We start from the raw sequence: 144,179 nt of genomic DNA on the forward strand, positions 1-144,179 counted from the left end.
CAAAAGGGCTGCCCTCTCTCATGAGAGGTAGCCATGTGTAGCCGCCCTTGTGTAGATAAGTCCAAATCGGACCCTCCAATCCGCCCATGTGTGGCCGCCCTTGAGAAGACAAGTCCGCTTTTGAATTCGGCCACCGGCCACCAGCCATTGACTACCGGCCACCGACCAACCAATGGTTGTTTTCCGACCACTTTTTGGCCGCCGTCCGGCCATAATATTCTAGCAAAAAGGAATATTCCGGCGAGGGAAAAAAAAGTATCGGGGGCTTCCGCCCCCGAGGCCCCTAAAGTTGCCCCTGATTTTTTACCGTGAAAATTTTGGTTTCCAGCGAGTGATTTTCCTTCACGCACGATGGCTTCTCCTCATAATGGGGGCCTTACAAATGTGCGCTTTTACCACAGAAAATTACAAGGGTAAATCAGGCTCCATACTTAACAATCTCCCACTCGGAGACTGATCTCCAAACCAAACCTGTGACTGCTTTCCATTCTGGCTTCTTATCCTTGAATGCCGATTGAAGATGAGCAAAAGCTCAACTTCTCCTTGTTGACCACCTTTGTAAACATGTCTAGAGGATTTTCACTTGTATGCACCTTTCCTAGCTTTAGCTGTCCCTTTTCCAAAAGAGTGCGTATGAAGTGATATCTCACCTCAATGTGCTTTTTCCTTGAATGAGAGGCTAAGTTCTTCGCAAGATGAATAGCGCTTTGGCTATCACTGTACAAGACACAATTGTCTTGTTTGAATCCAAGCTCTTCTAAGAATCTGTGAATCCACAGAATTTCTTTGCTTGCCTCCGTCATTGCTACATACTCTGCTTCCGTGGTAGAAAGTGAAACCACTTTCTGCAGCTTTGAAGCCCAGCTTACTGTTGTGCCTCCAACCGTGAACACATAGCCAGTAGTGCTCCTTCGAGTATCTTTGTCACCTGCCATATCTACATCATCATACCCTTCTAGAAAAATATCAGTTCCTCCATTTGTTGTTGTCCCTTTTAGATACCTAAGTATCCACTTCACAGCTTGCCAATGCTCTTTACCTGGGTTGTCCATGAGCCTACTCACAACTCCCACTGCATGTGCAATGCCTGGCCTTGTCCAGACCATAGCATACATTAGAGAACCTACCGCTGCAGCATATGGAACTTTACACATATAGGCTATCTCCTCTTGTGTCTTTGGACACATATCCTTCGTTAGTTTAAAATGACCATCCAAAGGTGTAGAAACTGGTTTTGCATTTTGCATTGCAAACCTTTCTAGTACCTTCTTGATGTAATCTTCTTGAGATAGCTTTATTGTCTTCTTCGTCCTGTCCCTTGATATTTTCATACCAAGTATCCTCTATGCAACACATAAATCTTTCATTGAAAAAAATTTAGACGGCTCCTCTTTTAGGTCTTTGATGCCCTGCATGTTAGCACTTGCAATCAACATGTCATCAACATACAACATTAGGATGATGAATTTCCCATCTCCCAAATTCTTCGTGTAGACGCTGTCGTGCTGTGACACGTACATAGTGGGAACGCATGCTATAAGATCTATCTTGTATTTTTTTTAGATACATAATTATATTTCCTATAATGTACATATGCATATGTAAGTATAAAAATAAGCTTTCTATCTCATCTTATTATTTATCTCAAGGGTATTGTATTCTTACTTTACCATCAAAAAATACTATGGGAAAAGTGTCAATAGCTCCACCTCTTTAACTTGGGGCAAAAAGCATTGATTCTTTCTTTCTACTATTTCATTATCATCTCACACCCTAGCTAGATCCTATATCTAGGGTAAACTCCAATATATATATATTCTATGTATTTTTTATACTTTTCTTATATTTCTTTTTAAATAGCTACTAGGAGAGAATCAAATCCTAGTGGGACACTAGGAGGCATGATTTCAAAGATACACTTATTTTAATGCATTATTGCAAGCATGATTACAAAACTTTGTCAAAGAGCAATGTCATGCTTTCATATGGCATGAGGTGTCCTTTGGAATTAAATGAAAGTCAAGGCTAAGGAGACCACATGAAGACTTTTGCTACCATAAATGGACCCTATTTTGATGAATTTTTTACACAAGGTTCCAATCCGAATTGGAGAATGATTTTAAAATGAAAATCGTAGCTAATGAGCTGAAGTTTCTGCCCATATTTTTACTTTTTTATTTGGAGCCACGGTTGAGGAGATATGATCAAAATACTGGACCCCAGTCTGCCCACATCATGCAGGGACAGCTCATTTCCAACTTTTCCAATTCCTGTTCACACTGGCTCCTCTCTTCTTGTGTAAACCCTTGGGGGTTCCCTTCACCTATAAAAGGGGACCTCTTCTTCCTTGGAGGGAACTCAAGCATTCAAGCCATTGATGAGAGGAATTCTTGAGGGAGTGAGTAGTAATGCCTAATTGTACTTAGCCCCATTAACATAAGCCCAAGCCTACACTTTCTCCTAGAGGAAAACTAGCCATTCTTGTACGCCATCCTTGGAGGATCAACTCTAATCAAAGAAGGTGTTGTACTTGGCGTATCAATCAAAGTGGAATTATCCACTCTTCTTCTCTCTCCATCAATAATGGTGCCGAAGGGTTTCAAGTAAGATGTGTTCTACATTGATGTTTTCTTGATTTCTTGTTGTTTTCATTTTCATCTCTAATCCAACATATATATATGTATCTAATCTCATCTCCTTAACCAAACCTATCTCTCTCATTCATTCATCCTCTCTAGGTTCTCTTTGCTACAGGTATATCTCTCCCCGCAGTATCCTTATTGCCTACGGGCAAGAATAGGGCTTGGGAGGGAAACTTCTCATCTCTTCACTTCTCTCATATCTACATTTCTCACATACTATCCTAGATGAATAACCCACATGATGATCATTTCTATCGCTTTCACTCTGTACGATCTATTAGAATTAACGTATGGATTAGCCGTAAAATACACTTTCAACAACGTATAGTGTTTCTCTTCGGCCCTAAAAGGCTCAATGAAATACTTCTATCACCGGATCCCATCATACTACCTCTCATAGACTATAATTTTTCTTTTGATGTAAGCGTAGTTATCTTGCTATGAACCAAGAGGATTTGTACACACAATTAATCCCAATCACTAGACAAAATATATATATTATGGTAAGCACAAAACTACAATTCCAAAGAACAATTCGTAGCCTATTTGGTCAGCCAAGATTGAATGCCATTAACTCATCCATTAACCCTTTCATATTACCCATGATACGATATGACCATAGCCTTGATGTTTTCATCTTCGTATTGTTTTGACATTCTCTTTTGCGTTCTTTCTTTGTGTGTGTGTGAGTGCAAGAGAGAAAGGGTGAGTCTTTTTTGATTGCACTTCTTTCCAAACCCTAGTCTTCATGGCATCTATGGTTTAACTCCTTCATATAGTTTTTGTTGAGTTCTCTCACAACCTCTCACAGCCATAAGCCCGGTGCTTTCCTGGCAAGACCGCAAATTTCTCGACAACGCAGTGATCCGAGTTGCATCTTGTGAATCCATGATCCAACATCCATCGATCAAACTTCAAGTACCATTGTCTTTATGCTTGCTTTAAACCATACAAGCTCTTCTTTAATCTGCAAACCATTTTCTCCTTACCTTTTACTTCATACCTCTTTGGTTGAAGCATGTAGATTTCCTCCTCTAAGTCGCCGTGTGGGAATGCCGTATTTAAATCCATTTGCTCGAGATTTAGATCATGAGCAGCCACAAGGCTTAAGACAAGCCTAATTGAGTTCATTTTTACAACAGGAGAAAATATTTCATTGAAGTCAATACCTTTCTTTTGAGAAAACCCTTTTACCCACAAGCCTAGACTTGTACCTTTTCTTCCCACCTTCTTCTTCCTTCAGCTTGTACACCCATTTGTTTTGAAGTGCCCGCTTACCTTTAGGCAACTCAACCAACTCCCATGTTTGGTTGCGATGTAGAGAGTCCATCTCCACTTGCATGCTCTTCGTCCATTCTTCTTTGGATTCATGTTGCATAGCTTCTTCGCATGATTCTGGCTCTCCAGAATCTGAGATCAAGAGATGGTTGAAGGAAGGAACAAACTTTCTGGAGGTCTACTTGCTCTTGTAGATCTTTGGGGAATAGGTTGAGGCTCCTCATTTGGTTGAAGTTGTTGCACATTGTCACCGTTTGCAGTCCTTGAGTCTTCACTGTCCTCAAGCTCCATGTACTCATCACCTGTTTCTTTTGTTTGTTTTCTTTCCAAGTAATCTTTGTACATATTTTGTTCGTTAAAAATTACATCCCTACTCCTTAAGATTTTACCATCTTCAGGATTCCATAGGCGATACCCAAAGTCACCTTCTCCATAGCCAATGAAGAAACACTTTTTGGACTTTGCATCTAGCTTTGATCTTAGGCTTCTATCTATGTGCATGAAAGCCTCACACCCAAACACTTTGAGAAATACATAATTCACCGGTTTACCTGTCCATGCCTCTTCTGGAACTCCCCCATCCAATGCCGTTGAGGGTGACCGATTGATTAAGTACACAGACGTACTTACAGCTTCCGCCCAAAGCTCAAGCGGTAGGCTTGCATGTAGCCGCATGCTTCGTGCTCACTCCATGATTGTCCTGTTCATCCTTTCCGAAATCCCATTTTGTTGAGGTGTCCTTGGGGTTGTCCTTTGCCTCCGAATTCCATTGCTAGCACAAAAGCTTTCAAAAGCTTGGCTGCAATATTCGCCTCCATTGTCGGATCTGAGGCATTTAACCTTGGTACCTGTTTCATCCACAAAGGCTTTCCACCTTTGAAATATGGAAAATACATCGGATTTATTCTTCATGACATAAACCCATGTTTTTCTAGTCGCACGTCTATGAATGTTAAATAGTACAATGAGCCACCAAGTGATGGTGTACTTGCAGGACCCCAAACATCAGAATGAACCAACTCAAGTTTTTTATTTTTTCTTTCATTTCTTGATTTTTGAAATTTTACCCTCTTTTGTTTACCATAAACACAATCTTCACAGAACTCTACGTCCACTTCTTTCAAACCTGGTAGAAGCTTCTTTGTTTGAAGGATTTTCATTCCTTTGGCACTCATATGCCCAAGTCAGTAGTGCCACACCGCACTGTCAACTTCCATAGTTGCTGCACAAGATGAAGGTTGCGTGCTAACAATACACAAGTAAAGTGTACCGACTTTTTCTCCCTTGGCAACCACCAAAGATCCCTTTGATATCTTCCACCGTTTGTTTCCGAATGCAATGTTGTGACCTTCATCGTCCAATTGTCCTGTAGAGATCAAATTTTTGCGAAGAGAAGGAACATGCCTAACATCTTTAAGCTTCCTTTCATTTCCGTTAGCAGTTTTGACAGAAACTGTACCTTTGCCAACAATCTCACAAGCTTCATCATCTCCCAAGTATACATACCCAAAATTACCTTTGGTGTAGTCTTGGAAATGTTGCTTGTGTGGTGTCGCATGGAATGAAGCCCCGGAATCTACTATCCAAGAATTAGACACATTGTCTAATGAGAGAATTAGAGCATCTTGCTCTACTTTACCTGCCACATTGGCCTCCGATGTTGGCTTGTTGTCTTGAGACTCTGTCTCCTTCTTCTTCTTGGACTAGCAATCCTACTTGATGTGGCCCTTCTTGCTGCAGTTCCAACATTCAAGAACTGACTTTGTGCGTGACTTGCTCCGCCTTGAGCGATCATGACCCTTTTGGTTTTTGAACCTTTCCTTAGGCCTTCCTCTTGTTTCCACTGATAGTGCAGCACTTGATGATTCTCCTGTACTTCTCCTTCGCATTTCCTCGCTTAGGAGAACACCCACAACATCATCAAACTTAAGAGTATTTGTACCGGAGATAGAATTACTTACAGCCATCACGAGGCTGTCCCAACTATCCGGTAGAGATGATAGTATAAGGAGAACTCGCACTTCATCATCAAAATTGATTTTCACCGATCGAAGTTGACTTATGTTTGTGTTAAAGTCATTTAGGTGTTCTGCAACTGAACCATTCTCTGCCATCTTTAGATTGAACAAGCGCTTCATAAGAAATACCTTATTGGATGCCGATGGTTTCTCGTAGAAGTCCTCAAGTGACTTCATCAAGTCCTCCGTGGTCTTCATCTCCGAAACATTGAAGGCCACCATTGACGCCAAGCTTAACAGGATTGTTCCCAGGGCCTTTCGATCAAGGACAATCCATGCTTCATCTGCCATCGTTGCAGGCTTCTTTGCAAGACTGCCTAGTGGAAAATAGAGATCCTTCTGGTAGAGATAGTCTTCAATCTGCATCTTCCAATGTTGGTAGTTTTCCGTTGAACTTCTCAATCTTGAGCTTCCCTTCCTCCGCCATAACTCCCACTCAATTCAAAGAATCCTTTCCTTGAGATAATGTAGCTACGAGGTAGCTACGAGCAAACCTTGCTCTGATACCAGTTGTTAGGAAATAAGACGTAGCTAAATAGATAATTGAGTAGATTACTTAATGGAGAGAGACAGATTTACATACACGAGATTATAGAGTAGAGAGAGAGAGAGAGAGAGTACACACGATATACGTGGTTCACCCAATGTGGGCTACGTCCACGGAAAAGCAGCCACTCAATGGCTTTAGTACTTCAAAACAAGAAGTAGTTTACAAAGGGGTTATACCCTTAATGGAGCTCCCGCCTTGCTTCACTCTCACCACCTCACACTCCCCTTCATGCATCAACTTCACACACTATGAAATGTGTGTAGAAATGGCCTCCTTTTATAGGCCAAAAGGGCTGCCCTCTCTCATGAGAGGCAGCCATGTGTAGCCGCCCTTGTGTAGATAAGTCCAAATCGGACCCTCCAATCCGCCCATGTGTGGCCGCCCTTGAGAAGACAAGTTCGCTTTTGAATTCGGCCACCGGCCATTGACTTCCGACCACCGGCCACCGGCCAACCGACGGTTGTTTTCCGACCACTTTCCGACCGCCGTCCCGCCATAATATTCCGGTGAAAAGGAATATTCCGGTGAGGGAAAAAAAAGTCTCGGGGGCTTCCGCCCCCGAGGCCCCTAAAGTTGCCCCTGATTTTTGGCCGTGAAAATTTTGGTTTCCAACGAGTGATTTTCCTTCACGCACGATGGCTTCTCCTCATAATGAGGGCCTTACAAATGTGCGCTTTTACCACAGAAAATTACAAGGGTAAATCAGGCTCCATACTTAACATAGTGGTTTTAACCACTTAAGTAGTAAAGGAGAGTGTGGAAGTGGGAAGAAAAATTTAGCCTGTGCAAAAGAAGATGGAGTCGGTTGTGGTACAACATGAGAGAGTACTCCAACCGTAGGTCGCATTCTTGTAGTGGAAAATGCTCTGGTGAGATTGAGTGCTTACAATTTGAATCTAGAGGGGCATAGTCCACCTAACACAATGCTTGGATTTTGGATAAAGGGATTGTGGGAGTCATGTCAAATTTTGTGAAAATTTCAAGCCATCGGGTAGTGCATGTGTAAAGGGCATAATTAGCCATACTTATAAGGTCTAAAGTCTATTTTCATCTTAAATTCTGTGTGGTTGTCTTGGGAGTCTCACGTGATCTTGAAAGTTACATCGTTCAGTTTTCTTAATAAAGTTCTTGTAATATTGATCCACATCAATGAATGAAGAACGAAGGTAGTTTTTGTGTCTTATCTCTATGTGCATGGATGTTCCAATTTTTGAGTATTTTTTGGTTGTGTTTCATCACAATTAACACTTTTTTAAAGCAGCTGAACCTGAAACAGATGACCCTAGCCAAGCTTGTAGGAGGGGGCTAGGGCAAAGGTACTTTAGCAAATCAGCCCATCGAACCGTCTCAGAATCCACCAACATGAGTTGAGAAAAAGAAGATTCTTGAAAGTGAACAAGCTCCACCAACCAACATTGGGAAGAAGGATACAATGCAAAACCAATTAGCCTTAGTGAGTCCAAGTTCAGTACAACCACCTTGAGTGGACAAGCTATAGAGGTTCTCGAAAAAACTCTTTCGGGGGAGAATGTTCGTATAGGTAGACAAGGCACTAATATTGAAGGGGAGAATGGTCGTACAATAGGTAGACAATGCACTGATACCTTATGCCACTCCTCTCATTGTATATGAAACCTCCCAGGCTGACGTAGATACCATCACAAACGAATGTGTATCCACAATGATGTCTAAATGGAATACCATCTTGAATGCCATGGGACAGATAATAGAGGCCCACCAAACGACTCCCAGTTTTGGAGCTTCAAGAAACCAAAATTGAGGAGGAAAAGTCAAAGAGGAAAATGGAGCAACTCAGGAACAAAATGCTGGAACTTTCCATCGAGCATAACAAAGATGCAAGGATAATGGCTTCACAATAGAAGAAATTGAAGCACTCATGAATGACAACAGTGAAGGATGAGAACTAGTTAGTAGTAGAGGCAAAGAGGAGCTCTAGGGGAGGCTTGAGGAAAAGAAAATAGTCTTAAAGTCACTACTTGCCAACCATAACACTCTAAAGCAAGCTATAACAAAGAAATATTTCTATCAAACCCTGATAGATATAGCTGATGGTGATGAAAATCTCACCTTGAATATGGAGGATTTACAAAATTTAGTGGAATCAATAAAATTTGATCTTGAAGTTAAATCTAAGCAGTACATCAAGAAACAAGATGTTGATGAGAATGATGATCAATAAGAACAGGGGGATGGAATTGGGAAAGATCATGATAGTGATCATGGTGGTGGTGATGATGATGAGCAAAACCCTTCAATTTTTGCAACAGGTGGAAATCAGATAAACATGGGCACTGCGCCAACCAATCAAAACAATCAACCTGGTAGCCATACTCAGTAGCACAATCAGACTTAGTTTGGTCAAGATCAACACAACAAGAACATTAGACTCAATCTAAAGATCAAAGACATTATTGCTCCATAGATCTGACTATAAAACAAGCCCTTGTTTTATACAGACTGATGAGTGAGCTTCAAGACAAGGGTAAAGGCATTGTAGACGATTCTAGATGAGATTGATAGTCAGACTCAGAGTACCATCACTTTGTTGCCCTACTAGCATTAAACAAGAAGCTAAGGAGACAAAAGGCTCTTCAAATTCAAGAACTTCTCCAAGATGAGATAGTATATACTGACTTGAAGAGATTACAAATTCTATTTGTGGGAGCGGGCCAAATGGTTCAAGATTGGAAGTCGATCAAATACCATGATTGGGAGGTTTGGGAGCCACCACCTCACCCGAGTTATGTCCAAGTTGTGGGCAAGGTGCCTGAATGGTTCCTTGCAAGTGAAGATGTCATGGTAAATTGCCACATAGAGGACCCATCCACAATTGATCTTGGACTACAACTGGAAATGCTCTTCGGTTATAATCCAACTTATAAATGCATGAAAGATACCAAAATTGAGATTAAGTAAATGATGGTCAAGCTGCAGATTGCAAGGGGAATCCACGATGATAAATTCAAGTTCCTCATGGAATGCAACGCCACTACTGTAAAGGGCCACAAACCAAAATGATCCTCATAGAGCACGAGAAGAATCTGAAAAGCCTTTATCATCTAGTTTGCATCTCCAGAAAGATGATGCAATAGGAGAATCAAATTGTGATGAACTTCATCAAATAGATGTAGATATATATCCATGTCTATTACCATGTCAATTATTGTAGGCATCTGTTAACCCTCACGCACACGGACACCCTATGATCTATAAACGTTGTATTATTTAGAGTCAGGTATCGGGTTTGTCGGACCAATAGGAAAAGGGTAAGAGTGATCGTCGATGAGAGGCGCACTCTAACTGGGACATTCAAGGGATTAGTTGGCTAAGCATGGGCGCCCAAGTGTGAATGGGGTGAGCTCATATAAAAGCCAACTAAACCTAATTTTTACTCATTGTCTCATTTGTGCAATAGAAGAGTGCTCTTGCTCCATCTCCATCTCCATCTTCTCCTTCTTCACCTCCTTGTGTGTGTGTGTGTGTGTGTGTGTGTGTGTGTGTGTGTGTGTGTGTGTGTGTGTGTGTGTGTGTGTGTGTGTGTGTGTGTGTGTGAGAGAGAGAGAGAGAGGGAGAGTGTGTGTGCGATCGAGCATTACGAAGGCACGGCGGCGGCGAGGCGGTTGAGCGCGGCACGACTGCAGCTTCTTCTTCATCGCGGCGAGGAATCCACCACGAAGGCGAGCGTAGAGCGGTGAGTGACACACCCTTTGCTCTCTTGAGCTTGTTAGTTTAGGCTTGTTGTGTGCTTGGAGCCATTTGTGGCTCGCACACGGTGTATTGGCAAGTCCCTTGCTTCGACAGTGCGGCAAGGAGCGCACAGCATCACAATGTTTATTGCTACTACACAAATTTTCAAAAATAAAGATGCTCATTTCGCCCATCCAAATTTGGATGGGCGAAATGAGCACAATAGAGAGTGTATTACTTAGTGTGCAATGGAAGATAAGTTAGCCCAAGAGTGATGGGTGTATATACAATGCACGAGGAAAAAAACCTCCTACTAAGGGAAAAATGTCTCGATGGTCCTAAGTGTGTTCACGCACATCACTACCACATGTATATGGTAACAAATCCCCCTTAGGAGTGATGCAATGAACGAGAGATGGCACATAGATTATAGAAAGGTGCCATGCCCAATGAGAGGACATGATCATTCCACAAAAGGGAGTAGGCCCAAAGCTTTGCAGAAAGCTTCAAACTTCTCATGAGACAATGCCTTTGTGAAAAGATCTGCAAGGTTGTCCTGTGTTGGCACATAAGCCAAACTGGGTAATGTGCTTTGTAGCACCACTATCACATGCAAATTTGTAGCAACTGACATGCATGCATCACAACAAGATTATAAGTACACACTACACTAAAATCCCACTCTGTATCTACATCAACATCACAATCTCCTTTCACAAAAGACTTTATAATAGCTGCACTTGTATTGGACCCTGTAGTTGTTCCAGCCTCTTCCTTCTTAGCCTCTTTTGCCTTCAATTTTGGACACGGTTTGATCAAGTAATCATTAGATTTACAATAATGGCAACACATCTTCTTTTTGCCCTCATCACCAAAATTCCCAGATGAAGTGTTACCAATAGAAGCATTAGGAATAGAAGATTTTCCACTCACAAAAGAACCATGAGAAGTGGTTTCATTGCTGTTACCACCTTTTCTTTGAGCAACAATAAGAGCGTGTTCAATTGCACGCTGTTTAGCCCTTTTTTTTTTTTGGAAAGTTACTCTTGCAATAGCAATGTGCATAATGCATCAAACTTCACAACTTAAGGATTTCCTTGGGTCCTAAGTCTCCAAGTACTAGCAAAAGTCTGGTAAGAATCTGTCGAAGCATCAAGAAAAATCTGCACAAGGGAAATGTCAAAAATGATTTCTCTTAGAGAAATAAGTTTCTCTTTGATATCCTTGACACCAGCAAGGAAATTTTCCATCTCATCTTCCTCATGCATAATCTTTGACTCTAGCTATTTATGTAGCAATGAAATTTTAGCCTCATTGCGACTTGCATAAAGACCAACCAGAATATCCCAAGCCTACTTTGCAGATTTTTTTGAGCAAATATAAGGAGTAATAGTGTGCTTCATAGAAAACACAATCAAATAATGAGCCTATGCATCTTTTACATCCCAACGAGCTTGCTCAGTCATAGGAAAAACAGCTCTGGCAGTAGTAATCTTGCCACCAAAACTTGCAACATCCTCAACATCGCCTACATCCTTAGAACCAGGACGTACATCAATGTCATGCACAACATTCCAAACACCCTTTGACACAAGGACATGTTGCATCATATAAGCCCACATAGGGTAATTTTCCCCATCCAATCTATTCTCAGTAGTAGCAAACATCTTGAACACATTTGTGTTGTTGTCAGTCATGGAAAATGTTGTACCTGATGTGAAAACTGCCCAAAAAGAGGAGAAATGAAGCGAGAACGAATGTGCTATATAACATAAACCATAGAAGACTGTAAGAAACCTGTTATGAAAAAATGGCTCTGACAAAAATCATACACAAAATGACAAAATAGCATGCGCAGTACTACGCCTGTAATGGAAACGGAGGCCGAAATGAGCTCAAATCAAAAATCTGAGCAGACCAAGCTCTACAAGATATCCCAAAGTATTTGTAGACCTGCTAACGCTTGCCAAATCTCACAAAAGTTGGAGAAAGTGAGCAGGCGTGTGCTGGAGATGCTGGCGACTAGCATCAGGAGGATGGAACCTACTCTGATACCAATTGTTGGATTTAGGGCTGCAAGAAAACACACAGAGCTTGGAGAAGATGAAGGAAGATCAAGGCACTCAACAGAGAGTGTATTACTTAGTGTGAAATAGAAAGATAAGTTAGCCCTAGAGCGATCGGTGTATATATGATGCAACATGTATCTTTGCTACCTCCTAGTGAGGGAAAAAAAACCCCGATGGTCCTAAGTGTGTTCATACACATCACTACCACATGTTTATGGTAACATGCATAAAACATATCAAATATCAATTAAACCTTGGAAAGTGTACAAAACATGTTTTTTGTGCCATATTTGCACCTATAAAAGAGGACTACAAAAAAATATCTATCAATTTAAGTCCTTGTCTTCCTCATCCGCATCCAAAGGTACACAAATCCTTGACTCTACAACAACCAAAACCAAATTATATAAGTTAATGACCCAAAACACTTAATACAATATTCATTGAGTACACTTACAGCTTGTAGAGATCTGATTGCTGAGTCAAATTGCTCATAAGAGATGATTCTTGAACAACCATCACCAAGCATTGAACTCCATGTGTCTCTCTTGATACTTGACCATCTCTCTAGTAGGGCATTTCAGAGTGATATTTTCTTAAATTAACAATAACAAAAAAAGTTTCATAAGCTAAAATATCTTCAATGCAAAACTTGTACAATTAAAAATTTCTTAGATATTTATCTATCTAAGCTGCTTTGCCTCCCAAACCATAGTGTGTGGGAGTTGTGGCCCGAACTTCGTACTGTTGTCTATGGGACGAGCTCGTTACCACTTCCTCATCCTTTTATTACATGGCCACTCCCACTCTTTTGCATCTACCATGTTGCCGCCACAATATCTCCTCTCTAGATTTGTGCCTTGGTTGGTAGTTGTGCATCGTACACTTATTTGCATGTTTTTTAGAATTTTTTGATATGCCTCTTCAACCACTATGTCAAGAAACACTCATTGGCGTTCACAAATCAAGCATGCAACACTTTATTGACATAGCCTACATGATCAAGTGGTTGGTCTATGAATTAAAAAAACAACTCTTATATGTCAAGTATGTAAGAATCTATAGGTGGTGCCAAAATGCACTAGCCTATGTAGCTCAAAATGCCCTAGCCTACGTAGTTCAAAAGTTGACCTTGTCACCATACTTGACCTAGTAGTAGCACTCTTACATGTCTAACATGGGTGCATCAGTGCCTTTTTCCTTTGCAGTTATAATGGCACGCTCCAAAATAGGTGACCTGATCGTCCCTCCACAAAAATAGGCATGTCAATAGGAGCCCCCTCTGCTCTATCATGGTGCTCGCTACCCTGAAAAAAATGTTGTTGTGTGCTGCTAGAAGACGTTCATTGACCAACTGTGGATTTTCAATTAGACTTGCACAAAGCAAGACTCAAATGGAATGGTGTCCCTGCAATGGAGGGGGGTGGGTCCCTACAGTAAAAGCAGAGTGGGTTGGTAAGAAGGTACGATAGAAGCAGGTGCCATCCTTGCAAGGCTCTAGATTATGGAGTTCCTCCCTAATTTCCCCACAACGTGGTCTACTATGAAGACCATAGGCTGCTAGCTATTGTGGATTGTAGTGGCCAAACAATCCCTACATCAAACACAAATACTCCTCTCATAAAGATAGTGTGCAGTGCAGGTCCGAATCTACTACTGGTGGAGGAACCTAAGTAGATGGATTGGCACCTACATAACCATAAGAGGGCCATTCCTACAAATATAAAAAACAAATCTACACTCATGCTTGCAAAAAACTAAATACAGATAAACCTAAATCCATTGCTTGGACTTACCCCCTCAAGAGTCGAGTCCACTGTGGATGCAGCATCCACCCCAAGATGGAGGCCCATCTGGACATGAACCAACCAAAGGAAGACTCTGTAGGGGCTACTCACTAGCAGATGGTCTCTTGTTTAGTATATACAAGAGATTAGTATTAGGACCTAACCTCTCTCTAATCTCCCTATACTTAGTCTACACACCTCTATATGTTTACACCTAATCTACAATTCTTCTCAAGGACCTATTATGCACCTAATGTATATCACTTCTCTACACATAATCTACACCTAGACTTAATCTACACACCTCTATATGTCTACACCTAATAGAAGTAGATTAGGTGTAGAGAGAGCGTAGAGAGAGAGAGAGGTAGATAGATGTATATACACATTCACATAGATATGTACATACATGCATACACATATATTACTAGACCAGAGTAGGGGCTAGTAGTGCCAATAGTATAGTGGCACCTCTTTAGATATCATCACAATCTCAATCATGGTAAAAACTAGGGCACGTTGTGATAATTCATATATGAGTAAATCAACGAGTACTACAATGCCACGATTAAAAAGCGATTATACCCAAGAGGAAGCATTCAACCATCTGGTGCAAAGATCCCTTACTTAATGCCTACATACATGCATATATACACGCACTCACATAGATACGTATATGCATAACCTCACATCTACACACTCCTATATGGAGCATTTATACACTCATAATTAAATACATAGACTTGCACCATACTTCTAGACCTAAGTAGGGGCTAGTAGTGCCAATAGTCTAGTGGCATCTCTTTAGATATCATCACAATATCAATCGTGGTAAAACCAGGGGTATGTTACGGTAGTCCATACATGAGTGGATCAAGGACTCCAATGCCACGATTAAAAAAAGACTATACTTGAGAGGAAATGTTCAATTATCAGGTGCTATGCTCCCTTACTTAGTGCCACATGGTTTCCAACATGAAGTTCCTTGAAAGGAGCACCTACAGGGAAAAGAGCATGTACATAGATGCTAATGAGTTGGGGAACACCATATCCCTGCAATAAAGAGAATCAAGAGGAATTAGAGTTGTCTAATTTTCGAAATGGATTCCAAGATGTTTTCATTGATGACATCCCTAGTGAGCTATCTCTAAAATGAGGGATGGTGACCATGCAATTGAGCTCCTACCAAGAAGCTCACCGCCTAACAAGCCTCCTTATAGAGTTTCACAAGCTCAACAAGAGGAGATCATGAGGCAAGTGCATGAATTTGTTAAAAAAAAAAGGGGGGGGGGGGGGGGGGGGGGGTTCGTGAGGTCTAGCTCCTCTCCATTTTGTTCACCATTGTTTTTAGTGCAAAAGAAAGACAATACGTATCACATGTCTGTCGACTATAGAGCACCAAATAAGATCACTATCAAAAATAGATTTCCCGTGCCATGGGTAGAAAATCTATTTGATAATTTACAAGTTTTGGCCCGACAAATGCTCCAGAAGCATTCAAACTCATGATGGACAAAAATCTTCAGGCCATCCAAATTCTCTTGAAGAGTACAAGCGACACCTCCAGATTCAACATTTAGATCACATTATCTCTAATGATGGCACCCGTATGGATCCCACAAAGTTAGAGATAATAAAAGGATGGCCTAATCCAAGGAATCTACATGAGGTACGAAGCTTCATATGTATGTGTACATACTATAGATGCTTCATAGAAAAAATTCTCGCTAATAGCAGGCCCATTACATGACTTAACAAAAAGAAAAGGTAAGTATTCATGGACTGCAAAAGTGCAAGAAGCTTTTGAGAAGCTGAAGGAGAATCTTATCTCTCAACATGTGCTCACACTTTTAGATCTCTCAAAGCCATTTAAGGTCCAATGTGATGCTTGTGGTAATTGCCTTGGAGCTATTTTGCTTCAAGAAGGGCATGCCATAGCATATGAGAGTCAAAGACTCAACTTCGATAAGTGAGTATTGGGCAAATACGAAAAAGAGCTACTAGCTATTCTATATGCCCTAAACATGTGGAAACACTGTCTCTTGGGGACTCCATTCATCCTACGAATGGATCACAAAGCCTCAAGAACTTCATGATGCAAACCAACCTCTCCGACAAACAAATGAGGTGGGAAAAGTTTTCTTTTGCAATTTAAATTTCATATCGCTCATATTGTTGGCAAGCACAATCAAGTGGTCGATGCACTTTCACAACGACCAAGGGTAAATGTGGTGTCTATAGCAACTCACAATGATCTATCTTTTATGATAGATGAGTATGCTACTGACCAAGACTTTAAGTATGTAGTTACAGCCTTTGCAATAGGGAAGAAACAAAAAGAACCATTCACCTTGAAGGATGGTTATCTTCCGAATGGCAATAGGCTATGTGTTAATCACCCATACAATACGAAAGTCATGTATGAATCCCATACTTCTCCTTATGCGGGGCAAAGAGGGATTCCATAGTTTCCTCTTTGAGGAGTAGAAATGTAATTCTGTTGGTCTACCATGAAAATTAAACATACAAGAGTATGTTTCAAAATACGTGGTATACCAAAAGTTGAAATTTAATCAAGGGAAGCAACTTGGATTGTTTCAGTCAACAGGCTTAACAAGCAAACACACTCTATGCCTATCAAAAAGACTATTAAGGCACATTAAATGGAAACCCTCTTTAAATCTCAAATTTTCAAGCATCGTGGCTTTCCAACACCCATAGTGTCGGACAAAGATCCTAGAATGACAAGTAAGTTCTAGAAGGGTCTCTTTGAGAATCTAGGAAGTAGATTAAATTTCTCTTTCGGCCTATCACCCACAAACGGATGACCAAAGTGAAATAAGTAATCTAACGATTCTTGATATACTAAAAGCCTATGTCATGGAAGTAGAACAGTGTTCTCAATGATAGAAGTGCCTACCTCTTATAGAGTACGCGTACAATGATATTGTACATACTTCTATGGATAAAGTACCTTTTGAGGTTAAAGAAGGAAGATCCAAAAGTCCCTTACTACTTAAAGTACATGGGAAGATCTTCGTTGCTGATGAATATAGCTGAGACCTACAAGAATCTTTTCCAAAGATTAAAGGGGTTATATCCATCTCACAGGAAAGGAAAAAAGGGTTGTGCTAATAAGCACAGAAGAGCCTTAGTCTTTAAGGAAAATGATTGGGTCTTGCTAAAGTTCCTCAAGGCTCATCTGAGGCATACTACGGGCAAGAGTCCTATGGACCACCAAGAATATGATGCTAAACTAGCAAAAAGATATTATGGTCCTTTTTAAATTCTTAAGCTAATCAATGAGATGGCTTTTCAATTAAAGTTGCCCAACCATTGGCTCATGCACCATGTTTTCCATGAGAGCCAACGTAAGCCTTACAAAGGAGCGCCATCAAAAGAAGCAATAGTTGTTGCAGACCCTCCAAAAATTGAAATCACGAAGAAGTACTTCAACCCAAGTCCATCCTATGACATGAAGACAAGGTATTAAGAAACGGTAAGATTATCTGACGCTATCTTGTTAAGTTTAAGAATTATTCTTCTAAAGATGCTAGATGGATGCAAAGAACCTAGCTTAAGGATAATATGAACCTTGTCAATGCTTACAATGTTGCACTAGAGTAAGCATATGAAAATGCACTTTAAATGAAAAATGTTTTTGTCTTATAAGACTAGTTCTCTTTTTATTGTGCACAAATTTAAGAAGTATGCATGCTTAAAATCATGTTTGTGGTGACGTCGTCTCCCAAACACCAAGTAGAACTTGTCACTCTACTTTGGAAGTATGATATGGACTAAAGAGCAGACATGCTTGCGGCAGCTATGTCTCCCAAGCACCAAATGGATTAGTCATCCATCTTGGAATGATGTCGTAGGGTAAAAAGGGATCCTCTACCCGCTAAGACAAATTGACTAATGACTATGACTTTATCTCTTTTACCTCATAGTTGAGGACGACTGTGATTTCAAGAGAGAGGTAATGTCATTAAATATCTAATATCTAACCAACCCAAATGATTTTCTCATATTAAACTGATCATTTAATGTGGGATAATAAACGGGAACAAGGGTTAGAATATAGACATGTGCTTACAGACTACCTCAACACGGAGCCAATGGTAAAGGGGCCCAAACGAGAGATGGTCTGTCAAAAGAGCAAGGTTAACTAATGGAGCGCAAAATACCTTAGGGTTAGCTTCATTAAAGACCTCCAATGGTTAGTGTTAAAAGTCCTTTGACCTTAAGCAAGATAGGGCTGAGTTTGAGGTGGGAACCCGACCTAAACTTAAGCAAGCTAGGGTGGTGCTTGAGGTGGGAACCTTAAGCAAGCTAGGGATGTGCTTGAGGTGGGAACCCAACCTAAACTTAAGCAGGCTAGGGTTGTGCTTGAGGTGGGAACCCGACCTAAACTTAAGCAAGCTAGGGCTGTGCTTGAGGTGGGAACTCCACCTAAGGTGCTTGTCATGCTTGATGACTAAGGTACTTGAGGTACTTGTCACATTTAATGAGGAAGTTGCTTGAGAAGCTTTCTATGCATGGGGGGTAAGATGCTTGAGTCAAAAAGAGAACCTACACACTTAATGAGGAAGCTGCTTGAGACACTTCCTATGCATAAAAATATCAAAGTTAGGGGAATTCTAAAAGAGCACATGGGACACATGTCAGACTCTCACTAAGCTTAACCACATGGTGTGCTTGAATGCTATTGATTGGGCTAAAGTGGGTCCAATGAGCTTCTACTTCCATCTAACAAATATCTAGATATTTTCAAGCTCTCTCTGTCTAAGGGGTAAGGAGGACACTTGTCAAAAGACTACCCATGTACTTGACAGCATGCTGCATGTGATTGGCTAGGGGGAGAGGGGTCCAATGAGCTTGCAGCATGTAGAAATTTCGCCCAAAGCAAGGAAGGGGGTGCTAGGGGGGTATACTCCACACACTCACTCATTTGCAAGGGCATTCTCACCTGGTCAAAGTTGAGGAACGCCACCTCTTTCTCCAAGATTGTGAGAGTGAAAGCCTACACCAACACTCTTGGCTATGGAATGCAAATCCAACCAAGAGTCATGCTTCAATGCTTAAGCTTGCCATCTTCTCCATCTTCATTACTATGCTATTATGCATGCTAGCAAGAAGAGTAATGATAAGTGAAGAACTATTTCTTTCTCCTAAGGAATGTTTCTTCTTCCTCTTCCCCATCCTAATTCCCCGCTAGCTCTCTCCACCTTCGAAGGTGTTTGAGGCCTTGGGACTAAGGATTGGGATAGTTAATGCTTTCTTCAAGTTTATGTTATGCTTGTGATACATGAAGCTTTCCATCTTCATTGCATCACCTAGGTTACAAGGAACACAAAGATTGTATTGTACCAAGTCTCTCTTAATGGGAGAAACTATTATACAAATGCCTATTAGAGGGGGGACCGGCTCCATATGAATCCGGTCCTCAACTATTGTCATGTTCTCTAAACTCTCTCTCTTGCAAAAGTATTGTTCATGCCAAGTTGACTAAGTACCATGTTTATGTTGCTACCATCAATTAAGTTCAACCTCTATGCTCACAAAGAATCTCTCAAAAGTGATTCACTTAATTTCCTAATTCAGCTACTCTCAAAGTTCATAGGCAATTTCCATTACACGTCATGGTTTATGAGCCAGTTCAATCTGACTCAGCTACAATAGCTGATGGCTGCTTGGCACTTATCCAAGCATCATGGAACACCATTGTCAATTCCTTAGGACATATGATGGATGCGTCAGCTTCCAATGAAGAAGTGGCTAGGCTGAAAGAAGAACTGGAAAGCAGCCAACAACAGATTCAAAAACTTCAGAAGGATGGGGCAGCACAATCTCTCAGGCATGGTATTGTTGAAAACCAGTCAGCAAGAACAATTAAGGAGCTGCAAACAAAGCTATTCAAGCTAGAAGCAAAAAATCAACAATTAAACGAAGACAAGGCAACAGCCTTAAGAGATGCTGACAGATTTCAGACTCTGCTATGAATGAAGCGTATAGACTTCAACGAACTGCTGACAACCCACACTACATTAAAGGCTTCCCTTACAGAGAGATACATTTATAATAACCTTGATAATATTTTGAATCTACAAGGTAATGTAACTCTGAATACGGACAATCTGAAGGCACTCAGGGAGACTATGCAAAGTGACCTCCAAGAAAAGCTCTCTGAATACAACACAACCTTAGCAAATCAGGCCATCATAGATTATATCAGTAAGCAAAATGATCCTGACAAGGAGTCTGAGAGGAAAGAAGAGCAGGATGAGGAAGGGGAGGACAACCCGGCAGACAAACCTGATGAAGATGATAATTTTTCTCCTTTCCCACCCTTAGGCTTTGGAGCTGGTGGATCAGCTAAACCAAGCGGCGGTGAACCCAATAAAGACCAATCAGACCAACATAAAGACCAGCTAGACCAGCAGTCAGATGACCAACAGTCTGATGATAAGCAGCAAGGCAGTGGACAACACAATAAGGGCAACACTGAAGATTCTCTAGTACACCACTCATGGCACATTCTAGACAGCAAAGGAAAAGCCAAAGATATGACTGCATCCTTTAAGGTTGATGAGCAACACTCCTTACAACTCATCACACTAAACAAGAGATTACGACATCAGCAAGCTCCTATTACTAGAAATTTTTTGGAGGATGACACTCTTATCTCTGATCTGGAACACTTCCAAAGGCTGTATGTAAGATCCAGGGAAATGATTCAGCACTGGAAGTCAGATGCCTTTCATGATCAAGAGCTGTGTCAATTACCTATGCATCCCAGCAGCAGAATCCAGCTACTGGAAAGGGTACCTGAGTGGACACCAACTTTTGATGATATGACAGTCAATCCACATTGGCAGTGACAGTCCACTGTAGATCGACACTCTCTAGCCCTTGAACTGGATCTACTGCTAGGAAACAGACCTACATGCAGATGTATGAAGGAGGTCAAGACTCAACTAAAAGACGTCTTGCTTCAGATGCAGATTGCCAAAGGTGTTTTTGATCAGAGGGTGCAGGCCATCATTGAAGATCAGTTTTCCAGTAGTAAAGGACCCCAAACCCAAATGATAGTAGGAGAACATGCAACTGCTCTCCGAAAACTCTTTCAGCTAGTCGGAATTACTAGGAAGATGATGCAGCAGGAGAACCAAGATGTTCTTAATTTTTTGGAGTTCGTGCCTGATTCTCCAGTACTCCTGTATGCATTACTTGCCAAAGAAGCTGAACTGCCTAGATTTTTCCCAGCCTTGTATCCTCATCATCCAAAACCAGTGGATCGGCTCACTTACTTCAGCATCACTAATGAGCTCCAGGACTGGTATGAGCGAGCCACTATGAAATGGAAAGGCTGACAATCACTGATTAATGATGCCCTCAAAATGGATACTGTCATGGATCTGCAGGGAGAAATGAAAAAGGTCAAACTCTGTATGGGACAGTGGAAGATCTAGCTCCGTGGATTAATAAAGATCACAAATCAATTACTTCAACTAACTATGGAGTCTTCCAAGATTTCTGAAAAGGATATCAGTGCCAACAAACCAGGACTGGGACCACAATACAAAGAGATGGCTAAGATTCTCTTTGAAGCTAGAATTAAGACAAATCAGCCTCTCCCGCAAGGATGGATCCACACGCCTCAAATTGTCATAAATTGGCCAAAACCCGTCTAACAAAGGGCAAACGCAGGTTATATGATCCCGACACCAAAACCTACAACGCCCTCACACCTTATGAATTTGAGATGTCCATTGAAAGGCGGGATCAGCTTGAGCAGGAGGCCATTTATAGACTTATCCAAAAGGATAATGCTGGCACTGTGACTTCTGAGGCACCAACACAGAAGAAGGGCAAGAGGAAGTTCCATCTCATAATCAGACGGTGTATTTTTCCAACCATCCAGTAGGCACTGGAATCTCCTTGGATGGACACCCTTGGAACTACAACTATATGGGTGTCAAGCACTCAACAAGCATGAAGTATGGTATAAAGCTAGCAATACCAAAAGTGTACTATCATGAGGAACACTGGCCAACTCAAAAAACCAGAAGGGTTTAGGGTTTAGGGTTTCGACAAAATTTTTATAGTCAGAAGAAATTTTGGATTATACCAAAATTCAAGAAAGGAGGGAAGGATGTAGAAGGCGAGGACAGTCCAAGTAGACGGGAACTGCCCCTTAAAAGGCTGATCAGTGGAAAGCGAGAGCAGCTACACTGGCAGTAATTGCCACAGGCAGTTACTGCAGTAACTCCTGAGAGCTATAAATAGGACCTGCTACACTGTAACAGGCTTCTGGGCTTTTTGGCTTTTGGTTTATGGGCTTTTAGCTTCTAGATTCACCCTTGTAATCATCTCCCCAAGCCTGTTGTACACTGTACAGGTTATCCTTGAGCTATTAATCTGAATCTGCAAATACCATTTCCAATCTTCCAGTTCTGTCTTTCATTTCAGTATGTCATTCCAGTTCAGTTCTCTATTTCAGTCTAGTACTCTGTTTCAGTTCTGACTAACTGAACTGACAAGATAATCAATAGCTCTGAATTCTAACACTGGAATAAGCTGTCTGAAGAGACCAGCTCCCATTCCATTCAGTTTCCACCTGTTGGAACTATCCTTGCAAATGAGATGGTCTGTCAAAGCGCAAGTCTAGCTAATGGAGCTTAAAAGACCTTAGGGTTAGCTACCTCCAATGATTAGTGTTAAAAGTCCTTTGACCTTAGGCAAGCTAGGAATGAGCTTGAGGTGGGACCCCGACCTAAGCATGAGGTGCTTATAGGATTTGGTTTCTCTTTTCTTGCTTAAGAAGAGAGGTCCTTAAGCAGCATATTAATGGTTGATTTTGCTAATTATATTAGGGTATGAGGACTAAGATCTATTATCGGTTTTGTTGAGCCCACTATGTGGGATATGGTACACACCTCAGGGAGATTTGGTCTTAATAATGGAGTCTTTTTATACTTGCCTACGGCTTTATCATTATTGAGCCATAAGAAGTCCGAAAGGAGCTATCCCTTGGCCATTCTGTTATGTTAGACCCACTCCACTACTCTCTATAATTAACCAATTTGAGCCGTGGGTGTAGATACTTAAGTGCTTATTTTCAAAGGCTAAGAGCAACTAAGGTTTTGAATTGCCAAAGAATACACTAAGTAAACACATAAGTATAATTAGCATGCCTGACAATAACCAAGAGAGTAGAATGAACATTGATAACTTTGATTTTGCACATGAAGGTGCTAATGATGATGCCCCCATGTTTGTCAATTATGTTGTTAGTAGGTTGCAGCAGCAAGCTATGGGCAACCCTGCTTTGCAAGCCGAAGTTACTCAACAACTTCGTGCTTATGGGATTTCCCTTCCTCTCCAAGAGGAGAAACATCTTAGGAGGCCTCTTGATGAGACCCCCAAAAGAAGACTCTGAACGAGTACGAGCGAAAGTGCGACGCGAGAGAGAGTGCGAGAAGAAGAGCACGACGATATGGTGAACTCGCTCTGTTGTAATGTGTAGAGCATAGTGAGTTCTTATTAGGTTTTTACAAAAGAATATGTGTACATACCTGGTGGCCCGCCCACTTACCTGGGCCACCACAATGGGCTTTATACCCCAACAACCTCCCACTTAAAGTCCAATGTGGTACTTTAAGTGTGAGAGAAGCTACTATACAAGCTAATATACAGGAGATGTAGAGAAGTGATGTACTACCCTACACCTAACTGCTTGCGAAAATGTGCAAAGCTCTCTGAGGGAAGTCCTTTTGTAAGTAGATCAGCAGGATTTTCTGTGGTGCGAACTTTGACAAGCTGAATTTGCTTATCCTCGAGCATTTCCCTGATGAAATGATACTTCACATCCACATGCTTTGTCTTTGAGTGATAAACTGGATTGTGAACCAATTGTATAGCACTCTGACTATCACAATATAACACATGCATCTCTTCTTTGATTCCCAAATCTGTTACTAGTCGATTAAGCCAAATTGATTCTTTGCATGCCTCTAATGCTGCAACATATTCAGCCTCTGTAGTAGATTGAGTAACACAATCTTGTAATCTAGAACGCCATGATACAGCTCCACCAGCCAATGTAAAGACATACCCTAACGTAGACCTTCGGTTGTCTAAGTCACCTGCATAATCTGAGTCTATAAAACCCTTTACACTTAGCTCCTAACTCCCATAGCATATACGCATACTCTTTGTAGCTTTCAGGTATCTCAATATTCCTTTCACTGCCTCCCAATGTTTCTTGCCTGGGTTTGACATGTATCGACTTACTACTCCCACTGCAAATGCAATGTCTGGGCGAGTAGCAATCATTGCATACATCAAACTACCCACTGTAGACGCATATGGAATCTTATCCATTTCAGCCGTTCTTCCTCAGACACAGGACAATCTTGTTTGCTAAGTTTCACATATGGTGGCAATGGAACACTCAATGCCTTTCCCTTCTCCATATTGAAACGTTGCAAAACCTTGTCAATAAACTCTGTTTGAGATAACCAAATCAACTTCTTTGATCTGTCTCTCTCAATGCGCATACCAAGTATATGACTTGCCTCACCCATGTCTTTCATGTCAAACGATTTTGCCATCTTTGACTTCAAAGCTGAAATTTCTTCCAAGTGCTTGCCATCAATCAACATGTCATCCACATACAAAATAAGGATCAGCCAACTGCCATCCTTAGCCTTCTTTGTATATAGACAGTGATCGAACTCACTACGTTTGTAGCCTTGAGAAAGCATAAACTTGTGGAAATTATGGTACCATGCCCTCGGTGATTGTTTTAAGCCATAAAGACTCTTTAACAACTGGCATACCAAATCTTACTTGCGTTTCTCAACAAACCCTTCTGGCTGCTGCATGTAAATTTCCACATCTAAATCACCATGCAAGAACGCTGTCTTGACATCCATTTGGTGCAACACCAAATCTAATATGGCAACCAATGCAAGAAAGCATCTCAATGTAGTCATCTTGACCACTGGAGAGAAGACTTCATCAAAGTCAATGCCTTGTTCTTGCTTAAAGCCCTTAGCAACAAGCCTTGCATTGTACTTTGGCTGACTATCATGAGCGGTGATCTTATACCTGTAAACCCATTTACAAGGTAGAGCCTTTTTGCCCTATGGTAATTTAACTAGCTTCCATGTCTGGTTTTTATGCAGAGCTATCATCTCTGATTGCATGGCCAATTGCCAATTCCCAAAGTCCTTCATTTGCACTGCTTCCTTGTAACATGAAGGCTCATTGCAATCAGTCAACCTGACATAGTTCATAGATGGAACAAACCAATCAGAAGGTCACGTGATACGTCCAGATTTACACAAAATAGGTGGCTCAGGCTCAGCCACAACCTATGGTTCCACTCTATCCTGTCCTTGCTCCTCTTGAGCCCTGACATTTTGTCTTGCATGTGCAGGTCCATCTTCTTGGAAGACAACTCTTCTAATCTCCTCAACCCTCTCTGGTTTAGAATGATATTTGGCTTCATTAAAGTGAACATCATTGCTGCAGATAACCTTTCTGGATTTGGGATCCCAAAGTCTGTACCCCATCTCACCAGAATTACCATAGCCTAGAAAGATGCACTTTCTACTCTTTGGCTCAAGTTTGTTCCTAAATTCCTTTGGAACGTGAGTATATGCCTCACAGCCAAAGACTCCGAGATGCTTGTATGAGGGCACCTTGCCTGAGCATACCATCTCTGCCACTGAATCCTTCTGCAAAACCTTGCTAGGAGATCTATTTATAATATGAACAGTTGTTGATACAGCTTCAGCCCAAAACCCATTTGGCAGCTATGCATTAGACAACATACTTCTGACCTTCTATTGTATAGTCCTATTCATCCTCTCAGCAACACCATTTTGAGGAGGATTGTAAGGAGCTGTAAGGAGCAGCAAGTTCACGTTTTATACCTTTTGACTCACAAAAGTCCTGAAAGGCCTTTGAAACATACTCTCCACCATTGTCAGTGCGTAAGCATTTAAGCTTCTTGCCACTTTGATTCTCCACAAGTGTCATAAACGTTTTGAAAACATTAAACGCTTCATCCTTGTGCTTGAGAAAGTAAACCCATACTTTCCTCGAGTAATCATCTATAAATGTCATAAAGTAAGAAGCTCCCCCTAGAGATAGGTTAGGCATAGGTCCACACAAATCACTATGAACAAGTGCCAACTGTGTATCTCTTCTACTGCTTCTATGCTTATGTGGCTGCTGTGTTTGCTTACCATACAGACAATGTTCACAGAATTCAAAATCATTAAATGAAAAGCCAGGCAAAATAACCAAAACGAGACAAGATTTCCATTCCTTTCTTGGACATATGTCCTAACCGGCTATGCCACAAAGAAACGTTCGGCTGCTCGGTTACATTGATTACATTTTTAGAGACATTTGATACATAAATCGTGTAAAGTCCTCCAGACTTTACTCCATGTGCTACTGTCATAGAACCCTTGGATATCTTCCACATGTTCTGTCCAAAAGTGGTGACGTAGCCAACATCATCAAGTAAACCTGTGATGATCAAGCTCTTTGTAATTGCGGGAACATGTTTCACATTCTTCAGCGTGAAAGAAGAGCCATTCTGAAACTTCAATTGAACATCTCCAACACCTAAGATCTCACATGTCTGCCCATCGCCCAGCTGAACATTATCTTTAGTGGTCACATAAGAGGTAAACCACTCCTTGTTTGGAGACACATGAAGTAATGCCCCTGAGTCTATAATCCAGTCACTCAGTGCATGTCCATTAGATGTTGTAAGAAGAGCTGAGTCCATTGTATTCTTCAAGAAGTAGATGTCTCCTGACACTAGACTGTCATCCTCTGCAACAGTGTTTGTCACATTTATTTCTTGAATCTTCAATGAGGACTTGTTCTTCTTGCCATGGTCTTCAGCTTTCTCTTTGCCTTTTTCTGCTTTCCATTCTCTGCAGTCTCTTTTCATGTGACCCTTCTTGCCACAATGGTAGCATTCTATGTCACTCTTGCCTTTAGCACTGCGGGACTTGCTACGAGACTGATTCCTCTTTCCACCTTTGTACTTTTCTTTGGTCCTTCCCCTGATAACTAAGGTTGTTCCTTTGCCTTTGTCCATTGTATTTGTGCTGGTTTCTTCAGTAAGCAGACTGCCTTCTACACCTTCTATGGTCAAACCATCTGGAGGTGCAGAATTACTCAAAGCTGTGCGAAAAGTGTCCCAACTTTCCGGCAATGTGATCAATAGGAACATAGCTCTAACAGGTTCATCAAACTTGACACCTTGAGCTGACAACTGACTGTAGATGGCGTTGAATTCATTTAGATGATTGGACATAGGTGTCCCTTCTTTAATCTTCAAGTCAACAAGCTTCTTAAGCCAATATACCTGTGAAGCTACACTCTGCTTCTCATAAAGATCACTCAGCTTTGTCCATGCTTCATAAGCCGACATCTCGTCTGCTACATTGAAGTAAACACTTTCTGCCAAAGTCAACATAATGGTAGAAAGTGCCAATTCATCCATTTCACTCCATTCATCTTCGTCCATATCTTCTGGTTTGATCCCCTTGAGCTTTATAGGTTTTATCTGCTTCTTTTGTACCAACACGTGCCAAATCTGCTTCTCCCACAATGGGAAATTGGTTCCATCCAGCTTCTTGATATTGTAAAGAGCAGTGTCCTGTGATCCAGCCATAGCTACGCTACACAGTAGTTTACTTTCTTGGGAAAAATTCGGTAGAGTTTCCCCTGTAAACTGACCTGTGAACCAATATCAACCTGTCAAATAAACCAAGAAAGCTTCAGATTCTGCAGAAATTTCGGCAGAGTCTCCTTTGTAAAATGGCTTTGGTGTACTAAAAAACAGACCAAAAACAGCTCAAAAAACCACTGTCTCTCTAACACTGTAAGCTGTGGGTAAACCTGTCCTGCACATGTACTGTCTCTCATTGTCCTATCACTGTCTTGTACTATCCTGTAAGCATAGATAGACTGCGACAATGCCTCAACGGTAGTAAAGCAAAGATGCAATCCCAACTATCTAACTCATAGTCAATACATCCTAGCTGCCTATCTAAGGGTGCTCGAGGGATCGCTCCAAGACCTGTATCACCGAAAGGATCTTAACATTCGAGAATCCCCTAGCTCAATAAAACCTCACTCGACCCTCAACAAAGGCTGCAGTAAATTTGACAATACATAGACTTCCCACAAAGTCATACATCCACAAATTTCCCACTGTATGTTGTAACCGCTGCGGCGGTTGTTTGCTGCGTGACTCACAGCCAGCAAACCCTCAACAGACATACATCATCTCTGACAATACATCCCATGTGGAAGTACCTGCAATGTCAGGATGAAATCTGGAATATCAAGCAGCAAACACAAGCTACCTGATGAACTAGTGGATGTCGCCTACAGTCTGTGTGTAGATACGCCCGTGTCGTATGTGACACGCCTCCAAGAACTGTGGGCCATCCTTCGATGTGTAGACAACCACAAATCAGCACTCTGGGAGTGCCGATATCCTCAACATCTGCAGTCGTGGTCGAAAATGGCCTGCACAGAACTTTGTCGAAGCCGAACGGTGGCCGAGATGACCTCAGAATGAAATTCTGAGAACACCGAGCCATTTGGGCTCGCCCACAGGATTTGGGGCCATGTCTTCGCCTGTCGAATCTCACTGCAATCTAAGCAGGTGACTCTAGCTTCCTGCAATGCTGCCCCGAGCCTCGATCTGAGCTCTGATACCAGTTGAAGGAGTACGAGCGGAAGTGCGACACGAGAGAGAGTGCGAGAAGAAGATCACGACGATATGGTGAACTCGCTCTGTTGTAATGTGTAGAGCATAGTGAGTTCTTATTAGGTTTTTACAAAAGAATATGTGTACATACCTGGCGGCGCCCACTTACCTGGGTGACCACATTGGGATTTATATCCCAACAGACTCTCTCCCATACAAGAGGAGGAATCCAAAGAACGAGAAAGTAATGGATCCCTAAGTTCCTCTGAAGATGTGGCTCCACGAAGACGGCGGTCTAGACGATCGCCAACTCCTCCCAAGAGGAAACGGTCAACCCATAGTCGTTCTCCTTGTCACTCCAAAAGGGAAAAGAGGAAACAAAGGAAGAAAAGGACAAGAAAGAGGTCACCCTCTTCTCCTTCTTCTTTACCTTCCTCCTCTTTCGACGAAAGCTATGGCTGTTCTCCTAGAGAATACAAGAGGGGAGGACATTGCAAATCTTACCCTGCATGACGAAGGTCACAAAAGCTCAAGAAGTTCAAAGAGGGAGGAAAGAGTATCTCTTTTCTCACTTATGATGGCACCTTTGGTGCTCCCAACAAAGTATTGGACTTCATCCAGCAATTTGATGCGGTCTTTGGAGACGAGGGATTCACGGAGTCCTCCAAGCTATGCCATGTAGCTATGCACTTCCAAAAATCGGCTTGTCAATGGTGGGCTAGCCTTTGTGGCAATGGCAAAGCCCCAAAGACATGGAAAACTCTATGAGTTTTTATCATGAAGCAATTCCTTGCAAGCAATGCAAAGGACAAAGTGCTTACCAAATGGTGGAGTTTGAAGCTTCTCTCTCATGAATCTATCCACAAATATGTGGACAAGTTTTGGGTTTTACATCTCAAGGCTACTGTCTTTCAAAAGATAGACTTCGCCGAGCAAAAGCAACAATTCTGTGTGGGATTACCTGAAGAGATTGACGAGTACATTAACTCCCAATGGCCTACTTCTATCACTGAAGTAATCCACCACACTATGGTTGCTTCATGCATTCATTTTCAACACTCAAAGGGGTAAGGAGGACACTTGTCCAAAGACTACTCATGTGCTTGAAATGCATTGTGTGTGTGATTGGCTAGGGGGAGAGGGGTCCAATGAGCTTCACGCTTGAGCAAAAAGGAGGGCTCACCCAAAGCAAGCAAGAGGTATGATTGGGTGTATACACCTCTCACACACTCATTTTTTTCATTCATTCTCACTTGGTGAAAGTGGAAGAACTCCATCTCCTTCTCCAAATCTTGTTGAGAGGTTGAGAGCCTACACCAACGCTCTTGGCTATGGAATGCAAATCCAACCAAGAGCCAAGAGCCATGCTTCAATGCTTAAGCTTGCCATCTTCTCCATCTTCATTACTATGCTATTATGTATGCTAGCAAGAAGAGTGATAATAAGTGAGGAACTACTTCTTTCTCCTATGGAATGTTTCTTCTTCCTCTTCCCTACCCTCATTCCTTGCTAGCTCTCTCCACCTTTGAAGGTGTTTGAGGCCTTGGGAGTGAGGCATGGGATAGTTAATGCTTTCTACAAAGTCTATGTTATGCTCGTGATGCATGAAGCTTTCCATCTTCATTGCATCACCTAGGTCACAAGGAACACAAAGATTGTATTATACCAAGTCTCTCTTGATCGGAGAATCTATATACAAAAGCCTATTGGAGGGGGGACCGGCTCAACATAAATCCGGTCCTCAACTGTTGTCAAGTTCTCTAAACTCTCTCTCTTGCAGAAGTATTGTTCATGCCAAGTTAATTAAGAAATATGTTTATGTTGCTACCATCAATTAAGTTCACCCTCTATGTTCTCAAAGTAATCTCACAAAAATGCTCACTCTAATTCTCTTAAATCCGCTATTCTCAAAGTTCATAGGCCATTTCCATTACATGATGCTTCACATTTGTATATGTTTGTACTAACGTAGGCCACTTGGTCCACTATGGTCTTCAAGTGGGAGACTGTAAGGGTGCAGGCCATACTGGTCGAGAGCCGCCCATAACTAAGGGGCTATGAATAGTTATCCACTCACCGCTCCACCACACCTCGTGTACTGCTCCACTGCACTCCTGCACTTGCACTCGCACTCACACACATTTCGCATCGCACCTCATAATGCGCTCTTCTCACTCTCACATCGTCGGCACCGATCCTACATGAGCAACAACAAAACCCTACTCAATTGCACATAGATTTGAGTCAAACCAGGGCTATGATGCTTCCAAGGTTGTCCTTGTTTAAGTATCAATTAGTTCTGGGTTGAGCGTCCTTACTGGCCTACATAAGTGAAAATCTGCTCATTTGTAAGGCAGTCCATGCTCGCTATTGTCTCCTCAATGTGCCAAATTTAATTTTGATTTCACGAGGTTACTATGTGTATTGTGCTCTTCACTTTCATTATCAACTTATTAATGTTTAATTAGTATTTTGATTAAGTATGTAATTAGGAATCTTAACCATATTTCGTAAATGTTGCTCTCTCTCTCTCTCTCTCTGTGTGTGTGTGTGCAACTAGCCCACTGTCTCTCTCATGTGGACACATGCACATGTGTGCAGGCTCTATCGTCTCTGCTCAACAACTATCATGTTGCTTAGTCGTGTGGGGCAGCAGGAGCTTGCAGGTGGATCTAACAATCTCCAATGGACGAGGCTTTTAAAAAGAGCCACGTCAGTGGTATTTTTTTAATTTATTAACCTAAATATTTATTACTAACGTCATCGTGTGCAACTAAACAATAAATTGCCATCAGCCATAAGACGATACCCCATAAAACATACGACAACCACAACTGCAATCAACACACTGTCCGAAGGGGTTCACCTTTCAAATACCTATAGCACATGCGTTCAAGAGGTATTTTTAAAACCCCTCTATACACACACTTCATCGTGAATTAAAAGACCCCTCTTCCTTCGTAAACCTGTAACTTTTTTTAAAGATTTCATTTTTAAACCCCTCTTGTACATGTAGTTTTGTAACTCTTTGGTAGATTAAAAAAACCCTCTGCGTGAACTCACGTGCTACGCTTACATATTTTGAGGTGGACCCCCTGGGCACACTATCTTTAGCACCACACGCTCGTCTCGAGTGGTCAGCACGGTACCACATGGCCCATGTCAATAATTGACACCTTCTTTTTGGAGGTGGGATCAATGGTTCACAATCGCCGGTTGATCGTGATTGTTTTCTTGCCTAGGGAATGCAAAAGATTCGCATGATTTCAGATCCAAGGCTTGAACATGTTCCCCCTCCACCCCTTGAGATTGACTTTAACCACTAAGCTACCACGTACTTGTTGAAAGGTGTGTGTGTGTGTGTGCGTGTGCATGTGTGTGTGTGTGTGTGTGTGTGTGTGTGAAGCTTATAGATCACGTCACGTTTCCCCTCCACCCCTTGAGATTGACTCTAACCACTAAGCTACCGCGTACTCGTTGAAAGGTGTGTGTGTGTGTGTGTGTGTGAAGTTTATAGATCACGTCATTGCGGATAAGTTCACAATTTCACACCAAATTTGGTGTGGTGTACATACCCTCCCAAGTTCACATGAAGCTCACACTTAGTTCACATCGAGTTCACACCGAATTTGGTGTGGTGCACATACCTCCCGAGTTCACTCAACTCACACTTGTTCAAGAAATGATCGGATGGCCCATATTGCGTCGCCTCACAACGCCTAATGTGGGCCATTGATCCCACCTCCCTAGGGAGGTGTCAGTTAGCAACGAGGCCACACAACCAGTTGCAATTGCATGGCAAGATACCATGCTTCTATCTACAACCAAACGGCAAAGAAGCATTTGTTTCAAATCAAAAGCGAATGCGCCAAATTGAAAACGGGTTATAAATTGGCCAAACAAATCACTTTGAACCTCAAAATAGAGATAAAATTGGCCTAAATCGAGCGTAGAATTTGCTCGTAATGAATTTGGTCCCATTTAGACAAGTCGTCACATGTTCTCAAACCAAAACAAGCCAAATGAGCACACTTGGACATGATATGGCCACTCGAATTAAAAATGTGCACGATGTGACCATGAAACCAAATGCACATGATTTAATGGCCTTGTCGACTACTCAAACTACATAGACAAAAACTCAAACTACATAGACAAAAAACGCATATGCTTGTAATATTGGTAGATTGAACTAGGAGCAAGAAACCGTCTACTTACACACAAGCAATAGCCCAAGCCAAAGCAAAATTCTAAGTTGGGTAAACTGTGCAAAAATGTGGCTACAATATCAATAATTAAGAAAATGCTTATGGAGCCATAATTTTCCTAGATCCCCTATGTCTATGGAACCTCATTTTGTTCAACTAATTGACGCTTTTGCAAGTGGTATATCATGATGATCGGTATTATGATCTAAACGGAACTATGTACCTAGTAACCGTAAATCCGTTTGAGGCCGACACATTTGTTGAGAAGCACGTACCGAAAGCGAATAGAGTCTCGAATGCTCATAGTTATGGAACAAATGTATGCAAAGAAGAAGAGAGAGGGAGAGAAAAAGAAGATAGGCTCGTGATTTAGGAAAAATGAAAAAGACTTTACTCATTAGGTTTTTAGGCCTTGTATAGATTTTACATCTCGTTCACTTTGATTTGGCCGCCCAAGCTGGCCTGACCCCAACAGACCCTCTTTAGCCAAACTTGGCGTGATTGTTGTCATAAGTGTAATCCTAGCGACTATAATACATCTAAACGTAGTGTCTCATACATCATGGCAGATCCCATTGCGGATGCATCGCAAAGGTTCACAAGGACACTCGCCATAATGTTCGATACATCATGGCGGATCCCATTGTGGGTGCATCGCCAAGGTTCACAAGGACAATTGTTCAAGTGTTTGATACATCATGGTGGATCTCATTGCACAATTGCATCGCTAAGGTTCACAAGGACACTCATCCTAGGCTCACAAGAAGGCAGTCATAAACTAGGTCATCAGGAAGATCTTACCTCTAACATCATTCATCCTCACCCGGGCAGTGTCTACACCCAAAAAAACATGAGGGGATTAAGAGGGGTTTTCGATCATTGTCATATATTTTCATCATTACATCATTTCATACAATCATTTTTCGGCATATCATGTATATCAATTGCCGGCATAGAAAACTCGTGTAAACATCCTACACGAATAAATAAAGGCCATTCAAAATTTCTATGATGGAAATAAAATTTCAATAAAGAAAAAAAAGTTGACACGCAACTAGTCGCCAGCGAGATGACGCTAGTGTGTGTGTGTGTGTGTGTGTGTGTGTGTGTGTGTGTGTGTGAGTGTGTGTGTGTGTGTAGGTTACAAGGGACCAAGGCTCATCACAATATAAATCAGATAGAGAAAAGGTTACAATCTCTTGATTAACAAAACACCAGCAATTGACCATACTACAATAGTGTGCCCTTTCCAAATCATATAAAGATGTTTATTGCATAAGCTTTGTAAGGTAAGGGTTTCCTCTATACCTGTCACCATCACAGCCAATAAAAAATTCATTAGTCAGTGGAAGACAGGTGTCACAAAAAAAACCCACGTGTTATAGATGTCAACCAAACATTGCGATGCAAAAAAAATCCTTATGAAAGGAGGCCAACACTTGTGTAATGCTCTCCATAGTTGTTGGACTGTGGTGTATGTATGAGAAGGGGCCCAACAACTGCTCTGTGAAGCCAAAGGTGGTATTGTCATACACCAGCACTTGAATGTAATACGTCTCTTCTTGCACCAGGTCCATACAAGGCATCTCTTTTAAAGCCATAGCTAAGCATGCATAAGGTAGTGGGGGAGTGGCGCCACTCCTCAGCCAGGCCAGAGAAACCGTTTTTCTGCGGGGGCTACCATATGTAGGAGACCTCATATAAACGCAGGGCATATCTACCAAGTGAGGGGGGAAAATACCCATCGCGCCAAAATGATGGTCGTCCCACGTATAATAGTATGCATGAGATAATTATGTACTTAGCCTGTTCTAGGCTTTTCCAAAAAATCTCTAGATAGTGCTAAGGAGAGTATCCCATGGCCAAAAGAGTAACAAATATTTTAATAGCTGGTGCACCTGCCCATGAGGTTATAAACCCAAAAGTTTAATAGGCAGGGTGTGTGAATCCCTCGATCCAATCCCGCACTAGGGATAGAGAGGGGGCACTAGGCCCCCTCTTCTGGGGGTCGTAGTGCCCATCTCTTAGAGACAATATGCGAAGAAGTGCTTTAGGGTCACAAGTAAACATGGAGTAACAATAACCTTGTAGGGTCTTCCTGATTGATCGCCATAATTTTGCCTTTTCAAAACCATTTCTACAAAAGGCAGCTACTAGCAAGTGGCTGTCCTTAGCTGCATTAAGGGGGTTTGAATTGCAAAAAAGAATAGGCTTTAGTTGTATGGTCGTATGCACCCTTTGTTCCATCGACTTTAGGTGGATGTTGACAGGAAGTTGAGGGAGGAGGTCGCCATGGAAATCATGGCATTAGAAGCTCTATTGGCATCTTCTAGCTTAGGGAGTGTTCGTGCCATGAGCGTCAGATGGGCACCCACAACCGCACACTACTAGGCGATGGACAACATGATGCGGTTGGAGCCACACGTTATCACCAGGTGCTTCCCTCGTAAAGAAGCTATGAGATGAAATGCCGCCTCCTCGCATCCGTCCAGTGAATCACTGGCAACACCCCAAGATTACGGCCACCCACTAGGGCCACCACTCCATTGCTCTCCAAGTTTCCTCCAATCTATGTTAAAATTGTGCTAAGTTTCTCCACTTCAACAACCTTTGCCTATGCATCTTGTCCAAAATCTTGTTTTCCTCCTGACATATTTTGATTTACTTCATCAACTCTTGGTTACAATTATGCAAATCATCCACCATGGATGGCTTATTCTCTACGATTGAATGGTCTTCTCAACAAAGCCACATTCCAAGATATTGCACGACTCCTTCATGATCCCTTTCCTCAACTTCAAGATCTTCATTGTTGCACAAGATTCCCAAGACAATAAGGCCTTTGCAACATTGATTTGGCCTATATAAAAGCAATTTTTGAGTGACAAACTCAATCCATGCGAACCTCATCCCGACATATGACATCGTGATAGGCTTATTCTACCAAGACAATGATGGAAATAGGGTCTTCAACAACGTACAAAACCTAGTGCATGATGAGAGAGTGACCTATCAAAACATGCACGTGATTGTGAGAGAGAACAGACATGACATTATTGATTTTTGGATGGTTGATGACATGACCCACGATCAACAAACATATAAGATGATCTCCAAACAAGAGGCGAACCTATATAGACATCAAAGCCTGCCGATTCAAGAATGGCTATCGAATGAAGAAAATCTTGTACATCCCACACTAGAGATAAAAAACAAACGAGCTTTGTCCTTGAGCAAGCAATTACCTTCTTCCTCTACTTTGCCTTTTCCTTTGCATCTAGGCTAATTATTTCCATAATGCTATTCTTCAATAAATGGTGGAATGGGTGCATGTGATGGTGGCTGCATGGTTGGCCTTAATAACTAAACCAATGGTGCTTGTTATGCTAGCAAAGGTAGCTATTGCCTCCCTCTTGGCAATGACATTTGTTGTCTAGGATATCTTAAATATGCATTCCTCCTACAATAGAGACAATAATACATACCATTGTCATTTTGACCACGATGTAGTAGTGATACTCTCCTTCTTTGTTTTCTTCCTTGATCTTGGTTTGATGTTGATGCTCTAGATCCTTGCACTAGATGTAGTAACATGTGATTTAATTCAGTAATTATCCTACTTATTAGGAACTCATGTTGATCCACCTTAAACTCTTTGAACAAATTGGTTGGTGGTACTTTAGACCTTCCGTCTTCATCTGCTAGAAGTGGTACCTAAACCTCCTCTCCTTAAGACATGTCGCTTCCATTTCTCCTACATACCTATTATGAAACTTCCCCTTCACCTTCTCTTTGAGAGGCAAGCACAAGCAAGACATAAAGTGATCCTTCTTCGAAAATCCAATGCTCCTTTCCTTTTCCACAACGATGCAACCCATTGCTCTCACATACCAAAAAATGTAGATGCATACACAACATAATTAAACAAGTTAATATAGTTTAATGTGCATAACTTACTTAAAAGGATCTCTCATGTTTTTATAACACTAAATCTCTGCAAAAAAAACATCTTTAGTCCCTCCCAATTTTCGCTTGTTTTTGGGTGGTGAAGTGTTATACTAGGCCCTTGCTTTGGCCTTCATCAACAACAGGAATAGTTGCAGCTTAACATCGTTATTGCCTTACCCAAAGCAGAGGCAAGCAATCAAAAAATTATCTTGGCATCCTCACCCTCGTTACCAAAGATGGTGGGGAATGACATCCTCACAACTTGTAATGTTCCAGCTTTCACTTTTACTTGACTATTTTTGAATTTGTACACTTTTTAATCAAAGCATGACAAAAACGACCATACTTTATAGTAAGATAAAATGATTACATCTAGCGATGATTTATGGTGAGCAAAAGGTTGAACACAAGGTGATATGAGCCATTGACATTGCATCAAGCCTTTCCCTTCCAAACATGGTCATGATAATCTACTAGTAAAATATATAATGTAAAGAAACAAAAGGTTGAATACAAGGCGATATGAGCCATTGACTACAACAAGCCTTTCCTTTCCAAACATGGTCATGATAAACTACTAGTAAAATATATAATGTAAAGAAACAACTTTATTGATTGTATCCTCTGAGTAGAGAAGGAATTTCCCCTTGGGAATGATTGATTATTGCCATCCATATTTGTGTATACAATAACTTGTTACCAATCACATCAGCTACCTCATTAGGTGCTTGATGTAGTACACACAATACTTGTCTCACAGTTAGAAATAATGAAAAGAGGTAGAGTAGCACTTGTAAAAATCACATGTTAGAGTGGCCTCACCCTTTGCATATGGTAGAGGAAGTTTTGTCATGTAGCAATTGCACTTGAACGAAGAGAGCATATGGGAGGGATAGTTATGCCCACCCTAATATGGCAAAGACTTTTGCTTCTCTGGTTTAGGAATGGTAGAGACTTTTGCTTCTCTGGTTTAGGGATGGTAGAGACCATCACCTTTTGGTGCTATTTGGAGTCTCATGAATCGTCAACATGGTTAAAAAAGATGAGCTTGATTTGAGAGAAGTTGCTTTTATTACATGACTGTAGTAACTTCTCTATTATGAATAAACTCTCTCCACAAAACCTTTTCATGATTACTATGATGCAATTTAAGAAAGCGAGCACTGTAATTAATTCTCCAATTGACTAATCTCAAGAAACGCTAGATAAAGTTCCCTCATCATATCATTGCGCTTATGATGACCATCTTTCATGGCTAGCCGCTTCAGGTTATCCCAAACGTTTTGAAGTGTTATTAGCCACTCTCAACCTTTCAATTTCGCAAAAATGGAGGAAAGATTGACCAAGATGGATGGGCAATATGCTAATGAATAGGCCACAATGGCCATATGGAATAGATCTTAGTTTAAAAAAAGGTTTTAAACATCTACAAAGGTAAACACACTTCAAGTATGGAGGCATCCATGGGGATGGTGTGAGTCATGCTACACAAGATTCCAAAGGTATATTCTGGTGCAGGGCTATGGATCTTGTTTGTGGCTTTGTTGGATTTTGATGGTAGTGTACTTGGTGGCTTGCTTAGAGCTGTATTTTTTGACAACGCATAGAATTTTGCTGATAAGCGTTCTATATATATGAATTTGTCTAGGACTCCCAATCTTGCTTTGTGAAATATGCCATATCTCAAGCATCTAAAGTCAAATTTTCAACCCCCAAAGTTGCCCTCCCTCAGCACTAAAGGGCACGGGAGATTCATTGAAGCCCAAGCGGTGGGATCCATGATAGCGAAGCCAAGACACGGCGATCGAGACGCGCGCAACCATAGGATGCCGGGGTAAACTAGGACACGAAAAGGTAAACTTGGACAAGCAAGGGGGGCTGTCCGAATTTATTTATCATTATTTGGTTTGCCCATATGTCAACTTCCCCGTCGCGCGGACGTAGCGGTTAGAGCGTTGGGCTCTCATGGTGGTGGCGACGGTTCGAGTCTCTGAGCCTGCGATCAACACCCATTTTTTTCCGCCATCCATTTGTCTCGAGATTCCCCTTTGGACCCCCACCGCGGATCCCATCTCTTTTCTCCCGTGCCCTTTAGTGCTGAGGCCCCCCCCCCCCCCCCCCCCCCCCCCCCCCTCTCTTCGTCACTATATGGCACGGTTCTAGGCCAAAGGGGATCTAGGGCCCAAGTTTGGGGGCGTGAGGCGGCTTTAATCTCGGCCGTCGGATCACGCAGTGAACTGGGGGTGAACTAGGGGCAAAAATGGCGCCCCAAGTTCACTCCTAGTTCACCCCTAGTTCACCTGCCTCGCGGGGTGTGGGTCGAACCTGGAACGTCTCGATTGCCACACGAATGCTCTACCACCACGCTAGTGCGCGTCGATGTCCATGTTGGCATGACACATGATCACACCCTAGTTTAGGCGCCCCTAGTTCACCCTCAGTTCACCCACCCCTAGCTTATCCGCCCCTAGTTCACCCTCAGTTCACCCATCCCTAGTTCACTTTGTGAATCGACGACGGAGATTAAAGCCGCCTCGCGCCCCCAAATTTGGACCCTAGATCCCCTCTGGCCTAGAACCGTGCCATATAGTGACGAGGCCCCCCCTTCCCTTCGAAATTGATGAGGACTCGTCACAAAGAGAGAGCTGACGCACTTAGTTGTGCATCTCCATTTTTGTAGAGGTACCACCCAGTCTGTACTCGAAAGGTTGCAAACTTACGCTCAAAGGGTTTACGAGAGGTTTAGGGATGCCCTAAAGGAGCGAGCAAATGCGAAGCTTTACGTGAGCTTCTTGGGCGCCATGGCTCACTTCCTCAGGCGCAAGCTGCACACTCTGTGCAGCTCTCGCTTGCCTTCCCCAGCTCTTGCCTCAAAGCTCTTGAAGTCTCCAGGTACGCGACATCACTTCTCGACTTTCTGTAGTTTGCAATGCTGAAATCTTGCTTTCCGCCCACATTTCTCAGGGTGGATGCACGCATGCTTAGCCAAGTTATTAGCATATTCACGTGGACTTGGATCTTTGAGTTTTGTTCTTTTGGCCCATGGCCAAAGAAGGAGATCAGTACATAATTAATCGTCCCCACTCACCATGTGACTCAGTTGAAGGGGTCTTTAGGCTTGGACTTTATAGAGGCATGCCTCGGGGAACTTACATTGTAACTATTTCGCTGTGGATTATGTAGTTCGAACAGGTCATGTGATGTGTAATGTGAAAGTGTCACCCTCACCCTCACAAAAATGAAAAGGCAACTCTGCTCAAAGCTGATTGAAACTAGGTTTACACTGGCATACAGACTGGTCCTGATTCTTTTGGACATAAGAACAAAGGGCTCAAGCTGATAGCTTAGGCCACACTATAATGTACTTAAGTTTTGACAAAGAACACATTGGTTTGAGGATTTCTTTTTTACCTTCAAAGCATTATAAAGAAGTCTTGACTTTTCACCTCTTTTTCACTAAGTAAAAGCTTTTCTTCAGTGTCTTGTTCCTTTTTATATTGGCATGTGGCTTCCATTGCTCCTGTAGCTGAGGGAATCCCATGATTGGGAATGAAGATGAGAAAAGAGTGCTGGGTAAGCCGAGCTACAATTTGTGCTTGAATTTTATGCCTACTAGGGGGACTGGTGGGGCTGATTATTTTGTAGCTCGGTTTATCAATGTGTCAAGGTCTTCTCTCATTTAAAAACATTTGGCATTTGGCATTTCGCTTGATAAAACTGACACTAACAATTGCTTGAAATTACTTCCAACTTCCAAAGACTACTATAAACCATTATTCTTACTTCTCTTTAATCAAGATTTTCAATTTTTTTTCATTTGATTGGAACTTGTGCATTGTGCTTAAATTGTTTAATTTATCGAAAGGTAGCTTCCATTGCCGCTAGAGTGAAGAAATCATGGAACTGAGAACGAAGATAAGGACGATGTTGGAGGCTTCTTGAACGATTTAAAGAAAGAAAATGTGATAGTAAAGAGTAGAGATGAAGTAATCGCCAATTTAGCCACCTTTGAATTGAAGATTAGGATTGGAAAGTTTTCAGTCATATATTACTTTCAAGCTATTTTTGGTAGGTTCCGCGTAAATCATAATTGCTTCCTCAATTATGATCACCTAGGGGTTACTTTGGATTGATGTTTTTGCCCTTTGGAAAAGGAATTGGAAATAAAAATTAGAAAATTTGCCAAAGATTAACGTTTTAGGCTTCTCAAACACTTTTAAATATGAAAACAATGAAGAAAATAGGAGTGATAATGGAATAATACCTATATGTTTTTCTTTAAGAGTTGGAAATCCTCTAGTATGCACGCGCTATTGGGCATTGACGACGTTAGTGGGGTGTCTTAGTATTTAGTGTCACCAGGAGGTGTATTTTTCTTGTTGCCTTCTTTAAATATGTACTACATATTGTTATTTATTTTAATGACTGGTTTTTCAGAACCCTTCAAAAGATGCAAGTGGACATTGCATGGCCAGTGTGAACGACTGCGGCCGAACGGGTTTCTCACATTGGGAGTCTAGATCGGTCTGTCTGGGATTGGTCGGGCCAATTAGCATTGAATTCCGATGAGTATGGGAGCTTGTGTGCACCAAATGAAATCTAGGCCACTCGAAAAGTCACAACTTTATAAGTGAATGGGAACCAGTGAATTAACTCAACGGGCAAACTGGACACTTGACACTTGTAGAGCAACCTGTAGGACATCTCACCTGGAGGGGGTGCTGAAACAAACGAGAAGAGAGGATCTCCCGGCTACACAAACCGCCTACAAATACGCATCGAACGAACCATCCGACCATAGCCACCATCCGGCAACTCCCCCGTGCTGGGGCAGCGTCCGAGGACGTAGGCGTGCACTTGTAAGACCGAGCATCCCATACCACCCGGCCTCACCTCCTCGAGGTGACCTCGCGCACTCCTAACCTCGCGGGTTAACCACTGGCACTTTGCCAGTGGGGGTCGATCCTTGCAAATGAGACATTGGCCTCCCTTTTATAATAATGACCGGCCACACTGCCGCGTTCACACTACGTCCGCCCGGACATTGGACGCCCATCTCGACGGCATTTGGGCTAGATCCCCTCTCCTGTGAGCAGGACGTAACATACTTCCCCCCTTAAGAACCATTGATGTCCTCATCAATGAATAGGGGATACTGAGCCTTCAAAGCTCTAACAGGTTCCCAAGTAGCAAACCTTTCAGATAGACCCTTCCATTTAATTAAGTACTCGTCATGAGCCTTTTGACGTGAATGACGGGTACGATGATCTAAAACTGCTTCTGGTTCTCGAGGAATATACTCAGTTTGCATATCTTGCCATAAATTTTTCTCGATAGGCACAACAACGTCGGCCTCACCCAATTTCACTTTAAGGCGGTTGACATGAAACATTGGATGTACACTAACATCCGAAGGAAGAGCCAGTTTGTAGGCAACTTGGCCAATTTTCTTTGTGATCAAGAACGGACCACAATATCTAGCTGAAAGCTTATAATGCTTTCCTGTGCGCATAGTCTTGGAATCCTTGGGTATCTTGTCACCAGGAGGTGTATTTTTCCTGTTGCCTTTCGTAAATAAGTACTAGATATTTTTGTTTATTTTATTTTTACTTGTTTTCCTCGGAACCCTTGAAAAGGTGCAAGTGGACATTGCATGGCCACTGTGAAATGGCTGCGACCGAATAGGTTTCTCACAGTGGGAGTCTTGGTCGGTCAGTCTGGGACTGGTCGGGCCAGTTAGCACTGAATTCTGATGAGTATGGAAGCCTGTGTGCGCCAAAGGAAGTCTGGGCCACTCGGAAAGTCACTTATAACTTTATAAGTCAGTGGGAACTAGAGAATTAACTCAAAAGGGGCAAACTGGACACATGGCAGCTTCTGGGGAGTTTGCTACTTCCAATTGAAGAGGGGGCGCCCAATTTGAGAGAGGAGGCTGATTTGACTCATAAGTGAGCTACAGTGTGTGTGAGTAGTGGGTGTAGGTCTACAGCTTTAATGGAAAGCTTGCCTTCTCCTCTGTCTCATGTAGCGCGATGATTTGCTCTCGTGCATCTCTCTCTCTCCCTTTTGGCACATATGGTAATGCCCCACTAGTTGGGCTACTCAGATGAACATGTACTGAATTCTGATGAGTATGGAAGCCTGTGTGCGCCAAAGGAAGTCTGGGCCACTCGGAAAGTCACTTATAACGTTATAAGTCAGTGGGAACTAGAGAATTAACTCAAAAGGGGCAAACTGGACACATGGCAGCAGGGTTGTCCACGTTCGACGTACGAGACGTTCCGTACGTTCCGTACCGTACCGTACGACTCGTACGTTCCGTACATGAGTCGTCCGGTTTTTTTTTTTAAATTTTTATTTTCCCTTCTTCTTGTGCGGGGCGATTTTTGGTGTGGGAATGTTTTGCATCTCGACTGCATTTGAACAAGAGCCCAATGGCTGCATTGGCTCAAACCACCATGACCTATGTGCGACGAGGCTTGGGTAGCGGATCTAGTATCTACTATGGCCGCCACCACTTTGGAGATTATGATTCTTCTTTCTTCGGACATTGCCGTTTCCAATGTCCATGGACAGATCTTTCATGTTCTAACTTGTAAGACCTAAGTTACAAGTATTTAGTACTAAGCAGTGTTAGAAAAAAGCCGGGGTTTAGTGTATTTTAACCGGTTGAAATTATAAAATCCCGGTTAGATTTTGAGCTTGCCTCTAAGAAAACCGGCAAATTTACACAAGTTTTAGTGTAATTACCGGCAAAAGCTTCAAATTTTGACCTGAAAACTCAAGTTTTCCCTTATTTTGATCGGTTAGGAAAAATGTTTGTTTCTAGCCCTGGTACTAAGTACTAAGGTCGATGTCATGACTCATATGATCTATCATGTATAAGACGCATGATTTTTTTTTGCATCGTACGTTACGTCACCGTACGTCTAATTTTTTTTAGTTCGATTAGTACCGCACGTCTTCGTACGTGTACCCGTCGTACGTGACCGTACGTGTCAACTATGCATGGCAGCTTCTGGGGAGTTTGCTACTTCCAGCTGAAGAGGGGGCGCCCAATTTGAGAGAGGAGGCTGATTTGACTCATAAGTGAGCTACAGTGTGTGTGAGTAGTGGGTGTAGGTCTACAGCTTTAATGGAAAGCTTGCCTTCTCCTCTGTCTCATGTAGCGCGATGATTTGCTCTCGTGCATCTCTCTCTCTCTCCCTTTTGGCACATATGGTAATGCCCCACTAGTTGGGCTACTCATATGAACATGTACAGTTCTAGAGGTTTATGCGCGTCTGCCAAGGCAAGAGCCTTTTGAACAGGAACCGGATTAGGTAATTGCTAATCCCCCACAGGTACGCAGTTCCATCGCGAAAGATTGCGAGTTCGGAGAGTTTTCTTGCGTTAAAACTTGTCCAATTCACAAGGGAACTGTCCCATTGCGTGCGGGAGCCCTTGGGACACGCGTAGGCGTGTTCGCTCCGCTAAAAACGATCCGAAACAGCGAATTACAGCCTGCTGTGTTTTTCTGCAGGTTTAGGGTTTCGCACCTAACCTGCAAGGGAACACCGGGGGAGCCTCGTGAGAGCCTTGGGATGCGTGTAGAGGCTTTTGGGCACCCGGCAGTGAAAAACAGGGAATTACAGCCCGCTGAAATTCTGTGACAGCTCACTAGAAAGCTTCGAGATAGCAAGGGAATCCGTCCTAGACAGGTGCTTTTGACCTACAGGGGTTTTTGCGCTGTTACGTTGCCAAAATCAGGTCGGAAACCTGCGTTTTCAGCCCTCGCCAGGTTTGGACAGCTTTGTGAAAGCTTGTGCGAAGTGGTCGGATCGTCTACCTTAATTTGAATAAAGAAATACCGAAAGGGGCGCCAGTCTTTGGGGCCTATAGGGTGTTGGTCTCGTGTGCGCAGTGACATTCTAGTCGCTGGACGCAACTGTGCTCTCTTCCCTTTCTAGTGCTCTGTGTAAAGTTAACAGGTAATTGCAATAGTACCGCCCTCTACGTTGTACAGGCTGGTTATATGGTTCCATTGATGGGATAGTCACTTTTTCTTCAAAAAGTGCAACGTGGATTGTTGTGGGTGAAAGCAACACAGAGCTTGTCGATATGGCAGAGAAGAGAGACCAAGTAACTGAAGAGGGATCTTCCTCACATGGCACGGAGAAAGTTTCTTCAACTCGACAGGTTGTTTAGAACAGAGTTACCGGGGAACGCCCCCTAGCCTCCGTTCCGGTGTTCCGGGGGGCAGTTCCCTTCCCGAACGTTCCGAAACGTCCCGAAACGTCTGACGTTCCGGGTGGCTAGTGCAAACCGGAACGGTCGTTCCGGAACGTTCCAGAACGTCCCCGGAACATTCCGGAATGCCCCTGGAACGGCCAACGGCTACAAACAAATTTGGCAAAAATTGAAAAAATTAAAGTAAATGTTTGGGCTTCTGTTTGAAGTGTGCAAGGCCTCAAGGACTCATAAAATGCACCCCCCTCCCCCTTTCTCTCCACAAGCTAATCCTCAAGGCTCAAGCTCTCTCCCTCTCACACTCTCAAGATCTCTCCCTCTCAAGACTCACTCTCTCAAGGCTCAAGGCTTCAAGCCTTCAAGCTCTCTTCCTCTCCCTCCCACTCTCTCAAATCTCTCCCTCTCCCTCTCACTCTCTCGAGTCTCTCCCTCTTCACTCTCTCTCTCTCTCATCATCTAGTCATAGCAAGGTTGAATGGTCTTCAAAACGAGTTTTTTGTGAGTATTAGAGTCAAAGCACTCTAATACTCCTTGTATTTAAACACAAGGAGCTAAAAAATGCACTATTTGGGTGTTTTTTATACCTCCCGTTCCGCGTCGTTCCCGTTCTAGACCCCTAGCCGTTCCCCCGTTCCGCGGGGATCCCGTCGCCGTTCCCGTTCCGCGTTCCGGGTAACTATGGTTTAGAACTCAACTGCGTTGCTGCATGGACATGTTTCAGCAGTTGGCTAAGAACCCAAGGATGCAGGAGTTCTTACAGGCTCCGACACATGGTTTTTAGCCTCCTACACAGGGCACGACTGAGCCGTTGCAAGAAAAGGAGATTTCCAATGCGCAGAGGACTCATGATGCTCGAGGGAAAGCCCATGTGGTTGAGCAGCTAGCGGTGTCCAATGATCCAAAGCAACTTGCTTTAGCTGGACAGGAACCGTTTGTGAATGGTCAAGGGAGTAATGAACACGCTATGCGTCAGACCCTTCCATTACCTAATACTTATCCTGGTTATTTTGGAGGTGGTTCAGTGTTTCAAGCTATGGCTGGACCTTCCACAGGTTATATGCCAGGGAATGTGTTCGGGACAATGCAAACAGGCATGGGTAACCCTATGTACGCGAACATGGGTGTCCAACCAGGTTTTTAGGGTGCCTATGGCCAGTTTCGAGTGCCTGGAACACAATTTGGTATGGCTGGTTTTTCGCAGCCATACGTACAAAATGCAGATATGACAGGGAAAACAGTTGATGCGAGTGCTTGAATGAACACTCATGGAGCACCACTGTTACAGGCACCTGTTTATGATAATGTGGCTCCTTTGAGTCAGCTGAAGGATTACAAGGAAGTTGGGCAGGGAGTGAAGTTTGAAACTTTCAGAGGAACTGAGGATCAATTGAAGGCTTTGACCTTCATACAGCAGTTCGATGCAGCTTACGTTGGAGGAAACTTCACGGAATCTTCAAAGATACGCAAGGCTGTCACTTTCTTGAAAGGGAATGCGCTTCAATGGTGGACTGCATTGTTGAACCAGGGTCAAGCCCCAACAACGTGGGTTCAATTCAAACAGCTTTTTGCGCCTGCATGGTTGACAAACACTTTTGAAGTGGATGTGATGACAGAATGGTACGAGTTGAATGCTAAACAGTGTGCGAACTTGGAAGAGTACAATAAAAAGTTTTGGGCCGCGTTGTTGCCAGTCACCTCTTACAGGTTTGTGTCATTGTCAGAACAGATTGAGAAGTACTGTTGCGGCTTGCCCAAGAAAATCAGGGACTACTGCACAAAGACTACTGTCATGAATATGTTTCAGTTGATAGAGAATGCAAGAGTGGCCAGCAATCTATCGAAAGGTGATTCCGATGGATTTAATAGCCACAAGAAAGGGTCCCAGGGCAAACAGTTTTCAGCCAAGGGCAATGTTGTAGCAAAGCCTTCTAAGCCTCCCACAAAGAAGCCCTCCACTGAAGAAGGTGATACGTCCAAGAAGCAGTCTAAGTCTTCTTCGGGACGAGGACAAGGACAAAAAAGGCATTTTTCTGGCAAAACTTTTGAAGAACGGAAAGCACTTAGGGAGGCCAAGAAATGCTGCATTTGTGAACAGGAAGGACATTTTGCAAATGAATGCCCACAGAAGAAGTCACAGGATAAGGATGACAAGTCAGACCATAAAGGGAAGAAGCCAAAGCCAAGTGTAGGACTTGTTCCAGATTTGGTTGGAGACCAGCCAAACACAGATGCCACGGAGTTGTGCAGAGCTTGGGGCAAAGTTAGAGACCAGACAATGTTGGTTTTCTTTGATCCAGGAGCCTGTGCAAATTTCATATCACCAGAATTGGCATCAAAGTTGGGCATTCGTGCAGAGGAGATGGGTATGATAGGGGAAGCAGGTTTAGCATGCCCAGGTCATTCAGAGCCCGTTACTCCCATTTTGGGGAAGCTTCGTCTGCACATTCAGAGCTATGTCGATGCGGAAGAGTTTCATATTATGCCACTTGAGGGCTGTGATGTGTTACTGGGTATCCCATGGTGTTACAGGTTGCATGCTATGATGGATACTTACAACAAAATGATTACCCTTGTACATAGAGGAAAGACTCATGTCCTTGATGTAAAGCTTAAAGGCGAGTCTGTTCCAGTTGTTTCTGCTTCTGCTATTTCATCTGTAATAAAGAATCATCTTACTGCGTACTTGATCTTTGCAAAAGAAGTACCTCAAGTTGTATCTAATTTGTCTACCTTAGATAAAGACAGGTCAACTTTTTTGAGTGGTTTCAGTGATTGTTTTTCGGACTGTTTGCCAGGGGAGTTACCTCTTGAGAGACATGAGGATCATACTATAGATCTTGTGCCAGGTTCTAGTCCACCGAATAGACCCCCATACAGGGTTAGTGCAGCCTAGCAGAAAGAGATTATGAGTCAGGTCAACGAGCTTTTAGAGAAGGGGCTGATTCAACCCAGTTCATCCCCTTTTTGTTCGCCTGTACTCTTAGTGCAAAAGAAGGATGGTTCATGGCGCATGTGCATTGACTATCGCGCCTTGAATAAGAATACTATCAAGAACAGGTTCCACATACCGAGGATAGATGACATTCTTGATCAGCTTGAGGGAGCGTCATTGTTTACAAGAATAGACCTAAAGAGTGGGTACCATCAGATACGCATTAGGCCAGAAGATGTCCATAAGACTACGTTCAGGACAACATTTGGTCTCTATGAGTTTCTTGTCATGCCATTTGGTCTCACAAATGCTCTTGCCACGTTTAATAGAATGATGGACAAAATTTTCAGACCACATAGAAACTTCGTGGGTACCTTCTTTGATGACATGATTGTCTATTCGAAGTCTGAAGAGGAGCATAGGGATCACTTGACTGCAGTTTTCAATGAGTTATGTAAGAGCAGGCTACTAATTAATGCGAAGAAGAGTGAATTCTTTTTGCAAGAGATTCACTTCCTTGGGCACATTGTTTCAAAGGATGGGGTACGCATGGATCCCGCTAAACTGGAAGCAATTAGGTCATGGCCAGACTTGAAGTCCGTACATGACATTCGAAGCTTTCTAGGCTTATGTTCCTACTAGAGGAGGTTCATCCGAAATTTTGCTGAGATTGCTTCTCCACTCCATGCACTACAAGGAAAAGGAGTTACTTTCAAGTGGACAACCAAGGAAATTTTAGCGTTCAAACACTTGAAAGAGAAGCTGACTTCAGATCCGGTAATCATTTTGCCAAATCTTTCAAAACCTTTTGTGGTTCAGTGTGATGCATGTGGCCATAGTCTTGGTGCAGTTCTAATGTAGAATGGCCGAGTAGTCGCATATGAGAGCAGAATCCTTTTGAAGACTGAAAAAAACTTGCAAGTCTATGAGAAAGAATTGCTAGCAGTAAGTAATTCATGCTCTCACTAGTTGAAAACACTATTTGCTAGGGGCTGATTTTGTTGTCCAAACGGATCATCAAACCTTGCGATATTTTCTCACACAGACGAAGTTGTCTGAGAAGCACATGCGATGGGCAAACATCTTGTCAATGTTCCATTTTCAGATTGTGCATGTGCAAGGGAAAAAGAATGTGGTGGCTGATGCGTTGTCACGAAAGCCCCAAATTTTAGCAGTGTCAATTCCGGACCATTGTGAACTAGACGAAATGAAGACACAATATGCTGAAGATTCAGATTTTGCAAGGATCTATGACCAGCTTGTTGATGGGCAACATCATGAGCACTATATGCTTAAGAATGACTTTCTCATGATGCATGGAAAGTTATGCGTTACTAAACAGTTACGGCCAAAGATTTTGATGGAAAGTCATGCTCCACCTTATGCTGGGCATCGTAGAATTGATGCGACAGTGAAATGGGTTTAGGCATTCTTCTATTGGCCAGCTTTGCGTCAAGATGTTGACACATTTGTAACATCATGCTTAGTATGCCAAAAAGTCAAATTTGACAGACAAAAGCAACCGGGATTGTTGCAGCCATTGTCGATCCCAGATAGGCCATGGGAAAGCATAGCAACGGACTTTATCTTTGATCTTCCAAGAACACAAACAGGCAATGATGGGATTTGGACTATCATTTGTAGGTTCAGTAAACAGGCCCATTTCATTCCTGTGAGGAAGAAGATAAAGCCAGAACACATGGTCAAGATATTTATGAGCAATATCTTTAAATACCACGGGATGCCTCAGTCAATTGTCAATGACAGGGATCCACGTATGACGAGTCTTTTCTGGAAGGCATTGTTTGAGAACATGGGCACTACGCTAAAGTTCTCTTCTTTGTTTCATCCGCAAACTAATGGACAGTCAGAAGAGGCAAATTCTACTGTTTTGGACCTCCTCAAATGTTATGTGTCACAGCACAAGGCAACTTGGGAACACCATCTTCCATTGGTTGAATATACTTACAATAACACTGTGCATACGTCAACAGGTAAGGCACCATTTGAGATAGTGGAACGAGGGAAGAAAGTCCCGCCCATTTTGTAGACTAAGGACAAGATTTTTGAGGCAGACAAGTATGTGCAAGATATGGATGAAACATACCGGAAGATAAAGATTGCTCTTGAGAAGACTCAGGCTAAGCAAAAGAAAGCTGCTGATCGTCACTGTCGTGAACTTGTACTTTCACTTGGTGATTGGGTGCTTTTGCGCTTTGAAAAGGCCAGGTTAAGGAAAAGGAAAGGCAAGGAACGCTTGTTTCTTAAGCTCAGGATGCGATATTATGGTCCTTTTTAGATTTTAGAAAAGATTAGCGATGTAGCTTACAGGTTAAAGCTACCAGAAGGCTGGAAAATACATAATGCTTTTCATGTCAGCCTTCTAAGACCCTTTGTTGGTGATGTGCCAAAGAATATGCTTGATGAGGAACAACCCGTAGTGGAAGAATTGGATGAAATCCTTGTTCCTGAACAAATATTGGCACATAAAGAAAGAAAGGTTAGAGGAAAGGTTGCAAGACGCTATTTGGTGAAGTTCAAGAACTATCCATTGTTGGATGCCAAATGGATGGAAGAGTTTGAATTGGTTGATTCACCTCAGCTATTGCAATTGTATCTTGAAACCTTTCAGATGGAACCCACAGTGACTTGATGTAGTCTTTTCTGGAGCAAGGCAAGAGCATGGTTCATGATGCTCAAGAGAGTAGTTAAGCAATTGTATCTACTCTTGCCATACAGAATTTAGCTAGGGAAGTTTGTGCTTGAGAGTACACTAGAAGACTTCTATGCTTGATATATGTGTCGTAGCCAGGTTGGTGGGATTGTTTAATCGTCCAACGCTACATTTTCGGAAGCATGTATATCTTGGATTCCCATCATAGAATATATGTGATATCAGGAGATACTGCATGTATTATTGGCATGCAAGCGAGGTCGCTTGCAGTATTTCAAGGGTGGGGTGTGAAGGGGATCGGGGAGCACCATAGACGGAGAGAGAGAGAGAGAAGGAGACACGACACATAGATATGGGTGGGGAGACTCAATGAGTGAGCAGCCCCCTATACACGTATGCTATGTATAAGGTATACAAGTCAGTGGGCGCCCAGACTCTGGGCGGCTGGGCAAGGCACATGCGCCTATACCCCAACAACCTCCCACTTAAAGGCGACTGTGCCTTTAAGCAAGGGAACCTAGTCTAAAGACTACAAAAGGTGAGAGAAAACCGCTCTCAACCGATGCCCACTGGTTGGCTGTGATCGTGTGCATCCGGCTGTCCTGCTCCCGTGTAAGTCCATACACCACCAGACGTACCGCACACGTACTGCAAGTATGTATGCAATACCTGCATATCTTCCTCGTGCACTATGCCATCATCAGTCAACAAACGACTGACAACCCCAACTGCAAATGCTCCCACTGCAGCTGCGATATCCAGTCTCAAGATCAACATCTCATACATGAGACCACCGAATGCCGATGCAATGCTAGCGGGCCCTGCTAGCTCTACGGAGCATGCATCAACATATATATCCCTGGCAATAGGCATCTTTGACTGACAAGGCGTGTCAGCCACATGCATCTCCTGACTGTCCACAAAAGACGCATCAACCTGTCGTGCAACTTCATAGCACACCAGCTGCTCTAGGTGTCTGCTGGAAGACATATCTTGCACAACTATATCCCCATGCTCACTGTCGAGTATAGAAAGGAATGACTGTATAATCGCTGACATCTCAGTCTCCTTTGCAATCATCCACTGCAAACATGACCACTCAATCTGCTGTGACTCACTAGAGCTCTCATGCTCTAACTCCGTATGCATAGACTCTTGCACAACGTCCTCCTGTCGTGACTCACTAGAGCAAGACCGCTCTACCTGTTTATCTTGCATAGAAGTATCTCGCACAACTGACTCTTTGCTTTGCTTAGTCACTAGCAAAGCATGCATGTCTGACTCTGTCACCTCTCTGTGTGACTGCTCAAGTCGTGCCCCAACTGTGTGCACAACGAGCTCACTACTCTGCACTCCATGCAAAGCATCCTGCAACCCACAAGCAAAAGAGACTCGCCTACTCTCTTGCTCTCTACCTGGCTGCATGATCATAGAGACAACACCGTCTCTCCCGTGATCCGCATGCAATGGGTAACCTGTACCACTCCTGGCACCTCTCGCAATCACTAGCGAACCCAAATGCATCACAAAATCTCGCTCTCGTAGCGAAATCTGACATCCACAATCTCTAAGCTGACCAATCGAGATCAAACTCACTGTCAAATCTGGTACATAGCGCACATGTCGTAACAAGTAAGATGCACCACTCGGTAATGACAGTCTCACATGTCCTGCATCTGCTATCGCATGCATTGATCCATCGGTCAAACGTACACTACCAAGCATCTCGCTAGAATAGCTACAAAACCATTCACGATGCGGCGTGACATGAAACATAGCATCTGTGTCTAGCGACCACTGCGAAGGGAGTGCACTATCCACATGTATAGCATCTCGTGCATAGCTCAAGGTAAAAGTGACATCCCCGTCACTAGTATACTCCGACACTACATCTGCCTCAACTGTCAAAGCAACTGAGTCCACGGCATCACTACATACATCTCTGAGATTGCCATGTCTCCTACGATGTCGCATACGACGAAAACAGCGCCGTCTAACGTGTCCAGAATGACCACAATACCAATATATCACCTGTCGGCGTACTCGTGAATGTACATGTCTCACACGAGTCCTTGATGACTCAGATCTATCATACATATCATGTACATTGTAATCTGCGCCAAAGTGCTCTCGAAGTAGTCTCATACATAACAAGAGCATATACAGATTCCGCAAGGTGTAAAGAGAGTGTAGATAGTGCCATCTCCTCTAGCTCCTGCCACTGATCATCAGACATGTTTGAAGGTCTACCTACATCACCACTCAATGGTCGATGCAACCCTCGCTGTGTCAATGCATCAAGCATACACTCTCTCCATGCTACAAAGTCTGACCCATCAAACATGCACATTTCAGAGAGATCATAATCTGAGCGGTCACCTGTCTGCCATGAGCACAATGTAGCAAACTAGAAAGCAAAACCATCTCACCAACAACACCTGGAAATTGTCTACAAATATGGTCGGAAACACAATGTAAAACATGTGAGACACACTCCAAAATAGAGCTCCCGCAATGTCAATACAAGCCTCGCCTGCTCTAGTATCACACTGCAATCTGTGAGCTAATCACCAAGCCCACACTGTGCGGTATCGATGCATACATACACACACAAATCTCCCACCTGTAGAGAACACCGCACGCAAATGCTGAGTGCAACCCGCAATCTCTACCTAGATCGCATAAATGATACGCATAAAACTCCTGGGAAAATTTCACCAGAGTTTCGTCAGTAAAACTGCCACAAAACCAGTAACCAAACTGACTGCACACTCAAAACCATGAGCAACCAAAGCGCATCAAACCGCACTCCAAATGCATGCACCAATCTCCACACTTTGCATACATCATTGCAAACACCTGCAAATCTAGTACACAAATATCTTCTCTACCTGTAACTGCCAAAAAACATGCTCGAGGCATACATTGCCGAGCTCAAAATGCAATCACATTAGTCTCCCTGAGCATCAAACCACATAAGGCATACATTGTATCCTCCCACCTGTGAGGAAACTTGCAGCAAATATCACTCTCACATCTGAGAGCAAACCATGTGTGGAATCCTCGACGCACAATAAACAATTGCCGCTGCAGAAAATTCAGCGTTCAGAATTTTAAAATTCTGATATGACGAGCGCGTCTGGAGCGTGCCAAAACCCCAAGGTAGACTCTTGGATCACATGTATCCGAGTCCGGGTGTGAAAGCTATGCCAAAAATCTCCGTTTCGACCCAAAAACGCAGCATAAACTGCCAAAAGAGGGCTGAAAAATGCAGCTCCTCAACCGTAGCTCGAATGAAGTTTTTGATGGCTCGAATGGCTTCGAAAGGGGGGTAAAACAATATGACACCTGGTGGAAACACTCTTGAAAAGCTGAATTTGCCGATGCCGAAGTCGAAACCCTGTTTGCACTCTTGAAAGTGCACGCGTACGCGGACGCGATTTCGGGAATGAAACTGGCTCTCCGTTGTCGTCGTGACTGTGCACACACGCGCTCCCTCCGCACCTATGCTCCGATACCAATTGAAGGGGATCGGGGAGCACCATAGACGGAGAGTGAGAGAGAGAAGGAGACACACGACACACAGATATGGGTGGGGAGACTCAATGAGTGAGCAGCCCCCTATACACTTATGCTATGTATAAGGTATACAAGTTAGTGGGCGCCCAGACTCTGGGCGGCTGGGCAAGGCACAGGCGCCTATACCCCAACAGGGTGTGTCACCAGGAGGTATTTTTCCTGTTGCCTTTCGTAAATAAGTACTAGATATTTTTATTTATTTTATTTTTACTTGTTTTTCTTGGAACCCTTGAAAAGGTGCAAGTGGACATTGCATGGCCACTGTGAAACGGCTGCGACCGAATAGGTTTCTCACAGTGGGAGTCTTGGTCGGTCAGTCTGGGACTGGTCGGGCCAGTTAGCACTGAATTCTGATGAGTATGGAAGTCTCTGTGCGCCAAAGGAAGTCTGGGCCCCTCGGAAAGTCACTTATAACTTTATAAGTCAGTGGGAACTAGAGAATTAACTCAAAAGGGGCAAACTCGACACATGGCAGCTTCTGGGGAGTTTGCTACTTCCAGCTGAAGAGGGGGCGCCCAATTTGAGAGAGGAGGTTGATTTGACTCATAAGTGAGCTACAGTGTGTGTGTGAGTAGTGGGTGTAGGTCTACAGCTTTAATGGAAAGCTTGCCTTCTCCTCTGTCTCATGTAGCGCGATGATTTGCTCTTGTGCATCTCTCTCTCTCCCTTTTGGCACATATGGTAATGCCCCACTAGTTGGGCTACTCAGATGAACATGTACAATTCTAGAGGTTTATGCGCGTTTGCCAAGGCAAGAGCCTTCTGAACAGGAACCGGATTAGGTAATTGCTAATCCCCCACAGGTACGCAGTTCCATCGCGAAAGATTGCGAGTTCGGAGAGTTTTCTTGCGTGAAAACTCGTCCAATTCACAAGGAAACTGTCCCATTGCGTGCGGGAGGGACCACGTACGGTTGAAAAACCCTCTCCGTGTGTAGGAGTAAAATCCTAAAGGGGAGGGGGGAGGACATTAGTGATCATAATGCCTTAAAGACGAGTATGAGCTGCAGAGCTAGATCGGGGTGGGTTGAGACTGGGAGAATATGGAAGGCAAGAAGGATGGTCGGACCTAGGGAAAGCCCTGTAAAAATCATCCGAGGATGTCCAACGGACCTTTCCAGGGTAAGTTCTGTAAAAATCATACAAGGATGTCGAGCGGACTCAAGGGGGGAACACCCTGAACGCCTAGATACTTTCCATCGGTTTCCAACCAACCCCCCTAGGTTTAGAGGCTCGGCTTCTCATATTTGAATGCAAGGGGAGAAGGAATGTACCTCATGACACAACCGGTGGCAGCCAAGAGGGACACAATCCTTGGAGGACCGCTTGGGGGGAGAGGCTTTTGGCCGTAATTCCGCACCAACGGTATGAAACACTTACCCAGTGGGAAGGGGGGACGGTGACGGCCTGAGACAAGAACCTAGACTGGTGGATTGTGAAACGAGGGACGGGTGAGGTGAGGCGACGAGTTCCCCTGACCCACTTCATTTCACGACCCACCAGCGGATGGGTGTTTCATACAGCTGAGGTTGGTGGGTTGAAAGCGCTCCTTGTGTAACCTTTCCGTTGGTCCCCCCCTTGACTCACGGAGAGAGTAAACTCCAAACTAAAGGGGTGGCGGTGACGTCCTGAGACGGACTAGTGGGTTGTGAAACGGGGGACGGGTGAGGTGAGGCGACGAGTTCCCCTGACCCACTTCATTTCACGATCCACCCTCCCTCGGGGCGGTGCCAATGTCACCCTCCACGGAACAGTCAACGCTTGTGGAAGGGTGGGTGTGCCGTGAAACGGGAGACGGGTGAGGTGAGGCGCCGAGTTCCCCTGACCCATCCCATTTCACGGAACACCCTCTACTTCGAGCCAAAATCATGGACCCTCGGGCTTGGTGATCCACCCGCAAGTGTACCAACTACGTGATGAGTTACAGTAGGGTGTGGATTCTAAAGTCTTGCTAAACACGGGACCGTTATGGACCACACCAAGATCAAGGACCCGCTTGTCCCTCGGTCTCGCCCACCGATTGAGAAGCAAAACGTTGTGCGGATTGTACCGATACTTCATGTGAATCCACGAATTTAGAGGATGGAGTTGATTCGTCAACACGTTGGCAGTTGTGACCATGAAATCTTACATGCAGGATAACCATAGTCCGGAAAGTGGGTTGTCGATCCCCCGGGAACGACATACCTAACCCGGACCCCTCCAAATTAAAGGTGAACAACCTGTTCATTAAGTATAGTCGTGCATTTTCTATGAATTCACAACCATATTATATAAACGATCCAAGAGCACCAGTTAAGGGTACCTGGGTTGACGTGGAAGAGGGTTGCTACCAGGTACCCTCGGGGAGGCGGGCGCTGGGAGCTTCCCCGAGTACTGCGAGCGACAGCACCCCAGAAAATGGGGAGCGGGGCCTCGCTGGTCGCTGCTACGGTGAACCCGAACTCACAGAAACCGGGAAGGACGGGATGAACCAGTGCGTAGCGGGGCAGCAAAACTCACTAGCTATGGCTGAGACTGGACGCCTCACAGTTAACTCGGAAGGGCAACCATCTGAGGAGCTGAAGGGCGGGGGCATAGACCAAGATGGAACGAACTCAACAAGGGAAGTACGGTACATTGAGGTCATGAATGCCGACCAACTTCAAAACAACAGGCTAAGATCCTTGTCGATACCCGAGATTGACCCGGTCGCCGCCCCAAGCAGACCGGCTAGAGAGGAACGGGTAATGATGAGAGGCAGGCTTGGGAGGGGTGTTTCAGAAGGGACGGTTGGCAAGCTGTGCATTTGGGGCGCTAATGAACACACCGAAGTGTCATTCAACAAGGCCTTGAGACACGCACTAAGATCAACCTCCCTGTTTGCAAGTATTGAGCTTTTGGATCGATTCCTTAACAATCGGACGGGGAGCACCCGCTTTGATGTTTTCACTTCTAGTAAACAAGCAGCCCTAGATGTCCTCCAGGTCATCCAATCGAAGAGTAGGCTTAGGTGGTTTGCTAAGATCTCGCTTCCTTTCGCTAGGAGAGATAGGAACCGTTTGAGGCCGGCGATGGAAGTGTTGAAATCGCCGATCTTTGCCACGCTTAACATTAATGGACTCCGGTCGAAGCGGGGGGAGTTGGAGTACATAATGTTACAAAAGACTTGGAATGTGGTGGGTCTCCAAGAGACTCGACTATTTCAGGGTGCATGGCCCCTTAGAATGGCGGGGTATTCGACATTCCAAGTGCCAGGGTCTGATAAACCTGGGGCCAGGGGACTTGTGACCTTGGTCTCCCAGGAACTCAGAGCCTTTGAGTTGGGAATGTCGGACGTAAACTCCTTGTTTGTTCAACTCTTTCCTTTAAATATGAAGGATGGTTGGATTTATGGAAATGTTTATGTCCCGCAGAGGCAGTTAGTGGATGAACGAGCAGACGTCTTAAGCGCGTTAGCTTCGAAGCTTCATAGGTTGGGCATAAAGGGCCTTCCTCTCCTGATCGGAGGGGATTGGAATCTTAGACGGCGCCCGATGAAGAGATGGCTGGGGAGTGAAGACCTTGATTTTAAGATTGTCCAAACGAGAGGCTCTGGACTCTCGTATCACTCTTCCCGTGGTAAAGGACGATCAGACATTGACTTCTTTTTGGCCAATGATCTGGCCCTTCAATTCCTCGGCCATGCCAGTGTCCAGAGATCGGTGGATGTTTTAGACCACTGGCCTGTTAAGGTGAAGTTGGTGTGTGATGCGGTGTGTGCGGAGCCTCCCCCACCCCCCCCCCCCTCCATTGATGCGACTAGAATTGAGCCAGCGGCTCAACTCTTTTTACATCACAACTTCTGGGATGCCCTACCAGAAGCAGCGGAGGAGGGGGAAATCACGCAGGCGGCGGTGAACCGTCAGTCGAAGAGCTTTGAGGAGGCAGCTGAAAGAGTCTCTCGAGATGTTGGTGCGTTCTCCGTAAGGCCCCCCAAGAGGCCTAATAGAGGCTTTAGGCTAGACCCGAGAGCCCGGAGATCCATCAACCGAAGACGGGAAGCTTGGAAGTCTCTGCGGGATGCAGAGAGTGATTCCTCTAGTGAAGATAGGGCGTGGAGGAAGTTTGTTGAATGCCGAAAAGAGGCGCGAGCTGAAACGAAGAGAAGCGAGAGAGAGGCTCTCAAACGATTCATGCTCAAGAGCGTCGAATTGGCAAGACGCAAGGAATGGTATGCTTGGTGGAAGCATATGAAAGCCGTTCTAGGGGGGAGCTGAAAAGGAGGGCCCGCTCAACCCCTAAGAGACCAGAACGGCGAGCTGCAGGCGGACGAAGAGAAGATCCGAGACATTTGGAAGAATCATGCTTCTCGCGTCTTCGCCGATCCCTCCGGGCACAGCAAGGACCCAGAACACTGGCAAAACCATGCTGTGCGACTTTGGCCTAGAATAGAGGACATCAATGACTATTAGATGGACTGAAGCTCGAGAGGTATGCCGCAAGATCAAGCGGCATAAAGCAGCTGGGATAGATGGCATTCCCCCTGAATTTTTCAAGATCCTTATGCAAGACAAGGGAACTAGATCGGATCGATTTAAACCAAATACAGACATGGGAAGAGCAGTCTTCAAACTGCTATGTACTTGGTTTGATTCAGGGAAGTTGCCGGAGGCATCATCTACCTCGGTAGTGGTGTATATCCCGAAGAAGGGTGATCTTTCTAATCCGGACAACTACAGAGGGATTTCTCTTATTCCAATCTCTCTGAAGCTCTTGACCTCACTCGTGATCAATAGGATCTCATTGAAACTTGAGGAAAGAAACTTCTTCTTGCGTGGTCAAGCCGGATTTCGGACTCAGGAGGAATGTGTGGCACAAGTGATTGCCTTGAAAGAGATTGTGCTCAGATGAAAGGTTGTTAAGAAACCGACGTTTGCGGCATATATTGACTTTGAAAAGGCGTACGATACAGTGCCACACGAGGCGCTCTTTTTAAAGATGGAAGCCATAGGGATTGGAGGTCGTTGCTTGAATTTCTTTCGAGCCTTGTACCAATCTTCCAAGGTCAGAGTGCGGGTGGGAGCGAAGTTGAGTGAGGAGGTCCAAATCGCCCGTGGCGTGCGTCAAGGGTGTCCCGCGTCGCCTACTCTCTTTAATATATTCATTAATGACATCTTGGATGAGAGTGCGACTGACCTTGGGGTGGCTATTCCAGGCCTACTCCTGAAGATCCAGGGCCTGCTTTTTGCAGATGATTTAGTTTTATTTGCAGAGTCTAAGGAGGAGTTGCAGGCTAGTTTAGATAGATTGCATAGTTGGGCGGAGAAGTGGGGGATGAAGTTCGGTATAAAGAAATGCCAGGCGACCGTGTTCAACGGGGACCTTGAGGAACTTATTGCCTTCAAACCCCACATCGGACCTGAGGAGATTCAGGTAGCTTCGGAGTATAGGTACTTGGGCATCTTAATAGACAGCGAAGTCTCGATCGATACTATCCTTAAGGATAGGATTGAAAGTGCACGTAAGTCTTTATATGCCCATAAACATCTTCTATGCTCTAAGAAAATTCCGATGTGGTCAAGGTTGGCCTTTCTCAAGGCGTGCGTCTTCCCAGTGGCGACTTATGGAGCGGAGATTATGGGCTCACATGACATGAGGAAGTTGAACCCATTAGAGACGCTTATAGCAACTGGAATGAGGTGGGTAGTCGGTAAGGCCGCGAAGTCGAGTTCTGTGGCAGCAGCAACTCTTCACCGGGAGTTAGGGCTCCCCCCCGTACCAGCTTACTGTGCAGGACAGAGGGTACGAGCTTTTACCAAGTACGCAGGTCTAAAGACTTGGATTGCAGATTTGGTTAACAATATACCAGAATGGAACCAATTCAAGAAGTGGACCTAGTGTAAAAGGACAAAGTTTTGGGGGCAGAGGTATATCAACGGCGCTTCTGTTGAAACCGCAAGACAGGAGAGCTGGAAGCTCTCCCAGCTCTGGGAACACTCACATCAATGTGTCTCCCTTGATCCTTATATCGAGAGGAAGTATGAGGACACGCGTGGATACCTCTATAGGCAGAGCATTGGGAAGAACCCCGGTGGGATGGAGGAGAAAGTCTTGTTACTAGCAAGAGTGGATGGCTTAAGGCTTAAGGATAAGATTGAACGGGCACAGTCGAGGACTTGCCCGTTATGCGGAATGGAAGAAGGTTCAAGGTCACTTACGCACCTGTTGGTACAGTGCCCTGAACTGGACAATGTCAGAAGCTCAATACGACCCTGTTTGGAACATGCTAGACGGCTGTTAAACAATCCGAGCGGTGAAGATACCGAAGTGTTACTCCTGGGAGGGGAGATTAGCGGAAAGCGATTGCCAGGTTGGGTTGTCCCCCGTGGGGCCATAATGGTCGTCGTGGACCGCAGCTGAGGAGTGCCTATGCGGATAACGTTGCAGCATTCCTCTGCGGGGCCGTACCGCGATACTACAATGCTCTGGCCCGTGAGGGTGTTTGAAGCTCGTAGGGCTTGTAGTTATTGCGTACGGTGCGGTCTCGCCTAACATGGTCCTGGGGCTTTCCGAGCGGGCCTTGGTGACCATGGTTGGCCGGATCGGGATGCCTCCTTTGAGCCGACGCCCACCTTGGGTATGGCAGTCCTACCGGACATCCGCTGGACGGGGGCCTTTTTCTACCAGGCGAAAATCCTGGAGTACCTGGGCAAGATTCAGTACGGTCTGTGAGTTACAAGGGTTTGTCCCTCTCTCTCAGCCTTGGTCCTTAAATGCATCACTGAATTCGTTTGGTGATTTCCCGACGTTACCCTCGGGTGGCGTGACTAACAAGGGAACATGGACTGACTAACATGGCATGAAAAGACTTTTTACTCCCCCGAGGGGGAAACTTGCTTCCATTCCCCGTTGACATGCCACGATACGGCATGGAAGCGCTTATCCCTTTGTCGGCAAGTCCGCAAGGTAATTTGTCTTTGACTCGTTTGCGTGCATGCGAAGCAACGGCAGTTCCTTGCTGGCTTGCCGGCTCTAGCCCAAAAAAGTAAAAAGTAAAAAGTAAATTGCGTGCGGGAGCCCTTGGGACACGCGTAGGCGTGTTCGCTCCGCTAAAAACGATCCGAAACAGCGAATTACAACTGCCAAAAGCTCTTTCTCATAGATCTGTGCTGTCATCTCCGGCCTAGAGAACAAACGGCTCTCGTAAGCTATGACATGGCCTTCTTGCATCAAGACCGCACCCAGACTACGACCACAAGCATCACAATATACTTCAAGTGACTTCTGCAAGTCTGGCAAAGTCAAAATATGTTCCGTAGTCAATTTCTCTTTCAATGTCCGAAAGGCAGTCACCTCTGTGGGTCCCCACGAAAAAGGTACTCCTTTCTGTGTCAAGGTATGCAAAGGGGAAGCAACCTCTGCAAACTTTCGTATGAACCGCCTGTAGTACGAACACAGTCCCTAGAAGCTTCTAACTTCATGGACATTCCTCAAATCGGGCCAATCATGGATAATCTCTATCTTGGCCGGGTCCATTTGCACTCCTGCTATACTGACACAACGTGTCCCAAAAAATGTATCTCTGGCAAGAAAAATTCACTTCTCTTTGCATTAATCACTAACGTGTGATCTCGTAATGCCTGAAAGATTTGAAGCAGGTGATCTCTGTGTTCTGCCTCATTCTTGGAGAAAACAAAGATGTCGTCAAAGAAAGTGCCAACAAATAGCCTGTACTCTCGAAGAATGCTGTCCATCATCCGGTTAAATGTCGCAGGAGCATTGGTTAAGCCAAAAGGCTTACCAAAAACTCAAATAACCCAAAAGTCGTTCGATAAGATGTCTTGTAGACATCTCTTGGCGCTATCTTGATCTGATGATATCCACTCTTCAAGTCAATCCTGCTAAAGCACGAGGATCCCTGTAACCTGTCGAGTATATCATCGATCCTAGGAATCGGAAATCTGTTCTTGATGGTGATTTCGTTGAGTGCTGTAATCGATGCACATTCTCCAAGATCCATCTTTCTTCAAAACCAACAACACTGGAGAGCAATACGGTGAAGTACTAGGCTGGACAAGACCCTTTTCCAAGAGGTCTCTTACTGGGTTCATAATCTTTTCATTCTGTACTCGGCTCACACGGTAAGGTGGCCGATTCGGTGGCGTGCTTCCAGGTATCAGATCAATGGTTTGATCTTCAGGCCCTTTGAAAAGCAATCGGCATGAGTGTGGAGAAAAGTCTTGGTGTTCTTTTGATCAGGTCAAAACATATTCAACCTTTATCCATTGTTCAGTTCTCTTCCAAAAGAATGAGTAAGAAACTGAAGTTCATCAAGTACAATCTCTAAGCCCTTCATTTATCAAAGTTGCTTTCTCGGCCCGGTAGTCAACCACGGCGTAGTTCTTGTGGTACCAAGGGATCCTGAGTAGAACGTCACTCGCGTGCCCTGAACACTCCTGTCATTGCAAACAAAGTTTGCCAATGCTCGGTGTAATGGCAACATCCCATCCGAGTGCCAGTCGAACTACCACCGCCTGTGGCGTCAGTCTGTTGGGCGTATTTCCAAATCGAGCCGCCAATTCCAAGTGAAAAGAAGTTTGCCTTGGCTCCTTCAAAAGAGCTTCCTGATCCTTCACTTTGTCCCAAAAGCGGCAAAGTTTGTACTTTCATTCATTTAATTCGGTTCAGGTCCCACGCCATGTGGCACCAGTTCTGCTTTTCTATTTGCCTTTTCTGCCACATTCCTCAGTTGCTCTCGAACTCTCAGGCCCGTCGTCATTCTTATCATTCTGTTCTTTCTGTGCCTTTTTAGGGCACTTCGCGGAGATATGTCCATGTTCCCCGCATCCAAAGCACTTCCCCTCTCTGATGAAGCAAGCTCTTTCCTCAGGAGTAAGCTTGGGTCGTGCATCATTTTTCTCTGGGTTGCTCTTTTCTTTCTACTTTCATTCCCAGAAGTCTATTCGACTCGTTATGTCATGGTCTCATCTGTGAGGTAGGTCAGATTGCCAGAGTGAATGGCAAAGCCCCGCGTCGCATGACTCATCAACTCCTGAATAGAAGCTGACTTCTGTTCTAAGCAGTGATCTCGGATCTCTGTAGGTAGACCCAAGGTAAACCGCTCAATCTGTTCTTTGAACGAGATCTTCTTGAATGAAGAGGCGGGTAGAAAGGAGCTCCAGAATCTTTCACAATAAGCATTGATTGTATCTTTCTTGGTCATTCGAAGATGGTTCCAAGCAGCTCGTACATCTCGTTCATATTCTTGCGTCAACCAAGAAGAAATAAAAAGCTTCTTAAATTTCAGCCATTTAACTGGCGCACTCTTGTTAAAAGAAGCGTGGACCACCAAGTACGAGCATTCTCCTTAAGGTAAGAGGTAGCTCTCCGAATCTTGGAGTGCTCTGAATAGCGTCCTCCCGCGAAAGCGATGTCAAAGTGCTGTATAAAAGACAAAGCCTTCGAAGCATCTGAGTATCCTGAAAAAGTATCAAACTTGATCGAGTGGCCACCTTCCTTAAACTCTCGGACTTTCTTGCTTTTATCTTCGAGAAAGTCATACTGGTTGGCTTTGTAAAAATTCTTCTTGTTCGCATAAAACTTTCCGTCATCGGAATCTGAGCTGTCTGTAGACGAGTCCTCAGTAGAACTGTCAGTCTCTGGGCGAGATGTAGCCTTCTTCTTGCCCTTTCCGAAGCTTTGTTTCTTGCTTCGCTTTTTACCTTTTCTGTCTTCTTCTCTCGAATCTGAAGAGCTAGAAGAACTGTCAGAAGAAGAAGAAGAACTGGGTACTCCTTCAAATCGAACACGCTTCTTCTGTTTCTTTGCCTTGTCAAATGTCGACTGACGACCCAAATAACCCTGGAAAGTCAGTACTTTTCTTCTGCTTTTTGCCATACTTTTTGGCTTTCTTTTGCGTGTCAAAAAGCCGAGCAATCCGTGCATCAACCACGTTCTCCAGTTCCTTCTCCGTATATTTTCTTGGAGGCAAAAGGTTCTTGAGAGCGGGTTTCGGGAGTGGTGTTGTGGTTCTCTGCCACTCGATCTGTACCTCTTCCAAAGAGGTCTGGTTCATATATTTTGCCATCTTCGGATCCTTGGCAAAATTGAGCATCATCTTTGTTGCATCGCCAATCAATCGACGACGCTCCATCTCTCTTTGCTCCGCCTGAGTAGGCCGAGGCGGGCCATACTCTCTGTCTGAATCTTCGTTGTGATCCTAGCCCGCATCTCCAGATGCAGAGGGAGTCGACTGATCATTGTCTGAAGCCATAGGTGCCGTGGAAAAAAAAAATTCAGGGATCGGATTTCCCGTAGAAGAGAAATCGGCCGTGCTCTGATACCACTGTAACAGACTTGGACACTCCAAGTCAAGAATCAACCGCGACAGCACAAAATAACCACTTCAAAACAATTCACAGATCACAATAGATTTGCACTGGCCCGGCGGAGTTCCGTGCCTAGAGATATTGGCCCCAAAGACTGGCGCCCCTTTCGGTATTTCTTTTTGTATTAATCAATCATCAAAGTACAAGAGAGCGGTTAGGGTTTCACTCTTAGACTCTGCGTCCATATGCTCTGAGAAGTGAGGCCCTCACCACTAATTTAAAGGTACAAGGGATGCCCAAAAGCAGGGCCCCAAAAGCTTTTAAAATCAAAAGCAGTAGTCCTCTCTCTCTCTCTCTTTAGAGAGTCTTTTCTTTTTTTATATAAAAAAAAGCAAAATTCGCGTCGCTCATCTTTTTTTTTAAATAGCCTCAGCGATTTCCGGTAATTAGGGTTTTTGGCAAAAATTAGGGTTTCTGGCAGAAATTAGGGTTTTTGTTGTCCGCCACGTCATCACTTTGAGACACCCATTGTCCCACATCTAGAGTCCTTGGAGATCTCTTTTGATTAGCATAAGTAGTGACTCGATCACGAGCCGTTCTTATACTATCCTTAGCCAATTCGAGCAGTTCCTGCATGTCATACAGGAAATCACGAGCTTGGCGTTCCTTGACTTTCTCTAAGCCAATAGCAATTGGGGATTTAGGCTCAAATCCATACATCAGCATGAACGGGCTAAATCCAGTAGCAGAATGCTTGCTACTATTATAGGCAAACTCTAATTGTGGAAGACACCTTTCCCAATCAGACTGCCTATGAGAGACATAGGCTCTCAACATGTCCTCTAACGTCTGATTCATCCTCTCGGTTTGTCCATCGGACTCAGGATCGTCAAAAGACGACATACTCAACTTCGTCTGAAGGTGAGCAAAGACATCTCGCCAAAATCGGTCAGTGAACTTAGTATCTTGATCACTGACGATATCTTCTGGGAGACCATACAGCTTATAGAGTTGATCGACAAATAAAACCGCCAACTCATGGCTTTTTACTGTCGACTTCGTTGGTATAAACTTCGCCATTTTTGTGTCTATCGACCACAACCCAAATAGTGTCATTGCCCCGACTAGTATTTGGCAAACCAATGATGAAGTCCATGGAAATACTCTGCCACTTGGCATCTGGGATTTCCAATGGATGTACCAGGCCAGCTTTCCTAAGGCGCTCCGCCTTATTGACATGACACTGAGCGCATCTCTTCACATATTTCTCTATGTAAGAGCGCATTCTTGGCCAATAGAAATATCGTTTGACCAAAGCCAAAGTTCTCTGGATGCCTGGGTGCTTAGCGCTAGGAACATCATGGCATTCGCACAAAATCCTTTGTCGAATCTCCTCGATTTCCGACACGCAGACTTTACCATTTCTGAACAATAGTCCACCTCTAATGGAATATTGTCGCTATCTCGTCTCTCCAACACGACTCACTTGGGTCTCCGGACCACCCAAGCCTGTATGCGAGTCATGCCCCGCTTCGACCTCGTTCCATATCTTGCCAAAATGGCCATCGGAACGACATAGCCCTCGGAGAGAGATAGAAATCTATCGAGATTTCAGCCATAGACAAGGCATTAACCTCAGGAATCCTGTTGAGTGCATTGGCAACTCGATTGTTGGATCCTTTTCTATAATGGATCTCAAAGTCAAACTCTTGCATAAGCTCAACCCATCTAGCCTTCCGGCCTTTGAGATCACCTTGATCACAGATATAGCGCAAGGAATCATGATCTGTCCATGCAACAAACCTAGAGCCATACAAGTAGTGCTGCAATTTCCTCAGGGCGTGAACTACGGCGTAAAGCTCCTTTTCATACGTTGGATAACGCATCTCAGTGTCAGAAAGCTTCTTACTTTCAAACGCAACAGGACGTCATCCTGATATAATGCCACACCAATAGCATAATCACTGTGTAATATTGACGCAGTAGTCACCAAGTGCTTTAGTGTCCGAAAGCTCTCGTCGAGATGCTCATTCCAGACAACAGGGGGATTACCTTTACGATGAGGACCTGAAGTCTTCGGCCCTTTCACCCCTCCTTTTAATAGTTGCGTAAGCGGAGCAGCCACTTTAGAGTAGTCTTTGATAAGCTCGCGAAAGAATCCAATAAAGCCTAAAAAGGACTTTTCTTGGTGTACATTCTTCAGAATGGGCCAATTTCGCACTTTATCCAATTTTTCAGGGTCGACGCGAATTCCATCGCGAGTAATGATGTGACCCAAGTACAGAAGCTCTTTCTTAAAGAATTCACACTTAGAAGCCTTAGCATAAAGCTTCTCAGTTCTCAGTACTTCGAGAACAATGCGTATATGCACTAGGTGCTCAGACGAACTTCGGCTGTAGATCAAGATATCATCGAGAAATACAACAACAAAGTTGCCTAAAAATGGTCTCAGCAGATCATTCATCATCTGCTGGAACATAGCTGGAGCATTGGTCAAACCAAAAGGCAAGACCAAAAACTGGTAGTGACCATAACGCGTATGGAAGCCTGTCTTAGGAATATCTTCCAGTTTGATCCGTATCTGATGATAGCCTGATCGCAGGTCTATCTTCGTAAAATACAACGCTCCATGGAGCCGATCTATCAGATCGTCCATGCGCGGAGCGGATACTTGTTCTTGACAGTGAGCTTATTCAACTCCTTGTAATCCACGCAGAAGCGCATAGTGTTATCCTTTTTTTGAGAAAGTAACATTGGCGCTCCCCACGGGGACTTACTTGGTCGGACAAAACCCCTGTCAAGATAATCTTTCAGCTGTCGCTGAATCTCATCTTCTTCGATTTTACTAAACCGATAGGGTTGATTTGAGAAGGGCTGGCTACCAGTCACCAACTCAATGCCATGATCTACTCCTCTCGAAGGCGGCAAGCCAAGAGGTAGATCATCAGGAAAAACATCCTCGAAATCAATCATGATTTCTCGGATAAGGGTGGATTCGTCGGAATTCCCAAGTTCAACAGAAGAACATTGAACATTTTTACGAAATTCAGTGACAGAAGTACCAAGCACTAATGAATCAAACGAAGCAGATGGTACACATTGATAAAAGTCAATATCAGAAGACTTTATTTCTTTATACATTTCCAAAGGAGTAACAACTGGTATTGCAAAACCATTATTTACAGACTTCTGATTACAAAGCGACACTAATACATGAGGCATGTTCTGTTTAACAAAAACAAGAGAGTGATGCACATAGTCTATATACAATGAGTCTTGTTTATCATAAAACCATGGAATTCCTAAAATAACATCTGCTCTGTCCAGGCACATGATGTGGAAATCCAGGTTCTCTTTGTAATCAGCCAGCTCGAGCGATAAGTCTGGAACCATCTGATTCCATACATTCGTATCCATGCCACGAGCCATCTTCACGCGATACTCATGGTCACTGTCCCGCGTCCCCAGGTCCAGTTTCTGCACCAATTTTGCATCCACAAAATTGTGTGAGCTTCCATTATCAAGGAGTACGGTCACGTCGTGACCATTGATCTTCCCGGGAAAACGGAGAAGATCGTGCTTACCAAACACTTTGGTGCTAAAAGTACAATTAGTGCATGAATTGTGCGCTAAATGATGGATTTCAGCTTGAATGACATCAGAGTTACCTGAGATCTCATGAATTTGTACCGAAGGACGGCCTTGCAGTTTCTTCGTCTTCTTCTTGGGGCAATCTTTGATGTGGTGACGCGTCTGGCCACATCTGAAGCAAGCCCCCTTCTTCACTGCATCAGCAACTAAAGCATTTCTGGCTTTCTTCTTCTCCTGAGAAGATCTCGGCGGTGATTTGGACTTATGCTGGAATCGGGGTCGCTTCCTCGAAGCACCCTCATCGGATTGATGGTTTGCAGTTCTTTTCTTCTCTTAATTCGCTCCATTTATCAAATGGAACGTCCTGGCCTTTGCCATTGCATCCTCGACATCAATCGGGGCTTTGTCTTTGATTAAGGCCAAACGATAATCCTCATGTAGTCCCAACAGATACATGTGCACAACGTGCGTAGAATCCACCTTGCAGAAGGTGAGCGTCTCTTTGAAAGCTGTCGTATACTTATCAAAAGACAGAGTTTTCATTGAAAGACTCGTTTGGCATAAGCTTTCAAAGGGTCCATTTTGGCGAAATCCCTCTTGAATTTCACACAAAAATCAGCCCACGTCGTAGGCTTCTCTGTCATGTCGCGCCACCAGGTAAGCGCCTTACTGCGCAAATAGAGAGGAATTGTTTGAATCCTCCGTTCATCATGCTCCCCATGAAGAATCCTCCGTTCATCATGCTCCCCATGAAGATCAAAATATGTGGTCCACTGATGCAGCTAGTTATTTACGGCCAGTTCCGTACACTCCTTCTCTTCCCTTAAGAAATTTGTAGTTTTGTACGGAATTGTGGCAGTCGGACCACCCTAGGAATGCCCAAAAGCAGCAATCTACGTTCGCAATTGCTGGAGATGGGTTTCGCCCTCGGAAATACGTGCAGTCGTCGATTGAGCCATATTCTCGAGAGTAGAGAGTTGGGAACTAAGTCCTTGCACGATCCCTTCGAGAGAGGCCAAGCGAAGGTTCGTCTGAACGTTCGCGTTCCAAAGCGTTAACACGTTGGTCGAAACTTTGGAAAGTACTTGTAATCCATGTGTAGAGAGCATGCGTGAATGGAAGTTGGATGTTACCTGGCGCGTTGTCACGCTGCACATTTGATCTAGAGGAATCCATGGCAAAGTGCGTGAAAAACGGGAAGTTTCACGCGAAACCAGGCCTTTTCTGCACTTTTCGGTTGCGAAAAGTTGAAGTGGGAGGAGCTTCACGCGTCGGCGTGAGCGTTTGAAGGCGAGCAGGTGATGGCGGGAGCGCGGGAGCATGAGCGGGTGAGAGAGAGGAGAGCTCAGGTGACGAGCAGAGGAGTCAAAAGAGAGATCTCTGCTTTGAAGTCTTTGTAAGTTTTTGTAATAACTTGCAGGTTTCATACTAACTCTTAAAAAAAATCAAAGGGCCCGTGCCCACACTTAAAAGTCACTTTGGCATGTTTTAATAAAAGGGCACTTGATAAATCAAGTGCTAGCGTAAAACTCCAGCGCAGGCCCTTAAAAAATCGAGTGCTGCTTAGCTCTGTACGGATGCCGTGTGGAGAAAGGGGGAAAGAGCCACGTGTGCCTGCTCGTGCCCAGCACGGAAAAGGCGTGCCAATTTGGAGCCAACGTGGAGGAGCAGCGCATCCTCACCCGCTTTGCCCTGTACCTCCCTTGTTGGCGCAAACTACGCAAGCAAAGAGAGGTAAATCTCTCTCTCTCTCTCTCTCTCTCTCTCTCTCTATGCTTCGCACAGAGGGACTTACAAAGAGACAGATTCGAAAGGATACAGCATGCTGAATCTTAATCTAAAACCAGCAAGTCAATGAGTAATCCTCCGATTTAATAAATAATCCACTGAAAAATGTTTTTCAGCACTTTCACTTGCCAATTTGCTGATTTTTTGTCAAAAATCAGCAACCAGACACTATTTTCTTACCTGCAAACATGCTTTCGAGAAGAAAAGTAAGTCATTTCAGCAAATTAATCACTAAAGATTACGTGAAATTAAGGCTCCCCGACTTGAACCAATCCGTAGGTGTGCACACGGTCCTGCGTGCAGCCAAGCCGGCTCTGATACCATGAACGAACGAGGAGAGAGGATCTCCCGGCTACACAAACCGCCTACAGATACACGTCGGATGAACCACCCGACCATAGCCACCATTCGGGCTTCCTCGTGCTGGGCCAGCGTCCGAGGACATAGGCGTACACCTGTAAGACCGAGCGTCCCATACCACCCGACCTCACCTCCTCGAGGTGACCTCACGCACTCCTAACCTCGCGGGCTAACCACTAGCACTCTGCCAGTGGGGGTCGATCCTTGCAAATGAGGCCTTGGCCTCCCTTTTATAATAAGGACTGGCCACACTGGCCGTGTTCACACTACGTCCGCCCGGACACTGGATGTCCATCCCAACGGCATCTGGGCTAGATCCCCTCTCCTGTGAGCGGGACATAACAGGTGCCCATTTGGAGCTTTAATGGAAAGCTTGCCTTCTCCTTTGTCTCATGTAGCGCGATGATTTGCTCTCGTGCATCTCTCTCCCTCCTTTGGCACATATGGTAATGTCCCTCTAGTTGGGCTACCCAGATGAATATGTACAGTTCTGATGGTTTATGCGCGTTTGCCAAGACAAGAGCCTTCTGAACAGGAACCGGATTAGCTAATTGCTAATCCCCCACAGGTATGCATAGTTCCATTGCGAAAGATTGCGAGCTTGGAGAGTTTTCTCGCGTGAAAACTCGTCCAATTTACAAGGGAATTGTTCCATTGCGTTCGGGAGTCCTTGGGACGCGTGTAGGCGTATTCGCTCTGCTAAAAATGATCCGAAACAGAGAATCACAGCCTGCTGTATTTTTCTGCAGGGTTAGGGTTTCGCACTTAAATTGTAAGGGAGGACCAGGGGAGTGAGAGCCTTGGGATGCGTGTACAGGGTTTTGGGCACCCAACATTAGAAAAACAGAGAATTACAACACGCTGAATTTCTGTGACAGCTCACTAAAAAGCTCCTAAATTGCGAGGGAATCCGTCCTAGACATGTGTTTTTTACCTACAGGGGTTTTTACATCGTTGTGCTATCGAAATCAGGTCAGAAACCTGTGTTTTCAGCCCTCACCAGGTTTGATGTCACGTGACACATCCCAACCCTATGTGTCCGTGGACAAGCTACACCATAGCAGGGTTCCCGTCAGTTCAGTCAGTTTAGATTAGCAGTGATCTGGCACTTTTGTGAGTCTATTCGTAGACCGTGCATGCCCAGTCACTTAGCATAGATGCATATCCTCTTGTTGCACACAGCATGATCATCAGTATTCCCTTCAGAATCCAACAGATTCAGTTAAGGGAATTTTCCAGTGCATTTAGCCTATTTTCCCTATTTTTGGTATTTTCACATATTATTTTTAAGTGACTTTCCAACAAAAGTAGGTAGGGCAATTTTGCTAAGTTAATATATAAGCAAACCCAAGTTAGCACTTTCTGGCAGAAGGGGCAGTAGGAGCTTCCCGCTCAACAGGCAACTTCTCAGCAGTACCTCAGCACCTTGGCGTTTTTGGACTCCCAACCTCACCATACCCCCAGATCTCCCTAGCGTTTTCCTTCTCTAGCAGCAGAGCCATCCTTGGCGTTTTTCCCGCGACCAACCACCCTCAGGCCTTAGCGTTTTGACCTGCAAACAGCAGCCCCAAAGGACTAGCGTTTTTGGGATTGCAGACCAGCAACCCAATCAGCGTTTTTGCTTTGAAGATGCAGATCAGCCTAGCGTTTTTGGCAAGAGACAGAGCCAGTCAGCGTTTTTGGTTTCAGCCCCTAATCGCCGCAGATACACATAGTTTCAGCCTTAGACACAGAAGCAGATCAGCCCCCAAGTTGGTTGCGGATGTTACCCCATTTTCAGCCATAAAAACGCAGCCAAAACAGTCATTTTCAGCCACCGAAACAGTCCCGAAATTCAGCGATTAGAAGATCCCATATTTCAGCCATCAAGTCGTCGTCGTCACCACTGTCGTCGTCATCGGCATAGTCCCATTGCATCAGTCCATTGCATACGCATTGTACACCTTTGTGCAATCAAAGTAGACCACTCTCGCCGACGAGAGTGGGGCCTTCGGAGGAGGGTTTACAACCTCTCGGGTGTCGTGTCTCTTCTCTCTCCTTCTCTCAGTCTCATTCACTTGCACACACAATATCCACTCACTTTGTTCGTGATCATAGCACTCTCCATAAGACGGAAAGCTCTCTCTTTCCCTAAGAACTAAAAGGAACCTTGAGCAATAAAGATCACTAATCTTGAGAAATACAACATTCATTCCGCTGTACCTTACATTTGGACAGCTTTGTGAGAGTTTGGCCTAAGTGTACGGATCGTCAACTGTTAATTGAATAAAGAAATACCGAAAGGGGCGTCAATTTTGGGGCCCATAGGATGTCGGTCTCGTCAGTGACATTCTAGTTGTTGGACGCAACTGTGTTCTCTTTTCTTCTTTAGTGACTACTACGTAGGACAAAGTTACTTGGAACATGGAATGTGGGCCCCTCGGAATGGGGAACGGCCAAGGGCTTGGAACGGTAATGGCGCGGAACATGAGGCATAAAAACTACCTAAATAATGCAATCTTTAGCACTGTATGATTGAACACAAGTATATATGACTCCACAAAGAAAAAAAACCCTATTTGAAGGCCGTTTCAGCCTATTATGACTTGAATGGAGAGGTGCGAGGTCATTGCGTATGCATTCACTTGAGAGTTTGAAAGTTCAAAGTTGAGCTTAGTGTGACATGAAATGTTTTGTGGTTTTCAATTATTTTGGTGTGAAGGTTTTGAAATGTTTCGTTTTGAAGCTAGAGAAAAATGAAACAGAGTTTTCATTTTTATTATTATATGTATGTATGTATATGTAGGTATTTATACCGATATCCATATGGAATATTTACATATATATCCTTGCATGTATATGTATGTATGCATATACACACATAGATATACATAGCTTTGTAAATAGAAATCCGTTTATGTATTATCAAGGCTATTTGAAATTATTCGGATTCTTAGTATGGATGGTATCAGACACATGTCAATTTGTTCATTATTAAACTATAAAATAGAGCAAAGTTTAAATAAGAAATGGAACACAAGATCTTAAAGCTGAAATAGGTTTTTGCTAGAGATAGAGAGGTGCTCATGATTCTTGAAACGAAACTTGAAAGATAGATCTTGATTGTTTATGCGTGAGTGAGAGAGAGAAAGAGAGGATTGATTCACACAAAATAGCAAAAGCATCGTTTATTTTACAAGTTTGTGATGTGGCATGCCCAATTGGAAGGACTAGCCAAGAGGACAAGGAGTTAAGAGTTAAAAACTTTTAACCCAGAAGAACTTGCAAAGCATGGCTGAGGGGCATAATAGAAGGAATTATGGTTTTTAATGAAAACCTAGCCTAGACAAACTTGAAGACCACAAGTCGAGGGGTCTAAACCTTAAATACAAAAGCGAAACGTGGTTGCAAATTTATTTGAATTGCGCTAACATGATGATGTGGCAGGTTGTACAGATTTTCATATTTTGCATTGGGTGAGGGTAGGACAGATTTGCATGAAGCTTTTTAAAGTAGGTACTTTTGGTGCCAAGTGCTTTTGGGGCTTTGCTTTTGGGCATCCCTTGTACTCTTTATAAGTGCCTAGAGAGCCAATCTCTAAGGGATTTGGACGCAAAGTCTTCGAGAGTTGGACCGTCGGGGAGTTGTACCTTTGTGAAGCAATAATATAGAAATACCGGAAGGGGCGCTAGTCTTTGGGGCTAGTGCATCTAGGAACGGAACTCTTATCTTTTTTGTGTTGACTCTTCCCTCTTTCTATTCAAGTTCAGTTCAGTTATTTGTAGTTTCCGTTTGTGTGTTGCCATCCCATTGATTTCTCTCTTGGAGTGTCCAAGCCTATAATAGTTGAACTCCAAATTATATAGTATACATGTAATGGGAGGGCACCTCGTGCCAATGGAAAAGAACAGATTGAATAGACTTTTAAACACTTCAATACAACTGAATTGAAAAAGAAACACGACACATGAGACATGGAGTGACGGAGCTCCACCCCAAGAGAGCAATGATCCCAAACCCGAGTGCCTCTTTTGGTACTTCCTTATATTGCTTCAACTCAGTACAACACCTGTGGCTCTGCTCTGCATTTGCACGCGGTAGAATGCCAAAGTGAAGCTTGCCCGTAGACTCCCTAAAAGGTGGTAGACTTTGGCTTTCACCTGATCTTTACGTTGATCAACTTAACCTGTACTTTACGACACTAAGCTCTTGCACGAATAATCGTGTGACTAGAATTCAACACTTCAAGACAAACCACCGCTTGGTAGCTAGAGTGTCACGTACACATCTAACCCTATGTGTACGTGGACAAGCTACTTCATGACATGGGTTCAGTTCAATTCAGTGAGCCTAGATTAGGAAGTGATCTGGCACTTTTGTGAGTCTGTTCGCAGACCGTGCATGTCCAGACACTTAGAGTAGATGCATATTCTCTGGTTGCACACAACATGATCATCAGATTACAGTCAAAACCCAGCAGGAGCATTTTTACAGTGCATAGACCTATTTTCCCTATTTTAGCCAATTTTCACTTATTATTTTTAAGTGACTTTTGTTGGGAACTAGGTAGAGTGCTCCCAAGTAGATGGCGACACCGCGTTGGCCCCAAAGGTTGGTGCCCACCCCTTTTAGTATTTCTTTATTGCAGTTAAACTTTGGAGAATAAACTTTGGAGAAAACCTGTAAACTCGTATGTGGTGCCCATTTTTATTGGGCTGAAAATAGCCTACTCTAGCCCAATTTTGGCAGCATAAAGATTGTAGAAGGCTTGATAGACAAAATCCCCATGCACCTGGTGACTTTCTGCGTGCATTAGAGCACTTCGACAAACCTGGCGAGAAAATACAGTACGCTAAAATCTCTGTTTTCCGCCTCTACAATGCATTGAAGCATCTGTTTCGCAGTTGCCTAGCTTCCCCGAAGCTCTTGGGACTTCCGGAATAAAAAAGGGTCGAAACCCTAAACCGGCAGAAAATTATAGAAAGTTGTAATTCTTTGTTTTGGGCTCCACTTCGCATGCTCGTCGCATCTGTAGCAAGCCCTCGAGTTCCCGCACCTGTAGGGCTACTTGCCCTTTGATTTGGATGAGATTTCTCGCGAGAAATCTCTCCGAATCAACTTGTATCTGTGGCGGATTAGCAGTTAGCTAATCCGGTACCTGTACAAAAGGCTTTTGCCTTGGCAATCGTGCATAAACCCACAAAAATTGTATACATAGATGAATAGCCCTTGAGTCGGGCATCATGATTTTGTATTCAAAAGGGGAGAGAGGTGCACAAGAGCGGAATCATTGTGCTACATAGAACAAAGAGAAGCTTTCCTCTAAAGCTGTAAAATTGCACCCACTACTCACACACTATAGGCTCACAATGAAGTCAAATCAGCCTCTCTCCTCCTTGATCGATTTGGGGAGCCCAAACTTGGTGATGTGTCTTGCAAATCTATGCCCATTTGAGTTAAACTCCTAGTACCCACCAACTTATAAAGTGTCACGTGGGGCCTAAATGACTATGAATTGAGCCTAGCCACCCTTTTACTACTCGGATTTGAGTGCCGATTGGCCCAACCATCTCGTGGTGACTTGGCCTTCACTGCTGCAGGTGAAACTCTTGGCCATCAATCGTTTCACACTGGCCATACAATGTCCAACCATTTGTGACTTTAACAAGAGGTTCTCAAAAATTAAATAAAAATCAAAGAAAGAAAATCAACAAATAAGGTTAGTGTTTGTCACAGTCTTGTGACAGGTTGAGAGAGCCCACAATTTATATTCAAAGGCTCTTGGCCCTCGAGAGTAGTTAACCTGAAAAGAAAATAGTCTAAATTATCTGGTCCTCCAAAAGCGAGTGCTAAGGGTTGTCCGCACAAGCTGCCACGTCATTACCTGTCAACGCAATTCGTGGAAGTTTGTACAAGCCTTCCACGTCATTAGCGTAAAACACGAGCGTGCGTACAATTGCCAGTGTTAGCATGTCAGCGTGAAATTCGGAAGATCCGTACAAAAGCCACGTGTCATCTTATTATGCAGGTTTGTGTGGGTGTGTGTCTTTGCTTAGCTTTACCCATCGAACAGGGTCCCATAAGTTGTTGGGGGTTAGGATTTTAATCCTAACCCATGGGCCACTCGGCGAGGCTCTGTAAGCTGTGAGGACTTTCCCTTCTTCTGCTTCTGCTAGGGTTGAGACCTCTCAGTTGTTGGGATCTGCAGTTGGCTAGGGTAAGGGGTAGGGAGTCCCTACTCTTTGGGTCTTCAGTGGCTTGACACGTCAGCAGTTTGTGACGTCTTCTCTTCTTGAAAGAAGAGTAATTGTCCGCAATTATATGTGCAAGCAACTCAAGTTAGATAAAAAATATCCGAGGGTCATTTAACTTTCTCATTTCATATCCAAGCTCTTGATAGGTTTGCGTAGCAAAATTAGCCATAATACCTAGATCGCGCTGATCTATAATAGGTGTCTCGATGCTCTAAAGTTACATACCCATGCAATCTCACTCAAGTAGGAAGTCACATCACAATGCACCACAGATGCTTACATATGCATGTTACAAGACATGAGTAAAGCAGATCTTTTCAATCGAAAACTACTCCTAGAAAGCCCGAGCCACGAGTATCCAAAATTGTTTCCAAAAACATTGAAACCACTTTGGAAACTAGAATCAAGCAATCTCAAATTGGCACCAATACAGGTTCAAAATAGATAAAATCGAGCTCAAAGAAAATTCCGAACTAGATTCTCAAACAATTTCTCAAGCAAAATTTCAAGCAAATCGTTCTCCTCATTGGAAAAGAGTGGACCTCCAACTCCTTACTCCCAAATGCTTCCAATGTTACCCGTTGTAATTTTGACCGCAAAAACCCTAATTGTTGTTGAAAACCCTAATTTTTCAAAATTATCAAAATTAAAATTCACTCACTTCTATGCGTAGGGCTCATCGAGAGATCAACTTTGTTTTTTGCCTCATATGTGAATTCTTAACCGTTGAATAAGTTTTAGAGGCCTTTCAACATAGAAAAGGGTCAAAAAGCATGTTTTTTGTGCTTTTTAGGGTAAAAAAGAACTCCTTCTTCATCTCCTCCTTCTCTTGTCGTTTTTTCTTCATCCAACCCCATACCTTTCCTCTCTAGGTTCATGTAGGTTCGATTTCTCTTTAGAAAAGGGATTTTTTTTTTGGATAGATTTTGGAAGTACCATCTTGCTTTGTCTGCTCGTGATGGATTGGTATGCTTTCAGAAAAGTAGATGCCTTAAGCTCTGATACCTCTGTAATGGGAGGACACCACATGCCAACGGATAAGAACATATTGAACAAACTTTTAAACACTTCGATACAAGTGAACTGAAAAAGAAACATGACACACGAGACATGGAGTAGCAGAGTTCCATCCCAAGAGAGCACTGGCCATAAACCTTGGCGTCCCTTTCAGTATTTCTCTATATTGCTTCAACTCAGTACAACGCCTATGGCTGTGCTCTGCATCTGCACCTGCACGCGGTAGAATGCCACAGAGAGAGAGAGAGAGAGAGAGAGAGAGAGAGAGAGAGAGAGAGAGAGAGAGAGAGAGAGAGAGAGAGAGAGAGAGAGAGAGAGAGACCACAATTCATATTTAAAGGCCCTTGACCCTAAAAAGCAATTAACATGAAGAGCAAATAGTCTAATAGCATCTGGTTCTTGAAAAGCTAGCGCTAAGGGCTGTCCATACAAACTGCCATGTCATCACATGTCAGTGCAATTCACGGAAGTCTCTATAGCTTGCCACGCTAGTAGCATAAAACGTGAGGGTTCGTACAACTGCCACGTCACGATGTTAGTGCGAAATCCCGAAGATGCGTACGATGCCACATGTCATCTTATTAGGTAGGTTTGTGTGTGCGCTTCTTTGCTTGGCTCTAAGTCCCATCGGATGGGTTTCTCATAAGTTGCTGGTGTCTCGAGGCTTTGACAACCACTAACTTTAGTTGTTGGTTTCTTTCCCTTGATTTTTATTTAATTTTTGGGACTCTCTTGTTGAAGTCACAAATGGCAAGACATCGTATGGCTAGTGTGAAACGGTCGATGGTCGAGAGTTTCACCCGCAATAGTGAAGGCTAGGTCGCCATGAGATGGTTGGTGGGCCGATCGCCACTGATATGTGAGTAGTAAAAGGGTGGCAAGGCTCAATTCAAAGTCATTTAGGTCCCACACGACACTTTAAAAGTTGGTGGGTACTAGGAATTCAACTCAAATGGGCACAAAGGACACTTGGCTCCAAATGCATCTACAAGTACACATCAATTGGGTGCGCTGAAAATTGAGGGAAGGCTGATATTTACTTATTGTGAACCTATTGTGTGTGTGAGTAGTTGGTGTAGGTGATCATAGCTTTAATGGAAAGCTTGCCTTCTCCTTTGTCTTATGTAGCACGATGATTTTGCTCTCGTGCACCTCTCTCTCCTTTTGAGTACATAATCGTGATGCTTGGCTTAAGGGCTACGCATATGTATGTACAATCCTGTGGGTTTATGCTCGATTGCCGAGGCAAGAGCCACTTGTACAGGTATTGGATTAGCTAACTGCTAATCCCCCCATATACAAGTTGATTTGGAGAGATTTCTCGCGAGAAATCTCGTCCAAGTTAAAGGGTAAGTAGCCCTATAGGAGAGGGAACTTGTGGGCTTGCTACGGATGCGACCAACGAAATTGGGCTAGAGTAGGCCATTTTCAGCCCAATAAAAGTGGGACAGCTCATAGTAGTTTACAGGTTTTTTCCACAGTTTAATTGCAATAATGAAATACGGAAAGGGGAGCCAACCTTGGTGGCCAACGAGATGTCACTGTCTACTTGGGAGCACTCTAGTTGCCAGGTCGTGTTTGTCTTGAAGTGTTGAATTCCAGTCATAGGCCTGTTTGTGAAGTTTCTCTTTGTTCCATCGTCGAGACAAAATCACTTTTTCCTCAAGAAGTGAGCCTAGGTGGTTTTTGGCGAAGACACAAAGCATAGGAACTTGGAATGACACTATGGTTGATAGGACGAATGGCACTAGGTAATTCACAGGTTAGACAAGCTGTTCCTCTAGTGTTTGAGGTTGATGAGAGTTCATGGCCACCATTGTCTTTACCTTTTGTCTATGTGGATGCACCACAAGGTCAAGGGTTTAGGATTGGGCAACTGGACAAGGGCGCGTTTAGGACACAGTTGGTTGTTGTTGTATATGTGGTTACTCAGATGGTGCAAAATCCTAGGTCACAACTGCCAAGGCAACTTTCTGCTGCTATATGGACTATTTTCTTATTTTTTTGAGTAATTTCTATTTATTGAAATTAGGATATTTAAATGTGTGCACTTGAACTGTAAGGGTAGAAAAAATCTATTGGAATTATTAAGAGCCATCAGGAATAGACAACCTTGATGTGTCATATGATGGGTGACATTAAAGGGTTGTGCCGTTAGTTCAGTGGGAGAGATTGGGAAGTGGATATTCCCGATGAGTCACATGATGGGTGACGGGAGCATTGAAAAGAGAATATTTCATTGGTTTGGCAAGAAATCCAAATTGGAAAAAGGAATACGTGTAGAGACGCAAGCACAAGAATAAAGATGGGTTCTGAAAAGCTTTTTAGAGCTTTTTCTAAAAAGCTGAGTATTTTTAGTGTTTTTCGAGAAAAACAGATGCTTTCCCGCAAGGAATTGTGTTTTCATTGTAGTTGTGCCTAAGAATTGCATCCATGGACGCTTTCAATGTGTCTGTGTAGCATCAATTTTCAACTCATTGAGTTTTGTCCAGGTTCACATTTTTAAAAAAAAGTGATCGATTGCCACCTGGGCAGCTTACTTAAAATAAAACCAAGGCTCTAAAAAAAAGACCAGCGCTAATGCTATATGAGTGAGATTAACATGACGATCTCTCTCTCTCTCTGTGAGTGTGTGTGTGTGTGGCAGTTTTGCTAGCACTAGCTTTTGGAGAACCTGTCGTCAGGAATCTGCAAGCTAGCGTGCGAAGCCAGCTTTTTCGCATTCGGAGCAACAGGTACCAATTGTGAATACGCTCTACGAATTATTGCTTTGTGTGTTTGTGCTTTTGCAGGTACTCCATCACAGAGAAGGAGCAAAGAGGCGTCGGCCTACGCTCACGGATTCCGAGAACGGAATCAAGAACAGTCCGTGGAGGTTCTTAGTCTGTGTACAAACGGAATTGAGAGCTTGTCTTTCGGATTTCCCTAACAGGAACGAATTGACCATCGAGCTTAATGATTTAGAACGAAGGGGTCATTCCGGTTCTTGTTCTTGTAAAAAGGTTCTCCCTAATAAAGATTCTCTTTACGGGGGGGACTAGCCCATCTTTTGGTCCCAAATATTGTGTCGATCTTCTCCCTCGTCTCTTTTGGGGTTGAAAGTTCATTTTTCAGCTTGTTGATTATTCGTCTACGCTCTCGCTTGTGACAACGGTAAAAGTGTCCGCAAACCGGGCAAGGGCCAACTACATCCTCAGTGTGACCTGGAGGTGGACGCTATGTGTTAGGATGATGCTCCATCATTGTCCTGATCGATTGCTATTGAACCCGTTCCTCCATTTCATGGAGTTCACGCCTGAGCAGCTTGATATCTCTCTGTATCTTTGTTATTGCTCGAGTCCCATTCTTCGTCGTCTGTGTGGAGGTACGAAGCTGTGTTTGCAATTCGTCCACATCGTTATGTGTTTGTATAGCGGAGCTAGCCAATGCATATCTAAGCTACTCTCGTGATATTGTGACTGTCTCACTTCGGATATCCACTACACTCTTATTGGGGGCTCTGTTGTTGAAGTGCTATTGGCTCATTCCGAACAAATTGGACGTATAGCATCTTTGCAAACCACAAGGGACAATCTGTGTGGTTTAGTGTATTCCCTGTGCAGGCAAGGTATATAGCTTCGGCATGCGTGCGTATGGCTGGGCTCAGACTCCTCTCTCTCTCTCCAGAGGAGGATGATTCTAAGAAGGAGCGGGAAGAACCATGACGAGCCGTGGAAGAATTGCCAATAAAGATTCCCTGTGTAGGCAAGGTATATAGCTTTGGCATGCGTGCGTATGGTTGGGCTCAGACTCCTCTCTTTCTCTCCGGAGGAGGATGATTCTAAGAAGGAGCGGGAAGAACCATGACGAGCCGTGGAAGAATTGCCGAAGAGGAACTTCAGCAAGTACGAGTTCAACTCGCAGAATTGTAGCAGCTTATTGCGTTGCCAGCCTTCCAAAAGGTTTTGGAAGGAATCAAGAAGCTGCAAGAAGCAAATGCCGATGGGTATCAGGAAAATCTTGTCGGTGGTAGCAACCCGTAGGAGAAAACGCGGAAAGAGGTGCCAAAGTGCACAAGGGATCTCCAGATCAGGACAAACAGCCTTCCAAGAGTAAGGAACAGGAAAAAGAATAGTGCTGAGCGAAAGCGAGGATATATTTATCTCTTCTCTTTCATGTTCTCCTGATTATACTACTACATCTACTTCTCATGCAATATCTAAACCTTCTTCAAAGAAGATGTAACAGACCTGGACACCCCAAGTCGGAAATCTGGCATGACACGCGAGAAATCACTTAAATACACTTCTCAAACTTTATCACAATTTAATTGAGACGACACGGCCCGACGAAGCCCAAAAATATGACGCCCCTTTCGATATTTTCAATATTTATTTTTATATTAATACTTGAGCAAAGTACAAAATCTGAGGGTCCTCTCTGCTCAGTGCTCTTTGGCAAAACTGAGAGAAGAGTGGCCTTGGCAGTGCTTATAAAGGCCCATGGCCTAAAAGCAATTACATGAAAAGCTTCATGTCTCCAAAAGCATCAAGGTCCAAAGCATCTGCTCTCTCTCTCTCTCTCTCTCTCTCTCTCTCTCTCTCTCTCTCTCTCTCTCTCTCTCTCTCTAGCGCAAAAGCTGCCAACGTAATTTGCGGATGCCCGCACAACCTACCATGTTAGCAACCAACACATAATTTGTGGGCGTCCGTACAGTCAGCCACGTCAGCAGCCAACACGTCATTTTTTTAATATCCTTTTTGTCCCTTTTGGGCCCCTTTGGACGGGGTACCATAAGTGGGAACAAACTTGTAAGTTGCCACATCATCATTTTGTGGCATACCCCCCTCTTGAAAGAATTGTATCGTCCTCGATTACGCTTGCAAAATCAAACATAAGCCATAAACCAGGTCAGTAGACACCGACTCTAAGTACCGACGCACTAGACGACACAAATCCAGCACTTGCACAAAGATGACAGTCACAAAGATGATAGTCACTGAATATCCACATCACATTTAAATCAAATCACATAAAGTCCATCGACATCTCAAACCATGATCTCTCGGTAATGTGTTTAGCAATCGCATCTAAATCCACACCGGATCTCACTGATGTTTGATTAACTAATTCTTATTGCTATCATGTCCATCTCATATGGAATCTCAAGGTCGAAATGCTGCAGTCATTTTGTCTTTCAAACATGCACTCAGACACGACTCACATGAGAGAGCATACGTAAATCAAATTGATTTCGAGAATTTCCATGTCAAAGTATTTCTTTCATAAAGCCATACAACAAAATACTGTCAGTATCCTTGAAATCGAAAAGGAAATCAATGACTTATTCCATCTGGGTAACTTGTGACAAAGAAGCGGAGTGACTCTCCTCTTGTGCAGACCCGTCTGCACCAAATACAACCGTGTTGATGTGCGGGATCTTTCGGAATAGACGAAGCTAGATCGAAACCCTCAAGGTAAAGTTCTAGTATCCGAGGAGTATTTGCTAGGTCCTCCTCCTCCATCCACTTCGCATCCAATGTTGGATAGTTCTTGAATTTCACTAAGAACTGCCGTATCGCTTTACTTTTCACTTTCCTTTCCTTGTGAGTCAATATCTGTTTGGGAACGAGTATCTCCTCGCTCTTTTCTACTTCAGGTTGCTCCTTAGGCTCCTTGTCCATTGGCACCTCACCCTTGAAAGGTTTCAAGAGACTCACATGAAAAGCCTTATGAATCTTCCAAGTATGTAGCAACTTTAGTCTAAAGGATACATCATTTATCTTCTCTTGAATGTGGAAAGGGCCATAATATCGCTTACTTAGCTTTGGAAAAAGTTGCTCCTTTTCTTTTCGTTTCCTTAGGCGTGTCTTCTCAAATCATAAGAGCGCCCAATCATCTTTCTTCAACTGCAAGTCGTGTCGACGTTTATCAGTTGCCTTGCCATGCTTGAGACTTCTCAAGAGCCTTGCGAACCTTGGCAAAAGTAGTGTCCAAATCTCTCGTGTATTGATCCGCTTCAAAAATCTTGTCTTTGGTGCTTAGAAATTGAGGAACCTTGTTAGCACACTCGAATCTCGATTACTTCAAATGGCACCTTCCTCATTGATGAATGAACTGTGTTGTTGTAGGTAAATTCAACCAAGGGCAAGTACTTTTTCCATTGAGTCTTTTGATCCGAAATGTAAGACTAGTATAAATCCAAAACCACTGAATTTGCTATTTTAGACTGTCCGTCTGTTTGTCCCAGATTGCCCTCCAAAACAAAGTCGTGATTCGGGGGTCTCCGTCCAAGACTATGGACTTAGGCATGCCATGTAACCAAAAAATATGTGAAACAAACAGTCTCACCAAACGATCAGGCTTAATAGTCTTCTTTACTGGAATGAAATGGGTTTGCTTACTGAATCTATCGATGACTGTCCAAATACCATCGCCCACTTTGAATCTTGGGATCTCATGTAGCGCAATGATTTGCTCTCATGCATCTCTTTCTCCCCTTTGCACATATGGTAATGCCCCTCTAGTTGCACTCCTGAGATGACCATGTACAATTCTGGAAGTTTTTATGCACGTTTGCGAAGGCAAGAGGCTTTTGTACAAGAATCGGATTAGCTAATTGCTAATCCCCCACAAGTACGCACAATTCCATCGTGAAGGATTGCAAAAACGGAGAGTTTTCTCGCGTGAAAACTCATTCAATTTACAGGGGGAGTGTCCCATTGCATGTGGGAGCACTTGAGACACATGTAGACGTGTTTGCTCCGCTCAAAATGATCCAAAACAGAAAATTACAGCCTGTTGTGTTTATTTGCAGGTTTAGGGTTTCACACCTAAACTGCAAGGTAACACCGGGGGAGCTTCATGATGCTTATACATGGCTTTCGACACCTGACAATGACCAAAACAAGGAATTGCAGCATGTTGAAATTGACCTGCAGCTCATAAAAAAGCTTCCAAAATGCAAGGGAAAGTGACCTAGACGTGTACTTTTGACCTATAGGGGTTTTGGCATTGTTATGTTGCCGAAATTGGGTCAAAAACCTGAATTGCAGCCCGTGGGAGTTAGGTGAAATTGTTCGGGTTGTTTATTTGCAATAAGAATAAAGAAGTACGAAAGGGGCGCCAATCTTTGGGGCCTACATGGTGTCGATGTCTACGTGGGTGTCACAAGTTGTTGACGTGTCAAGTCATTGAAGAACGAAGCCCACGTTGAGATCTCGGTCGAGGGGCCTAAACCTTAAGAAGAAGCAACAGCAGAAGTTGCCACCAACTTATGAGACCCCGTCCGATGGGCCCAAGTGACAGAAAGAATAAATAAAGCTGGACCCCCCCCCCCCCCCCCCCCCCCCCCCCCCCCCCCCCACACACACACACACACACACACACACACACACACACGCAGATAGCATAGAAACTGATGACGTGGCAATCAATACGGAATCTTGGATTTTGCGTTGACATGATGACGTGGTAGTTGTACGGATAGCCCGCAAAACGCGTTGACTATTGAAGTGGCAACCTGTACGGATTTTCGATTTTTGCGTTGACTTGTTGACGTGGCAGCCTGTACGGATTTTCGTGATTTACGTTGGCTGATTTTTAACGCCAACCAATTGCTTTTGAGTATGATTGCTTTTCATGTAACTACTTTACAAGGCCAAGGGCCTTTAAATATGTGCAAAGGGCTCATTCTCTAGCATGCTTTAGTACGAAGGTTTAGAGGGTGGAGTATCGTCATTGTATTGAGTTCAAGTACTATAAAGAAATATCGAAAGGGGTGCCAAGGTTTGGGGCCAATGCTCTCTGGGCTGGAACTTCGCCACTCCTTGTGTCGTCTATCTCTTCCCGTTCAATTGTTCTTTGAAGTGCTAAAAGTGGGTTTAGTCTGTTCTTTTCCGTTGGCACGTGGTGCTCGTCTCGTAACAATGTTATCAGAGCATCAGGCATGTGCTTTTCTCAAAGCATATCGGTCCTATCAAAGTGCAAACAAGGCACTTGGGCACTTTGGAAATCGTTTTTGAAGAATCTTCGTGTCCTGACCTTAGACTTATTAGCCACTCCCACCCTTACTTCATCGCGCATCGGGCGCGCTCTCGTCTTCATCAGTTTGTCTTACAGGGCATAAGCCATAAAGATCACTTGCAAGAGAAGGATCCAAGGATTTGTTTTGAGCTACTGTTTTTCTTAGAGGTAGTTCCATATAGAGGTTGATGTCTATAGCTACCAAGCTGCACACTTCAAGGACTTCGTAAGCTTTCAATAAAAAATTTGTCCGAAGTTATATGGTTTCTGGCAGAGTGGGGTATCCTCAAATGCTTGCCATGGAAACCCTAGCAGATTATAACTTGAACTTTCTCGACATCTCTCAATAGGTGTCTCTTCTCGAGTTGATAACCTTGGAGGCCCGGTGTGATTGCTATGTCTTGGGACTACCTTCACCGCTAGAGGAACACTGTCTATCCAAGACTTGATGGACCATGTTGTAGTCGGCTACAACAATTTTTGGTGCAGTTTTTAGGATGGAAAGTCAATTGACTTTTCGAGCTTGACTAATGTCAAGATTGCTTTTTAAGTTTGAGCTCTGTTTGAGAATCGGTTTGGTGATCTTGTTTGGAATTTGTTTGAAATGGATGGTATTTGTTTTGAGCCTGTCTTGGTGCCGATTTGAACTGTTTGACTGTGGTTTCAATGATTGGTGATTTTACTCCCGGGTGGAGGAGTGACAAATGATGTTTGAGAATGCTTGTTCATACTCATGGCCTAGACCCTTGTATTTGTTTGCGGGGGGAGTATTGAAATGTTTGAAAAGTGCTTATTTTTATTTACTCATGGCCCAGACCTGGATGGTTATTTACGGGGGGAGTATTAAGAAGTCTGAGCAATGGTTACTCTCAGCACCTCCAAACGACGCAGGTTGCGTCGGGGGGGGGGGGGGGGGGGGGCGGCTCGTTGTAAAAGGCCTCTATATCTTGTAGCGCGGACCTTTTTAGGTTATGCGGGAGGAGTGATGAGGGAGTCGTTTATCTCCCGGCCCAGACCTTGTTAGGTTATGCTAGAGGAGTGTTCTTCGGCGGCTTTATGTTTCTATGTCTTGTAACATGCATATGTGAGCATTTGTGTTGCATTGTGATGTGCCAAGCATTGAATATTCCTTTTTGGATGAGATACTTTTGGGAAGTCAACGACCTAGGATATCAAGAGTTCCAATAGTTCCAATCTGGAATGAGACTCCTTATTGGATGAGATTCTTCTGGGAAGCCAACGACCCAGGAAATCAAGAGTCGGAAATTTTTGAGCTTACTTGAGTTGTTTTGCCACTGCTTTTCAAGGCCAAGGACCTTTAAATATGTGCAAAGGGCTCATTCTCTAGCATGCTTCAGTACGAAGGTGCATAGGGTGGAGTACCACCATTATCTTTAGTTCGAGTAATATAAAGAAATACCGAAAGGGGTGCCAAGGTTTGGGGCCAATGCTCTCTCGGATAGAACTTCCCCACTCCCCGTGTCGTCTCTCTCTTCGCGTTCAATTGTTATTTGAAGTGCTAAAAGTCTGTTCAGTCTGTTCTTTTTGGTTGGCACGTGGTGCCCGTCTCGTGACAGTGGGAGCGCTCTAGCTACCAAGTTGTGAAGTGTTTGGAAGTGTTGAATTTCAATCACAGGTTTATTCGTGCAATTGCTGTGTTGTGAAGTACAGATAAAGTTAATCAACGTAAAGATTGGGTGAATGCCAAAATTACCGCCCTAGAGTGAGGCTACAGGCCGGTATCATCGGCATCTGATGATATCTACTTTCTATTATGGAATTGGCCAAAAACGTTTAAAACTGGAAAAACGTCAGTTGTCAGCACCGTCTTACTGAAGTTTCTCTGTTTTCTTGACATCCAAGTTTGAGTGGAGTGCAACCCCTACTGTTGGGCTATGTAACAGTTTATGCTTTGTTCTTTATAAATTTATCACCTTTCTAAAAAAAAAAAAAAAAAAGTTTGAGTGGAGTCAATTGGAATTTTTTTTTCAGCCACGTACATGAGATCTACAGGCTGACATACTGTTTTATGAAGCTTTTCATAATAAAAAAACGTCTGACAAACATACAAAATGAGTTTTTCTGTGGCTTTGCTGTCTATGGCTTGAATTGGCTGAAAACGGTGAAATTTAGCCAATTGTGGTGATGGAAACTTCACACAGGTGCATTTCATGTAATAGTGTTCAGGTGTTGAAGTTGGGTCTACGACTCTTACAAATTGCATCATAGTCGCAGGGTAAAATTTTGGTTATGTTAATGTTAATTCATACTCTCTCTTCATAGTAAAAGGCAGTACAATCCATCAAGGAGAGACTATTACAGAAGTAGAGAAACAGAAAATTGGAAAGGCACGCTAAGGTTAGCACATTAATGAAAGCTAGAAAACATCGTCCTTAAGCAGGTAACATTAGAGGCTTGGAACTTTTTGTTTACACACCATTCTATCCAAACCCCTACTTTTATCATATTGGGTGCTTTTCTGTTTAGTACTCTTCCTGAAGGTATTCAATGCCCCCAGTGTTTCTGAGGGCCCCACGGTATCACGTAAAGAACTGTTGTATTCGTTTTCTTCACTAGGCATTGATTACCTTCAGCAAGAGAACTAAACAGAAAAGCACCCAATCTAAAAGTTCAATCCACCAAAAATTGAAGTCCACATTGGAGGATGCTTTCTCCCTGGATTCTGGTTTGAATGGGGGAGTTTTAGACAAGAGATTGAAACAACAGCAGACTAATCAAAGACACCTTTCAGGTACTTCGGAAGCATCCAACCTTACAAAACCTAAAGATCACAATTCACAGCACAAAAATCAACAAAGGTACAAGGATTTATCTTCTAAAAGCAAGGACAATAGGTTTACAAAGGAATCTGAAGATTCCTTTCGTCTGTACCTTGATCGAGCGAGCAATAACCAAGCACGACCCCTGTTTTCCAAGCTGCCACAAGGCAGTGATGATGCTGTCATGTCAGTCAAAGGCAGTAGCTCTTCTATTTCTGAAACTACCTTTCTTCATGACCGACCAGGCAAGAATGAAGCACGAGAGCCGTCTTTCAAGCTGCCACAGGGCAGTGATGGTAAAGGCACTAACTCTCCCTCTTCAAGGGAGGCAGCGTATCAAGCTTCCAGTAACAGCGATGGTGTCTCAAAGCAAACATACATGGTTTGTATTCAAAACCTTCCTGGTTCTTGCAATCCATCTATGGTTAAAGCTTCTATGGCTATCCATGGAGAGGTGACTGGCTTCTTCAAGAAACCGGTTCGCGATCGGCTGTCTGCCTACATCCAATTCAAGGTAGTCTTAAGGATCCCTTAAGGTGTTTTTTGTAGGAAAGGCGTGTCATGACATTTTTGAAGTTTTTAAATTCATGCAGACAGCAGAGGCTATGGAGAGTGCATTGGCATCCCGGAAGCTACAGCTCGGAAGTAAGACATGTTATATTACAAGGTCAGACCAATCAGTGTTTACAACTGTTGTGAGAATCAGCAAAGTTGGTAACGATATAGATGAGGGCGAGTTACGGTCGGTGTGTGAACTGTATGGCAAAGTGGATGATATTAGAAAGCGTGCTTATGGTGTATTTGATGTGTTTTACGATGTGAAGGAGCTTACAAATATTCCATCGATCTTGTCCAGGTATTGTGTCTCCCTTATCCCTTGTGCTTTGCAAGCTGTTATGTGCAATATGAATTATGGTTGTGGGAGTGCTATTGTTTTTCTGTTTCTTCAATATTTCAGCTTGAGTGAGGTGCACAACAACCGGAGTGCGTGGTTTGCTTTCTCAGCACCTTTGGTGCACCCTTCAATGGAGAAGGAAGTTTTGAAGAGCCCCGAAGGGCAATCGTGGCACAATATCCAGGTCAACCACGCAATCAACAGGGTTGAGGCAGGATTGGATGTAGTGTCTGTATTGTTTGAGGATTTGAAACAGCTCAGTTTAGTTTCAAGGGAGTACTCCAAGTAGGATTTGCGACTTTCAAAGGATTGTGCACTGCTATGGAGATGTCATTAAAACTATTTAGGACAGAAGTCAGATCCATTGTTAGTAATGCACTTATTGCTTCCCCTTTCTTTTTTGTGCATTATATTTCAAATACGGTTAATTTTTAAGGTGTTTATGACGGTTTCACCTGCAAGCATGTATTTGGAAGCGCCCTTGCTGTCTTTTGTAGTGAATATTGTCTGCTCCATAAAGCTCAGGTGTCCACTTTGCCGAATGCTCCTGTATCTTTTGTTTGGTTTTTCTTAAATTTTTGTCATATATAATTCCATATATGTGATGACAAGACCATTCAATGGTTGATGGGCTATCAGTGTTTACAAGAGAAAATCAGGTAAAAGCCACAATGGGGTTATCCTCCGGCCCACTTGGCTTGCGGTTAGTCTCCCTTGTCTCCTCTGGAAACGCTCCCAAGCTGCAAAATTAGATCCAGTGGATCATGAAGGTTATACCTTTGTATTTGTTTGGTTCTTACACAGTGGTGGTGGATCACTGATTTGATTTCCCCATATAGTGGGGCTGTACCTCCCTTTTGTCTGATTTGTGGCTGGGCAAGTGGAGTTGGAGTCTCATCCCCTCGGTGACCTCTACTTGTCCTACCAGGTTTCCTTGATGCACCATGTACATCAAGGAGGCTTGCATTGAGGACATACAACTAGCAGTCTCTTTGTACTTCATTGATTTTTTATTTTTAGTACTCTTGTATTGCAACTCTGCTGAGAGAGAGAGAGAGAGAGAGAGAGAGAGAGAGAGAGAGAGTCTTAAGAGACCCATTTCCCCATGTGACCAAAGTACAATGGAATATTTCTTTCCACTTAGAGATATTGCTAATAAGACTAAAGATCAAGGATAATTAACTTCCTGTCTTATTTAGGAATCCTTGAACACCTCTGCCATTGGCACTCTGAAGACATACCCATCTATAAATGAGATGCTTTGGCTTTTACCATGGTTCGTGATAAAAAGCTATCGGAAGTATCAAGTCTCCACGTGCGTGCACATGCATGACCAATAGGACCAAAAGTATGGAGTTGATAAGTCAACCTTGAATTGTAGGAGTCGGTTGCAATTGAGAGTCCACATTGTGGTTAGGAGGAATGAATGTAGGGAGCTCATGGCTAGAAATGTTGAGAAAACAAGCCCTAATATGATCAAATATAGAGCCTTCAAGGAGGGTATGATTCTTCCACTTGAGAACTATTTGGGGGATGTATGAAGTGCATAGTCGGTGAGGTTTCTTGTTGGTGCCTTGCCATTTTGTCTCACATTGTAGAGAATGAGAGTTGAGCTTGATGGACATGATAGTGTGGAATAAACTCAAGGGGATGGGATCAATCATGTAAGGGAGTGTCAAATTCCTTCTTACGAGGAGATGGTTTTGTAGTTGGAGGTGACGTGTGAAGTGTGAAAACCTAGATTTCTCCCAAAGTTGTTATATATTGGCATTGTAAAAAAGGCTCACTTTGGATTCTATTAAGGCATTGTGAAGGTCGTGTAATGCAACCTGTCTTGCATCCATCTTGAACTAAATACTTTGCTTTTTGGTGTTACTTGGAATTTTTTTACCTACTTCCCATGTAATTCTCGGTTGTTGCATCTTAACTATGTACTCTACAACTCTGTCCATACCCATAACATCAATGGGAAGTGATTCGGACTTAAGAAGTAAGAGCGTGTATGTTGTTAGAAGCCCTTTTTGGACACTCTCAAACTAGGCTTAGGGAGTCTACCATCCTATATTTCAACTCCATAGCGAAGCACTAATGTCCCCAAGGTATCAAAGATATTTTTTTGAGGAGCTTTTAATCTCTATTGCATTGCACATGTTCTCATGTGCATTAAAGGCTCTCTTCATAGCTTCCAAGCATTGCATAATGTAATCATTCCATTTTGCTTGAGCTGAATCTCAAAGCTAAAAAAATTGAGCATGTCCACTTCAAGGGGCTCTTTATTGTATATAATGCAGATATAGAGTGAATCACCAGGGATAAAATGATGCTCTTGTTTCGTTGCATTCTCTTTGAAATTTCACTCTATTCTTTGTTATGTACAAGCTTGCTTAATTTATGTTGTTTAAGACTTGCACTTTGGATGTATATCACAATTCTTTCCTTATTTCGAGGCAAAGCACTAACCCCATATGAGTACGTCCACAATCACTTGACCATATTGTTACTGAAAGTCCCACCTCAGAGGAGCTACCAAAAAAAACAAAGCACAAGTTAAACTTTTCATACTAGACACTTCTAAAAAAATAGTGAGAAAGGACATAGTACACAGGGTACATGTGTGCCATAGGAAAGTGTGGTGGACATAGTGTCTCTCTAGGTTTTTTAGGGAATGAAAGCCATGTCGTGTCCCATAGTCTAGTTTACAAAGAATTAGGTATGTGCAACGAACCCTTGCACTATCCCTTCTTCTAGCCATCAACACGTATATCATCAAGTGCATCAACATTGATTCTCTACCTTCTTTTATGAGCCATGGCAATACCTTGAGAAATTTCATCATGAATTGCACTATGAACTCGAGAACTACACTCTACATCTATGTCATGTCCTTGGCTTCTTAAAAAAAACCATTCCTCAATTAGCATTTTTGTTGGTGGTGGGGAGGGAAATTGTAGGATGTTTTCTACTCAAGGGGATTTCCTTCTTAGCACTTGTGGATCCTCCTAGGTATGGCATCCTAGAGAGGGGAAATATGTAGGGTCCACCCATTGCTCTTGCGTAGAATCATAGTAGACTTGTCTGGAATCTAAAAATGATGAAACCAATCTACTCTCCATTAAGGCTCGCCCTCATAGAAAGCTTTGAAATACCAATAGGTAGGGTCATCTAGTAGGTCATAGCCACTCTAAGCGGGTGTGATATGCTTTATCTCCCTATCCTCCCACTCCCTATTGATCTTCATATAGAGGTTATCCATAGGCAGGTAGAGCACATCATCTTCAAGCTAGTAGAGGTGAAGGTCTTTCGTTATGTCTACCAGTTTTGACGTTGTGAGCGGGATGAAAACACACAGCGCCTCTATAACGACCCGACACACACTCTTGGAATGATACACACACACACTATGGGGCACCACTCGGCTTACACAACACACCTGGCCGAGACAGGGAACACACCGATGGAGCGAGAGGAGAGAGACTATTCGTTTACCCACTCCACACAGAGAGATACACACACACACACACACACACACACACTCAAAAACTCAGCTCAAAAGAGGAGAATTTCTGATGTTTAGATACAATAGAGCTTGGGCCAACACCAATGGGGCAAGCAGCTCACACAATACGGGTAAAATATGCCAGATCCAATCACAAACTGGAGCAGAAGCTTCGCTCATAGGAGAAACTTACACAGCAAAAATAGCAAAAAAAGAGTGAGGAATTTTGCAAAATGGACAGCGCCATCGCGTCTGGAACGGCCCAAAACCCCAGTCTACAATGTCAAAGTGCTCAAATCCGACCTCGGATGAGCAGTTTAGGGCCAAAACAGGCTCCAAAATGAGCAAAAACACACCTGCGGCTGTTCCTCCTCTCTTCTCCACGTTTTCTGGTCTTCTCTCAGTTTTTTCAGTTCCCACACTTAGCTTTATTATTTGGGCACCCGTGGCCTTTTAGATGACCCCAAACGGACCCCGAACAGGCCAAAAACTGACCTCGCAGTGCATAGTTATCACCTTTTTGCATCATCCGCACACTTGGCACTCAGTTTTTCCAAATAATGCATCCCGCAACCACGTGAAGTGGCCCCAAAAAGTAGTCCTCATGATGACCTTTCTGCATAAGTATCACAAGAAAACACCCACGTCGTGTCCATACTTCTCCGTGTGCAAGTATTGACCCCGTTCGACCTCCTGACGCCACTCGATGCTATCTGACGCACCTGCTTACCTCATGTCGTCGGCCCGCGGATAGCTTCCTCGAGAAGTTTTACGCACTACCAACTCCTCCTTATTGTAGAAAAAACACACTTGTACTGATAATAGTGAAAATCGCTGCACTATGTACACCCTATCCTACTTGTACACACGTGGGTCCCACGTAACCACCTGGCTATGGAAATTGGGTAATCCTTTATTCGATGCACCATGCATGTGTATGTACATATGCGCAATCCCTTGCTCAAAAAAACTCCTGACATAATTTGCCCATCCCCTAGCCTGCTAGATCATTCATGATCAGCAGCAGCAAAAAGCGATATGAGACTCGCAGCGTCACAAGTCTCCTCATCCTTCACCAACACTCCTTGATCCACATACAGCTCATCTTGCTCGACCATCATCAACCTGGCATGATACAATTTAAGACGCAATCCATTTACCCTTGACTTATGTAGAAACCCATCCAGGTTAGCCAACTGATATGTACCATTCGGGAAACACTCCACTACCTTGAAAGGGCCTTCCCACTTAATTTGAAACTTTTTTTGGAAGGTGTTGTCCAGCTTACTGTTGTAGCGCAAAACCAAGTCATGCTTCTTGATACCCTTACTTTTGACCTTTTCATTTATCTTTGCCAAAGCCCTATCTTGCATCTGCCCATAATGTTCCAATGCACTCATCCTATCCAGCTGAACCTCTTGTAGCTGTAAGAGCCTCTCTTCGAATGCATCACTAGGCGGCCTAAGCAACTTCTCTAACATCTTGACCGCAGGCAACTCTACTTCCATAGGCAATAGTGCTTCTTTTCCATACACCAAATGAAATGGAGTAAACCCTGTACCTATCTTCACCGAAGTACGGTAAGCCCATAATGCAATAGGCAATTCCAAATCCCAATTCTTTCCTTGGTGCTCTGTCACTTTCGAAAGAATCTGTACCAACTCACCATTGAATCTTTCATTTAAGCCATTACACTGTGGGTAATAAGGAGTGGTATGTTGGTGCCTAATCTTCATCTTTGTGCATAAGAAGTCTAGCAGTTTAGCTCTAAATCCTGGCCCCTTATCTGAAAGTAGCTCTAATGGCACCCCAAACTTGCAACATATTTCATCATACACAAATTTTGCCACATCCTTTGCAGTGATCTGTTTTACTGCTATAGCCTCTGCCCATCTAGAGAGATAGTCCACTGCCGTCAAGATATAGCTTGTGCCCCTGCTTGTGATAGGTAACGGGCCTATTGCATCAATCCCCCACTTTTCAAACACATCAAACGCCATAATGGTTTTTCGTAGCTCTGGCTTCAACACTCTCTTCCCAAATGCTTGACACCTATTGCAAGACCTACACCAATGGTGAACATCCTTGTGCAAAGTAGGCCATACATACCCCTCTTGCAAAATCTTATGCAAGGTGATCTTTAGAGCAAAATGGCCACCACATGCGCCTTCATGATTCTCTTCCAACACTCTATAAAGCTCCTCCCGCCAAGGTACACGTCTCAACACGAGATCAGCCCCTTTCATGTATAAGAAATCACCAATCAATTTGTACCTGTATACTCTACGCACAAAGCCATACTTCTTAGACTTCTGAATCTCCTTTGGAATGATTCATGTTAGCAAAAACTCCTCTTCTTGAGCCAAACTTTCCCGGCCATGATAAAGAGGTAAAGTGGTCCTCAACACAAATAGCTCCCCAATAATGCCTTGAGCTGCTTCATGTGCCTCTCCATTTAGAGCACGTTCAATGTGTCTGATGATCCATGCTTCGAACTTTTTTAACAGGCCTTTAATTCTGAAGCACATTTCCTTCAATGAGGTGTTCTTGCTCTTCCACACACCCAGCACTTGCTTCACCACTAACAAGGCATCACCTTTTATGCTCAACCTTCGAACCCAATGCTTCAAACAAATATGTAATCCGGCTTCGAGAGTAGCGTATTCAGCCTCATTGTTACTATGAGCATCCAATTTGAACCCTTTCTTGCATACTAGCTTCCCCTCTGGATCATAAAGTATTATACCCCCTGAAGCCGCATCATGGCTCTTTCTGTATGAACCATCAAAGAACAACACATGTGTATTGCTGATCTGTGGCACTTCTTCAACTACCTTTCTCACCACCTCTTCCTTAACAATAAGGGGATTCTCCTTGTAGGTCAACAAATCAGCTAGGGCAGCCCTTGTACTATCTTCCACTAGAAAAGAGAACTCAAATTCTTGCAGCTCAATTACCCATTTCTTGACCACATTTGACATGTTAGTGCCATTAATTAACTGTGGCAAAAAGGCATAACTCGTCAAGAAAACAAAAGGTCGTGGTAGCAAGTAATGACGAAATCGTCGACAAGCAAATATTACACTGGCCATCACTAGCTCTACTTCCGAGAATTTTTTCTCTGCTACCAGCTTCACACGGCTTGCACAATACACTGGCCTCATATAATGGCTGCCCTTCCCCTTTTGCAATAGCATGGCTCCAATGGCATCCTCCCCTACTGATGGATTTACATAAAACACTTTCTCCCAATCAGGAGCCTGCATGGCTGACAACCCCCCTAACACCTCTTTCACCTCTTGAAACACTTCTTCACACTTGTCATCCCATTGTAATGGATCATGCTTTGCCACTTGTTGTAATGAATAAAGAATCTAAGAAGACAATGGAATAAACCTTGCTATATACTTCACTGTGTGTATAAAGGTTGCCAATTGCTTCGTACTCGTAGGTGATGGAAGAAGAATAATAGACTTAACCTTGTCTGGATCAGCCTCAATGCCATTTTCTGACACCATGTGGCCCAACAACTTCACCCTTGGCTGTGCTAGATGACATTTCTTTGGATTTAGTTGTCCTCCACATTCATCATATCGAGCCAACACCATCTGCAGCTTCTCATGGTGTTCAACCCTACTGCTATAAACACAGAAGTCATCCATAAAAGCTTTAACACAACTACCAATGAATGGTTCCAACACCCAATTTTCTCTCTATTGATAGAAGGAAGGTCCATTTGACAACCCAAATGGCAATACTGTGTAGCAATAGCAGCCCCATGGCGTAATAAAAGTGGTCTTTGTGCAGTCTTTAAGAGCAATCTTCAATTGAAAATAGCCTGAAAAACCATCATACACACTGTACCTCTCATAACCTGCCACTGAATCCAAGATCTGATCGATGAATGGAAAAGGATATGGGTTCTTCTTAGAGGATGCGTTTAAGGGTTTAAAATCTACACAAATTCTCCACTTCCCATCCTTCTTTGGACTGACTACAACTGGACTCACCCATTCTGTGGTCTCCACAGGGACTATGAACCCTGCCTTCAATAACTTGTCCACCTCTTCTCGCAAGGCTTCCATTTGCTCTTGACCCATCCTTCTTAGCCTTTGCCGCACTGGCTTAGCACCTTCTTTCAGCTCTATATGCATCTCTTCGCCCTTGAACCCTCTGATCTCTTCATATGAAGTAATGAACAAATCAGGAAAACTAGCCAGCATGTGCAAATATATATCCTTCTCCATAGCTGAGAGGTCTCCACTGATCATTTGTGTCAACAATTCCTGCTTCTTTGACAACTCAACCTTGGTTTGCATCAGCCCTTCAATCACTTCATAAGGCCCTTCACTTTCATCTTCAACCTCATTCGCAAATGCAACTAAACCAAACTCCTGGATTTCTTTGTCCATCAAAAGAAATGTAACATCAGCTTCCTCATCACTACTGGTAGTGCTATCACTATCCTCATCTGTCACCGTGGAAGAGTCTTCATCACTAGACTCATCCTCATCTTCATAAATCTCCTCTAATCGTTTCCTTGTGTTCATATTATAAAGCTTCTTGGTACCCGTCTTTCCATAGAGGCTAATCGTACCATGTCGCCAATCTTGAACAGCTCCCACTGCACGTAACCATGGTCTTCCCAGTATAATAGGATATGCTCCCAACCCTGCTGGCATCACATGAAAATCAACCACTGCCTTTGCATCATATGCCTCCACTTCTAAGCTCTTTAAAACACCTAAGAATTTTACTTTTTGATGGTTTGCCAATCTGATCCGAAAACCTGACACCCCAGCTACTGTGAGACCCATCTTCTCAACGCATGAGTGTGTTATGACGCATATTTGGGCTCCGCCATCCACATAACCTTGTCCCAAATTTTTCCTTTTATGCCACACATCTACTATTGGACAAATGTCTGGTAGCTCGTCCATTGCCAACACCTTCACTGAACCTCTCTGTGGCTCTTTCTCCATTGGGTTAACCATCCTCTTCCACTGTCGCTTTAGCTTAGGCACCATCTCTATAAGTTGCCCAAAAGTAACATCTGCCTTCTTGCTCGTCAGATCCTCCTTCAAGTCATAGCTTAATTGCCCATCCCCTAGTGGAAAATCTGAAATATGAAACTTTCGACAAGCTCTCCTTTTCCTCTTGGCCTTGACATCCTCGCCTTCATGGCTCTTGCCTTTCTTCTTACTAGGACCTGGGGCACTTCTTCCTTCCTTATCCTCTGTGGTCCTCTTCCCAATAGGCATCACTAATGTATCCTCTAGCTTTGATGCCTTCTCCAAGGTGACTACACTTAGCACTTTTGTCTTTCCCTTTTCCTCCTGGGTCAGTCCACTGGTTCCTTCGTCTCCCTTAATTTCGATGCCATAATCATTTGACCTAGTTAGCACCTGTTTTGGCAATGGATACATGTTTCCCCCCATCCTTGGTGGCTTATCACATTGCCGGCTGATGTGACCCAACTCTCCACAATTATAACATGTGGGCGTCTGCCTCCAAAACCTACCATTGCTTTGTCCAACACCATTCCTAGGCCTTTCTTCACCTCCTGGCTGATTTGCAAACCTCCCTCGACCTCGATTATTTCCCACTTGACCTAGCATGTTTAGGCTGAGATTCTTCATCAAATCTACCACTTGCCTCATGTCTTGCCTTAGCCCATCATCTTGCACCGATGTAGTGACCATTGCTGGCATAACCTGAGTAGTAACAGGAACCACTGGTTCATGATGAACCCCTGACATGCGACCTTGTAAAGAGTCCATAGGCTGAAATTCAGACCTCATGGGCAAAGGCTCCACCCCTAACTGACTCATTTTCCTCAACTTCCACTCTTTGTTCCTTGCTACCTCTAGTGCATCTTCATATGTCCTAGGCTTATTTAGCTCCACTCTACAATGTATATTCTCCCAAAGACCAGCCAAGAACCTGTCCTTCTTCATCATATCAGGCGGGGGTACCTGTGGTGCGAAGGCCTTGCACATCCGCTCCCATGCCAATGAGAACTTACGTATGTACGCATCTACTGGCTCACCTTCCTTTTGCACCAAACCTTGTACTTCTTGCCACACTTTGTCAGGATCTTCTATCTTCACAAACTCCACTTCCAACCCATGCCGTAGATTGTCCCAACTCAATCTTACAGGTGGATCAGCCACATGCAACTCCTCTTCAAATGCTTTAGACCAAACTCGTGCATCACTCTTCAAACAAATTTGGAGAAGACGTAACATCTGTGCAGGGTCATGAATCTGGTTGCTAATGCAAGCAACCTCCATCTTTTCCAAAAAATCTTCCACATCTTCATCACTTCTTCCATGAAACTCCGGATAAGAGAAAGCCATGGCTACCCAAGTTACAATGCTTTGAGAACCCCTTTGAACACACGTGCAAGAACCCAAAACTTTTGACTACCCAATCCCCAAAAACTTCAATGGAGCTCAACTTTAGATAAGGACAAACACATGCACATCAAATGAGTTTTCATAGTTGATCATCGGAATTACAACAGGCAAAGGACATTCCAAGATCTCTCGTAATCTTCTTGGCCCGAACATAAAGACTATGCGCTGCTGGAAAAAAATCTTCCTTGACACATGAACATTTATCTCGATTCTTTGAGTTAAATTAAATGGAGTGAATTGAGGGCCATTTTGATCATCCATTAAAGCCAACCATGAAGCTCCCAAGAAGGCACACCTGACTTAACCTCTGATTTTGCCAAAATTTCAGCAGTATAACAACATAAATGGCTCAAAAGAACAAAAAACCAGCCATCATAACTTGGAAAAATTTTGGCAGAGTTTCCCCAGAAATAGAGCAGTAGGAACCCAAAATATAGACTGTACATGTATGCATAAACTGTCAACAATAGAACCCGAGCATCAAGGAGGACTCACTAGTACATAGCCTATGGCGAGGTCACGAAAAGGTTGCTCTAGCTACCTGTATCACCGAAAGGATTTCCACATTTGAGAATCCCCTAGCTCAATAAAACCTCACGCTATCGACCCTCACACGAAGGCTTATGCAAATCTCGTATAGTCAAGTCTCAGAAATGACTATCTTCCAGACCAAATCTCAGAAATGGCTGGGACTGCCAAATAAAACCAAATATGGCTCCACAAAGGCGTACAATGGAAGTTTCTACAAGTAACGTACAATCCAACAGACAATGCGCTCAAATAGGCGCCAAGTGATGCATACCCACAACAGCTGCAAGTGACATCACTGCTAGTATATCACTGTACTCCAGCTACCTGTACCTGTGTGAATCACCTGTACCTGTACCTGTCCCTGTAACCTGTAACCTGTAGCCCCGAATCTCGAAGCTTGAAGCTCGAAGCAGAAGGTACTCGAAGAAGATCCTCCGTGGGGGCACCAAAAGAATGTGAGCGGGATGAAAACACACACAACGCCTCTATAACGACCCGACACACACTCTTGGAATGATACACACACACACACACTATGGGGCACCACTCGGCTTACACAACACACCTGGCCGAGACAGGGAACATGTCGATGGAGCGAGAGGAGAGAGACTATTCGTTTACCCACTCCACACAGAGAGATACACACACACACACACACACACTCAAAAACTCAGCTCAAAAGAGGAGAATTTCTGATGTTTAGATACAATAGAGCTTGGGCCAACACCAATGGGGCAAGCAGCTCACACAATACGGGTAAAATATGCCAGATACAATCACAAACTGGAGCAGAAGCTTCGCTCATAGGAGAAACTTACACAGCAAAAATAGCAGAAAAAGAGTGAGGAATTTGGCAAAATGGATAGCGCCATCGCGTCCGGAACGGCCCAAACCCCAGTCTACAATATCAAAGTGCTCAAATCCGACCTCAGATGAGCAGTTTAGGGCCAAAACAGGCTCCAAAATGAGCAAAAACACACCTGCAGCTGTTCCTCCTCTCTTCTCCACGTTTTTCTGGTCTTCTCTCAGTTTTTTCAGTTCCCACACTTAGCTTTATTAGTTGGGCACCCGTGGCCTTTTAGATGACCCCAAACGGACCCTGAACAGGCCAAAAACTGACCTCGCAGTGCATAGTTGTCACCTTTTTGCATCATCCGCACACCTGGCACTCAATTTTTCCAAATAATGCATCCCACAACCACGTGAAGTGACCCCAAAAAGTAGTCCTCATGATGACCTTTCTGCATAAGTATCACAAGAAAACACCCACGTCGTGTCCATACTTCTCCGCGTGCAAGTATTGACCCCGTTCGACCTCCTGACGCCACTTGATGCCATCTGACGCACCTGCTTACCTCATGTCTTCGACCCGCGGATAGCTTCCTCAAGAAGTTTTACGCGCTACCAACTCCTCCTTATTGTAGAAAAAACACACTGGTACTGATAATAGTGAAAATCGTTGCACTACTATGTACACCCTGTCCTACCGTACACACGTGGGCCCCACGTAACCACCTGGCTATGGAAATTGGGTAATCCTTTATTCGATGCACCATGCATGTGTATGTACATATGTGCAATCCCTTGCTCAAAAAAACTCCTGACAATGCATGTTGCTTTTGTGCCGCTAAGAGGGATTTAAAGGTTGTCCCATGGTTTCTTTTTTTCCTCTCAATTTGCTAATCCCAGGTCAATTGTTAGAGGTTGTTAATGTGTTAGTGAATATCTTTGAGTAGGTCAAATTTGGTTGCAACTGATCAAATTCTATCTTTTTGAGGACCTCCTTGGCATCTTTTATCCAGTGATCTCTTTCATCTTCCAAACTTTTGAGCTCTAATTCAACATCTATGACCTTAGTCATAGCTTAAGCTTTGTGAAGTACTTCCTTAGCAGCCTGTTGACTAGCTTGGGTTGCCGCTTGTGGTCTTTGGCCACTAGGCCTTCCTCCATTGCATTGAGTTTTACTTTCAAATCTTCATTTTCTTGCCTAAGGGTCAAGGCATGAATTGGTGGTACCACTTTATACACTTTTTGGTGGAGCCTCCAATTTCCCCAAGTGGGACAAAAATTAACAGGTTTTAAACTATGGATGAAAGTAAGGGTACTTGAATTTGGGATTTTTTAAAATAATGAAGTGTAGGGAGTAATGGCACCTAGATTCAACTCAGATTTTAAAGGTTGCATGCAAATGATGTGGCCCACCTCTACGCTCACCCCGCCTAACAACTGATTGTTTGACTTGATGTTTGACACTCGATCTCTCCCATCCACAACCAAAAAGCACCATCACTATTACTCTGGGATTCTTCTTCTCCATTGCTCAACTCCCCCCCCCCCCCCCCCACACACACACCAAATCGTACACATAGCCATAGAGTATTGTTGGTGTGTGCCTGTTTGTTGTAACCAACTTGGCCTTGTTGGCAATTGCATGCACTGCTCCTACCACAATGAAAGGAGATACACTTAAGAAGTCCACACCCTCTAGGTGGGGCAAGAGGGGACTTGTTCAAGAGAAGAAGATCGAGAAAAACCCCATGCCCCCTCTAGAATGGGACACATTGGATGTGACTTCTCAAGCAAATTATAGCCACATAGGTACATTTTGCCTTGGTTTGGGCTTGTTAATCAAAGGAGTTGGAAGCATAAATCTTACACTCTACCATTGTTTCCATGTTAGCATATGTGGAGTACCCATGGCTTAAGCAATCCTACTACTCAACATAGTGGTTGCACACTAAGTATGGGATGAGCTTGACGTATGTGAGGCTACTGAAGACGTGACAAAGGATGATTTGGCCATGGACAAATGGCTAAGTGTCTTCAAAGTCTTCTACAAGATGGATCCAAGGTACCCTACACATGGTATGAAATGAGTTCTTAGAAGAGTGTCATCTCCTCTATCAAAAGCTATACCAAGCTACCCCCTCAAACGGTGAATTGTTGGCAAAAATTTTCAAGGGCTTTGCCCATGAGAAGTGCACAACCATTGCTATGGACCCGTACAAACTTCAAATTGTTTGGGTAGTGATGGGTGGAAATGTATTGGACAATGTCAAGGCTCTATGGGGAGGTGTGTAGCGGAAGGTCAATAAGCTCAATGTGGATTATGGTGTGCATGTAGCTAGCCTACATGTAGACATTGCAGTGTCTTTGGTTTTGACCATGTCGGTATCAAAGGTCAAGCTTTCAGATTGAGTATCCTAGTCTCGTTACCCGCAATGGGTAGGTACAGAGGAGAAGCTGGCTTTTGTTAAAACATTGTTGTAAGAGAAGCATAGCTTGTGGCTCTTCAATGAGGCCACATGTATGGCTTGTGCTCCAATCCTTGTAGAACTGAAGTGGCTTCCAACTTGCAACAACCACAACTGAAGGAAGTGCATGGTGGCCATGAAGATACAATGAAACTCAATACTGAGATAGCTGTCTTGAGAAAGGCATTGTCCATGACTCGTGCTGTCATCAACGATAATGTGCAAGTGAAGCAAGAGGTCTCATCTCTATAGGTAAACCCCTCATAATTTTCTTTGAAGTTCCTAGAAAGGTAGTACAAGTGCTTGAGAGTGCTTATTTCAAGTGCCTTTAAGTAGATATATTTGCTTCTAAGTGCTTGCATGAACCTAAAGAAAACTTTAAAGTGCTTCAAGGTGATTCAGGTTGCTTGTAAGTGGTTAAAGACGCTTCAAAGTGCTTGCAAGTGCCTAAAAAGCCCTTGTGAATGCTTAAAAGTGCTTTTGAGTGCTCTAAAACACTCTCAATACTTTAAAGTTGTTCTTCAAAGTACATTGGAGTACTCTAAACAATTTCTAAAACATATTAAAATATTTAGAGTGCTTGCAAGTTCTTAAAGCCTTTTCAAAGTGCTTGCCAATGCTTGCATGTAAAGTTTGCAATGGTCCTAAGTGCTTTATATGTGCTTAAAGGTGTTTGAAAGTGCTTGCAAGTTCCTAAGAAGAATTTTAGAGTGTCTAAAAGTGTTGTTAAAGTTCCTAAATGTACTTCCAAATGTCCAAAACTACTCCAAAGTGTCTAAAATTCTTTAGAGTGCTCTAAATTGTACTTCCAATGTACAAAACTATGATGCTCTTTAAAGTGCCTTTAAGTGCTTGTATATGTTTAATGCTAGAATTTTAATGAGCCACAAAACTAGTTGAAGCCACCAAAATGGCTCAAAAAAGAATTCTACTAAATGAGACATTTGTATATGACATCAAAAATTCATGAAACTTCTTATGTATTGGTTTAAGATATGAAACAAGTTCTCAAATACATAAATTACATTAAAACTTAAAACTTTTACAAAATACATTTTTAAAATTAGCTAATTATACATAAAACTGCACCACTTTGTACTATTTTTATGAACTCATATTGAATGTTGGGCATAATTTCTTGAAAGCATTTTCTATTTAGATATATAGTGTTGGAGAATTTTTACAAAGGTCTCTAAAAGTCACAAAAGTGGCTATTTTTTTACAAGACTAGTGTTATGTATATCTAAAATTGCTTACAAGACCCAAGAAAGTGCTTCAGAGTGCCTAAAAGTATTTTTTAAGATCCTAAATGTGCTTCAAAATGTCTAAAATTTCTTCCAAGCATCTAAAAGTGCTTTTATGTACTCACATATATTTTTAAGTGTTTTAAATTGCTTAGAATGTTTCAAAGTGCTTGCAAGTGCCTAAAATTGCTTTAGAGTGTATAAAATTGCTTTCAAAGTCCTCAAAAAAATCATCAAGTGCATAAAAGAGCTTTCAAGTGTCTAAAAGTGTAACTTTTATGATGTTGCTATTATAATCTACTCACCATTGTGAGTTTTGGAGAGAAAAAAAGTGCCTAAAAGTGCTTCTAAGTCCTCTGAAGTGCTTTAAAGTATTTAAAATCATTTGAAGTGCTTCAAGTGCTCTATAGACACATTAGCAACTTTAGAAGCACTCAAGTGCCAGCTAGTTGTGATCATCCATGGATATATATATACAGCTCCAGAAAGCATTGGATCTTTCATTTTGATTGACAACCACTTTTCCATAACCATAACTAGGCCTAAGCCTTGAAATCGTTTCTACGGTAATGTATATATTGGTTATGGATCATGTAGCTTAAGGTATATAATGTACATGTTGAAATCCTCATTGCAGTTTTCAAGATAAAATTATTGGCTATTCTTGATAAATTGTTGCTAGTTCCGTGATACGATTAGACGCCCATCTGCCCTTCTCAAAGCATTTTCTTACGTCATAAGAAGGTCTAAATTTTTAAGAGTGATCAATCCATAGAAGGGCTTGTTTAAAAAATGTCCTTCTATAAAAAAAATGGTAAATAAAATAGGATATTTTTCCAATCTTATGAAGGTCAAAATTCTCAGGAGTGATCCATCATAAGAAGGTCAAAATTCTCATGCGTGATCCATCATTACGAGGGCTTGTTTACAACATGTCCTATTGAAAAGGTGAATAAAATAGGGTATATGTCAATTGAAGGGGGTTACATTAATATGCCTATCTAATAAGTAGCAAATAGAGAAATCCTTTAGCATTGAAAATAGGAAATTATAATTTCAAATGGAGTCTCTCCTAGTCATTGTGAGCTTCCAAAATGTTAGTGCAGGGTCAACAAGGTCCCTCAAAGTCCCTCGATCATTTTGTCTTACTGCTTCAACGCATAATTTGCAAAAATTTGTGAAGTATAGGGAATCTCCTCCCTTGTACAACTCCAAGGCCCCTTGCCATGGTCACGAGGAATCTAGGTCACCCTCTCTTTCGCCCTAGTGCTACTTCACTTATTGCACTTCAAGAGAAAAATAGACCCCTTCATATGTCCCTACAACCTTGAACTTTTGCAATGGTTGCAATATGATCTCATTAGTATGGAAACCCTATTCCACAACTTCCATCTGCTAGCAAAATATTACAATTATTGGGTTGATACAGCCTCTTCTTCAAAGGCATATGATCTATAGCACCAATCTAGGTAACTCTAAGTCATTTGACATTATGATTTCTAATGCATGGCAAAATGTGGAGGAAGGTAACCCAAATCCTTAAACTAAAACTAACATTCTTGGTCATACTAGTTATATCCATCCTCAGACCACTTTGAATGTTGATTTTAGGGATAAGAATCAAGCCCAAGAGTGTGAGAGCTAAGCCACCTAGAAAGCTCCTATTCCTCCAAAGTGATTGCATGTCTTGTATGAAGTAGATCTAGATGTTATTATCATTGGATCTTCTGAGTTTGATTTTTTTCTTAAGCAATTACAAGATAGAGTTTTCATAGGATTGTGTCATGGTGTCAAGCCCCGCTTAGATGTCTTGAAATAATGGAAGATTCAATAGTGAGGATACAAATTTGTATCCTAGCTATGTCCAGAACCTCCCTAACAATTTTTTATCCTAAGGAAGAGAAACCCACCAAGGTACCAGTTTGGGTGGACTTGCTACACCTTCTTGTTGAATATTATCCATATGATCAAACACTTTTGAGTGGCATTGGTGAATATGTAGTAGACAATGACGAGTGAGCTTCTTCTTATAGAGACTGTTGCAGAACATAGAACTTGTTGCACTCTTTCCTCATATCAAAATATGTGGATCTCATTGGTTAGATGTAGCAAAGGTGAAAGAATGTTTTTAGTGCAGCTAATGACACGTCATCACACTTTGGTTGGGTTTGTCAAGCTCAGCTATGACTTTTAGCTTCTTGGATTTGGCCTCTCAAGTATAACTTGCAATCAATGCAGTTCAAAAAGTGGTATGCGTGCTGCATATGATATACATGTCAATTAAAGGACTGCCAAGCATGATATGCAATTCATCCATAGCACTCAAATGGTATTTCGCACAATTGATATGATGTACATGTCAATTAAAGCATTGCCAAGCGTGAGATGCAATTCATCAATAGCACTCACATGGTTTTTTGCACAATTGACATGTGATCTCTTTAAACATGCACATTGCACTGAATTTTTGGTGCTTGGTAGAGCTGAGATCAAATCAATTTTTCTCATTTGTGTGGTTATCATTGTAGGTATCTTATTGTTTTTTATGTGATGCAGTTAAAAAATTGAGTCAGCATCCGCAAGGCATCTACATGACAATTAGCCTCTTCTCGTGACATCCAAGCAAAGCCACATCTATGGTCCCTTGTGATGGCTTCAATTGCAATATGCAATCATAGGGTCACCTCACAAAGAGCACCACACTTTCCATACATATGCAATCATAGGGTCACCTCACAAAGAGCACCACACTTGCCATACGTATCTAGAAGAGCACCACCTAGTGCAACGTAATGCTCCAACATCCCTTGTCTTAGACTCTCATTATGAATTTGATTTTCCTTGTTGATGGCTTGAATCAAAGCACAAGATGTGAAGATGTACACAAAGGTCATTTCATGTTCAAGGATGCCCTCACATTGCATGTGCTGAAAATAGTCAAGAGCTTGTAGACTCACCTGTTTTGAGCTTATCCTACAATTAGGCACTTCATTTTGCACCTTGCATTCATGTTCACAAGGTCAATATCCGACATAACATGTTCCAACTCATTTAGACTCTCATCATGGATTTGCTTCACCTTGTCCTTTGCTTCAATCATAGCATGCAATTGCAAGCTTTATTGGTCGCGATCATCACATTTAAAGTTACATGCATTCAACAAAAACCATTTACAATAACCTAGCGCCCATAAATTAAGGCCCATCTAAAAAAACAATCTGTAGAAAATCTTGGCCCCATTCATGTCATTAACGGTGATGTGAACTTAAGCTTTGATGCAGCAGAGGTTGCCACTGCCTCGGCTTCCTCCATTGTTGTGCCCTCATCCACCACAAAATCTAGAGCGTTCAGCTTTTGCGTCTATACTGAATTTCACGTGGAACCTTGTGCTTTCAGAATTCAACAAAACACTCCTATAAAGTCTTGGTAAACATATAAATTGAGACTTTAGCATGAAATATTTTATCAAATACATTTACGATCCAAAGTTTCTTCCTGATTTTGGAAAATAAAATGATGCTTGTTTTGCATTGCATCTTCTTTGAACTTTCTTCTCTTTTATGTACTAGCTTAATTTATGTTTTTAAAACTTACAATTTTATGTCCATCACAATTCTTTCATTAAGTCTAAACAAAGCACCCCATGAGTATGTCAACAATCAGTTGACCATGTTTGTAGCTCAAAGTCCCACCTCTAAGGAGCTACAAGAAAAAGAACGAAACACAAGTTAAAATTTTCATATTATGACACTTTTGATAAAATACTAAAATAGGAGATCGCACATAGACTACATATGTGCCATATAAAAGGGTGAGGGTTGGCATAGCGTCTCTCTATATTTTTTAAGGAACAAAACTGATGCATTTTGTTGTTATCCGCATTACATAAGTGTGAAATTTGAAAATGATGTAAGAAATCTAAAATTATCAATGGTTCAATGATGTATTGGAATTGATTAGGGTACACAATAAGCTAGCTAAGAAAGAGAGAGGATGCAAGTGTTGATAAATGATGTATTGCTTGTTGTTTTTGGGATTTTTCTCTTCAAGTTGGCTTCGATCTATGGGCTTGTAGTTGACGGGAACGTACCCCTAGAGATAGTTTACACGGAAGCCGCTTCTACAAGTTACCTCGCATAATTACCAATATTTACTAGATCTTGTATGATTGTACAGTCACTTAGAACCTAGTATGGGCACCTATAAATAGGACCCATTTCTTCCATTGTGTCGGTTTGTCTATCGGTAGATTGGAAACTCTTGTATCATTTATAACTAGTCATTATATGCATTATAAAGCTTTTGAGTTATAAGCGTTGTGTCATTTGCACTTTTAAACTTGTATTTTTGAACAAGTTTATGAATCTAAATCTCTATTTCCACTTATCTCCATTCATGTCATCTGAAGTCTTTCACTTCAACTCAGTTGTCTGTATAACTTTTTTGTATGGTCTTGAAGTCTGATCCTATTCATCTAATTTTATATAATAGTATCTAACTCTACAATTCTAACCCTTAAATAGCTATAAAGTGGCCAACCCATTCCATTCTGGCAATCACATTGGTGAGCTAAATCTCTTGAGAGGAACATGTCTCCTACTTAGAATTCGGAGGAGTCAATCAACCATTTGCAATGCCTCCACATCGTCAGTGAGACAAAAGAGAGCACCTATAAAGATCACAACCATATCATCATAGTAGCTAAGGAATTGCAACATGGCTTTGATGAAAAACCACACTCTTGAAAGGAAGAAATTCATGCCGATTCAGGGGGAAGAGGGGGAGAGAAGCATCAAGTCTCTTAACAATTAGCACATTTAAGAAGACGACATTCAGAGAGAGTTGAGAGATGCTCTCATTCACATGGATCTTGACATCACATGGGAAAGCCAAAGAAAAAGTTTATAATGATGTCAGCAGGCATAGTACACGAGCAAGGTCACACACAAAAACTGGTCGAGGGAAGGAGCCTAATACAATTACACATACTGATGATAACTACAATGAGAGATGAGACACAGACACGCACTATCATAGCAAGCATAGACATCGAGAGAGGAAACTAGATCAAAATAATAAATTGAGACATCAAAACAATCAATTAGATCATCATAATTCCAAATACGATGACCGGTTTAGTGATATGAAAATTGTGTTTCCCACTTTCAATTAACATAGAAAGGATGATCCAGATGTCCATATACTAGTCTTTGAGCAGTATGTTGATCTAAAGTACATCGATGAAGATGATTGGGTAGAGTATTTTTCACTAATTTTGAAGGACGCAGCAAGGAAATGGTACTACCATTACCCAGCATGCAAGCTCAAAACTTATAGTAAGATGAAGAAGGATTTCTTGCTAAGAGTTTTCAATGCAACAAGTAAGCTCCATTGTGCATGAAGAAGAATCCCAAGTGGTGGACTCGTCCAAGCTTTCAAAGGAGGTAGAAGAGTCATGGTTGAAAGGTATGTTTGTGATTGTAGTTGTGCAATGTGTTATCCGTCTGATACGGGGTTCTCTTGATGAGATATCTGCTTTACATGGTTGAGAGGGACTCATATGTGCTTGTGGAGTCCAAAGTCAGATATGAATGTGAGGCAGGATGGTGTGCACAGTGGTGCTCTCTTTGAAGCACGACGGAGGTAGGGTGATTCTCGGAGTGGTGCAAGGATGCTATGGGCTTATTGTGTGCATGGATGGCTACGTGCTTGGGTACAACACTATTGGAAGTTGTTGCAGATGGATGGATGTGCTCAATGCCAAGTGTTTGATCCAGGTGGTTTTATTAAGCAGGGGATTGGGAAACCCACTTGAGGATAGGTCTCATGTAGCGGGAATAAGACTTTGTATATATGGTAATGGTTTTTTGGTTGGCTCACAGTGTTCTTTACTTTTGCAATTTCTAGGTGAATAAAGGCTTTTTGTGGTTGAACATAAATCTTCAACAAGGGGATCGGGCAATGATGGTGCAGCCAAAAAATTCTATGCCAAAAAGCATGGAAAGCAGTGTCAAAGGTGCTTACAAATGTGTGCTTGAATGTCAAAGCATATGTGAAGACCCAATGCGGACAAAAGAATTCATGATGTGTATGACTTATGCGGCTATGAAAACCAAGGTAGAGGCGAGATACTTTAAAGAAGGTTCTTCATGTGAAAAGCCTCTTAGAACATGCAAAGCAAGTGGGGAAGTGAAGGCCATGTGGTTAGTGGTGGAAAAGGAAAGTGGATGTGTGGCACAATTTTCTTGCATGAGGACAACCAAAACGTCCTATTCTGTAATTTTTTTACAAAACTCGTTTTTTTAATAAAAACAACACCTTTGAGAGCTAAAGGAAAACATCATTCCGAACACTTTGGTGTCGCATACATGTAAGCTAATTCAGCACCATTTGGAAGATATTTCAACTGTCATAAACTGCTGCTTTTTCAGGCTGCGGGGGGCAAGACAGAGAAGGAGACAAAGCTCTGAGAGAGCCTTCTTGTGTATGGGTCACCATAACCAATCACTTGGGAAGGAAGTGTTGGGGTATAAAGCCCAATGTGGTCACCCAAGTAAGTGGGCGGGCCGCCAGGTACGTACACATATTCTTTTGTAAAAGCCTAATAAGAACTCACTATGCTCTACACATTACAGTAGAGCGAGTTCACCATATCGTCGTGCTCTTCTTCTCGCACTCTCTCTCTCGCGTCGCACTTCCACTCGTACTCCTTCAACTGGTATCAGAGCTCAGATCGAGGCTCGGGACAGCACTGCAGGAGGCTAGAGTCACTAGCTCATATTGGAGTGAAATTCGACAGGCAAAGACACGGCCCCAAATCTCGTGGGTAAGCCCAAAGGGCTTGGTGTTGTCAGAATTTCATTCTGAGGTCATCTCGGCCACCGTTCGGCTTCGACAAAGGTCTGCGCAGGCCATTTTCAACTACGTGGTCTCGGCGGGTGCAGATCCGACTCTGCAAATTTGGGGTTTTTGGCCTACGACTGCAGGTGCTGAGGATATCGACACTCCCAGAGTGTTGATTTGTGGCTGTCTACACATCGAAGGACGGCTCACAGTTCTTGGAGGCGTGTCACATACGACACGGGCGCATCTACACACAGACTATAGGCGACATCCACTAGTTCATCAGGTAGCTTGTGTTTGCTGCTTGATATTCCAGATTTCATCTTGACATTGCAGGTACTTCCACATGGGATGTATTGTCAGAGATGATGTATGTCTGTTGAGGGTTTGCTGGCTGTGAGTCACGCAGCAAACAACCGCCACAACGGTTACAGTATACAATGGGAAATTTGTGGATGTATGACTTTGTGGGAAGTCTATGTACTGTCAGATTTACTGCATCCTTTGTTGAGGGTCGAGTGAGGTTTTATTGATCTGGGGGATTCTCAAATGTTGAGATCCTTTCGGTGATATAGGTCTTGGAGCACCCTTAGATAGGCAGCTAGGATGTATTGACTATGAGTTAGACAGTTGGGATTGCATCTTTGCTTTACTGCCGTTGAGGCATTGTCACAGTCTATGCTTACAGGACAGTGACAGGATAGTCAGAGACAGTACAGGTGCAGGACAGGTTTACCCGCAGCTTACAGTGTCAGAGAGACAGTGTTTTTTGAGCTGTTTTTTGGTCTGTTTTTAGTACACCAGAGCCATTTTACAAAGGAGACTCTACCAAAATTTCTGCAGAATCTGAAGCTTTCTTGGTTCATTTGACAGGTTGATATTGGTTCAGAGGTCAGTTTACAGGGGAAACTCTGCCGAATTTTTCCCAGGAAAGTAAACCACTGTGAAGCGTAGCTATGGCTGGATCACAGGACACTGCTCTTTACAATATCAAGAAGCTGGATGGAACCAATTTCCCATTGTGGAAGAAGCAAATTTGGCACGTGTTGGTACAAAAGAAGCAGATAAAACCTATAAAGCTCAAGGGGATAAAACCAGAAGATATGGACGAAGATGAATGGAGCGAAATGGATGAATTGGCACTTTCTACCATTATGCTGACTTTGGCAGAAAGCGTTTACTTCAATGTAGCAGACGAGATGTCGGCTTATCAAGCATGGTTAAAGCTGAGTGATCTTTATGAGAAGCAGAGTGCAGCTTCACAGGTATACTGGCTTAAGAAGCTTGTTGACTTGAAGATGAAAGAAGGGACACCTATGTCCAATCATCTGAATGAATTCAACACAATCTACAGTCAGTTGTCAGCTCAAGGTGTCAAGTTTGATGAACCTATTAGAGCTATGTTCCTGTTGATCACATTGCCGGAAAGTTGGGACACTTTTCGCACAGCTTTGAGTAATTCTGCACCTCCAGATGGTTTGAACATAGCAGGTGTATAAGGAAGTCTGCTTACTGAAGAAACCAATAGAAAGACAATGGACAAAGGCAAAGGAACAGCCTTAGTTGTCAGGGGAAGGACCAAAGAAAAGTACAAAGGTGGAAAGAGGAATCAGTCTCGTAGCAAGTCCCGCAGTGCTAAAGGCAAGAGTGACATAGAATGCTACCATTGTGGCAAGAAGGGTCACATGAAAAGAGACTGCAGAGAATGGAAAGCAGAAAAAGGCAAAGAGAAAGCTGAAGACCATGGTGAGAAGAACAAGTCCTCAGTGAAGATTCAAGAAATAAATGTGACAAACATTGTTGCAGAGGATGACAGTCTAGTGTCAAGAGACATCTACTTCTTGAAGAATACAATGGACTCAGCTCTTCTTACAACATCTGATGGAAATGCACTGAGTGACTGGATTATAGACTCAGGGGCATCACTTCATGTGTCTCCAAACAAGGAGTGGTTTACCTCTTATGTGACCACTAAAGATCATGTTCGGCTAGGCAATGGGCAGACATGTGAGATCTTAGTTGTTGGAGATGTTCAATTGAAGTTTCAGAATGGCTCTTCTTTCACGCTGAAGAATGTGAGACATATTCCCGCAATTACAAAGAGCTTGATCAGCACAGGTTTACTTGATGATGCTGGCTACGTCACCACTTTTGGACAGAACATGTGGAAGATATCCAAGGGTTCTATGACAGTAGCACATGGAGTAAAGTCTGGAGGACTTTACATGATTTATGTTTCAAATGTCTCTAAAAATGTAATCAATGTAACCGAGCAGCCGAACGTTTCTTTGTGGCATAGCCGGTTAGGACATATGTCCAAGAAGGGAATGGAAATCTTGTCTCGTTCTGGTTATTTGCCTGGCTTTTCATTTAATGATTTTGAATTTGTGAACATTGTCTGTATGGTAAGCAAACACAGCAGCCACATAAGCATAGAAGCAGTAGAAGAGATACACAGTTGGCACTTGTTCATAGTGATTTGTGTGGACCTATGCCTAACCTATCTCTAGGGGGAGCTTCTTACTTTATGACATTTATAGATGATTACTCGAGGAAAGTATGGGTTTGATTTCTCAAGCACAAGGATAAAACGTTTAGTGTTTTCAAAACGTTTGTGACACTTGTGGAGAATCAGAGTGGCAAGAAGCTTAAATGCTTACGCACTGACAATGGTGGAGAGTATGTTTCAAAGGCCTTTTAGGACTTTTGTGAGTCAAAAGGTATAAAACGTGAACTTACTGCTCCTTACAATCCTCCTCAAAATGGTGTTGCTAAGAGGATGAATAGGACCATACAAGAGAAGGTCAGAAGTATGTTGTGTAATGCACAGCTGCCAAATGGGTTTTGGGCTGAAGCTGTATCAATAGCTGTTCATCTTGTAAATAGATCTCCTAGCAAGGTTTTGCAGAAGGATTCAGTGCCAAAGATGGTATGGTCAGGCAAAATGCCCTCATACAAGCATCTCAGAGTCTTTGGCTGTGAGGCATATACTCACGTTCCAAAGGAATTTAGGAACAAACTTGAGCCAAAGAGTAGAAAGTGCATCTTTCTAGGCTATGGGAATTCTGGTGAGATGGGGTACAGACTTTGGGATCCCGAATCCAGAAAGGTTGTCCGCATCAATGATGTTCACTTTAATGAATCCAAATATCATTCTAAACCAGAGAGGGTTGAGGAGATTAGAAGAGTTGTCTTCCAAGAAGATGGACCTGCACGTGCAAGACAAAACGTCAGGGCTCAAGAGGAGCAAGGACAGGATAGAGTGGAACCACAGGTTGTGGCTGAGCCTGAGCCACCTATTGTGCGTAGATCTGGACGTGTCACGCGACCTCCTGATAGGTTTGTTCCATCTATGAACTATGTCATGTTGACTGATTGCAATGAGCCTTCATGTTACAAGGAAGCAGTGCAAATGAAGGACTCCGGGAATTGGCAATTGGCCATGCAGTCAGAGATGACAGCTCTGCATAAAAACCAGACATGGAAGCTAGTTAAATTACCACAGGGCAAAAAGGCTCTACCTTGTAAATGGGTTTACAGGTATAAGATCACCGCTCATGATAGTCAGCCAAAGTACAAAGCAAGGCTTGTTGCCAAGGGCTTTAAGCAAGAACAAGGCATTGACTTTGATGAAGTCTTCTCTCTGGTGGTCAAGATGACTACATTGAGATGCTTTCTTGCATTGGTTGCCATATTAGATTTGGTGTTGCAACAAATGGATGTCAAGACAACGTTCTTGCATGGTGATTTAGATGTGGAAATTTACATGCAGCAGCCAGAAGGGTTTGTTGAGAAAGGCAAGGAAGATTGGGTATGCCAGTTGTTAAAGAGTCTTTATGGCTTAAAACAATCACCGAGGGCATGGTACCATAAATTCCACAAGTTTATGCTTTCTCAAGGCTACAAACGTAGTGAGTTCGATCACTGTCTATATACAAAGAAGGCTAAGGATGGTAGTTGGCTGATCCTTATTTTGTATGTGGATGACATGTTGATTGCTGGCAAGCACTTGGAAGAGATTTCAGCTTTGAAGTCAAAGATGGCAAAATCGTTTGACATGAAAGACATGGGTGAGGCAAGTCATATACTTGGTATGCGCATTGAGAGAGACAGATCAAAGAAGTTGATTTGGTTATCTCAAACAGAGTATATTGACAAGGTTTTGCAACGTTTCAATAAGGAGAAGGGAAAGGCATTGAGTGTTCCATTGCCACCATATGTGAAACTTAGCAAACAAGATTGTCCTGTGTCTGAGGAAGAAAAGGCTGAAATGGATAAGATTCCATATGCGTCTGCAGTGGGTAATTTGATGTATGCAATGATTGCTACTCGCCCAGACATTGCATTTGCAGTGGGAGTAGTAAGTCGATACATGTCAAACCCAGGCAAGAAACATTGGGAGGCAGTGAAAGGAATATTGAGATACCTGAAAGCTACAAAGAGTATGCGTATATGCTATGGGAGTCAGGAGCTAAGTGTAAAGGGTTCTACAGACTCAGATTATGCAGGTGACTTAGACAACCGAAGGTCTACGTCAGGGTATGTCTTTACATTGGCTGGTGGAGCAGTATCATGGCGTTCTAGATTACAAGATTGTGTTACTCAGTCTACTGCAGAGGCTGAATATGTTGCAGCATCAGAGGCATGCAAAGAATCAGTTTGGCTTAATCGACTAGTAACAGATTTGGGAATCAAAGAAGAGATGCCTCTGTTATATTGTGATAGTCAAAGTGCTATACAATTGGCTCGCAATCCAGTTTATCACTCAAAGACAAAGCATGTGGATGTGAAGTATCATTTCATCAGGGAAATGCTCTAGGATAAGCAACTTCAGCTTGTCAAAGTTCACACCATAGAAAATCCTGCTGATCTACTTACAAAAGGACTTCCCTCAGAGAGCTTTGCGCATTTTCGCAAGCAGTTAGGTGTAGGGTAGTACATCACTTCTCTACATCTCTTGTATATTAGCTTGTATAGTAGCTTCTCTCACATTTAAAGTACCACATTGGACTTTAAGTGGGAGGTTGTTGGGGTATAAAGCCCAATGTGGTCGCCCAGGTAAGTGGGCGGGCCGCCAGGTATGTACACATATTCTTTTGTAAAAACCTAATATGAACTCACTATGCTCTACACATTACAGTAGAGCGAGTTCACCATATTGTCGTGCTCTTCTTCTCGCACTCTCTCTCTCGCGTCGCACTTCCGCTCGTACTCCTTCAGGAAGCAAGCTTGATTGCATCGTCTCTGGTGTTGTCTCCCCCATCCCTTCTTCTCTTCTCTTATGCAAAGGTGTCACTGTGTGTAGGCTGTGTGTGAGCCCTGCGAACCAATTGAGAGGAAGAGAGAGGTGTTGTATGTGTGGTTGAGAATCAAGAGGTGATTAGGATGGTTGAGATGCAATAAGCTCTGCTTTTGCAAGTGATTATGGGCTTGGGTGCCTGTAGAGGTGTGATTGCGGTGAATTTTGGTCGTTTGATGTGGTTTTTTGAGAGGATCGGGGTGTTGTGATTCCACTTGAGCTATAGAGAGGTGTGTGTGTGTGTGTGTGTGTGTGTGTGTGTGTGTGTGTGTGTGTGTGTGTGTGTGTGTGTGTGTGTGTGTGTGTTGGGTGTGTTTTCCCTTTCCCCCCTTCCAACGTCTCTCCTATTTTGAGTTGCAAAATTACCATATTTTGGCCATAGGGATAATGTCAATTAGCAATGAAAATTTATTTGGTAATAAGAATTAGGTAAAAATGTACTACATATCAATGAGACAACAAGTATGAAAAAATTTCATAAATGAAGTGAACAAGAAATGAGATAAATGAAGGGGTTGATACAATTGGAAAGATAAACAAAGTGGTATGCAATAGGGTGCATCATCACAACTATCATCGCCAAAATGAGCACCAATGTCATCAGTGAGATCTACAACTCGTGTTGTGCTATGCACAATATCCATAATGCTCTCATGATCTTCCTGTAGCAAGCACCAACTAGCCGCACCCCCTTTTTTGTTGACAATTCTCTTTAGCGGTAGCTTCATAGCAAGGACTAAATGGGAGTAGTGTATGGCCACCTTTGGCCACTCATTCTACACAAAATGGAGGTAGTAGCCATGGCCATGCACGTGCAACAAATAGTATCTTGAAACAACCATACTATGACATCATATTCCTCACCATGATCATCCACAATGGATTCATGAAGCACAAACTTTGCCTTAGTGCAACACTCCCTCGTCATTGCCCTCCTTTGAAATAACTGCAAATTCATCTCCCTCTGTTGAGCAATCTATGGAAGTATGTGCATTATCAAAGAACTGTGTGATGTTGAGGTGATGTTAGCATCAATGGAACTACCCATTGTGAGTGTGCCTTGTGGTGGTGAAAGAAGCTAGAATGTCCACAGGTTAGCCCACTCTATCATGTGGTAGTCTACTCACTGTCCATATACGCAAATATCACAAAAGCATGAGTGGCATCTAGTAAACACGGTGGGATCTTGAGTTGATGTGTTGTGGATGCTCTACAGCTTGTGCTTACCAAATACGGTGTCACAATCCCACTTGGTGAGATCATTATCCTTGCTATCCATACCCAAACAACTTCCTCACCACTTGTCCACCAACCACGAATGAGCTACCTGCCATGAGTGATATGTACACCAATCCATTGTTAAATATGGGGCCTGATTCACCCCTTGTAATGTTTTACTCTCAAAAACACACATTTATAAGGCCCCCATTATGAGGAGAAGCCACTGTGTGTGAGAAAAATCGATACCCGAAAAGCCAAAAATTTCATCAAAATAATTTTTTTCGTCAGAATATTATGGTCGAACGGCGACCAAAAAGTGGTCGAAAAATGAACGATCGGTTGGTCGGTTGGCTAGTGGCCGATTGTGGAAAGGCTTTGGCCGATGGTCGAATTCAATGACCATTAGCATAGTTTCAAGTGGACTTGGCTATGGCTACACATGGGCAAATAGCCGAGTTTCATGCGGACTTGTCTACCTAAAGGCGGCCACACATGGGCGCATGGGAGAGTTCAACTTGGACTTGTCTACACAAGGGCAGCTACACACGGTTGTCTCTCATGAGAGAGGTCAACCCTTTTGACCTATAAAAGGAGGCCTCTTCTACACACAAAATGGATTGTGTTGGTGCATTGTGAAGGTGTGTGAGTTGGTGAAGTGTGAAGTGGTGGTGAGAGTGAACCAAGGTGGGAATTCCAGAAAGGGTTGTTAATCCCTTTGTAACCTACTTTGACTTTGAAGTGCAAAGCCATTAAGTGGCTGCTTTCTTGTGGACGTAGCCCACATTGGGTGAACCACTTATATTGTGTGCTCTCTCTCTCTCTCTCTCTCTCCTCTATTATCTCTCTTGTGTGTGAAAATTGTCTCTCTCGATTAAGTTAACCACTCTAGTCTCTACTTATCTATGCCTCTATTCCTAACATCCACAACATGTCATGTCGCACTTGATATCAACAAAGAGCATGCTTCACACAAGTGCATGGACCATCATGTTCTCCCTTCCCATGCCTTGACTCAAAGAAGCTTCAAATGCAATGGATGTCACTGCTATAGTGCCATCTGCATAGCCAATAGAGCTATCATGTGTTTTTGTAATGTGCACTAGAACCATCCAACCAAATATAGCGAGTAGAGTATGTAATGTGGCACTCATGGAGGAAAATATCATGTCATTGGAAACAATGTTGCACGAATTGTGAAATGTGGGAGCAATCACCACTAGTGTAAAACTGGTACTTGTGTGTGAATACACACGACTCTTTGGATCTATCTACCCCATCAATTGCAACCTCTACATGATGGCATGATGTGTGTACCAAGATCGCTACAAGAATGTTTAAAAGAGTTATACTACACAAAGACTTTTATTGATCGCACAACATAAAAAATAAAAGAAACTTTTCATTTAGCCACAAGCTTTTTTGTACATACTTTGAGAAGTAATACTTAGATTGGATCTCATGTTGTGGGTCAAAGGTGTAGTTCTCTATGAAATCCACAACAAAGACCACAAAGACAACGACTCTTTGGAGATATCTACCCCATCAATTGTAGCCTCTACATGATGGTATGATGTGTGTACCAAGATTTCCACCTATAAAATGTTTAAAATAGTTATAGTACAGAAAACAATTTTATCAATCAAACAACATAAAAAATAATAAAAGCTTTCATTCAACCACAAGCTTTTGTACCTACTTTGAGAAGTAATACGTAGATTGGCTCTCCTATTGTGGGTCAAAGGTGTAGTTCTCTATGAAATCCATGACAAAGACCACAATACCAATGGGGAAGGAGGCAAGGCATGCACAAAACTGACAATCCTACCACTTTGTGTGATGCATGTGATACACATATGGATACAAAGTCCACGTGGTGCACTATGGAGTGTGAGATTTTGATTGGCCATGTCTATTGCCCGACCTATCTTTAGCTATGGTATATGCAATACCACTTATATATAGATACATGTGTGGCATATTAACCTATGTGGAATATTAACACGTGTGGCACATTATCTAGCCTAGTAGCATGTGAGGCACATTATCTAGAATAATATCCTAGATATTATGCTACCTTACCTATTATGTCATCCCTTGTGTCACATATAACTCTTCTATATAAGAGGACCTCTTGTACATTTTTATCAAGTTGACTTCCTAGTGTTATTATGTATCCCTCGTTGCATTACTTCTTTGCCTTGAAATTAAGTGTTTTTTCATGTGTTAACCATGAATATTATACTCACTAATCCTCCCTAATACCTACAATTGATATTAGAGGTTGAAGATGATTATCTTCTCTTAGTAAATTAACACTAATCACCTTCCTCTAATTACTCTCTCTCTCTCTAGCATTCTAAACCTTGTGTGCATACACACTTGGTAATTAATTAGTCTCTTTTCTCTTATTATAAATCACTAAAATCAATGTCTGATTGTGAGCATGTCCAAGGGCCAGTACTCATTACAAGGGGATCAAGTGTTGATTATGGTGTGGTTAGTTTAGCAAGAAATTTCTCTTGTTTTGCACATGCAATTTCATTAGCTTGCATTATTTAGGTAAACACAGGCAGTCCACTGATCGGATTCACAAATTCTTTCTGTGATACATTTCTTGGGTGATCAGTGGAATAAGGAAAAACCGCTAAGGTTCAAGAGCAGTTTGAGGGGTCATATATAAGGAAATTATAGCAATTTTCAAAATCTAGAGAATCTCAGGCCTAGCACTCGAAAAATCAAAGGTAAGGGATGACCTTAAGTGTACACAAGTGGGCATCTATCAAGGTAGAGTCTAAAGTGGGTTTGGCCTAATTTTTTGTTAACCACATCTATTTGTTTGGTGGCTACCATGCTCAAGGCTTCAAATCCCTCCAACCTTTGACGGTAGCTAAGGTTAATCGGCAAAATTGCAAGAGCAAGAGTGACTGCATGCTTTTGAAATCATGCCCTGCAAAAGCAATGGCAACATGTGGGGGCATCTCATCTACAAGTAGTCTATCTCCAACAGCATCCAAATTTCATAGTTATCCTATCTTTGTCCACACTTAATATTACCATTCATAAAGCCAGTTTGACGATCAATACATGCAAATTGCTAGCAAGTATGCATTAAAAATACTATAGCTCAATGCTAAGTAGCAAAAGTAACATCTTTGAGCTATGCAACGTCCTTACCCAATAGGAAACACCTTACCAACATAAGCAAAATTGAGTCAACCGACACACCTTAAAAGGTTTGTAGTGTGCCATAGCCTATGCACAAGGTGGGCAAGATCTATAGAAAATTTCAACGCCTACACAATTTCTTGGAGCTATCCACACTAGAAAGGTTACACATGCCCTTAGCATTACTACCCTCCCACTTGGCAACACCCTAAGGGTTGCACTTTGTTGCTTGTGCCATGTATGCTACTGCAACTAATTGTGCTTAATTGTTGGCCTTGCAAGGGATCGTCTTGTCAACCCTTTCACGGTATCAAAACCACATGATTGTTGTTAACACAATATGTCAAAGGCAACAAGCTCTGATTTTTCTTTGCTAAATGGTTTTTTTATTAACACGTGTTCCCATGTTGTGGACCTACCGTATTCAAGGTTTTTGTTCTATTTGGAGTTTCCAAAAAAGCATCGCATGCACACATTTAGAGTACATCATCAAACCATACTTTCATTGGTGTATCCTTAAAGGAACATGTTAAGAGCATTAGTAGCGCTTTATGTGCCTTGGAGAATATATATATTTCTTTTATGACATTTCTATGGCACATCAAAAAGGCTATGTATGTCAAATTCTCAACCCGATGGAGTAGGTACATTTAAAGTTGTGTACTCAAATATCCCAAAGAAATTGCAAGGAGGAGCACACATAGCAGAAGAAGTGGAAGAAGAATCCTTTGAGGAAGTGGATCTGGCTGATTTACTTTAATTTTGGCTTTGCAAAAGACTTCAACCATTTTTCTAAATTGGGTTTGAGAGCTGGCTTTCATGACAAGTGCCTTTTTAGGAATCTTTGATGCCTCAAAATATAGTTATAGCAGCTCATTTGTATATTTGATCAGCAGGTTGATTTGTGATTTTCACTAAGTCATCATGCCTTTGAAATTGATCAAATCATCCTTGAGCTCTTCTAGTCAATGTCACTAAGGACACATTTTCACGCCACCCATAGGGCCTTGCTATGTTCGTACCAGTCCCTTATCTAATCCACAATCTGGATATACCTCATCTTATTAGCAAGCTCATTGTAAACTAGGTATAGTGATGGATAGAATTTTGGCATTTAATCTTCTTTCATCATTAGTGCATACATCATGATTGATGAATCTGGTACTGCCTCAATTTAGTTCAACACTATTTGATTTTCTTACTACGTCATCTTTCTAAGAATTTTGACCAAATGAAATAGACTTTTCAGTGCCTATTCTTGTTCTCTAATGGTCATTTTGGTGTGTTGCTCTCAACTACTAGATGCATCATGGTCTTCCACCTTGTCATCCTTATCCTCTTTATCTTCATCTTAACTTACTTTCAAGTTCTAAGGGTGTCTAGTTGGACAAGGCACTAGTGAACATGGAGCTCTTTTCCATTAGATCTTCTTTTATGGTTGTTACCATGTTTTATAATTCCTCTAGGGTGAGGGTATGACTGCCTTCAGAGTTAGTTATGTCAACTAACAAGTCCTAACTATATTTGTCCATTATGGGCTGCTTCAGCATGCTGTGTACTTCCTTCAGGTTCCCAGTAGAGCTGCTTGATTTTGATCTAGTAATGAATTGTGCTCTATAAGCTCTTTGGTGAGTTTCCACTTTTCAACATTCAAGTTGGAGTAGCAGCTTCAATTGTTCTATCTGTTGGAGTTTAGCAGCTTCAATTGTTCTCTATATTGTTGTAATTCCTTGATTGTCTTGGTATGCTTCCCTTTCATATTCTTCTTTGATCAAAATTTCTTTTAATTTCATGACCTCAGTTCTATACTTGTCGGTATTGATGACTTCTTGTTCCAATTGTTGTTGGAGACAAGCGATGTCAGAGTTTTGCATACTCATATCCCCCTCGGCCTTAAACCTCTTCTTTACTGGTTCTATCTCTAGGCATTAAGGCTCTGGTTTCATAGCACAAGAAGCAAGGAGCTTCCAAAGACATCGAGCATCATCTCAGCATATTTTTCATAGCATTCAAAGTGAGATTCAAAAGCTGAAAGTCTCTCTTCTCAAATGGCTCCAATTTATCTTGTTTATGGTGACAACATAGCTATTCTTTGGTTGTAAAAATCACTTTGTATGCCATATTTGAGCTAGTGGCTCTACCACATTTCACTCTAAGGTTGTAAAGGGTCAACAATACCAAGTTTACTTTGGTAAGACCGCCCTACAAGCACGATGTCCACCGAAAACCAATTCAATTGCCATCAGGTTTCACACCTAAGAAACTAAAGTGAAGGGAGTGCTCATGAAGAAGAACCTTTTGGAACATTGTAAAAACACCATCCGATGCAGGGGGAAGCCTCGATATGAAACTTAAATGCTCAACACCAAGCCAAAGATGAGCAAGCACTCGAAATCATCATCATGGCCATAGAAGATGACTTCATCCACAACATTGATGATGCTACATCTACTCTTCATGCTTGGCGTTTAAACACTAAAGAGTCTATTTGTTACTCAAGGTAAGCACTCCAAAATGAGCCTTAAAATCGAGCTTTATGGTCTCACTATCAAGATCAAGATGATGTTGCTAGCCTTGTCAGAAAACTTAAAAGCATCTCAGTCCAACTCATTTATGCCAAGGTACAACTTCTAGACAAAGGTAAAATAGCCATTCTCCTTAAAGCTTTACCACAAGTAGCTTTGATAACATTGTAATTGTGCTAAATGAGAATGATCATGTCCCTACACTTGAAGAAGTAATCGATTTACTTCTTGAGGAAGAGAGAAGGCTTGCACTTACACAAGGTCTCAAAATAGTGCAATGGTCATCAAAGGTAAAGGTTTCTCACATTGTGGCAAAAACAACCATAAATCACATGATTTCTTTTGGATTAATGTGTATCCTCATTGCAACAAGAAGAGATATGCACTTAATAGGTGTTTCTTAAAAGATTATAATGCTAAGAATCAATAGAATCCTAGAGATTCCAAAGGCAAGCTACTTCTAATAGTAGTAGTAGAAGAAGAAGGGGATGTCATCAATGTCTATTATGAGGATGTTTTGTCAAAGTTGATGATGTGGAAGCATCTAGACGAAGGAGAGAGAGAGAGAGAGACTTCTGAACCAACTAACCTTGGCAATGAATAACTTGATGCAAATACAATGTGGGCAATGGGTTGTATATATACCCACCTTAGTGAAGTTCCCTACCCAAACTTTGACAAATAAGCAAAATAAAAATGGATTTCTAGGAGAAAATTTAACATTGATTGAATGCAATAGGAGTCACTTATTAGAGAGAGAAGCATGGAAAGGCAATTATGAATATTTTATCATAGGTGGAAGTATTGAAGATTTACATCATTATAGGTTGTGAGAGGTTGATATTTACCTTGTTCACTTAAGAATTACTTTTTTAATGAAAATGGTGGGTTGAAATGATGCTCTCTCTCTCTTACTTCTTAGTTTTTTCCAAAATTTTCTCACCACTCACGTTGGTGCAGCCAGATCCGGTCGACCCATCAACAAACCAAATTCATGTATGTGAACGCTACCAAGGTTATGGCAAAGTCCTTGTGCAAGTACATGATGCAGGATAAAGCAGGTGCTGCCAGGATATGTATGCAAAGTGTGGCATTTGGGAGGTCAAAGGTGGGTTTCAACCCTACTAGATGGAGAATCTTAGAAATGATTAAAAGGCACCGCTTATTAGTTTCTTTTACTACTTTCGGAGCTTTACAACTCTCCGATTTGGGGCTATGACAACTCAAGTTTGTGGGAAATCAAGGCGACAGTACTATTCTCAATATCCAAAGCTTAAGATGGATGTTCGGCCACATTTACGGCTATATGTCTAAGTACTCAAGAGAAAAGGATGGCCTTGCATATGATCGATGGATTGGTGCAAGGAGACAACAGAAGGTTTTTAAAGATGGAAGAGGATGGCGGTTGACACGAGGGGCATGCAGACGAGGGCTACGGGCTCTGTAGCTTGCATGGGAAAGTCGCCATTTGGAGGAGGAGGGCGAGCTGCACACGACAGGGGCTGCCAACAAGGCGTGTGCCGCTCATTCAAAGAAGGCAAGTGTTGCAGGGCATCCGCCAGGTGCCAAAAGAAAAGGAAACCGCTCTGAGGGGACGCAACATGGAGAAATAAGGGAGGGTGTCCAACCGGTTGCACTTGGATAGCGAAAGGGTGAGCAGGCCGAGAGGGAGGGCCAAGAAGGAGGAAGGGGTCGCCAGAGGTGGCGCAACTCAGGAAGGCCGTCAGTTTGCAGGGGCAGGGGGCCGTTAGGGCTTCAGGAAGAGCGTCATCAGTTGCATGAGGGGGGGGAATATGCAAAAAGCAGAGGGAGGCAACCATGGGGGGATAGCGCTAGTGGTCAGCAAACAGGATTCCAGGGAGGGGAGTTACCAAGAAGTTGGCGCTACTGCAGGAATGGAGAAGAGAAGAGAGAAGGTGGTGAGTGCATGGAAGGAAGGCGTTGCTCGTCATGAAGGAGGCCATCAGTTGTCGGGGTTCGCAGTAGGGCTAAGGGCCACCAATTGAATCAAAGAAATCCTTGAAAAAGTTGAAGTCCGCAGGTGGCTGCAGGGGTAACATGACGTACCAAACTCGAGAGCAGGTTAGGTTGCAGGGCTGAGAGCGGCAGAAGAATCTGGGCCCCACAAGCAGCAGTGTGGTGAGCTGCAAAGGAGAACTGTAAAGGGGGTTGAAGCAGCCTCCCTAGCTACAGAGGCGAGGCTACGTGTTCAAGGGCCATGCAGAGAAAGGGCCGCATGAGGGTGGCCATACGAAGCAGGGCGGGCTGCAAGCTAGGATGAGCTTGGGATTGTTCTTTCTTGGTCGACGACCCCATGGCATGGAAATATCAACTCGATCATGAGGCAAAAAAAAAGGCGTTTCTATAAAATTTCATCATTGTGCAAAGTTTTTAAAAGGATTCTACCTTGGCTCTAAATCCATGTCTATTTTCTCTCTCGCTCTTGTGTTTTGTGGTGTATCGAGTGTTTGAGTATATCCAAAGTGGAAATAGGGAGTGCAAAGTAAATATCGGGTTTATAGTAAAGTGGATGCCTGCCAGGGATTGTGCAAGGCTATGTGTGTTGTTGGATATTGAGTTGTGTATTTGTGGGTGAAGGTGCTCTAAAAGGTCATAGATTGAAGCCATTATTGTATGCTTTGCGACAAGATGTATATAGACGGGGTTGGTCGGGTACGGGCTTAGTCAATAGTAGATTGCAGATTGTGTAAGGCTATGTGTGTTGTTGGATATTGAGTTGTGTATTTGTGGGTGAAGGTGCTCTAAAAGGTCATAGATTGAAGCCATTATGGTATGCTTTGCGACAAGATGTATATAGACGGGGTTGGTCAGGTACGGGCTTGGTCAATAGTAGATTGCAGATTGTGTATCGAGGTGTGTGTTAAATAGGGGATAGGGGTGTTGTCAGATCACTGGGCTATAGAGAGGCATTCATAGTGTGTGTTAGGTGTTTTCCCATTTCCCCCTTTCCAACGTGAATACACACACTCTAGATTCTGTTTGGCAATTGGTTCGCAGCCAACCCTCGAGTGAAATGACCCTCTCTCTTCTCTCTCACATCACAATTAAGGGAAACCCTATTCTCTCACTTATTGAGAGCCATGATTCAAGGCAATCCCTTTCTCTATGAGACAGATTGCCAGCTTCCAACTCCAATCAATAGCTTCACATTGAAGCCGCACTGGCTTTAAAGTTTTGAGAGTCTGGCCAAAGCCTTGGAGATCTCACTACTCACTATGATGTAGGCCGACGCCGTAAAGGTCCGATTTCTCACTTCAATGGGAAGAAGAAGGCAAATTGGCTCCATAGATAGTTTTGTTGAGTCCTATAAAAGTAAAACATTGCCTTTGTTTGACTATGGAATTACCTACACTATGAACTCTCTAGCTAAAAGGCACGGTCAATACCTTTCTTTTGGCTCTAGCCCCCCCCCCCCTCTCTCTCTCTCTCTCTCTCTCTCTCTCTCTTTCTCTGAGCAGGAAACCCTAGCGGCAACAAGCTCCCTCTTCCTCTGCTTCATGGACCTCCCCCTGGGCGAGGGGCTGCCTTGCGAGGGGGTCCGGTTGATACAAATTTGGCATTGGCCTTTTTGCAAATGGAATCCATTCTCTCTCTCTCTCTCTCTCTCTCTCTCTCTCTCTCTCTCTCTCTCTCTCTCTCTCTCTCTCTCTCTCTCAGCCGTTTTTTGACCTAGTAGACAGCAGTTCACTCTTTTGACCATAACTTGCTCATCCAAACTCCGATTTAGGTGATCTATAGCCTCAATCGAAGAGCACAAAGCCATCTACGCATTGATGTAAAGACAGAATTTTTTCGTGTGATGGAAGGCTTTGCTGTAACAACATCTCAGAACTGAAAAAAATTGTCAAAACATTTCGTTTTTGTTGCCAACTTGAAGGCAATGTCAGACAAAAATCGCAAGGGTGGAAAAGCCACACTCGCCATGGAGAATGATGCAAAATCTCCAAGGAATTTGGATGCTAATCCAACCACATCGTCTATAACAACGGAAGCAATGATCATGGCTTACTTGATCTCATTACAAGAAACAGTCAACAAGCAAGCTAGGTGAAGAGTTGCGCGCACTTGCAATGGAGAATGGCACTTTAAGAGTTCTCGTTGTGGAGAATGAGCACCTCAAGAAGGTTCTTGAAATGCAAACAACACGCTTGATGCATCTTGAGAATGAAGTTCAGGAATGTATACGCTCTCTTGTTGACATGAATGTATTGAAAGAGCGCTTGAGCAAAGTTGAGAGTGATCATGTATTGAAAGAGGAAACAATAGATACAATACGACATGATGTATATGAGATGAGAAATGCATCCAAATCATGGGCTGATATATGTAAGGATAATGTGGTTTCTACATCTCCGATCACACAAGCCGTTGTCCAAGCAAAGAATGTAGAGAATGTGGACACACAAGAATTGCAAGAACGACAAAAACGCTCAAAGAACATCGTCATTCGTGGAATCAAGGAGGAAAGCATGGAAACACCCCAATCTCTTGCGGTTGCTATTGAAGAGTTTTTTGCTACACACTTTGGCATGTCAAAAATCATGTCTTATGGTGCACATCGAGTTGGAAAACAAGGAGTCCCTCGCTCGGGAGAAAGACCTATTATATGTACCATGGATGATGAGGTAAAGAGAGATCGTCCTTGACAATGGTTGGATCTACCTCAAAGGAACGGGTTGTAATGTATATGAGGATCGCACTCTTATGCAACAAAATGTACGTCGCAAAGCATATGAGGAAAGAAGCAAGAAGGTTAAGGTATCATCTCAAGAAGAAAAGCCACTTGAGGAGGATGCGAGTCCACCCAACAAATAGGGACACATGATCTATGAGACCAAATCACGCTTGTGAATAAGCTTTTGGAATTGTAACGGGTATCCATGGAATGTGGGAATTGGCATTGATGAGCTTACCAATGACTCCGATGTGATACTTCTTGTTGAAACATGGGAGCATGATGCGCAACGAATTCTTGGATTTGACAAATACGATGTGCATTCGTTGATGTGGGCCAAAAATGTAAAGCAACGAAGAGGCCAAGGAGGCGTAGCATGTATGACCAAAAAGGGTTTGAAGATGTTTCCATTGTCAAAGAAGATAAGTATAAACGCTACTTATGGCTGAAAATCAGCCCACCAAATGGTCAAGTCATGTTTGTGGCTAGTTGCTACATTCCTCACTATGACTCCAACTTTTATGCTCGCTTGAATATGGATAGAGATCAGCCCTTTATTGAACTAGAGGAAGACATTGCTCATTACAAGGATCAAGGTGAAATCATTGTTTTTGGAAACATGAATGCTCGCACAAATATGTTACAACACTACACACAACAAGTCATGCCACATGTCTCAAGAAGAATGGATGACTTATACATGTATAATCGAAGTTCTAATGATGTAAAAGAAATGGATCACTATGGAAAGTCACTTCTACATATGTGCAATAGTACCGGAATGCTCATTGCAAATGGTGTATCTCTATGGCAAGGCACCAATGACTTTACATGTAGAAAGCACAATGGTGATAGCGTGATTGACTATATGTTGCTCTCAGAAGCCACTCTAGAATGCATACAAAGCTTTACACTTGGTGAATGGAATCTGGAATCGGATCATAGGATGTTATGTATTGACCTCAAGTGTGGTAAACGGCCCAAGCATGTATCCTCCAATCATGATGTGAATCATTTGTCCCTACGTCTAGACTTCAAACAAGCACTTATATATGCTGATATGGTGGACCAAATGTTAAGCATGATAGAGCATCAAGAGAGCCCAACATTAGAATGCAAGTGGAAAGTTTTCAAAGCAGTAATTTACTCTTGTGCGAAGGAATGTTTTTCGGTGAAACACATGTCTTGCAAAAGGTCTAAGAAGGGTAGCACCAAGAAGAAATGGTTTGACATGGAATCTAGTCAAGCCCGAAAACACTTGCTAAGATTGGATACAATCAAAGACAAGGAAGTTTACTTGGAATGTTCACACACATACAAAGCACTTGTTCAAAAGAAGAGGAGAAGGTGGAAAGTCAAAAAACAACTTCTTTTAGCGCAAGAGAAAGCACATGCATGTGGCAAGTTTTGGCAAACTCTAAAAGGCAAGCGCGTTGAGAGCTTTGGTGACTTAACTCTTGAGGATATGTATATGCATTGCAAGAACCTCTTTGAGCAACCTAATGTTGATAAGATAGAGTGTTGTAGCTCCCTTCCGTTTATATCTCCCTTCTTTACCATTGAAGATGTATGCCGCGCACTTGAGAAACTTGCTACTCGCAAGGCAGGTGACCTTCAAGGTGTCAAGGCTGAAATGATTAAATGGACAAGCAAGAAAACACGATATTGGATATGCGATATGTTTAACATTGCACTTCAGTATGGCATGCCTCATGATTGGAGTGCAAATTGGATCAAACCTTTGCACAAAGGAGGAGATGTAAACAATGTGAACAACCTTTGATGGCAAAGTTATTTGGATGTATCATGGAGATGAAGATAAGTGAATGGGCTGAAAAGAATGGTAAACGTGCGCTTGGCCAAGCACGTTTTCGAAAGCATCATAGCACTGTTGATCACCTTGTTACTCTTCGAGTTCTTATGGAAGCGTCTCGATTGAAAGGAAAAAAGTTGTATTGTTGCTTTGTGGATTTCAAGAAAGCTTTTGATATGGTACCGCGAGGAAATCTTTGGAGACGTATGCAAAGCCTTCAAGTGCAGAGAGAATTTATGCATGCAGTCTTTCGCATCTATCAAAAAGTGATATGTCGATTACGTATGGGAGATAGAATTTCAGAATTTTTTGCAAGCACCATTGGTGTCAAACAAGGATGCCCACTTTCCCCAACCCTCTTTGGGCTACTCATTGATGAATTGGAATGCATGGTTCTTGATTTTATGCAGCAAGAAGGCATAGAAGAGGTTAAGATCGGAAATGTGGTGATCATGCTTTTGCTTTATGCCGATGATGTAGTGCTCTTGGCACATACCTTAGAAGATGCACAAAAGCTTATGAGTGTCTTGGAACGCTTTTGCCTACATAGCGGGCTGATCGTGAATGGATCCAAAACCAAGGTTATGCTTGTAAAGACCCTCAATGACAAAAATCCATGCATTGTATACAACAATGAGCAACTTGAAGTGGTAGATCACTTCAAGTACCTTGGCCTTGAGGTTCCATCCAATCATAAATGGAAGGATTGTGCAATGCGTCGCTTGGAAGTCAGAAAGAGGGCTTATTATGCATTTGAGAACATGTGCAATGTTGGAGATATCAAGTGTTTGGCTCTCAAAAAGTACCTCTTTGACACATTGGTGACACCAGTGCTTCTTTATGGAGTGGAGGTGTGGGTGGAAGCATCGGGAAGTCTACTTGGAAAGAGTTTAAGAATGTCCAAAAGCGTTTTCTCACCAACTTTCTCCAAGTCAAGACACAAACACCCTACATGCTCTTACTTCTTGAGTCCGGAGCGCTTCCCATTGAGATCTTGGGCATGCAAAGGGTTGTGGAGTACATGCGTAAGACACAACGTAGCCCTTTGCATCGACTTCTTAGAATTGCATATGAAGAAAATCAAAAGGTTCAAAAGACATGCAAGAGCAAAATACTAAGTTCGGAGTGGATGCTTGACATCAAGAAATGGTTTGGAAGATGGGATGCATGTCACTTGGTCAAAGATGCGTCAATCGACTCCCAAGTTAATGAGGCCTTCTTACAACGCCAATGTATCACGGCTTGGGAGAAATCCGGAGGTTCTCGCTTCAGCCATTACACCACACATGTTTCCCCAAACTACAAATCTCTCTTCTTCTCCGAACGAGGTAACCAAACCCATCCCTACATCCTTGAGCCCATCCCATTGAGTGCGATCCGCACCATTGCCTCCATTCGTCTTAGCTCCCATTCTCTACGCTGCGAGACAAGACGTTGGGGCACTAGCGAGGAGTGTCATCGACTTCGCACCTTATGCCCTCGTCAAGTGCGAGAGAGTGAGTACCACACACTACTTGAGTGCTCAGCTTTTGACCACATTAGGTCCTCTTTTCCCCATATATTCAACCATGAGCTCTCTCTCCATACCTTCCTCTCACTCTCTCGTCAAGTGCGAGAGAGTGAGTACCACACACTACTTGAGTGCTCAGCTTTTGACCACATTAGGTCCTCTTTTCCCCATATATTCAGCCATGAGCTCTCCCTACATACCTTCCTCTCCCAACCACGATGTGGACTCTCTATTGCGACACTCATTTCAGCCATTTTTGAGCATCGAGTCACTTATGACCTCCACTCACACCACGTGACATGTTCATTTGGTCCCATAGGTCATATTTGACCTTCGAGGACGATAATAGAACTATCTCTCTCTCTCTCTCTCTCTCTCTCTCTCTCTCTCTCTCTCTCTCTCTCTCTCTCTCACACACACACACACACACACACACACACACACACATCTAGATAAGAGACCGTCTTTTCTTGCCCTCTCTACGCCACCCTTGCACATCCAAGCACTTTAGACTATCATAATCGCTATCCTCACAATTGAGCCTTGTAGCATGGCTTTAGTGTCATGGGCATGGGATAGACAGTTAGTTATAGTTGGGATAGAGTTCACACTATACAGACTTTTGCCTTGGTAGTGATACGTGGCGGGGATACAAGTGGTAGTCTAGTCGACAAGGGGCCAAATCACCATGACCAGAGTTTGGAGATAGACTTAGCTGGATTGGATATTTGTGAGTTGTTGGTGGCTCTTTATGGTTGTATATATTTGTAGTTGTTTGGAGTCATTATTATCATCATGTTCTTTGTATGGTATTGCTTCTCGAGTCTTGAGTTCATACACAACATGTCTGCACCATCCCTACACATTTGAGCCTCAACACCCCCATTGTACTTGTGAGTTATGGGCTGGAGCTGAGTGCATTGCCATGCCAAATTCTGTATTAGCTCCTTTGAGTTAGTCAAGTCCCATGTTGTTTAGGTTCTATTGTTGAGTTGTTGTGTTGTTTGCTCTGTTATTCATTATCTTCAGTCTTTTCATTCTATTGGAGCGAGATTTCACACACATTGCACTGAGGAGCACCCACTACTCCGCTACAGGTGCTCTCATTTTTGGCATGCCTGATGGGACCTCGGCTGAAGTCTCACTCCATCGAAAGTGGAGTCAAGGAGCTACCTGGTTTAAGCTCTCATGTATTAGTCTATTGGTTTGGACTTCCTTTACTAGTCTATTGGTTTTGATTGTTGTGTATGCTTCAGATTGGTCTCGTCCAATTTTCCCTCGACCTGCTTAGTCCTCGACCTAGTTGTCTAGTCTCTCATCCTGGTCTAGTTGTCTCTCGTCGAGGTCTAGCCTGGTGGTCTAGTCACTCACCCTGGTCTAGTGGAGTCTGAACCATAGTTCAGTAAGTTAAAGGTCTTCATGCCCAAAGCTTGGGTGGGTTTCTGGTTTACTGCATCACATACAAGGTAGTCAAAAGAGCGACAAAGCCCACTACTAAGTACTTCCAAAGGAAGCGTCAACCCTTCGTTCCAAGTAGAAGTCCACCTGCCCCATTACCCCTACCTTCCCACATAGCTACCTCCATTCCCTCAACTAGTTCTACACCTCCTTGGTTACCCTCACCCAGTAAAGTTCTTGCCCATTATGTTAGAATAAACTCTTGAGCAACAAGCTCCTGTGCAGACGATCATGGAGGAGCTCACAAGCACTCTGGCTAAGGTGAACATCAAGTTTTTGACTTTCAAAGGTCTCTCAATAGAGGATGCCGACAACCATGCCCAGAGATTTGTTTCCCTCTGCAGGGGTCATGGCCTCAATTGAGAAGACACCTACCTAGTACTCTTCCCATCCACCTTGGATGGGTTAGCAAATAAATGGTACAGCTAGTATGCAGAAAACCACTTTACGACTTGGGCCACATTAAGACAATAGCTATGTGAAGCTTTCAGACCAAGGTACTACCACGAGAAGGTTCTGGATGAGTTGGCCAACTTGATGCTCTACCCCAATGAGACTTTTGCAAAACTCATGACCAACAAAGTCACTTGTTGTCAAGATCCTCAGCAACTAGATGAATTTATGGTCAAGAAGTGGGTAGAGAAGGCTCTTTCTAAGCCTTCTCAACATAAACTCACAGAGAGTATCTAACCTAAATCTACTCTAGAGAAGTTTTTTGCTGTTGCTACTAGGATAGAGGGGTTAAATAAGTTGTTTAATGACTCTCCTCAGGTAGAGACTGCCCTTGTCCTCTTGGAAAGTCCATTTGACCCCTTGACTTCTTTTTGCGAGGAACTAGAAGCCCTAAATTTACAACGAGCTCTTCAAGAGGAGAGGTCCTTCTCTCTTAGACATGAGAAGCCTCCACATCACTAGGCTTTGGAACAAATCAAGCGCGAGCTAGAAGAGCTCAGGTCTCAGCAGGAGACCTGAGCTCAGCAAGAGACTAAGGCTATGGTCTTATGTAGCTCATGCCACTCTCCAGGGCACCCTCCACATGAATGCCCCCTTCGGACATGAGGACAAGGATTGCTACTAGTTAAAGGGATTACGACAAGTACAACAAAGTATCGGTCATACTCTCGAACAAGGGTTAGCACTTGCATCCAACATGGTTTCCCCTGACGGGAGCAAAGCGAACCCCGAACCCCCGACGGCCTCTAAAACACCGGGGACTGAATGGCGCGCCTCGAGCCTGTCATGGTAAAGCAAACAGGGGGCACCACCTAGCTTCAGCGGCTAGGACGCAAACAACACACCACCATAACAAAGTTTTCATCCAAGAGAGATGGATGCTTGGGAGTAATGATGAAAAGGAAAGGGAATGAGATCAAGTGAGAGAGAGAGAGAGAGAGAGAGTGAGGGAGGGGGTATAGCGGCTTAGTACTTAGGCATCACAAAAGGATGGCGAATCCGCACACCCTTCACACATACACAAGCTCACTCCAAAACACAAGACTAGGTGACGATTCCGCACACCTCACATGGGCAAAACATTGCAAGAAAACATACTCACAAAACCTCAAGCTTTATTTAGAGAATTAGGCGATGAAATGGGGAGCATAGGGTAGGGGAATGAGAAGGGAGAGAGTGGTAGAGCACATGGCGGATAGGTGGGAGTTGATGGCGAAGACTCGCACGAGGATTATGGCCATCATCCTTCATTTAGTTGCCCTTCATCTTCCATAGCCAAGGGTGTAGAGGTCATGCTCAAGACAAGCATGGTGATTGTCGTGATGGTGATGGTGATGGTGTGTGTGTGTGTGTGTGTGTGTGTGTGTGTGTGTGTGTGTGCACTAGGCACACATAGTGCATAGTGTGTTCTTTGGTGATGTTGTGTGTGTCTTTAGTGTGATGGTGACCCCTCTTTATATAGGGGAGAAGGGGGGAGAAATTCTAGAATTTAGAAATAAAGAAATCATTATCTACATAGGCCATGTGATTGTGGGCCCCACTTGTCTAGCTGTGTGTATATGTGCCAGAACAGCAGTCTCATGAGAGAGAAACTAAGAGAGAGAGAGATGGGTGAATGGTAAATGAGAGGTGACATGGAGAATAAAGTAATTACAAGAGGGGAGAGAGAGGAGTGTGTTGAGAGGTGAATCTGTGTGTAGATGTGTGTGAACACAAGAAAAATCAGGTAACCACTGGGTGGGGATGGGTCTGTGGGCACCTTTTTCAGTGAAACTGAGTGTGTGTGAGTGTGGGGGAGGTTATTTAGCTACAAGACAAGAGACATGGCGCCCTTTAGAGAGAGAGGGGGTATTTGGGTCATGGTATATGATAGGAGAGAGAAAGAGGGGGTGGGGTATACTATTTTGGAAGATAGGATAAGTTGCATGTGAGTTAGGGTGCATTATTGGTGAGTTATAATGCATTATTGGTGAGAGGTGGGGTAGCTTGAGGGGAGAGAGAAAGGAGAAAGGACAAGGGGAAGAGAGAGGGGGTTGACCTTTTGAGTGGAGGAGAGGAAAAGGGACACACGGCGAGGCAACAGTGAAGAAAAAGGAGGCAAGGTGGGGATGGGCTACCCCGCAGGCATGAGGTGGCCTATTTTACCTTTCTTATATATTTACATAATCATACTTTATTTTTTTCTTACTTTTTCCAATGCTTTTTATCACTCCCTCCCTAAGAGGAGTTTTCATGGGGTGGGGACGACAGAAGAGGGGTATGGGCGTTTGGCTTGTGAAAATCCCCCATCATTAGCCCTCCCCTTTTGGCTAGAGGCATTCATATCTCTAGCTCATCTGTTTGATCATTATCGTCGGAGGTGGTGGCTGATGGTGTGTTCTCATCTGGAATGTCAATTGGTGGAGCCTGGTCAAATCGAAGAAAATAAGGTTTAAGTCGTCAACCATTTACCCTGGTTTTATGAAGTTTTCCATCAGCCTCCATAAGCTGGTAGCTTCCATTGGCATACTTTTTTCTGATGATGAAAGGGCCTTCCCATCGGAGTAGGAGTTTCTTATCCTTGCGCGTGTCGAAGCGATTGTCGTAGCGGAGCACCAACATTCCTTTCTTCAATTCTTTTTTCTGGAGATGCTCGTTAAAGCTAAGCCGTCTATGCTCTGCTTGTGCTGCATAATAATTTATTACTTCTTCTCTGTCTAGCTGCACTCTTTCCAAGTTGATGATGTGATCTCTCAAATGCATGTTGGGCTGTTGAAGCCGGCTTGCCATTACTCTGAGACTTTGTAGTTGCACTTCAATGGGCAAGATTGCTTCCTTACCAAATACTAGATGATACGGTGTGAATCCCAAGGATGTACGAAATGAAGTTCTGTAGGCCCATAAAGCTGGTAGTAGATACTTATCCCAGTCTCCAGGATGATTGTTTACCTGCTTGGTAATAATTTTAGAAACCATTCCATTTACCTTTTCAACTAGGCCATTACATTGAGGGTAATATGGTGAAGAGTGCCTCCTTGTAATGCCCAGTTTCTGCATTAATTCTCCTACCAAGTCTGCTCTGAAACCTGGCCCTCTATCAGAGATGATTTCTAAAGGTGTGCCAAACCTACAGCATATGTGCTCGTAGATAAATTTAGCTACCTCTACCGATGTGATTCTAGTGGTGGCTGTAGCCTCTGCCCATCTAGCCATGTAGTCAACCCCCATGATAATGTAGAATTTTCCTGAGTTGGCCCTAGGTAATGGCCCAATGGCATCGATACCCCATTTTTCAAATGGGCCATATGAGAGAATAGGTGTCTGTGGTTTAGGCATAAGTGACCTAGTGCCGGCCTTTTGACACAACTTACACGTTTTGCACCAATGGTGTACATCACGGTTGAGGCTAGGCCATATGAAGCCTGCCTGCAAGATTTTCCTACTTGTTATGTCTAGGGCAAAGTGACCACCACAAACCCCGTCGTGACAGCTAGCAATTACTCCCGTGATTTCTTGAGAGAGAGCGACCTTCCTGAGTATTTGGTTCTTACCCTTACAGTACAAACCGTCATTGATGAGTCGATACCTTGTGGCCTTCCGCATCAGCCATTGCTTCTGTCCCTTTGTTAAATCTGATGGGCATTCCCCTGTTTCCAAAAAATGCATGATGTCAGGCAAGGCATCACTTCCTTGAAATAGAGGGAGCTTTAGTTTTATTGCTCCAACCACCACTTCTTGTAGTCTTTCACTTGCTAGGGCATCTGCTTCTTGGTTTTGAGCCCTTGGGATATGGTGTATTTGAACTTCTTCAAACTTACCCAACAAGGTTTTTACACCACTTAAGTGAGTCCTTAAACTAGGATTCTTGCATGTCCATGCTCCATTTACTTGCCTTACCAGAAGTAGAGCATACCCAAATACATTAAGGCATTGTACACCTTGCGAGACGCACCATTGTAGACCCTTGGTTAGTGCTGCATACTCAGCTTCATTGTTAGAATGTGAATCTAACAATTGGCCCAACGAAAATACATTTGTCCTTTTGTCATCAAAGACCACTATGCCTGCAGCTGCTTTGTCGGACGCTCGCTTGTAGGCTCCATCAAAGTAGAGAGAGTATGCTCCTTCTACCATCGGTGGTACTGGAGGTAATCGAACTTCTCCTTCCTTAGATTGCTTCTCCTTCCTTTCAAAGACTTGTTAGGTCATGAGTCCCCCCAAAATTGCCCTTGTCGTGCTTTCTACCTGTACCGTGTAGTCAAACTCTTGCAGACGTACTAGCCATTTAGTAATTCTAGCAGACACATCCATGTGTTGTACAACATAGGGAAATATTTCATCCGTGGTTAGAATCACAAATTGCTTAGGTAGCAAATATGACCTAAACTTTGTAGTTGCAAATCTAAGAGCTAGGACTAAGTGTTCCACATGGGTGAAACCTTTCTCTCCTGTTGTCATCATTCGACTAGAGAAGTAGATTGGCCTCATGAAAGATGTCGTCGTATCCTTTTGGAGTAGCACAGCCCCCAATGAGTCATCACCAACACTTGAGGTGACATAGAATTTTTCATCCCACTTAGGTGGTGAGATAGTTGGCAGAGTGGCTAAGACCTCCTTTACCTTGTTGTAGTGATGTTCGCTTTCCTCGTCCCAAGTGAAAGTTGATCTTTGAGTGAGTTGTTGCAGTGGTAGAACAAGTTGTGATAGTAGATGTATGAATCTACTTAAGTACCTCACCTTCTGTAGAAAAGAGACCAGTTGACGTGCGGTCGTTGGTGAAGGTAGGGCTATGAGTGCGGACACCTTACTTGGGTCGGCGTTGATACCTTTTGCTGAAATTTCATGGCCTAGTAGAATGACTTTACTCTCCCCAATGTGGAATTTATCCACATTTAATTGCCCACCTAGGCTCTGCAACCTGGCCAAACCTTCAGTTACCTTTTCTAAATGTGAAATACGGGAGCCAACCTGGCCAAACCTTCAGTTACCTTTTCTCAATGAACACTCTTATGGATGTTCCAAAGAACGGTTGAAAAACATATGTGACATATCTTTGGAATGTGGCAGGTGCATTTGTGAGACCAAATGGCATAACCCTGTATGCAAAACAACCCCATGGCGTGATAAAAGTGGTTTTTAGCTGATCTTCCAAGGCTATGCGTATTTGAAAGTATCCATAATAACCATCACAGACGGTATAGCATTCAAAACCCGCTACTTCATTCAGAATTTCATCCAAGAAAGGGAGAGGAAAGTGGTCTCTCTTTGTAGCTGCATTTAGTGGTTTGTAGTCAACACAGACCCTCCACTTACCATTCTTTTTAGGCGTCACCACTACGGGTGACACCCATTCTGAGTTTTCTATAAGATAGATGAATCCCGCCTCCAGCAGTTTCCTTACCTCGGCCAAGAGTGCCTTTTCTTGTATGACCCCCAATCGTCGTAGCTTTTGCACAACTGGTTTTACCCCTTCCTTCAGCTTAATATAATGTTCCACCACTGTAATTCCTGTGATTCTTTCATAGTTGTCAATGAACAGGTTAGGAAATCCCATCAACATTTGCAAAAAACTATCTTTCTCCTCAAGTGTTAATTTCGTAGACAACATACCCTTCAACCTACTTCCTCCTAGGCCAGGTGATTTTCTCTCCTCTTCATTGGGTTGCCCTTTTGGTGATGGATCACCAGTTGTGCTTACCCTTTGTGGATCCTTCATAATGATACCCATCACATCAATGGAACTGTCACTTTCATCGGTGGATGTGGTCTCCTCCTCAGAACTGGAAGATTCGCTAGTGGTTTCATCTGCCGATGTTTCCAGATTCATTTGCTTCTGCTTGCCAATCCTCATGTCGTAGTAGATTGTCTCCCCTTTCTTACCGGTCATGCGTAGAAGGCGAGTACCCCAGTCCTGTTTTGCCTTCATGGCCATCAACCATGGCCTTCCCAAAATTAGTGGATAGCCCTCCCCCTTAGTAGGCATCACAAAAACATCTACCTCTACCTCAGTGTTGAAAACTTTGATTTTCACGGAACTTACCACACCCACACACTTAACTTTTGCATTGTTTGCCATCTTTGCCTTGCATGGAGAAGGCCTGTCAACCTCGAGCCCTAATCGAAGCATCATAGCTTCGCTCATTACACAGATTTGTGCACCTCCATCAATGTAGGTGTTTCCAACCCTCTTTCCTTTTATGTTTACGTCGACAATTGGAAGGATGTCATCCATGTTGCATCCCGAAATTGCTCCGGCTACCTTTGTTTTGGAGCGTCTTGTACTTACCATTTTAGACCATTGTCGCCTTACTTTAGGTACAAGATGTAGCAGTTGTGGCCATGTAATCTTCGGTCCTTGCTCTGCCACATCCAATGTTAGATCATAGGGCTTAGAACTTTCCCCTAGCTGGAAGTCGGTGATGCCCAATTTCCGTCGTGGCCTGGATGGCCTCTTGCTAGTTTCTCCTCTCATGCTTCTCTCATCATCTGATTGTGTAGCTTTCTCCCTCCTAGCTCTTTTCACAGTCATGGCTTCAAGTGGTTCTAAAAAGGTTACCTTCTCCTTACCCTTGTCCCTCTCCTTTGCTCTGGGTGGATCCACTACTACGGCTTTTCCTTTCTCTTCTAGCCTTATGATGTTTACAGGGCGATTAGGTGGTGGGGCTGGTGGAAGAGGTGGGATGGATGCTTGTAGTGGTGTCTGGGGTGGACGTAGAATTTGTGTTGGTGGGGGTGGTGCTCGGGGTGGGGGTGTTCTTTCTCTAGGGGGTGACAATTGGTTCCTCCTACCTCCTCTATTATAGTTTTGTCGTGGTTTGGGACAGTAGTACATACCATGACCGTCTTCTCCGCAGTTGTAGCAATGATACTCCCTGTTTTGTCGTCGTGCTCTTCCAGGGTCTTGATCTCTTTCTTGACTCCTCCCTTGCTGTATTAAGTGGACAGACAAATTCTGCAGTTGGTCAGTAATATGGGCCAACATATCTTGTTGGTCATCTCTTACCCCAAGAGCCGGTGGTGGTGGTATGGTGGTTGTCGTAGTTGCTGGTCGACACGATGTTCCTGCTTCTGTTGACTCGGTTTCTTTGGCTTTCATTCGCAGCTTCTTGTCCTTAAGGCGAGCAATCTCAATGGCTAACTCGTACGTAGCCGGGAATCTACCTTTCACCTTCTCCTTGAGAAGCGGCCATAAGCCATGCGTGAACCGATCTCTTTTTAGGAAATCGGGTGCAGCTTCCCCCCTTGCTAGTGACTCAACCCACCGTTCCCACAAATCCACAAATTTGGACTCATAGGTGGCATATTCTAAAAGACCCTCCTGCTTCAAGTCTCTCAACTTGTCCCACAACTTTTCTGAAGTGGTACCTCCCCCAAAGCGCCTCTTAAAAGCGGTTTTTAAGGGTTCCCAGTCATCCTTGGTTGCTTGTAGAAGTGCATTGTACCATGATCTAGCTTCTAGCTTCATGAGATGCTTAAAGATTCTAACCCAGGATTCATCCGTATCTTTGTTGCTCACTACACATGCTACTTCAAAGTCATCTAGGAAGTCTGTTACCAAATCCTCCCCCTTCTTTCCTTTAAATGTTGGAAATGCTACACTTGCCATGATTACTGAGAGAGAGCTAGAAAGACACACTGCTTAACTTGCAAAAGTTTTTTTCTTCTTTACAAGGAGGCGTGTATACCCTCTTATACTAGGACATAGATTAAAACTTCAAACGATACATTGCCTCGTACCAAAGGTAGGACAAATGGTTGATCTGATGCCAGAACCTCAAAAAATCGCTCCCCACCCAGCATGGTGTCAATGACGTGCTGGTAGTGAGCCTTCAAATCTAGTATTACCTTGATTGAGCGTACACGTGTTGGTATGTGTGATCTGTCTTGAGGTAGGTTGTACTGATTCATGTGAAGCTTAGAGGTGCTTAGTCACTGTCCAAGCTTGTGGGAGAGGGTGGTGTTCTTTCCTGAAACAAACTCAGTAGATCCCTAGTTTCTCTAGTGAGAGTGTGAGCCAATGATTTCATTATCTGTGCTGCAGCATCACGTGCGACTTGAAAACTGACTGTGATAATTACCTCGGTGACTTGAGTTACCCGATTCTCAAAGTAGAATAGTGTTGATTCTCTATTGTGTAGAGCTCCTTCCATTTTGTTGTTGTGGGTTGGTTGTAGGTTGCGGACATGGTTTCGACCTTCTCCTTCTTCTTCTTGGCACTTGGCCTATGTATATCCACTGGGTTTGGCGTGTTGGTTGACTCTCCCACTGCAAATCGATTACCGTTATGCCTGGCACTCGAGCTTCGATGGAGATGCGGAGTTCGTCTAGTTGTGCTTGGAGCTCTTCTTCTTCTGTTGTCCAATTAGCAAATCCTGCTAGCCATTCATCCATTCACAATAGTTTAGGGGTTTCACTCTTGTAAACTGAAGGGTTTCATGAAAAGATCCTCCGTGGGGGCACCAAATGACGGGAGCAAAGCGAACCCCGAACCCCCGACGGCCTCTAAAACACCGAGGACCGAATGGCGTGCCTCGAGCCTGTCATGGTAAAGCAAACAGGGGGCACCACCTAGCTTCAGCGGCTAGGATGCAAACAACACACCACCATAACAAAGTTTTCATCCAAGAGAGATGGATGCTTGGGAGTAATGATGAAAAGGAAAGGGAATGAGATCAAGTGAGAGAGAGAGAGAGAGAGAGAGAGTGAGGGAGGGGGTATAGCGGCTTAGTACTTAGGCATCACAAAAGGATGGCGAATCCGCACACCCTTCACACATACACAAGCTCACTCCAAAACACAAGACTAGGTGGCGATTCCGCACACCTCACATGGGCAAAACATTGCAAGAAAACATACTCACAAAACCTCAAGCTTTATTTAGAGAATTAGGCGATGAAATGGGGAGCATAGGGTAGGGGAATGAGAAGGGAGAGAGTGGTAGAGCACATGGCGGATAGGTGGGAGTTGATGGCGAAGACTCGCACGAGGATTATGGCCATCATCCTTCATTTAGTTGCCCTTCATCTTCCATAGCCAAGGGTGTAGAGGTCATGCTCAAGACAAGCATGGTGATTGCGGTGATGGTGATGGTGTGGGTGTGTGTGTGTGTGTGTGTGTGTGTGTGTGTGTGTGTGTGTGTGTGTGTGTGTGTGTGTGTGTGTGTGTGTGTGTGTGTGTGCACTAGGCACACATAGTGCATAGTGTGTTCTTTGGTGATGTTGTGTGTGTCTTTAGTGTGATGGTGACCCCTCTTTATATAGGGGAGGAGGGGGGAGAAATTCTAGAATTTAGAAATAAAGAAATCATTATCTACATAGGCCATGTGACTATGGGCCCCACTTGTCTAGCTGTGTTTATATGTGCCAGAACAGCAGTCTCATGAGAGAGAGACTAAGAGAGAGAGAGAGATGGGTGAATGGAAAATGAGAGGTGACATGGAGAATAAAGTAATTACAAGAGGGGAGAGAGAGGAGTGTGTTCAGAGGTGAATCTGTGTGTAGATGTGTGTGAACACAAGAAAAATCAGGTAACCACTGGGTGGGGATGGGTCTGTGGGCACCTTTTTCAGTGAAACTGAGTGTGTGTGTGAGTGTGGGGGAGGTTATTTAGCTACAAGACAAGAGACATGGCGCCCTTTAGAGAGAGAGGGGGGTATTTGGGTCATGGTATATGATAGGAGAGAGAAAGAGGGGGTGGGGTATACTATTTTGGAAGATAGGGTAAGTTGCATGTGAGTTAGGGTGCATTATTGGTGAGTTATAATGCATTATTGGTGAGAGGTGGGGTAGCTTGAGGGGAGAGAGAAAGGAGAAAGGACAAGGGGAAGAGAGAGGGGGTTGACCTTTTGAGTGGAGGAGAGAAAAAGGGACACACGGCGGGGCAACACTGAAGAAAAAGGAGGCAAGGTGGGGATGGGCTACCCCGCAGGCATGAGGTGGCCTATTTTACCTTTCTTATATATTTACATAATCATACTTTATTTTTTTCTTACTTTTTCCAATGCTTTTTATCACTCCCTCCCTAAGAGGGATTTTCATGGGGTGGGGACGAGAGAAGAGGGGTATGGGAGCTTGGCTTGTGAAAAGCCCCCATCACCCCCTATGGGCATTCACACTACATGCCACCCTTGATGAATACCCCTCATTTCAAGGTATGCCAAGCACTTTTCCATCTAATTTTGTTTATCATGCCAATGCTCCCTTGGCCCCTCAGAGCTTCTACACTTCAACCTCCACCTCTATGTAGCAGAAGCAGAGACCACCTCGACCCCCATTTTGTCCATCCAATCAACCCATTTTATGCTACATATGTAGAGAATATGGGCATTACAAAAGCAAATTTCCTTTACCTGAAGGATCTCCTCCTTGTCGTTATTGCCCTGAGGCTAAGGACCACTACATTAAGGATTGTCCCAAGCAAAGGGCATCCACACCTTTAGGCCCAAGTCCAAACCAATTAGACTTCACAATTCCAAATCTCAACATGATAGCAGTTTGCATCGTCCCTCAACCGTCCCCTGCTACCCATGTGGTTACCCCGTGGCCACCCCTAGGTCATGCACTTGGGTACAAATACTAAATGATTGTAAATGTATCACTTCTTAGATTTGCATCGAGTTAGAGCATGTCATAAAGTGACACTTGCTGAAAGGTATTCTTCAAAACGGCTTTTGCTATAGGCTTGGCTCCTTCTATCTGGGCTTCCTCTCATACTTTGATATGTTGCTAGTCAGTCACTGCTTCCAAGAAAGCCCCATCAATATCAGATAGCATGGAGGTTGGTCGGCTCTTAGCACCAGTGAATTGCTCATCAATTGGGGCAGGTAGACTAGGTTGTGGAAGCAGAGATGGACAAGGTGGACCTTTTCAAAGGCTGAGACCAAGAGATGCTCTTTGTGCTCGAGTGAGGATGCCAGCAGGCTCCTCCACTTGCTATGG

At 43.3% G+C, this 144,179-nt stretch overlaps 1 protein-coding gene across 1 annotated transcript; it reads left to right on the top strand.

Moving 5' to 3' along the window:
- The first annotated feature begins 39,626 nt into the window (after positions 1-39,626).
- Positions 39,627-89,927, top strand: LOC147426590 (uncharacterized). Its single transcript, XM_086498936.1, has 4 exons — positions 39,627-39,858; positions 88,414-88,955; positions 89,035-89,297; positions 89,400-89,927. The coding sequence occupies exons 1-4, from the start codon at positions 39,768-39,770 to the stop codon at positions 89,623-89,625; spliced, it is 1,122 nt and encodes a 373-aa protein (XP_086355062.1). The 5' UTR covers positions 39,627-39,767; the 3' UTR covers positions 89,626-89,927.
- Positions 89,928-144,179: the final 54,252 nt, after the last annotated feature.

The sequence above is a fragment of the Adiantum capillus-veneris genome, chromosome 24 (genome assembly GCF_014529385.1).
Source record: "Adiantum capillus-veneris isolate H3 chromosome 24, ASM1452938v2, whole genome shotgun sequence".
NCBI classification, from domain to species: domain Eukaryota; kingdom Viridiplantae; phylum Streptophyta; class Polypodiopsida; order Polypodiales; family Pteridaceae; genus Adiantum; species Adiantum capillus-veneris.

Coding starts and splice junctions, on each gene's coding strand:
- LOC147426590 (XM_086498936.1), top strand. CDS start 39,768: ATGGCTCACTTCCTCAGGCGCAAGCTGCACACTCTGTGCAGCTCTCGC. Junction 39,859..88,413: donor AAAGCTCTTGAAGTCTCCAG/GTACGCGACATC, acceptor GACACCTTTCAG/GTACTTCGGAAGCATCCAAC. Junction 89,298..89,399: donor ATTCCATCGATCTTGTCCAG/GTATTGTGTCTC, acceptor TCAATATTTCAG/CTTGAGTGAGGTGCACAACA.